Source organism: Hypanus sabinus, chromosome 5 (genome assembly GCF_030144855.1).
Source record: "Hypanus sabinus isolate sHypSab1 chromosome 5, sHypSab1.hap1, whole genome shotgun sequence".
Classification (NCBI taxonomy): Eukaryota; Metazoa; Chordata; class Chondrichthyes; order Myliobatiformes; family Dasyatidae; genus Hypanus; species Hypanus sabinus.
The window spans coordinates 46,381,471-46,508,665 of NC_082710.1; the positions used below are offsets into that span (position 1 = coordinate 46,381,471).

General features: G+C 39.9%; 2 protein-coding genes and 1 long non-coding RNA gene across 4 annotated transcripts; 2 read left to right on the top strand and 1 right to left on the bottom strand.

Moving 5' to 3' along the window:
• Positions 1–716: 716 nt before the first annotated feature.
• Positions 717–7,362, top strand: LOC132393683 (cyclin-dependent kinases regulatory subunit 2). The gene is made up of 3 exons (XM_059969089.1): positions 717–890; positions 5,884–6,011; positions 6,997–7,362. The coding sequence occupies exons 1-3, from the start codon at positions 832–834 to the stop codon at positions 7,047–7,049; spliced, it is 240 nt and encodes a 79-aa protein (XP_059825072.1). The 5' UTR covers positions 717–831; the 3' UTR covers positions 7,050–7,362.
• An 8,336-nt stretch (positions 7,363–15,698) lies between these two features.
• On the top strand, positions 15,699–100,671 carry LOC132394128 (selenocysteine insertion sequence-binding protein 2-like). Of its 2 annotated transcripts, none has more exons than XM_059969896.1 (18): positions 15,699–15,935; positions 23,426–23,562; positions 26,216–26,519; positions 39,522–39,636; positions 40,045–40,277; positions 46,437–46,521; positions 47,486–47,628; positions 47,735–47,875; positions 54,703–54,816; positions 58,247–58,402; positions 63,247–63,379; positions 63,546–63,715; positions 72,139–72,298; positions 76,658–76,811; positions 85,069–85,289; positions 93,528–93,682; positions 94,749–94,947; positions 96,504–100,671. In XM_059969896.1, exons 1-18 carry the CDS (start codon positions 15,906–15,908, stop codon positions 96,674–96,676), a joined length of 2,823 nt encoding a protein of 940 aa, XP_059825879.1. In that variant the 5' UTR covers positions 15,699–15,905; the 3' UTR covers positions 96,677–100,671. The 2 variants fall into 2 exon arrangements, with proteins under 2 accessions (XP_059825879.1, XP_059825880.1); XM_059969897.1 differs by lacking the exon at positions 15,699–15,935 and adding an exon at positions 25,528–25,544 and having other exon boundaries at positions 23,424–23,562.
• A 5,321-nt stretch (positions 100,672–105,992) lies between these two features.
• On the bottom strand, positions 105,993–112,742 carry LOC132394130 (uncharacterized). The gene is made up of 3 exons (XR_009512189.1): positions 111,849–112,742; positions 109,381–109,478; positions 105,993–106,974 (listed from the first exon to the last, which is right to left on the bottom strand). It is a non-coding gene; the product is annotated as an uncharacterized LOC132394130 (long non-coding RNA).
• Between the last annotated feature and the right edge of the window lie 14,453 nt (positions 112,743–127,195).

The following is a 127,195-nucleotide window of genomic DNA, read 5'->3' on the forward strand; positions in this document are numbered from 1 at the left end:
TATTTAGTAGCCAGTTCTCAATTCATGTCAATAACAAAAACAGAAAATACTGGAAGCGTTCAATAGTTGAACCACTATGCCTAACGATAGTGGTAGAATTAATACCTTACGTCTGAAACCTTTTGTCAAGATAGATGCTGACTTGCTGAATGTTTGCAGCGTTTTCTATTTTTGATCAGTACAGTACTCCAATTACATAGGCTCTAACCTCACTAGTTACCTCCTGTGTAGAACCTGATTGAAAGCTTTCCAAAAATCCAGTAACTCACATCTATTCCATTAGTCATATTTCGACTCCGGAAGATTCATCAGACATGATTCCTGAAGTCTATGTCGACTCTATTCCATCCTATTACTTTTTTTCCAAGATGATCTGTGAATACTTTGAGTAATGACCATGTACGTGCTAGTTAGGTGCAATAAGGCAAAACCTGAGTTTCATATCTAAGTAAATGTTGAAAATTAATATTCTATGTAGCTTTAGTGAGGAAAGAAAATGCAACACGATCTGAAAAAAAATGTAATACTGGGAATTAAAAGGGTCTGGTTTATATTTTGCTTGCCTTTGATTGGGCTCGAGCACGTGGTTAAAATGGGAGGCTGCACGCGCGCTCATTTAGCGCCGAGCTCGCGCTGCGCGATCGTTCCCAGGGCCGAGGTTGGAACCCAGCCGCGCGCCCGCCCGCCCGCAGTCACATGATTTCCGAATAGTCCAATGGGCGAGTGCCGGTCCGATTCAAATCGCCTCGTGGAGCTCTCCAGTCGGAACGGTTATTTGGAGCCGTGTTGTCACTGCTTTAGAGTTGCTTAGCCCACGTCGAGCAGGCAGACATGTCGAACAAACAAATTTACTACTCGGACAAGTATTATGACGACCAGTATGAGTACAGGTAAGTAGTTATGTCACCTCAAGTGATGCGCAATGGTTTCTAAGCGCCTCGACTCTGCAGTGAATGGGCGGAAGGTAAACACTGGTTGTTCCGACGCCGGGAGCTGACGTTTATATACATGTTTCTCTCCAATGATCGGGGAAGGTGACCCGGGTTTTGGGGCTGGTGAAGAGCGTTACGGCTCGACTCCATGGCTGGGTGAGCGCGAGCCGTTTGCCGCTGGTGTGTGACGTCAGGCACGGAGAGGGCGCGGTTAACGGACCGACGCCATCTTGCCGCCTGCTGCGCTCCGGTCACTGTGCTTACCACCGCTCCTCAGAGAGGCCCAAAGCTGCGCTTGGCTTCTGCCAATGGCTGCCTTCCATCCTGCTTTACTGGCCTATTTGCTGACCTGTAAACAGCCCAGCCGTTAGCGGTGCGGTGGCGAAAGACCGGCATTGAGGAAAGGTGCTCAATGGCCACTGGTTGAGGGCTGCTGATTCTTAATACTTAATGCATTGAGTCGGAATCTGAGATTTCTGCTTTTTTTTCATTCTTGAAGTAGGTTCTGGATGGACCTCGAACTGACCCATGAATTGCTATCTCCATAGGCGCTGCACAACTATGTTCCCCCTTCCCCATTTCGGTACCTACTATACTTGGCCTGTTTATTTCTAGTTGATAAAGTGCACAATTTTGGGCATCAACTAAATTGCAAAAATATCTTCTGAATAATAATCAATGAATGGCATGTTCTGACGATGGGCTTTTGACATGAAACATTAAATCTGTCTCCGCGAAAGCCAGTGAACATGTTGGGGTATTTCCATCTGCAGTTTTCCCCCTTTCATCAGAAGTTAAGTTGTAGTTTGTACCGTAATAAAAGTCTGCTGGGTAGTGCTGAACATGTTACTTAATCACATCAGTATATTGTGCTTCTGAAGTACAGAAGAACTGTGGGGTTCAAAATTCAAAGTAAACTTATAAAAATGTTTTATTGAGGTACAGTGTGGAATAGGCCTTTCAAGCCATGCTGCCTAACAATCCCCAGACTTAATCCTAGTCCAATCATGGGACAATTTACAATGACTAATTAACCTACCAGCTGGCAGGTAGGTCTTTGGACAGTGGGAGAAAACCAACATGATCATGAAGAATGTACAAACTCCAGTGTGCAGAAGACAAACTGCAGATTTGAATTCTTATTCTCAGTATTGTCAAAGGGATCGTAGAGTGTAGTGGTGAATGAAGTTGTGCATGCTGGTTCAGGAAACTGATAGGGCCCTGTACTGGGCCTTCAGCCTACAATGTTGTGCTGACCTTTTAATCTACTCTTAAGATCAAGCTAACACTTCCCTCCTACATACTCCTCCATTTTTCTATTGTAGGACAATAACCTCAACCTTGTAGTGTGGGAACCAAGGCAACTGCTCCTCCTACCTGTTGGCAAACATGGGGGGAATCTTTGGGTGCTGCACTTTTTGTAGTGGCGTGCCATGTAAATGTACTCAATGGTGGGGAGGGCTATGCCTGTAATGCACTGGGCTGTATCCTCCAGTTTCTGTAGCTTTTTCTATTCCTGGAATTGGTGTTTCTATACCACAGATCATGATGCAACCAATTTGGACACTCAACTGTGTATGGAAGTTGGTCAAAGTTTTTGGAGACATAACAAATCTATGTGAACTTATAAGAAAGTAGAGGCATTGTTGTACCTCCTTTGTGATGACACTGTGTGCTGGTCTCAGGACAAATCCTCTGAGATGAGATTTTGCTAATGGGGGCTTAATGATACTAATTAGATCAATTGGTTCAAAAGGGCAGAAACAGGCTGTCTGTGTCAGCCGTCAATAACACCCATCTATACCACCTAAGTTTGACCCATTGCCTTCTATATGGTGACATTTGGTGTCTTGGAATGAGGTGCCTTCTGCAGCTTTAGATGGTGCATTCTGAATTTCAACTAAATATTCAAGTCTCTTGTTTCTTACTTTACCTATACCTTCTGGTTATAGTCACCTTTGCTAATTTAAAAAAACATCTGCGCTATCTATCCCCCTCATTGTGTGCCTCAGTCAAGGCATCCATCCCCATCTATGATCTAAAGAAAATACACATCTGAATTTTTTCTCATTATAATTGAAACACCCCTGGGGGCAGCATTTGTGTGCTGTCTCATGTATTCACATCATACAGTGTGATGACTGGAATTGCACATTATTCCAGCTGGTATCATACAGTTGTGCCTTTAATCTCCTTGTGTTTGTTTCTGAACCAATAAAACCATCTGATATGTTGCATTATCCACTGGAGGTACTACTGCAGCCTTTATTGGGCAATGAACAGAAGAACCTTGGAATGCCATGTAGTTCATTTCCCTCCTTGTAAGCATCTTTATCACCTTAAGCTAAAGAGCTCAGCTTTCCAACACAAAGGTAATTTTTAAAAATCAATTTGCCAAATTTTCCTGGGTCCAATTGGGCTCTTGCCTTTATGTTCCATTTTCCAATAAGGGAACTTGTCAAAGGCAACAATGAAGTTCACAGACTACATCAGTCATGCTAATGCCACTACTCACTAAGCCAGCTCTGGAAAAAATTCAGTTCAATTGGTCATATGGATCTCTAAAAGTTGTGCTACTGTTTTTGCCTAAAATATCTGCTCTCTTTAGATGCTGCTTGATCTGCTAGATACTTCCCAAGTTTTCTGTTGTTTGATTTTGGCCCAAGTGCTAAGAGTTCAGCTCAAGATTGAAGAGAGGGAGATGGGTTACTGAGTTCTGGAATGTAATTTAGGGTGTAAGTAATTGGGCAAACTAACAGAATATTAAGTTTTTCGGGAAGGATAATTGGAGGTGTTCTGCTTCAGTTATAGAGGATGCTACATGTGTATATTGGTATTCATACTAATAAGTATGGTATTGGTAAATTTAAGGTGGTTCCATGAAGGTCTCATTGGATTAATCGGCATCTATGGAAGCGGAGGAATGATCATGGTTTTTTCCCCCTACACCTAATTTTTACATTTGTGTCCTATTATTAATATCTCCTGTGAGGAGACCAGACCTTTGTAGGTGCAGTCTTATCAGGGTTGAATTTAATGCTGGGGCATAACTTGTTGATTTTTATTACACAAGGACACCAAGGTCTATTAATGTGCAAGACTTCAATCTCTCCCATTCAATGGGGGAGAATAATCTAATGAGCTGACTTCCCATTTTTCCATTGTATTGAATCTGCCATGTCCTTGTCCATTATCAACAGCAAAGTCCTGTCATTCCTATCATTGATCATCTTTGTAAAGAGCAGACAGCTCAGATCTTACCCTTGTGGCATTCACCAGTCACAACTTCCCAACTTGAAGATGACCTATTCATATTCCCTGTATTCATGAACACTCCACAACCAATTTTTTTTTATATTTGTATTATATTTTATATTTTTATAAATAAAAATATATTTTTTATTTTTATATTTATATACGCAAACCAGGGCATTATAATATGGAGAGCAGGCTCCCCCTCTCCTTGCATCTGATGAATCCAAAGGAATTTTGGATTGCACTTTGGAAGAATAAACCAAGGTAGAACATACAATGGTAAATGATAGGGCACTGAGGAGTGCAGCAGAACAGGATCTGGGAATACAAATACATAATTCCCTAAAAGTGGCATCACAGGTAGATAGGGTAGTAAAGAGGGCTTTTGGAACATTGGCCTTTATAATTCAAAGTATTGAGTATAAGAGTTAGAATGTTATGGTGAGGTTGTATAAGGCATTGGTGAGGTCGAATTTGGAGTATTGTGTGCAATTTTAGTCACTGCATTACAGGACGGGTATTAATAAGGTTGAAAGAGTGCAGAGAAGGTTTACAAGGATGTTGCTGGGACTTGAGAAACTGAGTACAGAGAAAGGTTGAATAGGTTAGGACTTTATTCCCTGGAGTGTAGAAGAATGAGGGGAGATTTGATAAGGTATATAAAGTTGATGGGTATAGATGGAGTGAATGCAAACAGGCTTTCTCCACTGAGATTAGGGGAGAAAAAACCAGGAGGCATGGGTTAATGGTGAAAGGGGGGGGAAGTTTGAAGGGAACTTGGGGGAGCTTCTTCACACAATGGTGGGAGTGTGGAATGAGCTGCCAGATGAAGTGGTAAATACAGGCTCACTTTTAACATTTGAAAAAAACTTGGACAGGTTTATGGAGGGATATGGTCCAGGTGCAGGTCAGTGGGACCAGACAGAAATGGTTTGGCACAACCAAGAAGGGCCAAAAGCCCTGTTTCTGTGCTGTTATGTTCTATGGAATGGCAAGGACTGAGACTATTTGGCACCAGTGGTGATTGTAGGCTTGCCAGCCAGTCTTGAACTCCAATGTTGGACTACCTTAGACTACAGCAACTGATTTCTTTACAGGGTTTACTCTTGAAGCCTTCCTCATGAGTGGGTATAACCACAAGGCAGTGGATGTTTGCGTCCAGAGTTTTCCTTCTAAATAAGCTGCCAGCCACAGTTGACGAACTTAACCTGCCCAAATCAACTGTTTTCAAGGCACCAGTAACCTGTGTTTGCCCCTTCTTCAGTAGAAACTGTTTTGTTGGGTTTGGTAGCTAAGCCATACATGAAGGCCAGGAGCTGGATTTGGTTTTCAGATGCTATTTGAGAGACATACCATTGGGAGCATTTAATAGGTAGTGGAAGCTTAACCCACTACTGGTTATGACCACTTTAAAGTCCCATGTTTGCCACAAGGGATTATTAACCCAAGTTAGATAAGACCCATTTCAGATCAAAGTCCTGAAAGTTCAGATATCTCACCCTGGCCACCCTTCCTTAAATAGTGGATTTTAATACATTCCATTCTGTGAAATTGTTAAAACAGAAGTCCTTGGTTGTCAATCATTTTTTAGTTCACTGATGTTTAAGGTAAATGTATTTTTGTTAGCAAGTCTATATGACAGTGTTACAGAATTATTGATTATATAACCAGAACTTCTTTTTTGATTCAAAAACAGGCATGTTATGTTGCCCAAGGAGCTTGCAAAGCAAGTACCAAAGACTCATCTTATGTCTGAGGATGAATGGCGGAAACTAGGTGTGCAGCAGTCTCTGGGCTGGGTCCATTACATGATGCATGAACCAGGTATTCTCTTTTAATCAATAAGAACTTGTATAGACTTCTCAAAGTTCATGCAATTAAATGTCTGCTATTGAAATAACTTGTCTGCTTCCCAGTCCATTATTCAATTTCTTGTCTTGTGATTTATTTTTGAAGTTTGTAAGACTAGCAGAGTGAAGTATATTGTAAAATCTCTTGCGAGACGTAATGACACTTAATAGAAGTCAAAAACAAACTAAACAACTTCCTCACTTTTCTGCTGTGGAAACTGGCACATGTTGCTGAATGTTTGGATGTACAAGAAAGGTCAGTAGTATGTGGGCATGACAATGGGGAGGAAAAACATGACTTCAGAAATGGAGAAAGAACCATGTTGCCCACAGTTGGTTTGGAGGTATTAGCTCAACTCTAAATATTTGCCATGTTTTTGGGTATTAAATGTTATTTTAAAATACAAGCCCCATGTGCAAAATAAATTGCACAGATGAATTCTTCAGGCTATTTTCCTATAAATGTGCAACTGAAGGGGCAAGGTTCATCCCAGATAAGCTGATTTTTAAAATTTAGTCTTGTATCAGTTTGCATGATTTCACTTGAAGGTGTTTGTATGGTGGTAGTGGAAATGGGGTGTTGGATGGAGGCTTTTCATGATTTGAAAAGAGTGATTGCCTGTCCAAGGGATGTTTCATTTATAATGTTAAAAAGGTGCTCAAATTGTTCTCCATGTCAAATTAAATGTTAATAGTGCTGTTCTGCAATGTATCAGATTTTCTCCCCTCACTTTTAAACTGTACTTTTTAAGTGGACTGAAAGTAATATGTTGGGTCAGAATGAAACAAATGTACCATTGAGGAAATAATTTTATATTGAGTACAGAATATTCTGTACAGAAGTAACTTTTTCCCTTGGTTAAGTCCTGTTTTTTAAGACCTGATTATTTAATGTTTATACTGAAGGACTAGGAATCGGGCAACAATACTTGTAAATTAACACTGCTTTTTATTTCCAGAGCCCCATATTCTACTGTTCCGAAGACCTCTTCCTAAGGACCAGGAAAAATAAATCTTCATTTTCTGGAAATTTCTGGGACTTCATGTAAATATTGTAGTATTCAATGAATACATTAAAATTGTACAAATTCATTCAAACCTGTGTATGAGCTGTATTCTAAACAGCAATAGAGCTCATTGTGGTGCAGCGGGTTTAGACTGCTGTGAGACATATTTAAAAACAAAAGTACAAGGAGTCAAAATGATGTTGGTTCCACTCTTTAAAAAAAAATTAAAAAAAATTATAGTTTCTGTTAACTTTTTCCTGTAAACTCCATTTTGTCTTGTTTTCTTGATTGATGCAGTTGTGAATAAAAAAAAAATTAAAAATTGTGTATTTGGTTTAAGTTTTTTTCGGGGGGTGGGGGGGGGGTATTAAGTAAGTACATGCAATAGACCCAGATTTTGAATTTGACTCCCAAGTCTGGTTTGGTGTTCATTTTTTGTAAATGTAACAACTTTCAATGGACTGGATGTTATTTGCTAAATAAATATTACTATGTCTATAATTTCCTTCCAGTTGGTTGTAGATTACAGGGCTTTGAACACTTTTCCAAATAGTTATGGTCTCAGTTCATGTGATTTTGCTGGTATAATCTAAACTAGACAATGTTCTCAAATTACTTGGCAGAATTCATGTCATGACTTCCTTGTCCACTCATCCTTTCATACAGATCTCCCACCTGGTACACAAACTGCAAGTGTAACAAATGTTACACCCACTCTACACCATCTCCCTCACTACCAATCAGAGCCTCAAACAGTCCTTCCAGGTGAGGTAACACTTCATTTGCATGCTTACAAGGATCATCTATTATCTGGTGCTCCTGTGCAGCTTCCTATACATTGAGACCCAATATAGATTGAGGGATGCTTTGAAATGCACCTTCACTCTGCAAAAGACCAGTGGCCACCCATTTAAATTAGAACATAAAATAGTACAGTACAGGCCCTTTGGCCCACAATGTTGTGCTGATCCTTAAACCCTGCCTCTCATATCCCCTCCCCCACCTTAAATTCTTCCATATTCCTGTCTGGTAGTCTCTTAAATATCAATTTCTTGTCCATGACCTGCTCTACTGCCATAATAAAGCCTCACTGAGGTTGGAGGAGTAACACCTCCTTTTCCATCTGGGTAACCTCCAATCTGATGGCATGAACATTGATTTCTCTAACTTCTGGTAAGCTTTCCCTTTTTTCCATTCCCCATTCTGGTATCCTTCTCAACCCTACTCACCAGCCCATCTTCCTCCCTTTGATGCCCCTCCTCCTCCTTCCATCTATCACCTCCCAGCTTAATTTTTTTTTGGTTATTTAGGACATGTCTATTTCAAAAGATTGCTATCAATGATCTACATTTTAAAACCACCTGTGTACTGGGGCTTGATCTTAATTTTGACAGCAGTAAACGGTTACAAAATTGGTAATCCTAAGATTTGGAGAGCTAACATCAATTTTGAGGATGCCTTCTATTAAACTTTTATATAGCTCTATTCTGATTTTATAACTCTGCTTTTACAGTGCTAGAGTGCACACAAGCAATAAAAGAGCTGTAATTCTAAATCTTGCATCCAAATAAATAGTAACATTTCTGTCCATTCAGTGTTGTACAAAAGACTCCATTTGAGATTTGGAGAACAGGATATTCATTGGTAACACCATGGGTAAAATGTCCACCATTGTTATCCAGGGATATCTAAATGAAAGGTACTATTGCTATGAGAACAGGGGCTTGGGACTAATTGTCCCTTGACTACTCAGGTTTTTCAGCTACCTGTAAAGTACAATTAAAAATGTTCTATTTGCCTAGATCTTTCTATTTATGATTCAGGGCAAGGCAGTGGTCCAGTGTGTCTGCTAACCATTTTGTAAGCTACCTTCTGACTCTCACTATCCCAATGCAAACTTTCTCTTTTAGGTGTACTATGATTTTTTTTAAACTGAGTAGTATAATGGGAGTATTTTCATTTTTTTAAAAATATTTGTTTGAAAACAACAGGAAGATTGGAGTAGGTATATGCCATTTAATCTTTTGAGCCTGCTGTGTCATGTGATCATTGCAATGTTTCACTCAGTACCACATAGCCATGTTCCCTGGAAATCTAGATATAGAAATGTGCCTCATTCTTAAATATATTCATCAATTTTGTATCCACTGCATTCTTTGATAGAGAATTCCACAAATGCACCACTGCGTGAAGAAATTTCTCCTTGTCTGAAATATCTTTCTCTATATGCTGATACTGTGACTCCTCATGCTCTTGATATCATATTCTCCCAACCAAGGGGAAACTCCCTCTCTATCTGGTTTGTCTAACACTGTCAGCACTTAATTTTTGTTTCAGAGATCCACTGTGGTTGTTCTAAATGTTAGTTAATCAGACCTAGACAATCCATTCTTGCCTTGACATTCTACCATACCAAAAAATTAGCTTGGTGAGTATTGGTTCACTAACTCCATAGAAAATATATTCTACTTAGGGGAGCTGTAAACCACGGTTATTTCCATAAACATGCTGGAAATCTGGAGTAACACAAAATACTGGAGGAACTCCACAGGTCAGGTGGCATCTATGAAAATGAACCAACAGTCGAGCCGGGCCAAGATCCTTCATCGGGACCTAAAAATTGATAGGTGAAGCCTGGGGGGGAGAGATGAAATGAGAAGCTGGGAATTGATAGTGGAAAAAGTAAAAAAGCTGAAGAAGGAATCTGATAGAGGAAAGGCAACCATGGGAGAAAGAGAAGGTGGAGGGACACCAGAGGGAGGCAATGGGCAGGTGAAGAGAATAGGTGAGAAGGGAGTCAGAATGGAGAATGGGAGAAGAGCCAATATTCTGGGTAGTCTCCAACCTGATGGCATAAACATCAATTTCTTCAACTTAAGGTAATTCTCCCCTCTTCAATTTACCACTCTGCCCACTCCCTTACTTCTTCCCTTCACCTGCCTGTCACCTCCCCCTGGTGGCCCTCCTCTTTCTCATGTGGTCCACTCTCTTCTATAAGGTTCCTTCTCCAGTTCTTTACCTTTTCTATTGCCTTACAGCTTTTTACTTACCCCGCCCCATGCCTACCTTATTCTGGTTTGTTCCCCCTTCCATTCTAATCCTGATGAAGGGGCTTGGCCCAAAATATTGACTTTATTCATAATGCTGCCTGACCTGAATTTCTCCAGTATTTTGTGTGTGTTGAAGGATCAACATAATGGGTCCTTGAAGGCTAATATGGACAACAGTGGGTTGAAGAGCCTCTTTCCATGCTGTATGACTCCATTATTATAATTATTTGATACACCTTTTACAAACTACAAATAGGTAAAGATATTGAATTTCAAATTGGAAAGAAGAGCACTATTTTAAAATATTCTTAGTTTGGTAAAAAAAATGTCAAAACAATGAAAGGTAATAGTTTTAAAAACCACATGTATTTCATAAACAATGATGAAATATTTGAAGATATAGAACTTAAGGATAAAACATTTCCAAAAAACAGATAATAATTAACAATTTGAGAATGGTTACTTCATTGCCTCAGCACCTTTGTTGATCTTTCTCACAATACAGCTTGCTTGGAGCTGATGTATATGATAAATGGGAATCTATTCACTCGTTCAGAAGCAAAGTCACCTTAGCATCAGTCATCATCGAGTTGTTCACTAAAGTGTCTGAGAATGGTCTCTGCAGTTAGCATCTGCAATGTTGCATTCCCTCCAGTAGGTTCCTCCATATATTGATAAAGGAAACTTTCTTGGACACATTACAAATTCCACTCTGTCTGAGCTTTTTACACTAACTATGCTTGACCCTATAAATATTCAAATTTCCCTCTAATATTACACTATTATGTTTATAACTAGCTACAGTCTCTATTTATCTGCTCTTTCAATTCATGTTGAATTGAGCCTATAATATCCCATCCGAGTTTTTAAGGTCTGCTCATAAAGCTTCACTGGATAATCCCCCACCAAGAATATCCTCTCTAATGACCATTGTTATGTCCCCTTTCATCAGGAAGGCAACTCCCCCTCTTAACTGGTCATGTCTGTAGCACCTGTATCCTGGAACACTGAGCTGCCAGTCCTGTCCTTCCTTCAGCCATATTCCTGTTATGGCTATGATTTCCCATTCCCCAGACCCAATCCTTGCCCTACGTTCATTTGCCTTACTTGTCAATCTTCTTGTGTTGAAATAAATGTAATTTCAACCTATGGTCTCTCTCTTGCTTGTGCTCCTGTCTGTCTGATGATTAAACTTGCTTTCATTGGCTATAATATCATTCCCCAGTTTCTCATTGGCCACTCTTGCTCACGGTTGAACCCCACTACCTCTCAAGTTTAAACTTTTGCAAATAGCACTAGCAAATCTTGTTTCCAGAATATTGGTCCCCATTCACTTCAGGGGCAATCTGTCACTAGAAGAAATCCCAATGATCCAAGAACTTGAATCCCTGTCTGCTGCACCAATTTCTCAGCAATGCATTCACCTGAGCGTGTAGAGATAAATTTGTAGAGAGATCACAGACTGTTACAAGGAACATAAGATCGTAGCTGATTTTAACTTTCCACACTTTGACTGGGTCTCCCATATTGTAAAAGGACTAGATAGGTTAGAGTTCGTCAAATGTGTTCAGGAAAATTTCCTTAATCAGTATATAGAAGCCCCAATGAGAGAGTGTGCAATATTTAATCTGCTATTTGGAAATGAAACAAGACAGGTGAGACAAGTTTGTGTAGGGGAACTCTTTGCAACTAGTCATCATAATGCCATTAGTTTCAAAGTAAATATGCAAAAATGTGTAGGGAAACTTGATTCTCAAGAGATATTGAGGCCCTGGTTTAGAAAAACAAGGGGGTGTCTAGTAGGTATAGACAGACGGGAACAAATGGGGTGCTTATGGAGTATAAGAAATGCAAGGGAAGAAAGAAATCAAGAGGGCTAAAAGAAGGCATGAGATTGCCTTAGCAATCAAGGTGAAGGAGAATCCTAAGGGATTCTACAGATATGATAAGAGCAAAAGGTTTGCAAGGGACAAAACTGATCCTCTGGGAGATTGGAGTAGTAATCCATGTGTGGAGCCGAAAGAGATGAGGGAGATCTTAATTTTTTTTTGCATCTGTATTTACCCAGGAGCCAGACACACAGAGTCTATAGAAGTGAGGCAAAGTGGCATCAACCATGGATCATATACAGATTACAAAGGAGTAGGTGTTTGCTGTCTTGAGGCTAATTAGGGTGGATAAATCTCCAGGGCTTGACAAGGTGTTCTCTCGGACCCTGTAGGAGGCAAGTGCAGAAATTGCAGGGGCCCTAGCAAAGATATTTAAATAATCCTCAGTAACAGCTGAAGGATTGGAGGATAGCCAATGTTGTACTGTTTAAGAAAGGCTCCAAAAGTAAATCAGAAAATTATAGGTCAGCAAGCCTGACATCAATAATGAGAAAGTTATTGGAAAGCAGTCTACGGGACGCCCTGCTCTGCTGGGTGAGAAGCTGACAGTGATGCAGGTGGATGCTTCCCTGGTGTCATGGATTATTGATCACCTGACTGGCAGACCACAGTACATGCGCTTGCAACACTGTGTGTCAGACAGAGTGGTCAGCAGCACTGGTGCTCCACAGGGGACTGTCTCCCTTCATCTTCACCATCTACACCTCGGACTTCAACTACAACACAGAGTCTTGCCATCTTCAGAAGTTTTCTGATGACTCTGCCATATTTGGATGCATCGGTGGGAAACTTTGTCACATAGTGCAAGCAGAATCATCTGCAGCTTAATGTGAAAAAGACTAAGGAGCTGGTGGTGGACCTGAGGAGGGCTAAGGCACCGGTGACCCCTGTTTCCATCCAAGGGGTCAGTGTGGGCATAGTGGAGGATTACAAATACCTGAGGATACGAATGGACAATAAACTGGACTGGTCAAAGAAGACTGAGGCTGTCTACAAGAAGGGTCAGAGCCGTCTCTATTTCCTGTGGAGACTGAGGTCCTTTAACATCTGCCGGAAGATGCTGAGGATGTTCTACGAGGCTGTGGTGGCCAGTGCTATCATGTTTGCTGTTGTGTGCTGGGGCAGCAGACTGAGGGTAGCAGACACCAACAGAATCAACAAACTCATTTGTAAAGCCAGTGATGTTGTGGGGGTGGAACTGGACTCTCTGACGGTGGTGTCTGAAAAGAGGATGCTGTCCAATTTGCATGCCATCTTGGACTATGACTCCCGTCCACTCCATAATGTACTGGTTAGGCACAGGAGTACATTCAGCCAGAGACTCATTCCACCGAGATGTAACACTGAGTGTCATAGGAAGTCATTCCTGCCTTTGGCCATCAAACTTTACAATTCCTCCCTCGGAGTGTCAGACACCCTGAGCCAATAGGCTGGTCCTGGACTTATTTCCACTTGGCATGATTAACTTATTATTATTTAATTATTTATGGTTTTATATTGCTATATTCTTTCACTATTCTTTGTTGGTGCAGCTGTAACGAAACCCAATTTCCCTCGGGATCAATAAAGTATGTCTGTCTGTCTGTCTATGAGTATTTAGATAGACATGGACTGAATAGGGATAATCAGCATGACTTTGTGCATGGTAGGTTGTGTCTAACCAATTTTATAGAGATTTTTGAGAAAGTCACCAGGAAAGATGATGAAGGCAAAGCAGTGGATGTTGTCTACATGGTCTTTAGCAAGGTGTTTGACAAGCACCCGTACGAGTGGTTGGTCAAGAAGATTCAGTCGCTCAGCATTCAAGATGAAGTAGTAACTTGGGTCAGAGAGTCGTAATAGATGGTTACTCTCTAACTGGAGGCCTGAGACTAGAGGGGTGCCAAAGAGATCGGTACTGGGTCTGTTGTTGTTTGTCATCTATATCAACGATCTGGATGATAATGTGGTTAACTGAATCAGCAAATTTGTGGATGACATCAAGATTGGGGGTGTAGTGGACAGTGAGGAAGACTTATCAGAGCTTGCAGCAGGATCTGGATCAGCTGGAAAAATGGCAGATGGAATTTAATGTAGATAAGTGTGAGGTATTGCACTTCAGTAGGATCAACCAGGGTAGGTTTTACGCAGTGAAAGAGGAAGAGGAGTGCAGTAGAACAAAGGGATCTGGGAATACAGGTCCATAATTCATTCAAAGTGGTGGAACTGGTAGATAGCATCATAAAGAAAGCTTTTGGCACACTGGGCTTCATAACTCAAAGTGTTGAGTACAGGAGATGGGATGTTATTTTGAAATTTATAAGACGTTGATGAGGCCTAATTGGAAGTATTGTGTGTAGTTTTGGTCACCTACTTCATGTAAAGATGTAAATAAGGTTGAAAGAGTACAGAAAAATTACAAGGATGTTGCTGGGGCCTGAGTTATAAGGTCTCCTTCCTTACCTCTCCTGGTGGTCATACAACTATTTGTAGCCTGTACTTTGCGTGTGACCACCTCTCTAAAGCTCTTGCCTCTGAGATCTCAGCATCCCAGACAATCTTAAATACATCCAATAATGCAGCTAGGTTCATTTCCTACAATAGTCATCAGGGACACCGGCAGTCTCCCTGATCTCCCAAATCCTACAAGAGAAGCGTGCCACCAACTACCAGTTAGGTCAGTGGCAAATGGAAGAAATACCACCTAACTTCCATGTTGCTCAGCCCTGTAAGAATATTGTTAGTTTCAAAGTACAAAGTAAACTTTATTCTTCTTCTGCCTATATACTCAGCAAACGAGATCAATGAGGGGAGTGCATTTTCAAAGGGTTGTGATATTTCAGATTGCTGTACAAGATAATAAACAGTAGTGACTGTGCTCAGAACAATATTATCCTGGCTTTAAAGACCTTGGGATGTCCCAGTGTTGTAAAAACAATTAATTTCTCCTGCATCATTCTCACTAAAAGTTATGGTGAACTGCCTAATGTCACACCCAATATACAATCTCTGGCTATGCCAATATGTGAGCTCCAAAATCATCATTTTTTCATAATAAATTTTGAAACAGCACATTGGATGCTTTATTGAAATCTGAGAACAGTACATCTATAACCCATGTTACTTCTTCATAGTGGTCAAAGCCATGTTGGCTTTATCCAATTACTTTATATTTCTCCAGATGTTTTTTAGAGTCTGAGTCAAACAGCAGCAAAGCAGACTCTTCATGATGTCCTTCAACCACCATGTACAAGCCTTGGCTATTCTAGCGCTCATCCAGATACTTATTAAATATTGCCAGCGTAACTGCCTTCTTCAGCTTTTCAGGCATTGCAACCACCCGTCAAAGTGAAAACATTTTTTTCTCAGATCTCCTCTAATTCTTAAGTCCATGATTATAGTTGCTTATAAATACCTCTGTAATGGAGGAAAGTTTCTCATTCTCCAACCTGTCTATGCCCTCATAATTTCGCATAACCTCTATGACAGACTTCAGTCTCCACAATACAAGCAAAACAGCCTCCTGATCTCTCCTTAGAACTAAGAATTCCATTGCAAGACAACATCCTAATGAATATCATGCAGTAATAATTTTAATATTTCTAAAGTGTTCGCCATGAAGTTAACTGGCCTGTAGTTTCCTGCTTTCTCTTTCCTTTCCTTTTCAGAATTTGGTTCCTAACACTGGGCAGGTATCATGTTCAAAAATATTTCAATTAAGACATAGCAGAGGGTTATTTTAACGACGAAGGGTCTGGGCCCGAAACGTCGACAGCGCTTCCCCTATAGACGCTGCCTGGCCTGCTGTGTCCCACCAGCACCTCGTGTGTGTTGTTGTTTGAATGCGCGTCCTTCGGCCTGCGGGCCGCCGTAGTGAGGCGGGTATCGATGCTAATTATGACAGCGGAGCGAAAGTACGGTACAACCGTTTGAACCTCTCGTCATGGCTGAGCGGGGTGTGAGCCAGACAAAGGTGAGTCGAGCTCGCTGGGGGCATGTGTCTGTTCGGGGCGAAGGTTTTGGATCGATATGCTGAGATGTTGTCGGGCAGACGGCGCCAAGTGCGACGGGCCCTGTCCAAGCTGAACTCGGCGCGACGCTGAAGCCACGGGACACGGCAGGGTGGCCTCTGAGAAAGGGTCTCGGCCCGAAGCTTCGATCGATTCTGCCTGACTCGCTCAATTCCTCCAACATTTTTGTGTGTAGTGTTGAAGATTCCCAGTACCTGCTGTATCTCTTGGCGTGGCTTTTATGCTCTGTTAATTTGCTTTTTAAAATGCCCTTGTCGCCATTTATCTTTTCTGTACGCATTTGATGTAGTACGAGCAATTCATCTCAAGTTTAGTGAGAACGACGCGGGAGAAATAAATAATGTTTTACAACTCCGGGACGTCCCAAGCCATTTAAAACCAGGCGAATACTGTAAGCTCGGGCACTACTGTTTATCTTGCACAGCAGTTTGAAATATTGTAATCCTTTAAAATACATTCCCCTAATTTTTTTTCTACTTCCAAAAATATTTAGTGATTTACAGAACTAATGGGTACTGTTTTATTTGGCATTAATGCTGATACATGTGTTTGTGTGTTTTGCATAATAGGCGATCTGGCGCGTGGTTATGTTCCGATCAGTGAAACCAAAAGGATTTTGTGCAACATGAGTTTAAATAAAACTGATCACTGCATCTTGCATTGAACTGTGACAATGGCAAATTAGGACTGCTTAGATTAAAAGACGTATCTAAGTTGGTTTTAATTACAGTATCAGATACTCTATTCTGTAAGGCTGAAGCAGTGGTTCTTGATGAACATTTCTTTAGTGCTTTATAATTGTATATAGTATCAGTGATAGATCTGTAGGAATGATAGACTTCACCAGAAAATACGGGTTAAGCAAGAGTGAATAACAGATCTAAGAGCTGATTAAATAAAAATTTAAACCATTCTTGGATTGGAAATTCCACTGTCCCTTCAGGGATTTTAAAAAAACAGCTCAACAACTCTTAAGAGCTGAGGTCTAATTAAAAAGAAAACCTGTGACCTTTTAAAGAAACACCTGCAGAAAGATTGTGGACTGTACTTGCGTTAAGGGGCATAATCCAGATATTGCCCTAAAATTGCAGCTTCACATCATGCTTTGAGAGAACCAAATGCTCTAGATAAGCTCTAGATGTGGGCTTTGAGAAACAGCACAGCTGTGTTACAGTAAGGAGGCAACATTTCTAGTTACCTGGGATCTTTGTATATCGAAAGAGTTAGCTTCCACAAAACTGTGGCGAAATAGAGGGTCGATATGTTTGAATTTTGTCCAAAGAAGCTTTGTAGAAATGTCAACATCCAGGAGTGTTGTTTATACACATATTTGGCCTGTTTTTTGGTAGCAAAAGCAGGTGCTGATAAATATAAAAACTTTTTTTAACCAGTCAATGTACTCCCATTGTAAATACAAAATTTTAGGAAATCTTGAAGTAAAATTACACATTGTAGTTGTTTGCAGTTCTGGTTGCCCAGCTATAAGAAGAATGTCATTCATCTGGAAAGGGTGCCAAAAAGATTTGCAAGGATGTTCCTGGAGAGCTTAGGTTAATTAGAAGAGTCTGGATAGGTTGGGATGTTTTAGAGTGTAGGAGGCTGGGGGATGACCTTTATAGAGGTTTATAAAATCATCAGGTGTGTAGATAAGGTGAATGGTCACAGTCTCTTTCCCAGGGTAGGGCAGAGGTTTAAGGTTCAAGGGGAAAGATTTTCATTCTGAGGATGATGGGTATTTGGAATGATCTGCCAGAAGAAGCTGTAGAAGTGGGTACAATTAGAAAGATTTTCAAGACAAAAATCATTTAGACAGTTACATGGATATGAAAGGTTTAGATGGGCCAAACAGAGATAAATATGTCTGGCTTGAGTATGCACTTGGTTGGTATTGACCGGTCGGTCTGAAGGGCCATTTCTGTGTTGTACAGCTCTGACTATTAAAATTGCATCAGTCAGCTAAAACACGGATACCATCTGGGAAAGGTGAGCAGATTTAACATACTTACTGAGGCCAGTAGGAACGAAAGCATGAAAAATACTGTGTCAGACCAGAGGATTTTTTGCAATTTTTCTTTGGTTGTGGTCATGGGATTTTACCTTAAATGTGTGATCTCTCAGCCATAAAGTAAGAACAGGAGCTACAGTCAACCACAGAATTACTGTAGTCAGAATCAGGTTTATCTTCACTGACATATGCTGTGAAATTTGTTGTTTTGCAGCAACAGTACAGTGAAGGACATATAAGTTACAAAAAATTACAAGAATAAATGAATAATGCAAGACAAATAAGTTAGTCTTCATGTATTTAAGGACCATTTAGAAGTCTGATGACAGAGGTGAAGCAGCAGTTTTTAAATGTGATCTTCAGGCTGCTGTATCTCCTCCCCAATGGTAGTAACACGAAGAGTGCATGTCCTGGATGGAAAGGGTCTTTAATTATGAGAGCACATGGAAACTCAATGAAAATAGTAGAAGGAATGTACAAATCAACACACACAACTTGCTGGAGGAGCTCAGCAGGTCAGAGAGCATCAATGGAAAAGACTGATTAGTCAAAAGTTTTGGGCCAAGAGCCTTTTTCAGGACTGAAAAGGAAGGAATGGATGCCTGAATAAGAAGGTGGGGGGGTGGGAAGAGGCTGGAAGGTTATAGGTGAAGCCAGGTGGGTGGGAAAGGTCAAGGGCTGGAGAAGAAGGAATCTGATAGGAAAAGAGAGTGGACAATAGGAGAAAGGGAAGGAGGAGGGGACTCAGGGTAAGTAATAGACAGGTGAGAAGACGTAAAAGGTCAGAGTAGGGAATTGGTGGGGGGTGGGGTGGAGTTTGTTCACCGGAAGGAGAAATCTAATGCTATCAGGTTGGAGGGTACCCAGACAGAATATAAGGTATTACTTCTCCACCCTGAGGGTGGCCTCAACTTGGCACAAGAGGAGGCCATGGACTGACATGATGGGTTGAGAATGGGAATCAGAATGAATATGCTTAGCCACTGGGAAGTCCTACTTGTGGTGGATGGTGTGGAGGTGCTTGACGAAGTGGTCCCTCAGTTTATGACGCGTCATAAACGCGTCAATATAGAGGAGGCTGTGTCAAGAGCAGCAGATATAATAGATGACCCCTGCATATCCACAGGTGAAGTGTTGCCTCCTCACCTGGAAGGACTGTTTTGGGGCCCAGAATGGAAGTGAGGGAGGAGGTGTAGGGGCAAGCTGTAGCACTTGGGGCATTTGCATGGAGAAGTGCCTGGACGGAGGTTAGTGGGGGGGATGAATGGACAAGGGAATCGCAGAGGGAGTAATCCCTGCGGAAAGTGGAGGAAGGGAGAGGTAAAGATGCATTTAGTGATGGAAGCTGCAGAGGATAATGTGTTGGATGCAGAGGCTAATGGGGTGAGCGCAGATGTACAGGAAATGGAGGAGAGTGAACCATGTTATCCATCTTGTCAATGACTTTAGTTCTGTGGCAGTCTTGAGCTGCCCTAGCTCATATGTAATCAGCGTGCAAATAAATTATCATCTTTCCAGAGGGACTGTCTTAATAATGTCAAACTACACATAAACAGGAAAGTGCTCAGGAGGGATTGATAGATTTAAAATAAGTATATTAAGGTCAAACTGAATTAAGGCAGTACAGTCTTGATAATATCATCTAGAATGAATTGGATATTTGCAAATTGAACCCGGTTGGAGCAGAGATAAGTCAATAACATAATTGTACAACATCAACTTTTTCATCAGGTTGATGCAAAACAAATGTCTGATCGAAATACCCACTGTACTCTGAGCTCCATCAAAGTATGAGTTTTCCAGGAAAGAGAAATGTTTCAAGAACATTCCTTTGGACTGATTAAAAATAGTGTAACATTTTGATGACATGATCCAGACCCCATGACTGCTCCAAATGGAGGGAGATCAATTGGGAAGGTGTACATAATGGATCTTTGCAATGGGAGCACAGACACAATGAGCATGTAACAGAAGGTGTGCAGATCATCCTAAATAACCTCCCCACTTGCCCCACAAGTCACTGGACCCAAGAGCAGCAAAGTCTGTGGTTCCTACTATTCAACTATCTCAAAATCCATAGAGCCCCGATGGAATCATTTGGAAATCTGGAAAGACACAAACTAAACAAAAAAAAACAAATGTCAGTATGTTATTAAAACTGAAAATCAGATGAAGCTGCAATTCTAAAACCAGAAAGATAATGTCAAATATTGGGCAGTATTTAAAGGGGAAAAGTTATGTTTTAGACCAGGACATCAAATGTCACCTTTGGGAAGTTTTGTCAGAAAATCTGCAGGCTTCCAATGAATAACTGAGTTGAGAATGCCAAATAACATTTTTCCAGGAATCTCAGTTTTTTTTTGAGGTATTTATTGTCAGTTATAAAGATGAGAGACAAAAATATATTTGGCATTGAGAGGTAGTTAATCTGGGTAAATGACAACTGCTAAATCATTGAATGGAATTTGTTAAACCAAGAACAATTGAGTAATTTGAAACTAAAGGTCATAGATTATAGATGTTTAATGATACATCTAGTAAAAATTCAAAGCAACCTGTTTGCCCATAGTAATTGGAATGTGGAATATGTCACCATATGATCATACCTTTATTTGCAATGAAGGATAAAGTAAAAGAAGATGCAGGCATTTAAATAAGGAGATGTAAGAGTTAGTTTGCATGAAATATAAACAGCAGCTTAGATTGGTTGGGCCAAATGGCTTGTTTCTGTGTTCAAAGGTCCAATTTAATGTCAGAGAAATGTATACAATATACATACTTGAAATGCTTTTTCTTCGCAAACATCCACAAAAACAGAGAAGTGCCCCAAAGAATGAACGACAGTTAAATGTAAGAACCCCAAAGTACTCCCCCGCTCCTCTTCCTCCCGCGCGTAAGTGGCAGCAAGCAAAAATTCCCCTCCCCCCCCCCCCCCCGGCAAAAAAAAGCGAGCATCAGCTCTGCCACCGAGCACTCAAGCGTGAGCAAAGCAATAGTAAAGACACAGAATTGCAGTTACCCTAAACTGTCTGTGTTTCACCAGCATTAGACATACTGCAGATTCTCTCTCTCCCTAATAAGAGAGAAAGGGGTGTCTCCATTTTCCCATCAAACTGGGTGACGTAACAAACAACTCGCTGGTTTATGATGTTAGAAGTCCATTTCATCACTTTTTTTGAGCTCTGCCTGGAGATCACAAAGGTCCCAGGTCTTCGGGCCCACAGCAGTAGATTTTCCGTCAACATACGAGTCTCCTGCTGTGACGCCCGTCTCCAGAGCCCCGAGATCTTAGGTTTCGAAATTCGAGCTGGACTCTCAGGACGAACCCTTGGTGTGCCGATCAATGACCAGTCCTGAAACCCCGAGAACGGGTCCCTTTCCTGCAAAGAACCAAAGTCAGCTTGTAACTCCAGGTCAGGATCTTCAAAAGAACCCTGAAAGGGGAAAATAGAGATATTAAAGATGGAAGTAGAGCTGTTTCAGAAGATGCAAGCAAATGAGTCGCTGTTTAATGCCATCTTAACTTCTCTCCGCCTCCCCGTTATTAGTTCTACGTGAGTTAGACTTGCTCTTCATTCATCAAGGTCATGGCTGATTATTTTATCTGTCCGTAATTTTACCTGCAGTATCGCAATATCCATTGCTTATTATTTAGAAATCTATGTGATCTTTTGAATGAAAAATGGAAGAGATTCCAAATCCTTCCAGGGTACAAAATTGTAAAGATTCGCCATCACTGCTTGAAGAAATTTCTCCACATTAAATGACTTGTATCTTATTCTAAGATTATGATTTGAAACTCCTCCTTTTGAGCTCTGTAGGAATTTTTGAAAATTTCGTGGGAGTTCATTGTGTTCTTTTAAACTCTAGGTATACCGGTCCAGTTAAAAGCAAAACATCTTCACGTCACTTATTTTGGTTCTTTGGCTAATTACATTTACTGTCTGTTGCCTGATTCTTTTGTGTTTTTGCCAGAGGGAATAATTTTAAACCTCGTCATGTAATAATCAGAAGATATTGCAGCCTCTTCCTTTCTAGGGAAAACAACCCCAGCTTTCCCACTGTTTCTATATATGCATTGTATAGCCCTTTGTCCTTGGAATAGTTTGCTAACCTCTTCTGAAAGGGGGAAGATGCCAGAATAAAAAGATAGATTGGAGGGAAGGAGGTCAAGCCAAAAGATGATGGATGAAGCCAGGTGGGAGGAAGAGGTAAGGGTCAGGAGGAGAAGGAATCTGATAAGGAGAGGAGAGTGGGCCATGGAGAAAAGGAAGAAGGAAGGGCATGAGATGGAGATGATAGGCAGGTAAGAAGAAGAGGTAAAAGGCCAGAATGGGAAAATGAAGAGGGAAGGAAGTGGGAGGGGGAAAATTGCTAGAAGGAGAAATCGATGTTCATGCCATATGTTTTCATTACCTTGTCCACCTTTATCTCCACTTTCAGATACCCCATAGGTTTCTGTGTTCTAGAAACGCTTCCTGCTGTTTACATGTGCTATCTTGGTTTAGAATCTCAAAATGTATTACTTTGTGCTTGTCTGTGTTAAATTCCGTTTGCTATTCCTTTCTTTCTCTTCTCATTCTTTCTACCAAATACACCTTTTATTTTGTTCCACATTAAATTTCAAATGCCACCTGTATATCCTTCCACTGGCTTGTATGTCCTTTACTTTAAAAGACATTTGATCATTTAGTTAAAGGTGTTTTACAAATCACATTTTACACTCACCAAATGCTGATGAGATAAAATAAGTTTGGACTTTGTAATGCAACAGGTGCATAATTGTTTGTGTTCTCTCATTCTGTGCTGACAGCAGAGCCAAACGTGTCCTCTTGAAACCAAAACATTTCTTTTAAATGCTTCAGCCTCATATTAGCTATATTTTGTTTCAATGTCATTTTCTCTGCAGCTCAGAGTTGTGCATATGAACTGATTTGTAAATGCTTTTAGCCATTTATTTAGCTATTTTGTATGTCTGCCCTGAATGATCTGCAAGATTAAGGTTCATTTTATAATTTTTCCAGAAAATAATGTTTTAGTCACCAAAAAATCAACATTTTATATCCAACTTCTGTCCTTGCCAGTAAAGTCCTGATTTTAAAAAAAAGATACCAGTAATCTGTTGTTGATTTAAATAGTCGTATAACAGGATAAATGAAGGCAACACTATTTCAATGAGTTAGCACTTTTTTGCTAAGAAGGGTGTGGGTTTCCTATGCACTCCAAAGATTTGAACATGATATCTTGCTGACTATACAGTGCTGTTCTGTTGAAGGTACCTCCTTTAAATTGATAAGTTCAATGAAGGATTTTTTGGTGAATATCCCAGAGTACTATTTTGGTTTGATTAATTCCTGTTTTGTGTTCTATATGTACTTATATTTGTTATGTCAGTTGAAGTATAAGATATCTCCCATTCTTTTATAGGAGAGCAGATTATCAGCTGATGTTGAGCCATTTGTTCCAAAGCAGCAAGCAGTAGGATTGAGTTGGACTGAATCTGCTTCATTGCCCAGATATTTAACAACCTGCTATCCTTTCGTTCAAGATCCTTATGTGGATGGGTGAATATATTTAATACTTCTTTGTGCTGACAAAAAGTCATAATTCTGTACTTTACTAAAACAAAGATTGCTTTTATTCAGCATACTAATTATGGTGCCAAGAAGGATTCATTATAGCAGTGATGTGCAACAACTGGCCTGAGAATGTTTTAGTCTGGCTCACTTCAATGAGAGCTAAACTGCCCTCATTTGCGTTCTCCTATGTGCACTCAAGCATTTAATAGCTTTTGAATGTTTTTTTTCAACAAAACGTTAATTAAAATAATAGCGTATGTTTGTTTTAACAGCTAAGTACATCTATTTAATTGAATAAATCACCTGAAACTTGCATTCTTCTCCATTTGAAATGAGTGAAATTTGTGAGCCTGACCTAAGGCCCAACAGGACCAATAAAGTACCCAATACCGAATTTCCCTCGGGATCAATAAAGTCTGTCTGTCTGATTCAGTGGGCAGATTTTCTAGCATAACTGCATGATATTAGCAATTCAATGCCAGCATCAAAGAACAGTCAAACTCAGAGTAGTGAGAATCTCTCCGAAATTTTGGAGTTTTTGATTGTCTGAGCAATGCTTTCTGCAATAAAAGTATGCACCACAGGGTTATAGTAATGGGGAAAGAAGACTGAGAGAGAGCATCCAGTTTTTCCCGGAATTAAGGGAATAAGGAGAGATGAAGAGAATCTGATTGATAACTTTACAAATTTCTATCAGCTTGGATAGACAGGACCATTATTCCAAGCATAAAGTGTTGCACAGCAACCTTGCACTTAATGTCAATAAGACCAAAGAGCTAATTGTGGACTTCAGAAAGGGTAGGACAAGGGAACATGAACCAATCCTTATAGAGAGACCAGAAGTAAGAGAGTGAGCAATTTCAAGTTCCTGGGTGTCAAGATCTCTGAGGAACTAACCTGCTCCAAACACATTGCAGCTTTAACGAAGGCAAGGCAGTGGCTGTATTTCATTTCGAATTAGAGATTTGTTTGTCACCTAAGACATTTGAAAACATCTACAGGTGTACCATGGAGAGCATTCTGACAGACTGCATCACTGTCTGGTATGGGAGGCCCTACAGCATAGGATCAGAGGCTACAGAAAGTTGTAAAATTAAACATCTCTATCTTGGGTACTAGCCTCCATAGTATCCAAGTCATCTTCAAGGAGCGATACCTCAGAAAGGCGGCATCCATCATTAAGTATGCCCATCACCCAGGATGTGCCCTTTTCTCATTGTTACCATCAGAAAGGACGTACAGAAGCCTGAAGGCACACACTCAGCAATTCAGGAACAGCTTCTTCCCCTCTGCCATCTGACTCCTAAATGGACAGTGAACTGATGAACACAACCTCACTTTTATTATTTCTGTTTTGGCACTATTTTTAATTCAACTATTTAATATACTTACTGTAATTGATTTACTTGTTTTTTAAAAATTATTTATTGCACTGTACTGTTGCCACTGTTAACAAATTTCACGACGTGCGTCAGTGATATTAAATCTGATTCTGATAAATAAAATTAATTCAGATCATCAATCTAAAGATAGTAATTAGTGGTGTTTCTTAACAGGCCAGACTCCATCAGCATAGAGAGAAATAGTTAATATTTCCAGACAGTGACCTTGAAATTAGATGTGTCCTAGCAAACTGAGGAAAATGATGCACTGTCAAATAGTGCTTACTAATAGTACCCAGATATTTAATCCAGTTTCCTCAACTCCTAGAAGCTGGGTTGGGTTTAACTTTAAAAACACAACTTCTCTTCTCTCTTCACTGTTTTACCTTTTACCTCTTTTCCCACCCTTCCCCCCCCCCCACTGACCACCAACACTTTGTATGGGCAAATAGGTATTTAGGATATTTCTTTCACTCATGGAAGAATGAACATCAAGTAGCCCACTGACTTCTTTCTGTTTCTTCCCCTATGTAATCATAAATACTGGGAAAAACCTGTTTTTAAAAAGAAACTGCAACAAATGAGGTAATAATGCCATTCTTCTTACTTTTTGCATTTATTCAACATATTGATAAAGAAGCTGCAATTGTGTTTTAGGCTTGCTGTGGTAGACTTGATATTTGACCTTCACTATGCACATTGACCAGCGGGAGTTTTGTTTCAGTACCTACTGTACTAATGTTTTGCTTTTAGGTAAATGTATTTTTTGCCAAATAGAGGTGTGAGGTGCCAAATTCTTCCAATATGTCTGCTGAGATAATCGATGTCTGACTGATAGTAGAATTGACCTTCACTAGAGAGAACAAAGATCCTGCTGCTAATCGCTCTCTCATTATTTCAGTGAAAATATATTAATTGGTCCTAGAGCAAGTGACATATCCTTTCTTTTAGCCGGTAGAGTTTCGACATCTACATGAATAGAATGCAAGGTATCAGAGGGATCCAGACTAATAAAACATAATATCCTCAGTAAAGGAGTGGATATGATTAGAAATAATACTAATATTGTTTGAGTGTAGAACAAAATGGTTTGCAGATAAGAATCTTATTTCTGAATTGTATGATGGTTCATATTTTGTAAAACGTAAGTGTAAAGATGCATAGTATAATGCGCACACAAAAATAACTATGTCTTTACTTGCAATTGCCTCCCTTTGTTATTGATTAATGCTCTTGTTTTTTTTGCTACACTCTAGGCAACATTTACAAGAATCAGAGAATGGCTGCAGTAAATTCTCCCAGAATTTTGCAGAATTGCACACATCCTATCCAGTTATGTCATCTCATTTACCTGTGGATTATTCTTCATATTATTCATATAAACATTGTGTGGAATCATCTTTGAATCCATTTGCACAAGCATCTTTATACTCTGAGGATATTTGCCCTTCAAAACAAAAATACAATGGGAGTAACCGAGGAAGCAAGAAGAAGCAGCATGTCCAACGTGTCCAACAGGACTCTAGTGCAAAAGTAATCGCTCCTTCTCAGCCTTCAAAGGTATGTAGTCTCTACTGCCCCACAGTGCTATGTACACAGCTTTGCAGCAAGTTAAATAACTTCTCAAAGATCACCTGAGTCAGAAGCTTTCTTCGGAGTTTTAACGAGGTCCATTACTTGTGAAACTGCAGAGAGTTAAGTAAAATACATACTTAATACAATGCAGAATCATCATGCACCTGAATATACCAATACCATCAATTATTTTCCCAGTTGGTGTTAACCAAGGTAATATGCATACGCAGTGTAAACAAAAGTAAACTCATGGCTTAACAATAAATTTAAACAGAATACTTCTTTTAAGATATATCTACTAAATGTTTACCAATATTATCAAAAACTTGTGACTCAGATATTGCTGTATCAAAGGCAAATAAAGAGAGAATGGAGAGTGTGTTTTTCCACCATGCTTGAAGTCAAATTTAAACTCTCATGCAGGAAGCAATTTAAAAAGCAGCTTATGTATAGGAGTAATGTCCATACAAAACAAACATGGCTTCTTGAGGCCATTACACTCCCTGCCTGGCATCCATAGGATGTCATATTTAACTACTAATCCTAAAAAGTCAAATGCTCATTTCACTAAGTCTTTGGCAACAGGATGGTCTCATCAACTAGTCTTGAAAACCGTCTTATTACAAAGTCTTTAACTGTTCTCACTTCAAAAATGCTGCCCTTGATGACGTACTTGCTTGTGGTACTGTCTAATGAGCAGTGTGGTGATCTGATCCTCACCCAGTATGATGAGTTGATAAGTTATCTCTGAAGTGAATTGTGTCTTCTTAATATGTCCTCCAACTCGCAATAGCCCCTCAGAGTCAAGGAAGGGGCAGAGTTAACTAAGGAGACTTTGTTTTAGGAGAGATTCCTGCTTTGTGATGCACTGCACTTCCTCTATATAAATAAATCTGTCATTGAACAGCAAGGAGGATTCTACCCTTTGACAATTCAGTTGCACAGCAGATTTGCCAATCATTGCAACGGCTCTCTTTGGCTACTCATGTAAAGGAATGAGCAATATGTGAGAGGCAGGCAGTTGCTCTGGTAAGTGACTTCCAGCTTGGAAAAAACCCTCAAAGCATGAACTGCCTAGATGGAGCTGTGATAAATGATTGATGTCAACATCTAAGGACATACTTCTTCATCTGTGTCAGGGTTAGCTAAGCCAGAAGTTTCCTGTTGAGGATCAGTAAGAAATGCTGGTTCAGTTAACCACAAGGAGAAGATGGGCTGATTAGCTTGGAGCGTTCTTGTGGCATGGTCAGCTGGGTTGAGATTGAAGTTCCATTGCCTTCCTATTTACTTCCATGCTTCAATCCCAAATTCCTTCACTCCCTTGGTATCTGTGTTCTTAAGGCCATGCATTGCTACAGCTGGTGAGAGACAGCTACCAAATGCATGTACTCTCATGCAGCACTCCAGAATCACATTGTCCAGTTGGTGGTCATGAAACCACAAGATTCTGAGGTAGTCTTGATGATCTTTTCTCAGAAGGAAGCTGTGGAACATTTATTTGATGTCTGCCAATATTGCGATGGATGCTGCAACATTACCTTGTTCAGTGATACGCCTTTGAACTGTACTTGAATCAAAGACAATTCATATTTATGCAGTTTTCTGGGAGTGGTAAACACCAGAGTTGGGCAAGTAGCAGTTTTCTTTGTTGGGATCCGGCAGTGGAGCTAGCTCAGCATAGTTGTTCCTGAAGATCATGTGATGATCTTTCATTTCTCGTTTCCATCTCAGTGTGCAACTGAGGAACAATATGAGTTGACTGAAGGTCTGCTTCTGTTGTTTGGTAGAAAAGGAGACCTAGCCAACTGCTTGACTTGTCTTTGCCAAGCTCTTTGTTTGTGATTCAAAGAAAGACCTCATCTTCGATGGAAGGTGCCAGTTTATAGTCATCTTTAAAGTGACAAGATCAGTTTGTTTAAATCTGGTTGAGCAGAGGTAAGTATGTCAGGCACTTGGTTTACTTATCTACAGCCTTCTCTTTCATACAGATACTACTCTGCCAGGGTCTGAAATAAATTGTGCGTTCTTTCTCCAAGATATTAGTTTTAAATGGGCTGATGAGCACCATCAAGGCAGGTTTCACCCACTATATCCCAACCTTGGTCCAGTTGTTGGGCATTGTGGATTGTGCATTGTGCCAATCATTGTACTGTTCACATACCTTATGTGCATGGGTGGTGTCTCTGCCAAGCAGCAGGACAATCGCAGCAGAAGAGTCAAGTGAGGGAATCTTGTCAGCAATGGTTTTAAGATGTGAATGATTGCATACAGCTTCAGGAGTTGAGATTTCATCCTTGTTGTTGGGAATATGGTTGCGCTGAAAGAGGGTTGTCAAGGGTACATAGAACATAGAAATTTACAGAACGTTACAAGCCCTTCAGTCCACAATGTTGTGCCAACCATGTAACCTACCCTAAAGGCTGCCTAGAATTTGCCTAGCGCATAGACCTCTATTTTCCTAAGCGCCATGTATCTAAGAGGCGCTTAAAAGATCCTATTGTATCTGCTTCCACCACTGCTGTTAGCAGTGCATTCTATGCACCCACCAATCTCTGCAAGAAAAACTTACCCCTGACATCCCCTCGGTACCTATTTCCAAACACCTTAAAACTTTGCCCCCTCATATTAGCGATTTCAGCCCTGGGAAAAAGCTTTGGCTACCCACATGATCACGGCCCCTCACCATCTTGTCCACCTCTTATCAGGGCAGGTCACCTCTCATTGTCTGTCATTCCAAGGAGAAAAGGCCAGGACACTCAACCTATTCTCATAAGGTATGCCCTCCAATCCAGGCAACATCCTTGCAAGTCTCCGCTGCACTCTCTCTATAGTATATACATCCTTCCTGTAGTGAGGTGACTAGAACTGAACACAGTACTCCAAGAGGGGTCTGACCAAGGTCTTGTACAGCTGTAACATTACCTTACAGCTCTTGAACTCAATCTCACGGTTGATGAGTGCCAACACACTGCACTGTCTGAATAACACTGTCAACCTGTGTAGCAGCTTTGAATGCCCTATCAGCACAGACCCCAAGATCTCTCAGATTTTCCACACTGCCAAGAGTCTTACCATTTATGTTATATTCTGTCTTCAAATTGGACCTACCAAAATGAACCACTTCACATTTATCTGGGTTGAACTCCATCTGCCACTTCTCAGCCCAGTTTTGTATCCTATCAATGTCCTCCTGTAACCTTGGACAACCCTCCAGATCACCCACAACACCCCCAACATTTGTGTCATCAGCACGCTTACTAACCCACCCTTCTACTTCATCCAGGCCATTTATAAAAATCACAAAGAGGAGGGATCCTAGAACAGATCCCTGCGGAACACCACTGGTCACCTACCTCCATGCAGGATATGAACCAACTACAACCACCCTTTGCCTTCAGTGGGCAAGTCAATTCTGGATTCACAAAGTAAGGTCTCCTTGGATCCCCTGCTTCCTTTCTTTCTGAAGGAGCCTTGCATGGGGAACCTTATCAAATGCCTTACTGAAATCCATCCACTGCTCTACCTTTATCAATATATTGTGTTACATAGAAAACAATGCTGTGCCAAACATGTACTTACTTTAGAAATTACCTAGGGTTACCCATAGCCCTAGAGTTGTATAATAATAAATGAACCATTGAATCCTTGCTGACAACTCAAGAGTGTGCGCTTACTCCTCCGCTCTGTTCTCTCTACAATCATGACTCAGCACAATCTATAAATTCGCTGATGACTCCACTGTTATTGCGAGAATCTCAGATAGTGATGAGGAGGCAGGTGGGAGTGAGATAAATCTGCTGGCTAAATAATCAGCTGATAAATTATTGCATTGCCTCACACTCAGTGTCAGCAAAACCAGATACTAATTGTGGACAGAATATTGGGAGAACACCCACAAGTCCTCATTGAGGTGGTGGAAAGGATAAGCAGCTTCAAGATCCTGGGTGTCAAAATCTGAGGATCTGTCCTGGACCCAACTCATTGATGCAATCACAAAGGCACTTCAGCAACTTCTTTGATAGGAATCTGAGGAGATTCAGTATGTCACCAAAGACTTACCAATTTCTATAGATGTACAGTGGAGAGTGGTTGCATCACAATCTGGTATGCAGTCACAAGATTGCAAATAGCTTCAGAAAGTTGTAGACTCAGTCAGCTCCATCACAGGCATGATCCTCCCCACCGTAAGAGCATCTCCAAAGGGTGGTGCCTCAAGGTGTCATCCAGGACATGCCCTCTTCTCATTGCTACCATCAGGAAGGAGGTACTGAAGCCTGAAGACCCACACGCCAACAATTCAGAAATAGCTTTTCCCCCTCTGCCTTCAGATTTGTCAATGGTCTATTAACCCGAAAACAAAACCTCATTATTTTTCCAGGTTTGTAATTTATAGTAGTTTTATTTCTTTGCACAGTACTGCTGGCACAAAAAAAGAACTAATTTCAGGTGACATTAGTGATTGAGAATAAATGTGATTCTGTTCCTCCAGTAGTTTTGTTTTGTTTTTTTTTGCTCTAGATTCCAGCACCTAGTCTTTTCACGTTTCCACTATTGCACCTGATTGGTCCTATTCTCACAGGGCTCATCCTCTTGCTCTTCACATATTTGTAGAATGCCTTGGGGTTTTCCTTAATCCTGCTCACCAAGGCCTTCTCATGGCCTCTTCTGGCTCTCCTAATTCTAAAACTCCTTGGTAGCAACCTTGTTATTTTCTAGAGCTCTAACAGTACCTAGTTTCTTGGACCTTTCGTAAGCATTTCTTTTCTTCTTAACTAAATTTTCTATATACTTTGTACACCATGGTTCTTTAACTCTACCATCCTTCCCCTGCCTCAATGGAACATACCTATGCAGAACTCCATGCAACTGTTCTCTGAACATTTGCCACATTTCTGCCATGTATTTCCCTGAGAACATCTGCTCCCAATTTATGCTCCCAAGTTCCTGCCTAATAGGATCATATTTCCCCCTACCCCAATTAAATGTTTTCCCAAATTGTCTGCTCTTATTCCTCTCCAGTGCTATGGTAAGGAGATAGAGTTGTGGTGACTGCCTCCAAGGTGTTGTCCCACCAAGAGATCTGACACCTGGCCAGGTTCATTTCCCAATACCAGATTCACCTTGGAAGCCTTTCCCACATACGCCTGTGTATGAGGAGTTAACTACATCTGATGGATGTTTGGCTTGCTCCCTGCCTTGCTGTGCTGTGGTGTGCTGTCAGCAGTAGTAGCCCAGGGTTCAGGCCCTGAAAGAGTTGCCGATCACTGTTGCACTTAGTGCAATGTATGATAGGTTTACAGTCTTTTGCTTGGTGTGCTATTAAAGCACAGCATTTGAAACATACTGAGTGCTCCTTTAGAAAGTGGTTATGGTTTGTGAACGGTTTTTATCTGAATCCTCTGCATTTCCTTAAGAGTTGAGATTTCTTATGGTTAGGGCATTGTCTGTCAGGGTTCATGATGGAGGTTTTTGCTTCAGTTTCGTTGACCGTGGTAGAGATTCTGGCTTTCCATGCTTTTGCTGGAGACCTCATTTTGAATGCGTTGTTACCAGAAGTTGAAAACATGAAACTAGGCTCGTTTTGCATTTCTGCATGGTGGCAGACAACTTCCATAAAGAATGAAAATGGCGGATAAGGGCATAATGCTTTGCTTTATACTTGAACCGTTCAGTTATCCACTGTTCTTTTGATATTGTTCAGTCGTTTTTCCACTGTTGAGTTTATTCCTTTGCTGTATACAAGAAACTCAGCCCTAGTAGGTAATCCTTGTTTTTTGAGACTGCCATTCCGACAACAAATCTGTAAGCTCCTGTAACTTCTGCAGTTCTTTGAGAGAGAGTTTTGGAAAATTATCAAGTCTGCTGAAAAGAGGTTCTTGAATTGCCCCTGGAGTGCCGTAACATTTGTCCAGCCTCTGCCACAGCATTTGTAAGCCCATAGCTAGATTATTAATGTGATCTACTCTAACCCTTTTGTTGTTGTAATGGCTCCCCACCAAGCCACCAACAGGGAAGGTGCAGCTCTTCACTAAGTTTGAGAGTTGGTCGTTCCACAGCTTTGCGAAAGCTTGACTTCCAGGACAGGTAACTGGCAGACTGGTTGTTGAACACTTTGTCCTGCTGTGACTAGGTCTTGACGAGCCAGATACTGTCGTGGTTTCTCGTGCCCCACAAATGACCAGGAGACGCAGAAGATTCAAGAAGTATTAAACTTTAATTTGCAAATCAAAGCTGAGACAGTCATTGAGCTAGTCGCTGATTGCCCACCGATCCTTGTACATAGCATTTTATATAGCAATCTCCTGGTTTAGTTGCATTAGCATATCCAATTTGCGTATCACAAGTACATCCACCACTATTGTTTCTACCCATTGACTTAATCATGTTCTAATCTACATCTTTTAGCATAGCAAATAGCAAGCTCAAAGCTGACTACATAGTTTTGGTTACACAGCAAACAATGCAACTTTTATACTCCAATAATACCAAGCCAAATTTAATGCATCTGCAGCTGCTGAATGAGAACATTGTAGAGATTAGTTTGCCAAATGCATGTCCTGGGATGAATGGAAGTTCAGTCTGTCCATGCCTGTGCAACTGGGATTGGCATCAGTAGCAACTCTCGATAGGTCTTTGCTGAGGTGGAACTACGGAAGGGGATGTTGTATGTCTTTGCTGCTAAGACCTTGACTCTCAATACCTGGACCACATGAAAGGCATGTTGGCTTCTCTTTGTAGAGCTGTAGCACTTTTTTATACCCAAATTTCATTTGGACATATTCTTTAGTAAGGTGCATTGGCTGTTGTGACAGGCAAAACATGACTGAGTCCAGGTTATAAACTTAACTGTCTTAAGTCAGCTGCTGCTTCATACACTTTTGCCTCTGCTAATTCACACTCTTCCTTGAGTGCGCTTAATGTGGCCTCTATATATTTTTTTTTCATTTGCATCTTAATTTTGCACTTAGCATAAGCTGCCCTCTTTCTTGCCACTTGAGCTTTGGCGCAAACTCGTGTTGCAGCTTTGCTAATTGTGGTTTTGTTTGAGCTTTGCAAAAACGTGGTTGATAAGCCACATTCTCACCTGACCTCCAAATCTTAGAGATCAACATTGCCAGGTTGGAAGCTGACTTGATTATCTGCAGTATTTAGATGCATCTGCGAATGATGCCTCTGAAGATGAGTTATCTTTTAGCTCTACTGTCCTCACAGTGGGAGTTAAACAGCTTCTCTAAAAGTCACACAAGGTGGAAACTTTCTTTGGGGTTAATGAGATCTTTTACTTGTAAAACTGCAGAGAGCTGTGTGAAATATATATTAAGTTGAATACAAAATCGTCAGGCACCCGAATCTACCAATACTGTTGATTCTCCCAACTTGTGTAAACCAAGGCAATACACAAACAGAACACTCCATAACTATGCTGTGCAAACAACAGGTGAACATAATGCTTCAGTCAAAGTATATCTACTAAATGTTTACCAATATTACCAAAAGAATCACAGATATTGTTGTTTCAGGGGCCACTGAAAAGAGAATGGAGATGTGTGTCTTTTCACTGTGCTTCAAATTGAATCAAAACTAATCAATGCAGGAAGTGGTATAGAAAAATAACTTGTATATGGGAAGTGATATCCATGCAAAATGAACTGCCTGTAGAGCCCAAACATAGTCCATTGTTGAATTGGGGGAAAAGAAATCAGTTTTTTTTTAAACTTTGTGAAAGATGATACAATACTGACACCATGCTAATTTATATGTATAATATTTTCAAAAATTGATCTATATTGTATGTACAGAGATGCTTCTAATAGTTCTAATTTTAAAATACTTACTTAACTTTTGATATTTAAAAATTGTGTACCACTACAGGATTAGTATCCTTTTGTCAGATTGATTAAGGATTTGCAAGACTGAAGTATATTTGTGGTTCACTTCTCCAAGTAGAGAATGTGGGGTCCTGCCAATATATTCACCAATGCATAATGCATGCTGTCTGCCTATCAATTAAATATTTACCAAGGTTGTAATTTTTGGCATATTCCTAGTATTAAAGTATTATAGTATCCTTTTGTCAGATTGATTAGGGATTTGCAAGACCGAAGTACATTTGTGGTTCACTTCTCCAAGTAAAGAATGGGTCCAGCCAATATATGCACCAGTGGGTATACTGAGCATAATGCACTGCTGTCCACTTATCAATTAAATATCAACCGAGGTTGTAATTTTTGCCACATTTTCTATTTTTGCCAGTATTAAAGTATTTTTGATTTATCAGCAGTAAAAATGAAAGTAAAAGTCAAGTAACCTTAACTAATTTGCTTTCTTAGTAACTGGATGTTATTGTTTCTGTCCACAAGTATTCAAAAATCTTTCCTTCCATCAGATGGCCTTTGAAAAAAATAAATTATTTACTAAGAATAATATTTATTTTTGAGTTGAGAATGCTGATAAATATTTTTAATGGATTAACATCTATTAATTGAGCCACATAAACCAAGGGGTTGGGTCCTCAGACTTGTGGCGAGCTGATCTTTGTTGGAATGCTGCAGTTAACCCATGCAAGCTGGATTAAGAAGGGGACAGTAGATCAGTTCTTTTGATATTCAGTGATTTTCCATCTTTATCCATGGGGAACAGAGCTGTACTTGTGATGGACCCATTCCCACCTTTTGAAAATCTAATCCTTAATGATTGATGTTCTGGAGACTACTTGACTAGGCTGACTAATAAAGTAAAAATAATAAAATAAAGTAATTTTTGTTGGGCTGCAATCGTAACTATCTATTAGGCACTCAGCAGGAGCTAATAAAATGCGAGTGGAAGTAGAGCAGCCATTGTGTGAGTGGGCATTGTAAAGAATGGTCAGGCTTGGGCAAGTACAAGTGGAGGTTCTAAATAAGTTTTTAGTAAGTTTTTTTCCCTCTGTTAGTACATGGCTGGTGCGCTGAGAATGGGTCCAGAGTTGATGGTATGTTCATTGCATGAGATCTGGGAACTTCGTGAGGTCAACAGTCCCCCTGATAACTACATCTTCACGGCATACCGACCTACATCTCAGTTAAAAAACTGGGGCTTCAGCTGGATAACGTTCAGCTCATATGGGAGAATGAAGAGGTGATAGGGAGGTAGTCACCTCTAAGTTGCAGAGGCAGGTAGCTGGGTGACTTGTCAGGAAGGGGAACAGGAATAGACAGTCAGTACAGAGTACCCCATGGCTGTGCCCCTCAATGACAAGTATACCACTGTTTGGGAGTTGGGTGATGGCAGCGACCTGATCTCTGGCACCGAGTCTGTCTCTGTGGCTCAGAAGGGAAGGATGAGGAGTGCAGTAGTGATGAGCGATTCCATTAGAGGAGCAGACAGTAGATTCTGTGGATGTGAAAGGGGCACTGGGATGTTATGTTGTCTGCCACACACCAAAGCCAAGGATGTCTCAAATCAGGTCCAGAGAATTCTGAAAGGGGAGAGTGAGTAGCTGGAAGTCATCATACACACTTGTACCAACAATTTAGGTGGGAAAAAGGAACAGTTCCTGTAAAGAGGATATAGGGAGCTGGATAGAAAGCTGAAAAGCAGGACCTCCAGGATAATAATCTCTAGATTGCTGCCTGTGGCAATTACCAGTGAGGGTAAGAAGAGGATGATATGGCAAATGAATGTGTGGCTGAAGAGTTAGTGCAGGGGTCAGGGTTTCAGATTTCTGGATCATTGGGATCACCTCTGGGGAAAGTATGACCTGTACAAAAAGGGTGGGTTGCACCTGAACCGGAGGGGAACCAATATCCTTGTGGGCAGGTTTGCTGGAGCTATTGAAGAGGGCTTAAATTAATTTAGCAGGGTGATGGGAACCAGAGTGGTAGGGCTGAGGATGGGGCAGTTGGTATTCAAGTAGTTGCAGTGTGTAGTGAGACTGTGAGGGAGGACAGGCAGATGGATGAGTTGAAGTGTAACAAGGGGCCAAAATCAAAAAATGGGGTGATGAATACAGGACTGAAGGTCTCATATTTGAATGCACACAGTATACGGAATAAGGTAGATCATCTTGTAGTGCAGTTAGAGATTGGCAACTATGATGATGTTTGCATCACTGAGTCGTGACTGAGTTGGAAGCTTAACATCCAAGGCTACACATTGTATCAAAAAGATTGGCAGGTAGGCAGAGGGGGTAGGATGGCTCTGTTGCTTTAAAAAACCAACAGAGGATCAGGAAATGTAGAGTACTTATCGTTAAGAGTTAGAAAACTGCAAGGGTAAAAAGACCTTGATTAGGAGTTAAGTACAGGCCTCCAAACATTAGCCAGGATTACAATGAGAAATAGAAGAGTAATGTACAAAAGCTGATGTTGCAACAGTGATGCACAGTTTTAGTACACAGGTAGATTGGGAAAATCAGTTTGGTGCTAGATCCCAAGAGAGGGAATTTGTAGACAACATATGAGATGGCTTTTTAGAGCAACTTATGGTTGACTCCTCTAGGACTTTTGGATAGGGTGTTGTATAACATCCCAGATTTAATTAGGAAGCTTAAGGTAAAAGAACCCTTGGAGGCAGTGATCATGCTCTGATAGAATTCACCCTGCAGTTTGAGAGGGAGAAGCTAAAATTGGAAATATCTGTATGACAGTAGAGTTTAGAGGAAATTACAGAGGCATGTAAGAGGAGCTGGCTAAAGTTAATTGGAAAGAGACACTAGCAGGAATGATAGCAGAAGAGCAATAGATGGAGTTTCAGGAAGCAATTCGGAAGTCACAGGACTGGTGATGAAGGGGTATCCTAAAGGGAGGTTGAGGCAATCATGGCTGATAAGGGAAGTAAGTCAAAGACCGCATAAAAGCAAAAGAGAGGCCATGAAGTATAGCAAAGTAGAGGAATTGGAAGCTTTTCAAAACCAACAGATGACAACTAAAAAGTATGAAATACACAGCTAAGCTAGCCGGTAATATAAAAGGGGATACCAAATGTGTTTTCAGATTATGTAAAGAGTAAAAGAGATGAGTGGATATCAAGACTGCTGGTAAATGACACAGGAGAGGTAGTAATGGTGGATAAGTAAATGGCTGTCGAGTTTAGTAATTATGTTGCATCATTTCTCACTGTATAATGCATTAGCAGAATGCTAGATGTGCAAGAGTGTCAGGGTGCAGAAGTGAGTGTCATTGTTATTACTAAGGAGAAGGTGCTTGGGAAGCTGAAAAGTCTGAAGGTAGATAAGTAGACATGTGGACCAGATGGACTACACCCCAGGGCTCTGAAAGAGGTAGCTGAAGAGATTGTGGAGGCATTAGTAATGATCTTCTAAGAACCACTAGATTCTGGAATAGTTCCAGAGGACTATAAGATTGGAAATACCTCTCCATTCTTTAAGGAAGGAAACAGAAGAAAGGAAATTATAGGTGAGTTAGGCTGACTTCAGTGGTTGGAAAGGAGTCTGTTATTAAGGAAGAGGGTTTGGGGTACTTAGGCACATGACAAAATAGCCAAAGTTAGCAAAAATAGCCAAAATTCCTTAAAGGGAATTTTTGCCTAACAAATCTGCTGGAATTCTTTGGGGAAATAACAGGCAAGATAGACAAAGGAAAGTAAGTGGTTGTTGTTTATTTGGATTTTCATGAGGCTTTTGACAAGGAACCACACTTGTGGCTGCCTAACAAAATAAGAGCCCATGGTATTATAGGAAAGATAGAAGATTGGCTGACTGACATGAGGCAAAGAGTGGGAATAAGGAGGGCCTTTTCTGGTTGGCCGTCATTTACTAGTGATGTTCCACAGGGATTGGTGTTGGACCGTTTTTTTTCATGTTATATGGATGAAGGAACTAATGACTTTGTGTCCAAGTTTGTGGATGATACAAAGATATGTGGGGGTGGGGGCATGAAGTGTTGAGGAAGCATGGTGTGTGCAGGATGATTTGGGTAGACTGAAAGATTGTGTAAAGAAGTGACATATGGAATATAGGGTAGGGACATGCATGGTCATGCACTTTGGTAGCAGGAATAAAGGCATGAACTATTTTCTAAATGGCGAGAAAATTCAAAACTCAGGTTCAAAGAGACTTAAGAGTTCTAATGCAGGAGTCTCTAAAGGTTAAGTCAATGGTAAGGAAGGCAAATGCAATGTTAGCAGTTATTTCATGAGGCTTAGAGTATAAAAGCAAGGATGTAGTGCTGATGCTTTACACTGAATTAGTCAGACTGCACTTGGAGTATTGTGAGCAGTTAGAGTCCCTTATGATATGAAGACATTAGAGAGGGCCCAAAGGAGTTTCAGAGAGTGATCCCAGGATTGAAAGTGCTAGTGTACGAAGAGCATTTGATGGCTCTGGACTTTAGAAGCTGGAACTTAGAAGAGTGGGGGTGCAGGGGTTCTCATTGAAACCCTTTGAATATTTAAAAGCCTAGAGTGGATCTGGAGCGAATGTTTCCTATACTGGGGGAGTCTAGTATCTGAGGGCATAGTCTCAGAATAAAGGGTCATCCATTTAGAACAGAGATGAGGAAATATTTCTCTAGCCAGAGGGTGGTGAACTTGTGGAACTGAATGCCACCAATGTCCTGTAGGCTAAATCATTGAGTATATTTAAGGTGGAGGTTGATAGGTTCTTGATTAATCAAGGTGTCAGAGTTTATGGGGAGAAGCCAAGAGTATGAGGTTGAGAAGGATAATTAATCAGCCACGATGGAATGGCAGAGCAGGCTTGAATGGGGCGAATGGCCTAATTCTGCTCCTATGTCTTATGGTGTTATGAAGTGCTAAATCAACTCTCATTTTGTTACCTCACTGCAATATTCATGGAGGTGTATATCACCAATGAGCAAACTTCTCCATAGTATTAAAAAGAGACAAAAAATATCTTTTTAAATTAGCCATTTTCTTTGCTTGGGTAAGTGTAAATGATATTGAATGTATTTTGTGTGGTCTGTGTTGCAGGCAAATGTCCAAAGTGGTAAACCAACTCACTGACAGTAGTAATTTTGTAATTTGTAGGAAGCAAGATCGAGAAAGGAATTAAGAAACCAGGGGCAAAATATAAATGAATTATCAGAAACGGGTGAACAATTGCAACAACCTCATGTATCTAGAGATAATATAACCAAAAGAGGTAAGAATATTTTTTGTTAAAAATTGTTTTGCCTATAATTTTCTGCATATAATTTTTTAAATGTTTCACAATTATATAGCTTAAGTACTGTTTTAATGTAAATTAGATTTGAGAACTATTGTTCACAAATTTACATTCTGGTTAACGAGCAATTCATCTAAAACACTATTTGAATAACTATTTAAAGTGACAGTCAGTTTTGCTTCTGTAAATCTAGAGAGCTATTTTAGTTATTTTTACTATAATTGATTAGATGCAATATTGTCTTTGTAAGCATCCTTACATGACCATGAAAAACATACAAAATTTCACTTGTATCTGTTTTACTGTGATCTGGCTCCTTTCTCAGTGACCAATTTATGCCTTCCATATTAATCAGTATTTTTTTATTTTAATTTTCACACATAGGGAACAAACAGGTTAACAAACAGCAGCACAGCAAATGTAAGCCACCTCAGAAAATATTAAATGAACCTGAGCCTAAGACTGATAGCACATCTAAAGTTACATCAAGAGATTTGCCCGAAATGCAGAGTGCAGTAGTAAAGCAATGTAGCCATGGTCTCAAAACACTTCAAGATTCGAGTGAAGTTTCTAAAGAGTCTGCCAAAGTATGGCATGCAGATGATACATCAAAGATGGTAAGTGGAACAACAATTAAATTAGAAGTCATTACTGTGTTTTAACTGCTTAAATAATATATATTGAATCATATATCTGATAGCTGTATAGACATTATGATACAACCTCTCTAAAACTATCAGAGAAGCTAAGAGACAATACCAATCCAAAACTGAGTTCAGACCAGCCATCATAGAGTCTACCTGCTATGACAAGCTACAAAACAAAATCAGGCAGTGTCACTGGCAAACAACACACACAAAATGCTGGTGGAACACAGCAGGCCAGGCAGCATCTATAGGAGAAGCACTGTCGACGTTTTGGGCCGAGACCCTTCGTCACTGGCAACGTGCCTTCCTGATCTTCTGCACATTTTGAGCAGAAGGGGTCTAGTATGTCACTACCACCCTGACAGTCTCCTATGCACCTGAACCCATATTCACCATTGCAGACATATGATCATTCCTGTAGAGGGTGAACCCACAGAAAGCATCTGGACCTCTTAGAACCATAGAACATTACAGAACAGAAGCAGGCCTTTTGGCCCTTCCTGGCTGTGCTGAACCATTTTTCTGCCTAGTCCCACTGACCCGCACCTGGCCCATTTCCCTTCATACACCGCTCATCCAAGTACCTGTCCAAGTTTTTCTTAAATGTTAAAAGTGAACCCACATTTACAACTTCATCTGGCAACTCATTCTACACTCCCACCACTCTCTGTGTGAAGAAGTCCCCTCCCAATGTTCCCTTTAAACTTTCCCCCTTCACCCTTAACCCATGTCCTCCTTGTTTTTTTCTCCCCTAGCCTCAGTGGAAAAAGCCTGCTTGCATTCACTCTATCTATATCCATCATAATTTTATATACCTCTTATCAAGTCTCCCCTCATTCTTCTACGCTTCAGGGAATAAAGTCCTAACCTATTCAACCTTTCCCTGTAACTCAGTTTCTCAAGTCCCAGCAACATCCTTGTAAACCTTCTCTCCACTCTTTCAACCTTATTAATATCCTTCTTGTAATTCGGTGACCAAAACTGCATACAATACTCCAAGTTCGGCCTCACCAATGCCTTATACAACCTCACCGTAACATTCCAACTCTTATATTCATTACTTTGATTTATAAAGGCCAATGTACTAAAAGCTCTCTTTACTACCCTATCTACCTGTGACGCCACTTTTAGGGAATTTTGTATCTGTATTCCTAGATCTCTCTGTTCTACTGCACTCCTCAGTGCCCCACCATCTACCTTGTATGTTCTACCTTGGTTTTTCCTTCCAAAGTGCAATACCTCACACTTGTCTATATTAAACTCCATCTGCCATTTTTCAGTCCATTTTTCCAGCTGGTCCAGATCTCAGCAAGCTTTGAAAACTTTCCTCACTGTCCACCACACCTCCAGTCTTTGTATCATCAGCAAATTTGCTGATCCAATTTACCACATTATCATCCAGATCATTGATATAGATGACAATAACAATGGACCCAGCACCGATCCCTAAGGCACACCACTCAGGGAAGCAATCCTCGACTACCACTCTCTGACTTCTCCCATTGATTCCATCTGAGGTTCCCACCTGTTTTAAAAAGACCACTATCATCCCAATACTTAAGAAAAACAAGACAACGTCCCTTAATGACTACCGCCTAGTGGATCTGACAACTATCATTATGAATTGTTTCAAGGGCTGCAGTACAGTATTATAACAATGCCATCATGTGGGCAATAGGTCCTGTGCACGAAAAAGCTTGGATTACTTTAAAGCTATATCCTAAAGCTTTGCAAACTCTTAAGGACTTTGGTTCTGAATCTCCATGACCTCCTAGTTTTTCTACTTAACTTCATTCCTCTCTCACTGAAGGCCAACAATTTATTAGTCTTCCTACACATTTTCTCTACATGCAGGCTAAATTTCTATGAGCCTTCTCTGAAGATACTTGGATCCTTCTGAATATAAATATTTGTTAATGTCATAAGATTATTGGAACTACTCAGTAGGTTAGGTTGGAGAGAGAAAAGAAAGTCAACTTTTCAGGTTGATAACCTCCCAACAAGTTTGGACACAATACTCCCAAGTCGCTTCGTTAATATAAATTTAAAATAGCTGATACCCCAGATCTGATCCCTTTGACTTGTTACATGTAATCCTGAAAATAACCATTTAATTCCAATCCCAAAGCATAATGCTTAATACTAAGTCAAATTATGTCACACTATCAGTTTGACTATCACACCAGCATAATGTAAAAGATTGTCTTTTCCAATATCATATTGTTAAATGTTCTAAACTTAAAATAATTAACTTGATCTGCCTGTTGTGATTCATGAGCTTGTCACCTAAATTTTAAAAGCTCAGGATCTGATGAATTACCAGGTGCATGCAGTAAGAAATAGTCATTTGAGAAGTTTTGGATTTAAACCTAAAATGCTAGTTAAAGGGTAAAATTTGAAGTTGACAGGAGCTTGGCCGAGAGGCAGAAATATACAGGTTTAACTGTTAGAAAGGAAACATCTGGGCCAGGGCTTGGAGTTTTGACCACCATTCATGTCCATAGCTGTTGAATCTATGCATTCTGCCACACGTGCAAAATGAATCATACCTATTATTCCACATTGGAGCACTGAATTTTAGTTTGGTGGACAAAGTACCACCGAACTTTGGTGTAAGTAAGAAAGGCAAACTCATGATCCGTCATACTAATAAAGAAATATGTGTAGTAAATAAAGAAACAGGAAAGAACGATATCTTTAGTATCGTCTTCTCATTTCAGGGTGATCCTGGAATTCTGATTTGTTGAGATAGATAGGAGTAGAATCTATTATTTTGACAAGGATTCCCCACCCCCCAACCTGTTGACCCTCCTTCTTCTGTTTCTAACCCTCATCTCCTTGGATGACCCTGCTCTGCATCTTTTCATTTCTAATTGCTGACATCAGCCATCTTGACTGTGGCACTCCTCCCTCCTATTCGAACATTACACCCTCTGAACGCACTGCCCTCCAATCTTCAACCTTACTGTCAAACCTGCTGACAAAGGGGTTGCTGTTGTAGTGTGGCGTACTGACCTCTACCTTGCTGAGGCCAGGTGGCAACTCCCAGATCTTACCCTTATTCAGGGCTATCAGGCCATTGTCTCCCACACATCACCAACCTCATTGACTCAGTAGATCTCCCTTCCACTGCCACCAACCTCATAGTTCCCTGAACTCATGGTGTCCTCAATTCTATCCCTTCCCACCTACTTCTGTGACAATTCAGATGCTCTTGATCTCTTCAACAATTTTCAAATCCCTGGTAATAATTGCCTCACTTTCTCTCTCGACAACAGACCTGACCAGTTCCCCTCCACCACCACCCTCCTTCATCTGGTGAATTAGTTCTCACAATCAATAATTTCTTTTGGCTCTTCCCACTTCCTCCAAACTTAAGGTGTGGACATGTGTACCTGCATGGGCCCCAGCTACACCTGCCTTTTCTTTGGCAACATGGAACAGTTCATGTTCCAAGCCTTCAGTGATAATACTTGCTGATTCTTTCCGTGCTGTGTTGATGACTGCATTGATGCTGCTTCATGTACAAATGCTGAGCTCATGAATTTCATCAGCTTTGACTCCAACTTACACCCTGCTCTTAAATTCACTTGATCCATTTCCGACATCTCTCCCCTTTTTTGATCTCTTTCTTCTCGATTCCATCTTTAGGACAAACAGTCTACTGTAATCTTTTGTAAACCTACCAACTCTCACAGCTATTTTGACTATACTTCTCACCCTGTCACATGTAAAAAGAAGTTTAATTCCCTTTTCTCAGTTCCTTCATCTCTACTGCATCTGTCCCTAGGTTGAGGCTTTTCTTTCCAGAACATCAGAGATGTCCTCTTTTTTCAAAGAACAGAGTTTCCGGCATCTCCTCCATTTTCCAGACATCTGCCCTCTCCCCATCTTCCTGCTGCCTTAACAGAAATTGAGGTCCTCTTGTCCTTACCTACCACCTTATGATCTCTGCATTCAGTATATCATTCTCTGCTACCTCTGCCACCTTCAACAGGATCCTACCACCAAACATATCTTTACCACCACAACACCCTCCCCCTCCACTTTCTGCTTTCCACAGAAATTGTTCTCTCTGTGGTTCTCTTGTCCATTCCTCCTACCCCACTAATCTCCCTCTTGGCACTTATCCCTGCAAGCAGAAGAAGTGCTACACCTGCCCATTCACCTTCTCTGTCACCACCATTCAGGGCCCCAAACTGTCCTTCCAGGTGAGGCAACACTTCACCTGGGAATCTGTTGGGATTGTCAACAGACGAAGGTTCTCCTGATGCGGCCTCCTCAGCATTATGGAGACCAAGCGAAGATTGGGAAACCATTTTGTCGAGCATCTTTGCTTCATCTGCAACAGGAGATTTATTGGTGGCCAACTATTTTAATTCCAGTTCCAAGTCCTATTCTGATATGTTGGTCTATGGCCTCTACTGCCATGGCCACTGTAAGGCTGGAGGGGCAGCAACCCTTATTCTGTCTGGGTAGCCTCTAACTCGTTGGCATGAACATTGATTTCTATAACTTCTGATAATTTTCCTTCCTCCTTCCCTTCCTCCCTCCCTTCCTCACTCACTCACTCACTCACTCCCTTCCTTCCTTCTTCCCCTACTGGCACTCCTCTTGCCTCTTCTCATCCCTCACCTGCTTATCACCTCTCCCTAGTGCTCCTCCTCCTTCCCTGTCTCCCATGGTCCACTCTCCTCCTATCAGATTCCTATTTCTTCAGCCCTTTACCTTTCCCATCAATCACCTCCCAGTTTATTATTTCATCGTCTTTCCCCCAACCACATACATTCCTCCTCATCTGAATTCACCTATCACCTTCTAGCTTGTACTCCTTCCCCTCTACCCCCACCTTCTTATTCTGTTTTCTTCCCCCTTTACTTGGGGCTCACTTGCTGAGTACAATCAAAATAGATTGATTTATTTTTTGAAGGAATTGAGTAATTTGAGGTTAGTGTAGTAAAGTAGCACTGAATTAAATGAAGAAGGGTCTCAGCCTGAAATGTCAAGTGTTTATTCCTTTCCGTAGATGCTGCCTGACCTGTTGAGTTCCTCCAGCATTTTATATGCTTTACCGTGGGATTTTCAGCAGCTGCAGAATCTGTTATGTTTGGGGTAGAATCTGATACTTTTATTGTTGTCTGTTTGGATTTGGAGCTGATAGGATAATTCATTTTACAACTAGAACATGGATTGCAGCCAGGCAATCGAAGTACTGTATGTGCTGTGTTAGGTGGGTTCTGCAAAGCTACCCTGGAATGTGCAGATAATTTGCATTTGGGTTGATAATCGACAACTGATTTTTGGAGTTGTGCGGTTTCTGTGACCATTTATTTCCTGAGGAATTGCTCACAGAAGCATGAATCTCTTCATAATCTTTGTCACTGCCAACCGCAAGAGTTAAATTTCCCCTGATTATTCGCTCACCTCCGCTGCTGTTGATCCTGCTCTAATTTGTAGCTTTTGCACAGACATTTGTATTTTTATGTGAGTTATGAAAATGTCCTCATAGCAGAATTTGTTTTGAATTTGTCATCTCATTGAATATATATTTTATTTATGAATGTTGTGGTTTATCATAGAAAGTTGCAAATTATATTAAAACACAGTGATTTTTCTATTAGCTACTTATCTGTATTTGCACTTTATTTGAGCTCACTTTTCCAAAATGAGAAAATTGGTCTCACCAGATGGATTTGTGGAAGGAATAGAGTGTTCCTCTGAAATTAAAAAAAACAGTGGGCTAATACTTTCTCAAGTTTAAGCAGAGGTGAATCATTCAACATCTTCATGGGGCTTCACAGGAGAAATGCAATACTGATGCTGATGTTGTCTCTGGCAGGGCTCTTTGAGGGGCTAGTCAGTCAGGTTGCGATGAGAAGAAATGTGTTCAGCTGGAGGAGGTCAGTTAGAGCTCTCTATTTAGGGTTCTGTCACGGTATAATCAAAATAGACCAATCTCTTTCTTTTGAAGGAATCGAGAGATCTGAGGTTAGTGTAGTAGAGTGGCAGTGAATTGAATGATCAGCAATGATCTTATTGAAGAGTAGAGAAAGCACAAGTAGCCTGCACCTACCTCTACTTCTATTAGTATTCTCTTTATAACAGTGCAATATCTTGCATTTAATCTAGGATGAAGCATTGCAAACATTTTCTTCATCTGGATTTCCTGTGAATTCAGAAAAATGCACTGTCTCTGGTTCCACCACTACCACAGGTAGAAAACTTAAACATAAGTACTTGATTATACTTTGGGTTATATTGGGCTATGTCTAGAAATTGTTTCCTAGTAAAATCTTTTGGGGTGGGGGGAAACTAATTTTCTGGTTTAGGATAGCTCATTTAACTGTTCTTAACATAAACTATTTTAAAACATCAATTGAAACATTTATAAAGATTTCTAATTACTGTATAGCAAATAAATTGGAAGAAGTATTTTTTTTTAAATACAAAGTTTTGTCTCTTAGTGAGTTGAACTTAATGTCAGGCAACATGATATTTATTTTCTTACATTCAGAGACCCAAGTCAAAATGTTCGAAGGTCAGAATGCTAGGATAGCTTAATTATGCAACTAGTAGAATTGTTGCTTTACAGCTCCAGTGACTTGAGTGTTATCTGTGTGGAGTCTCCTGTAACAATGTCAGCTTCTCCAAGCCACTTCGGTTTCCTCCCACGTTCCAGAGTGAGTGATAGAATCTGTCAGGAATGCTGTTTTGTGAGGAGGATTACAATTAAATAAGATGAGAGTGAATGTGTCATTGTGTACTCGTTTGGCCAAAGGGCCTGTTTCTGTGTCTTATGATTCATTTAGCATCTTTGGTTTTTTAGAAAATTATAAAATATTTGGAAAATTACACGTGGTACTGATGGGTAAAAGGGAGATGTGTCATAATCCCATGCTGTGATAACCTCTTAAATCATTTCCTTTTTGTTCAGCTTCATTGTTAAATAAGAATTGGTTTGGTTTTAACAATGAAGCAGAATGAAAAGGAAGTAATCAGCATGCTATAAGATCATTGTTTATTCCTTTCAACATGATTTTTTAAAAATCACAATAAATTATCTTCTCATGCTAGTGTTCAATTTTAAATAATCCAGAGTCTGAATGCAAACTAATATCTCTGTAGTTTGGTGTATTGATGGTACAAAATACATTATTACTACATTTTTTTCCTAAAAGGTTCAGTGGCCATGTCCTCTTTGTCTGTATCGTCAACTACCACTCCACCTGTGTTGTCATGGGCCACAATCGTTTCACAAGCACCTAAGAGGCCAGTTCTCAGTTCAGCTTCACCAAAGACATCTGCTCATAAAGTTGCTCAGGTCAGGATGAAACCAAAATTATGGATTACCTCATATTTTTAACCTTAAAATTATTCTCATTGTTACTTGTTAATGTGATCAAATATGAAATGCAAAATTATTTCAGAGAAATGAAAATAAAATAAATCTGAAAGAAGAAACTGGGAAAGTGAAAAAGAAGAAGAAGAAAAAGAAGCCAAAGGAATCTGATGCAGCTCCAAAGCAAATTGAGCCCAAGATAACTGTACAAGAGCTACCTCGACTTGAGGTACTTGACTTTTGTACTTGGTGGTGTTTCAGGCGGTGCATATTCCCAAGTTATTTTGTTGGGATGCAGTGATAAATTAGCGGATTAGTTTTTAACGTCATCAACCATTGCTTCACTGATGACGATGAGATCAAACTTAAGTAGACCTTAAGATATAGGAGCAGAATTGGGCCGTTTGGCCCATTAGGTCTGCAGCATCATTCCATCATGGCTGATCTATTATCCCTCTCAACTCCATTCTCCTGCCTCTCGCCATAACCTTTAACACCTTTTAACAAGAACCTATCAGCCTCCATTTCTAATATACCTAATGATATGGCCTCCACTGCCATCTGGCAGTGATTTCTGCAGATTCACCACTCTCTGTTTAAAGAAGTTCCTCCTTATCTCTATTCTAAAGGTACATCTTTTATACTAAGGGAATTATAAGGGAGATTACAACTTCTGTTCAATCATTGTGTTGTAGGTGAATCAAATTAATCTTAAGTAGATATCTAGTAATAATCTTTCTGAAGGGCTAAAGTTGAGGCATGTATTTCTGCATAGGTGTACTGGCCCTTAGAGTAGTAACCCCCTAACCCATTTGACTAAAAGATATATATATAAAATAAGCATGTTCCACTGCATCCCCCATGAGCACCTGATGATGTCAAAGGTCACTGTTTTTTAAAGAGTTGGTACTGAACTTGGAAATCTTTGGGACCTATATGCGTGTGTGTGTGTGTGTGTAAATTTTTTAAAATTTTGTATTTTTAGACAGGTCACAAGTAAATATATTTAAGACCTTATCTATGACACCTGGTGGTTCCCCTGCCACTCAAGGGGCATCATGCAGCCCAAGTTGAGAACTATTACTTTAAGATATATAAAAGGCAAACATATTTTAAGCAGATTTTAGCTGCTGAGCTGTTCAATTGATCTGAAATATTGGGAATAAAAGTCATCCAGGACAATGCAGTATTTGTCAACTAAAAGCAAACTCGTAGAAGAAAAAAATTCAGACCAACACATCAAATGAAATCATTTAAGATAATTACATGTAGGTCGTGTCCTTTTGAAAGTGAATATAATTTTCCTTTAGATTTAGTGTGTTGAACATCAGTTTCCAAGAACACAGAAAACTGGCCAGAAGAGAAGATGTTCAGTTTTAGGTCTTGGAAGTCTATACATTTTGGGTAGTTCAGACTCAGGGTTTTAGTTTCCTTTGTCAAATATTAGCACAGTCTCGATTTTGGAGAAGTTTAGAAGCTACTAACAAGCCGCAAGATGGGAGCACTCTTTTATTTGGTACTTTTTTTATATAAGGAAGGCTAGTGTTATCCATAATGACAATGTCCTGTAGTGATGGTATCCATGGGTACATGAGAGATGAGCATACCAGGAGAGCTGAGGCTCAACTTTAACCTCTTCTAAGAACAGTGTTTACGCAAGTTGAGATTATCATGTCAGAGGACATTAACTTTAGTGAATCTGCTTTTTATCATTTAGGAACCTTTCTAATATTGTTTGCAAGAGTTGGGGAAAATATAAAAAACAAAGGTAAAATAAATCAGAGTCAGATACCTTGTGAAATAATTTGTTTAGAAAAGTTCAGTATGATGTTATAAGCAATATGATGTTTTGGCTTAGAGCAACACTAGAGGGCATTACACCCTATAATTTTTTTTAAAAACAGTACCAGTCCCAAAATGTCAGTATTTTAAGCAAGTATGTTATTTCCTCCATATTTTTTCCTTATGACTCACTGCACATTGAACTCCTGTTATTTTTAAAATGTTGTATCTTCCAACATTTATTAGAATTTTTCATCAAGAATTTTTTATCTCAGAATTACATCGTATCAGTGAGTTCATATTATATAAGCTGATGGTTGCTATTTACAGAATCACTGAAACAGCAATGAAAAGATTTCCAGAGATAATCTTGTTTGGTTGAGAGCAAATTTCATCAGAGGACAAGAATATGGGCTTTTAATATGTTTTCAGGTCATTGTATTGATGACCTGAAGCCATGTGAGCACTTTTTATTGTCCATGTGAGCACTTAGTGGTGAACCACATCTGAGTCATTATGATGAAAGTACATTGTAAGATTACTATTCGATGGGGAGTTACAGTATTTAGATCCAGAGCTGATGAAGCTATTTCCAAGTTATGACATTATGTTTAACAGGGAAATTTTCATGCACCTGCTATCATCCTTTTTAGTAGTGGAGGTGGTTATCTTAGCAAAATAGGTGGCACATACTGCAGTCGTAGAACACAGAAACAGACCCTTCAACTAATCTATCCATGCCTACTCCTGTTTACCGGCACTTGGTCTGTGGCCTTCCATGTCTTTCAAGTGCTTGTTTAGCTACTTAAATGTTGTGAGAATCTTTGGCTCCACTTCTGTGTAAGGTAGCATGGTACAAGCTCTAATCATCATCTGGGTGAAAAATCTTCTTAAGCAACATGTACAAAATACTTGAGGAACACAGCAGCTCAGGCATCATCCATGGAGGAAAGCAAACAGTTAATGTTTTGGACTGAGTTCCTTCATCAGGATTGGATAGGAAAAGAGCAGAAGCCAGGTATAGGAAAGTGGAGAAGCATAAAATGGCAGATGACATGTGTCCAGGTGAGGGGGTGGAGGGAGGGGTATGAGTGATGTGAGAAGCTAGGAGGTGACAGGTGGAAGAGAGAAAAAGGCTGATGAAATTTTATTGGAGAGTATAGTAAAGCATAGTATACCTTCTGTCCTCTTATAGATACCTTTGCTATAGGGAAAAGTTTATGCCTGCTTTCTCTATCTGAACTACACATAATTTTGTGTATCTCGTTGGCCATCTCCACTCCAGGTGCAACAAAACCAGCTATTCATTGTCTCATAACATCATGCCAGACAACATCTCAGAGAATCTCCTTTGCACATTCTCTAGACTGATTGCAGACTTTGTACAATGTGGTAACCAAAACTTATAGCATTGAAGGCTGTGGTTATTGCCTCCTCTATACTACTGCAGACATCCCACCCTGCAAAAACTAATTTCAGGGAGGTAGTGCCTTAAATTTGTGGGAGGCTCCTGGGGGAGGTGGGATGTCTACAATAGAGCAGCTCCTTAGCAGCTAGCCGACTAGTTTAAATAATGTTAGCTATGCTAATGAACGAATGACGCCTGTTAAACTCACCTCTCCCGCTCCCCTGCCCCCGCTCTCCCAAGAATTGATTTCTGGGATACTGTACGTCATTTGTGGGTGTTAGGGAGCCGCTATCAATTTGCAGGAGACTCCCAGAACTTTCGGGAGAGGTGGGATGTCTGCCATTGAGAGGACGAGGCAACAGTGGCTGACATGTGAAGTCGAAGACAGCATAAAAACAAAAGAGAGGCCATATAATAAAGCAAAAATGAGTGGGCATTTAGAGGATTGGGAAGCATTTAAAATCCAACAGAAGGCAACGAAAATGTGAGAAGGAGGGAAAAGATGAAATATGAAGGTAAGCTAGCCGATAATATATAAGAGGATAGAAAAACTTCTTTTCAGATATATAAAGAGTAAAAGAGAGCAAGAATGGATATTGGACTGCTGGAAAATGATGCAGGAGAGGTAGTAATGGTGGAGCTGTGGGGGGGGGGGGGAACAAAGAAATGGCAGATGAACTTTATTTTTTGCCTGTCCTCAGCACTATCACTCCAGTTTCCACTCCCCTGACAAATTAGTTTAGACCCTCCCCAATAGCTCTAGCAAACCTATGCACAAGGATATTGATCTTCTTGGGTTTGGGTGTAACCCATACATTTAATACAGGTCATACCTTCCCCAGAAGAGATCCTAAGGATCCAGAAATCTAAAACCTTACCCCTGCACCACTTCCTCAGCCACATATTCATCTGCCAAATCATTCTGTTTGTATCCTCACTGACACATGGTATAGGCAGCAATCCAAAGATGACTACTGTTGAGGTCCTGCTTTTCAGCCTTCTACCTATCTCCTTATTTTCTCTCATTAGGATCTCATCCCTTTTCCTGCCTATGTCTTTGGTGCCAATATGAACCATGACTTCTGGATATTCACCTCCCCCTTTAGAATACTGCAGACCTGACCCAAGACATCCCTGAACCTAGCACCTGGAAGGCAATATACCATCCTGCTGTCTCCTCTAATTAAGGAATCCCCTATCACTGCTGCACTCCCCTTCTCCCCCTTCCCTACTGAATCACAGAGACCCGGTTGCTGTGACTTTTCCCTGGTCGGTTGTTCCTCTCCCCCAGTAGTATTCAAAGTGATATACTTATTATTCGGGGGAACAGCCAGAGACACAGTTGCCTGTTTCCCTTTCCTGCTCCTAACAGTCACCCAAATACCTGCCTCTTATGGCATGGGGGTGACTACCTCCCTGTAGCTCCTATCACCTCCTCATTTTTCGTATGAGCCGAAGGCCATCGACTACAGCTCCAGTTCCTTAACACTGTCTCTGAGGAGCTGCAGCTCAATGCACTTTGTGCAGATGTAGTTATCAGGAGAGACTGGAGGTCTCCAGAGTTCCCACACCTTGTATAAAGAACATACCAATACCCCTGGATCCATTCTTGATGCACAAACTATGTGCTAATAAACAAAGAATAAGAGGAGAAGCGATCTTACTAGAAACTTGCTTAGAGAATCCACCTATTCTTGCCTGTTGAGCCAATTCCTTCCAAAAGGTGGCAATCATTACAATTAGAACCAGTTTTAATCTGCAGCAAAGATCAAAATGTTCTGACCTTTCCAAACTGAGAACATTATATAGTACCATCTGCTGCCTTTGTCTCTATCAAATTGTTGACCCACAACAATTAATTACTCAATGAAATGGCCAACTGCTATATTAAAACTGGGAAAAAAAAGCTAGATGGAGCACCTAGCATTCACCTAGATACTGAATTCAGTCACTTATAGCCTAGTCACTGAGTGTCCTCCTCATGAACACCTACAGACTGCGCCCTCTATTGAGAGAGCAGTCTTACCAACTAGTCAAACAATAGCTGGACATGATTGTACTCATTGAATCACAACTAACAGACAGCGCCATACTCTTCCACCATGATCGCTGAGTATTGAAGTGCTGGTATATTGGCATTGGAGTGGGTGAGATTATCTTTTCAGAATCCTCAGATGTAGACCTCATGCCCCTCCGAACAGCATTGCATCAAACGTGAGCTGCATATCTCCAATATTAATTAACAAGATAAGCACACCATGGTATTGTACGAAAGATAATAGCATGGGTGGCAGATTGGCTGACAGAAAAGAGGCATATGGTGGGAATGAAGCGGGCTTTTCTGGTTGCTTGCCGGTGATTAATGGTGTTCTGCAGGATTGGTGTTGGGACTTCTTTTTACGTTGTTTATCAATTATTTAGATCGTGGAATTGATGTTTTTGTGACCAGGTTGTTGGCGATACAAAGATGGGTGGTGGGCAGGTGGTGTTGAGGAACCAGTGAGTCTGCAGAAGGACTTAGATTATGAGAATGGGCAAATAGGTGGCAGATGGAATTGTATGGTTAATCACTGTGGCAGAAGGAATAAAGGCATAGACTATTTTCTAAGTCGGGTAGAATTTGAAAATCAGAAGTGCAAATGAACTTGAGTCCTCGTGCAGTATTCTCTAAAGGTTGAGCTGTTGGTGAAGGCGGCAAATGCCTTAACATTCATTTTGAGAGGACTGGACTATAAAATAAAGGATACGTTGGCTAAGACTTTATAAGGCATTGGTCAGACCATTTTGAAGGATGTGCTGACAATGGAAAGGGTCCACAGTGGTTCATAAGAGTGATTCCTGGAATGAAAGGGTTAAAGTATGAGGAGCATTTGTTGGCTCTGGGCTTGTACTCTCTAGAGTATTGGGGGCGGGGGGGAGAGGGGGTTGGTGGCTTTCCATCAAAACCTATTGAATATTGAAAGGCCTAGATAGAGCGGATGTTTCCTATAGTGGGGAGTCTAGGACCAAAGGGCACAGCCTCAGAATAAAAGGATATCCCTTTAGAACAGAGATGAGGAGGAATTTCTTTTGCCAGGGGGTAGTGAATTTGTGGATTCATTGCCATAGATGGCTGTGGAGCCAAGTCTTTGGATATATTTAAAGCAGAGTTTGATACGTTCTTGATTAGTAAGGTCATCAAAGGTTGCAGAGAGAAGGCAGGAGAATGAGGTTGAGAGGGATAACAAATCAGCCATGATGGAATGCTGGAGCAGGCTTAATGGGAGGAATGACCTAATTCTGCTCCTATGCCTTACTGCCTTATGATCTTACAGTCTTTTGCTGCAGTTAAGGTTAGAAGATCCAACAGTTGTTGATGAACAGGTGGCATAGTTCTGCACCTTGCTTTTCCATCAAAGCTGTAAATAGTTACTCTTTTTTCTTCTTTAACGATAATTTACATGGTAAAGGAATGGTACTTATAGCTTTTAAGTATGAATTTTGACCTTGGTAAATGCTTAAATTTAAATAGTACAAAGGACAGGAATCTTTTGCACTTTGCTACTGTTCTTTTTATGATCTAAGTCATGGGTCTAAGACAATTGCTTCTCTCTGTTTAAGATTACCTTTCATTGGATTTGTGTCTGTGGCAATTCCGTACCCGAGTCTCGGCTCGAAATGTTGGCTCTTTATTCCTTTCCTTAGACCCTGCCTGATTCTTCCAGTATTTTGTGTGTGTTAGTCTATAATTGAATTCTTTTTTTTAAAAACCAAGGATCAACATTGTTTTATAGCTTTGAAGTAGAAACTCAGTGCTCAATCAAAAGTTGCTGTTGTGTTTTAATGCTTGTTGATTAATTTTTGAGTATAATTAATTCCTCTTTCAGGATGATGAAGAGTTTCCAGATCTGGCATCAGCAGTAAACACTTCTGACAAAACTGGAAATGATGTTCAAAGCAAGTTCTTTGGTAGCAAACAGGTTGGGAAAAGACATTTCGAGGTAAGAGAAACTTTGCAGACTGAACTAAATAGTACTTTAATATGTTAAGATATTTACATTACAGATCAGTTTATTAAAATCTGAATAGAAAATGCATTTTATTTGAATCAGTAGAGAATGTCATTGGTTCTCAACTAATGTAATAATTAGGCATTAGGTGACTAAGAAATATCATTAGGTACAAAATAAAATTTGTGTATTGTGAATTGTTTTTAGTTTTTACCTATTATGGTCAATTGCATTTTTTTTCCATTCTGATGCTAGAATCAGCTAGCATAAACCAATAGGTTTATTTTAGCATGTATTACATTGTGGGACCCTACTAGTAAATTAAATACATGAAATTAAACCTGCCCAATCATAGACTCAGTAATTCCAGTTTTCTTAATGGACAAATTTTAAATGGTGTTGGTAAAAAGTTGAAAAATATGGAGCAATGTAATTAGGTCGACATCACTTTCTGGGAGCCAGTTCAGATATTGTCTACATTTGGCTTTCTCTCTGTTGTAAAATAACTATTGGATAGAAATTCTGGTTCTGAACTTGGCTGTTCAACTTCAGTTGAGGGTAGCTCAAACATAGAATTTCTGTTGCTGTGATTCTCATTCAATTCTGTAATTTCTCTCACAACTGTTAGTAAAACTAGATCCAATTAATTGAGCTTTGCAAGAGCTCCTTCCTTTTGAGGACTGCTAATATTTTAGTTAATATTCAAAAAATTAAATCTATACTGCTTATTAATTTGTACTGATAAAATTCTTACTGGGTTAGGCCTTCGTTATCAAATTGCAATTTTGAGTTCCTGTATTTGTATGTATCAGGACTGGTTGCAGAGCTCACATCTTCATGGGTCTGGCTATAAACTCCCTAGTGCTGGTTTGAGCTGTGATGGGTCTATGGAGGTAAAGTGATGAAGGTCATAGCAAGATGTTCTCAGAAGGCATAAGTGGCTGGTAGAGCATTGGCACAGGCTTTGCTGGCTATAACAGTAGATTTTTAATCTTTGAAATTCCAAGTGAAGTAAATATTTAAAACTAAATGAAGTTAGCTAAAACACGAGCAGGTAATAATATTAAAGTTGGTGATTGTTTTAAGTGGAATTTTCATTGACATCGGCAACCTCACAATCCCTATTAGAATCAATAAGATTCAAACAATCAAGTAGCAGTACCCCAGCTGGGGAATCTCAGACTTGAGCTCCATTTAAGAATATGAACAGTAATAGATATGAAAACTTGTATTGTACAGACCAAAACTTCTACTTGCTGCTGCCAGACCTATTTTGCATTCATAAGTTAACGCTTATTGCAAAAATGGAGCAAGGAAATCGTCAATTCTGACATTTGAATAATTTTAAGTTTCCATGGAAAGATATTCATTGAACTGAAAATTGGATAATTGCTTTTTGTAGCCGGTAGAATTAGAAAAGCTGAACTCAAATCCTTTTTCAAATAATTGGTATTTGAACACGAGAGAGCCTGTAGATGCTGGAAATTCAAAGCAACGCACTCAAAAGCTAGAGGAACTGAGCAGGTCAGGCAGCATCTATAGAAATGAATTAACAATCGACGTTTTGGGCTGACACCCTTCTTCACTGCTAAAATAAAAAGGTGGTGGCAGAGAAGGAGGATAGCTAGAAGGTGATAGTTGAAGCCAGGTGTGTTGAAAAGATAGGGACTCGAGAAGAAGGAATCTGATGGAAAAGGAGAGTGGAATAAGAGAAGAGGAAGGTGGAGGGGAACCAGAGAGAGATGATAGGCAAATGAGAAGAGGTAGGAGGCTGGATATTGATACTTGATTTCTTTGTGTGGCTATGTTGTGAAGCCTTCCCAAGGGTTTGAAGTGATTAATTGTCAAAATGCCTGCCAATCAGTCTTCTAGTAAGAAGAAAAATTTAAACAGCTGCCCTTAAGGCTGAAAAGCACAGCTGCTGTTGGTACATTTGATTGTCTAACCCAATAACTAGCCGCTAAGAAATTGTTACTTTGGTTTTGGTTTAGAAAACTGGAGTTGCTTACTGATTGCTGATTTTGTAACTGACCTCCAGGTGAATTAGATCCGGCTTTTTCTGGGCTCTGGCTCGTTCAGGTATTCCATGGTAGGAGGATGAATTTAGTGATTGTTTCCCATGAAATTGTTTGCCCAAAAATATTTCAGCCTTGTGAGCTGTTGTTTTGGGTAAACTTTTCAAGACTGAAACCAGCCCCTAGTACTTTAAAATAAAAAAAAACTAGTATTTGTAAGCTCTGACTCTCCAAGATAATTTGCACAGAAAACTTGAGGATATTTCCTGAACATTTTAGAGTGGGGAGAGTACACTTATAAAGTTATTCCCTACCCCAAAAGGCTGACAGGCTGTGAAAACTTTGTCAGTGGCTTATGAAATCAAGAAAATTTCATCATTGGTATTTATAAGGTCTTACTATATATGATGTGTGTGGAATTGTGCAACCTGTAGCTCTGGGCAGTGTTTTCATGGTCAGTGGCATATTGACATGGAGGGTTGTACCTTTAAACTATTGGGAGTTACAGTCAGTATACAGTGGAATGGTATGGATTAACAATTAGTTTTTCTCTAGAATTACAAGTTGCCATAGATGGTTGATGATAAATGATTCTAAATATTTTACAGTGATCTATTTTGTCAGCTGCTTAATGCATAATGTTATATAAAGCTAATTGTGGACATTTTGTTGATAGTGTGCAAATTTCAATATTAAAATAGTACTGGAAATTGATACCTATGTAGATAATGTTTTTATTTTTGAATTAAGCATGAGATAGTAGGTTTTCTCCCTGTGGAAAGCTAGCTTAGTCTTCTGGCTCTTTTAGCTACAATGACAATCTTTACAGGAGTGCAGTAAGTGAAAGAATATACTTCCTGATGGGAAAGTTCAGTACTGGTCATTGGCTGCAGAATTTATTATTTCCAATATCATAAACTCACATTTGGGCAAAGCTGTTTTTATTATAATTGAGTTAATGTTCAAAGTATGGCATCTACTTGCATGCATCTCTCTAAAACAATTCATTTATATTTATTTTATGAAAACTTTGTTAAATACACTGATTTAAGAACTCTTTGAAAGGATAAGATGTTCACCTCTGATTATTCAATTAAGCTATAGTGTTTTTCACAGTGACGTGGTGAATCAAACTGGAATATATTAGGTAGATTTTTTTAAGCAGTTTTTTTAAATGTAAGGCATAATTTTTGGTGCTACACTCTTGTGTCTGATGCCAGCAAGTAATATTGTGGCATATTTTTTCTTGTGTAAAGGTGCTCCTTGTTTCATGGTGCTACTATATATAATAGATGACAAGGAGTCCACTTTATTTGCCCAATTTAAATAATTACAATCATAAAATATTTATATTTTAATCTTTTTTCTATCAAAGCCTGCAGCTGGATTTCTTTTTACTTTTTCAGACATCAGTGAATAGAGAGCTAGTTTCGCATATAACCGGTTCTCACAGTACTACTGATGGATCAGTTTGTCTGGATCAGGACCAGAAGGCAGTTCAGATTCTGAGGAAAGAATCCGTTCAAGAAGATAGGACCACTGTTCCTCTGAAGAACTCTAAGGTCTGTTCAGAATTATTGATCTGTTTCATTTGAGTAATATTCTTTTGCAGTTTGAAAACATCAAACAAGAGTCCATACTTTTAACCTTGTTGAACCAGTGGAGGCAACCCTCTCAACTTTTTTTGCCCGGCAGTGAAAGTGAAAGAGTCACTTTTTGGAACCAGAAACTCTTAACGCCTCTGTCAAATTTGATGACTTAATTTTTGATCAATGTCAAAGTGGGATCTTTCAGGAATGTTCATGGTATCCTCTAATTCCTCTAAAGAGCTTGTTCTCTAAATCCTCTAAAGGGCTTGAAAAGGTTCATAGTGATCTTGCACTAGTAGTGAGCAATGTATTTCCCTTGCCTTATGCAGTAAAGGAATTGTTTTAAACTAATAGATCTTTTGATGTGGTGGTGCATATGAAGTATCATTAAAAATATCAAGCTGTGTCGCAGTGCCTGCAATCCTGTAGTCATTAGATTAGTCCTCTATTCTGTGGAGAAATACTGATTGGACCACAAATTATCCCAGTTAAACTGGCTTTATGATACTGTTCAGCCTGTAGTCATTTTACAAACTTAAAGTTTCAGAATCTTTAACTATATAGTTCACCATGGGAAAATTTGCTAGGTATTAGCCTGTCCATAAATCTAATCCACATTTACCTTTCACTGAGTTAAAAGAGCTCCAAAACTGTAAACATGTTGCCTTCTCATCAAATAATTATTAATCTGAAATGCTCTCCCTAGGCCTTAAGCTAATTGAAATCTGTGGAGCTTCAAAAAAACATAATTATTGATGCGTGTGCTCAAATTTTTATTTATCTGGTGTTGGTCTCCTATGTGATAACATCAAAAGACATAAGAGCAAAATTAAGCCTCACAGTCCATTGAGTCAGACTTATTTTCACGATCAACCTCCACTTTAAATATAACTAGTGTCACGGCCTCCACAACTATCTGTGGCAATGAATTCCACAGATTCATCACATTTTGCCTTAAGAAGTTTCTCCTCATCTCCATTCTAAAGGGATGTCTTTCTGTTCTGAGTCTCTATCCTCTGGTCCTGGACTCTCCCACTATTGGAAATGTCCTCTCCACATCTACTATATCTAGACCTTTCACTATTTTGTGGTTTTCAATAAGGTCCCCCCTCATTCTTTTAAACTTAAGTGAGTACAGCTTCAGAGCAATCAAATGTTCAACGTACATAACGTTTCATTCCCAGAATAATTTTCGTAAGTCTCCTGTGAATGTTTTCCAGTGCCAGCACATCTTACTAGATAAGGAGCTCGAAACTGCTCACAATACACCTAATGTTAGAAAGTCTCAGCATGACAGTCTTGCTTTTATATTCTAGTCCTCTTGACATGAATGCTAAGATTGCATTTGCCTTCCTTACTACTGACTCAACCTGCATTATCCTTCAGGGAATCCTGCACTAAGATTCCCAAGTCTCTTTACGCGTCTGATTTTTGAATTCGCTCCCCATTTAGAAAATAATTTATCCCTTTATTCTTTCTACAAAAGTGCATGACCATACACTTCCCTACATTGTATTCCATCTGTCACTTTTTTGTCCATTCTCCTAATCTTTTCAAGTCCCTCTACAGCCTCCCTGCTCCCCTTCACCTTTCTCTGTATCTGCAAACCTGACCACAAAGCAATCAGTTCCATCATCCAGATCATTAACATATGACATGAAAAGTAGCGGATAACCACCAAACACAGGTTAGTTGGCTGTCTTTTGCTTCCCACACTTCTTAAAGAGTGGAGTGACATTTTAAAATTTGCAATCCTCCAGAACTTGAAAGATCACGACTAATGTCTGCACAATCTCTACAGCTACCTCTGAGAATTCTGGGGTGTAGCCTATCTGGTCCAGGTGCCTATCTTTCAGCTTCCCAAGTACTTTCTCCATGGTAATGGTGACTGCACTCACTTCTGCCACTTGACACTCTGGAATTTCTGGTATGCTGCTGGTGGCTTCCACAGCAAAGACTGATGCAAAATACTTACTCAGTTCATCTGTCATTTCTTTATTCCCCAATACTACCTCTCCGGTGTCATTTTCCAGCAGTCTGAAGTACGCTCTTGCCTCTCTTTTACTTTTTGTACATCTGAAAAATCTTTTATCCTTTTTTTTTAATTATTGGCTAGCTTACCTTCATATTTCATCTTTCCTCTCATTTCTTTTTTTAGTTGTTTTCTGTTAGATTTTACAAGCTTCCCATTATTTGTTGCTATATTATATGCCCTCTCTTTTACTCTTAGTTGTTTTTGACTTGTCAGCAACAGTTACCTCATCCTCCCTTTAGAATACTACTTCTTTGTGATGAACTGATGAGCCTTCCAAATTGCTCCTAGAAGCTCCAGCTATTGCTGCTCTACTTTAATCACTGCTGATGTCCCCTTCCAATCAACTTCAGTCAGCTCCTTTTCTCATGCCTCTGTAGTTATCTTTACTCCAATGCATCTGATTTTAGTTTCTCCCACTCAGATGGTGGGTGAATTTATCTTGTATGCTATGTTCCTTTACTTTAAGCTCCCCAGCAAAATCTGGTTGAATGCACAACATCAAATCCAGAATTGCCTTTTTCTCTGGCAACACAAGTGAATCTTCAGATGCTGGAAATAAATAAAAACAGAAAATGCTGGCAGAACTCAGCAGGCCAGACAGCATCTATGGGAGGAGGTAGTGACGACGTTTCGGGCCGAAACCCTTCATCAGAAGTTTCAGCCTGAAACGTCGTCACTACTTCCTCCCATAGATGCTGTCTGGCCTGCTGAGTTCTGCCAGCATTTTGTGTTTTTATTTGCCTTTTTCTCTAGTGGGTTGGACCACAAGCTGCTGAAAAAGCTATCTCATAGGCTTTCTGCAAATTCCTTTTCTTGGGATCCAGCACCAACCTGATTCGCCCCAATCTATTTCATGCATATTGAAATCACTCATGACCATTGTAACATTGCCCTTTTCGCATGCTTTTTCTACCTCCTGTTGCAACTTGTACTCCACATCCTGGCTACTGTTCAGAGAGTTTATAACTCCTGTCATTGTCTTTTTACCCATGCAGTTTCTCAATTCTACCCACAAGGATTTTGCATCTTCTGATCCTGTGTCACTTATTTCTAAAGATTTCATTTCATTTTTTTCTACTAATAAAGCTACCTCCAGCCTCCTCTGGCCACCTCCTGTCCTTGGATTTTAAGCTCCCAGAGGGGATCTTTGAACAATGACTTAGTAATGCCCAAAATGTGAAACCTGCTACCTTCAGGTGCATGTTCAAGTTTAATTGTCATCCACCGTATATATGAGTACAGCTAAGCAAAACAAGGTGCAAAACACAGGATCACCAGTCATACGCAGCACAAAGCACTTACAGCACATATAATTACAATAGCAGAAAAACATTCACAAAAAAAATATAGCTGAAGTCCCAGAGTGTTATGGATGGTGCATGGGATATTGCCATGGGCCAAGCTAGTGGTGCCACAGACAAATGGGATCCAGCTTGTTTTCCTCCAAGCAAGCACTAGACAGCAAAACTGACAGGAGGGGCAGGCCCCCAGTGCAGCAAGGAATCCAGCATGTCCACCAGAACTTTGCTCTCTCCCAGACGGTGCCTGGCATCTTCTCCCCAGGAGTCTGTGACCCTGTGGTAAGAGGGTCTGGTCCACGTAGCTTTTCCACCATTGGTCTTGCCAATGATGCACACACATCACCAATGTCCAGCAGTGTGCTGCGATCACAAGAAAAATGTCCAAGACAATCATCTGCACCATTTATTGGACTGTGACCTGCCTCTGACATGGTGCGCCACAAGTCCGGCTCCACCACTATCGAACAACTCATTAGTGGGGTAGACCTACAGTACTCGATTTTCATAATATCCAGCATTGTCCTGCAATCATAAAGAGTTAAAGGATGAACAATTACACCTTTGTTTGGATCCAGAGAGGCCGCTGCAACCAAGTGCGTCACTATCTTGTAGGAAACTGCTACAAGATCATTACCTTTTTTCCTATATTTCACCACCCTTCTCTTCAGTTTTCTTGCCATGTTTTCTAAAGTTAAATTTATATCCTTCTCTGAACGTACTTAGTCAATATTATTTTACATGCAAGCTTTGAAATTATTCAATTTTTCTCTCCTCTGACCCTGTTGTATATTTTGAGGTAAAGATGACTGAATTTTGTGGGTTTGTACATTATGATTTTTAAACATTCTTTTTGATTTGTTTTCAATACATTTTAACTTTTTAAATTTTATTTTCATTGTTGCTGATGATTATAGTCAAAAGAATGGTTTAATTAGTTTTCTAAAGAACCCACATCAAAGGGAGTACCTCAATGAGATTTGTTCTTTTCAATGGTTCCTGCTTTCGCATAGATCTCACTCTCTGTGAATTGGAAATGTTGATTTAAAGCAGTTGTTCCATACACTCTATCTTACTAATTCAGGCAGCTTTTGTGAAATGAAAATGCATCAAAATGCAAGGATTGTTCTGCATTAATTAACTTGGCCATCTAGGATTTTTTTTGTTCATGTTTATATACTTTCAAATTGAGCAAATGTAAGTGATATCACTTTCAAATATTGATTGCTAATGTTTTTCTGAAGTTTTAGTTTAACTTGTATTACTTGTTTATTTTTGATTTCAACTATTTTAATCAGCTTTAGTCTAGATCCAGATAATACATGCTTAAGTATAAATCAGAATTTCAGCTACTGATTATTAATTCACATATATAATAGATTATTTTGATTTCTCTTGGATACTGAATTGTACTGAATTTAATAACAATAATACATGTACTTACTTGGCAAATTATTCCAATTAAATGACTTGTTTTTAAATAGGAATCTCCAAAGAAAAGTGGTAGGAAAAGTAAAATGCCCATGCAACTAGATTTTAGTGACATGCTGGCAGTCCTAGAACAGAAACAGCAAGAGATGTCATCCAACTTTACTCCTAAGCCAATAATATTTGCAGGCAAGTGTTGAAATTAATTCGGTTTCATCTCTCCTTTGACCCTGTTGTATATTTTGAGACAAAGATGATTGAATTTGTGTGTTTGCATTGTTTGTTAAACATGCTTTTGGATTCATTCTCAACGCACTTAGTTTCCTTTTGTTTTCATTGTTGATCATCATTGTAGTTGGAGGAGCCTTGCCATTGGTTCCCAAAGAACCCACAGTGAAAAAGCTGCCTCAAAATTCAAGTCAGGAAAAGATTCCTCACAATCCCTTGGACTCAAGTGCTCCTTTGGTAAAGCGAGGAAAAGAAAGAGAAGTACCAAAGGCTAAAAAGCCAACATCATTGAAGAAGGTTAGTTCAATGTAATGTGTTGCTTCATTGCTGTTTCATTCAGGTTATAATAGCACACTAGTTTGTAAAAACTAATTATAATTCTGGGAACACTTGAATTCTTGCCCTTATTCAATAATCATTTATTATTGGACTAGAAGTATGTAAAAAGAATACACGTGGGTACAATAAATTATTTTTTTAGTCTGAACTGCAAATATTGCATTTCCTAAATTAATTTAACATTACATATGAAAGTCTAGCAAATAGGATTACGATGAGAGGAAGGAGTTTTAAAGGGAGTCTCAGAGGTAGGTATTTTTAAACAAATGGTGGTTGATATCAGAGACATTAGATACAATTACCATGTTTAAGTTGCATGCAGATTGACACTTAAAAGTCAAGACATGTAAGGGTATAGTCCTAATGAAAGCAAACGAGTGTACATGGCCAATAAAGGTTGGCCGGGACGTGCTGTGCCAAGGGGCCTGCTTCTGTGCTATACAATTATATATATATACCCACACACATACACACAAGTTCAATAATGAATTGTTAGTAATTAAATCATTTTAGACTGTACCATGATTGATTAGTCTCTTAAGCATCATTGCATTATATTAAATCCTACACCTTTGGCAATCTTACTATTGGAAAAAGTAAAATATTTAATAGTTAAACATTGCAAAGAAGTTAGCAGGTTGACTGACATGTAACTGGTTAATGGACAAGCAAGACTTTGTTACTGTGAACAGCTTCTTCCTCTCTGCCACCTGATTCCTAAATGAACATTGAATCTTTGGACACTACCTCATTTTTTTAAAAATATACACCCTATCCTCGTTATATGTGTCTTCAGACAATGCAGATTCACAGTTATGCGAGGAACGTGTTTCTACCAACGTCTCCTTGTATGCATTCAAAACTCACGGTTATGCAAGGAGCACTGCTTTCCCGCCAACACAAGACACATGCACACGCCTCACAGTCTCACTGTTGGATGAGAAGCACAGCTTTCCCGCTAATGCAGGTCAGGTGCGTGCACCTCACAATCTCACTCCCGCCAGTCTCGCATTGGTTTTGGCAAGGTGTGGATGTGCGATCTTGCGCACTTAAACTTTTGTTGGTTTTACCTATGGTACAGTGATTTTGTGCTTGAAATATTTAACTATGCCTCCTAAACGTCTAATGTCATGTCCTGGGCCATCAGCCGAGCAGCAGAGCACCACTTTAGCACTTGAAGAAAAATTGGAAATTGTGAACAGTGTGGCATCAGGTGAAGGTAACACAGCTCTGGCACGCTACTGCCAGGAACAGAATCTTTCTTTTAAAGTTCTTTTATTGCTTGACAATGCGCCAGACCATCCTAAACATTTGGACAGCATTCATCCTATCATAACAGTGCGTTTCCTGCGGCCTAACACAACATCGTTGATTCAACCACTTGACCAAGGTGTGATCCACATTCAAGGCGTATTTTTTTATCCGGCAAACTATCTGTCAGATGCTGCAAGCAACAAATGATTTTGAAAATCCCGGGAGTTTACCAACGGTGAGGAAATGGTGGAAGTCGGAACACTTGGCACAAATGGCGAAGGACATGGACCCAAGTTTAAAATGAAGTCAGCATTTGAGTCGTTCCTGCCATCAACCCTTCTTCCCTACAAGCAAATTTATGCTGAAAAACAAAATGCTGCCAAGCAAACAACCCGTACCACTTTCTTCAAACCGGTGTCATCTCCTGGTGCTGGCAATTCTGAGAGTCCTGTGAGCCTTCCTTCACCCCTTGCTGTGCTTGATGATCCCGACAACCCGCAGCCATCCTCCTTATCCATGTAAAGCTGCCCAACACCACAATCACTCATCTCCTGGAGCGAACACACCTGCCACTGTTGGTGAGTACTGTACACCCGAGTATGTTAACTTTCTATGATTTATTATGTTGAATATTACCTTAAATTGATGAAATATAATACGAATGTTGCCTTGTGGTATTGCTTTTGTGTTGTATTGGTAAGAAAATGTGAACAAATTACAGATAAAACATATTTAGGAAGCCCTCTGGAACACGTCCCTGTTTTCTCCACTTAAATAATTATTCACATTATGCGTCGACTGCGAGGAACCTATCCCCTGCATATAACGAGGATAGGGTGTACTGTATTTCCGTTTTTGCATATTTTTTAATCTGTTCAATATACAAAATGGATTTACTTGTTTTATTATTATTATTTTTAGATTATTATTTTTTTCTCTGCTAGATTATGTGTTGCACTGAACTCTTGCTAACAAATCTCATGTCACATGCCGGTGATAATAAACCTGATTCTGATCCTGACTAGACCGTTTCATTGAGGCAAAACAAAACCTGAAAAGCTTGCAAGAACTTTTGAGGTTGAAAGTAAGTTGGGAATATTGAATGTCGAAGGCTCTTCCCCATCAACTCTACGTACATAATGAATGGCTTGCTCTTTTGAAAGAGCTGGTGGTTTTCCTCTTTCCTCTCCTGTCCTTTGGAGAAGTGGTTGAAACTCTGAAACATCAACTTGATTGCCAAGAAATAATAGATGTTTTTGAACATTAATAGACTCTTTGTTGTTGATGCATTCTTTACTGATTTATATATTGTAGTATCCCATCTATTTATTACCCTTTTCATATTTAGTTTTTGAGACATACAGTTTGGAAACAAGTCCATGCCAACCAAGATTCCCAACTAAGATAGTCTTGTTTGCCTGTGTTTGGACCGTATCCCTTTTGTTATTCATGTGCCTGTTCAGATGTGTGGTGAACACATTCTGTATAGGGAAACCATCTTGATGAAAAATATATCCATTGGGTTCCTATTAAATATCTCCCTTCTCACACCAAGCCTATGCCTTGTAGTTCTTGATTCCTCAGCCCTGAGAACAAGGCTTTATGCATCCACCTGTCTATTCCCTTTGTGATTTTAAATACCTTTTTAAGATCATCTGTCTTTCTCCTGTGCTTCATTGATAAAGTCCCAGCCTGCTCAATCTCTCAGTCCCTTGAATTCCAGCAGCATCATCTAGAAAGCTGCTAGATCTCTTCACTCTCTGAATCATAACCTGATTTATTATCACTGACGTGTCATGAAATGTGTTGTTTTATGATGACAGTGCGGTACAAGGCATAATAACATACATAAGAATATAAGAAATAGGAGCAGGAGAGGGCCATTTGGCCTGTCGAGCCTGCTCTGCCGTTCAGTAAGATCATGGCTGAACTGTCCATGGGACTCATCTCTGCCTACCTGCCTTTTCCCCATAACCCTTAATTCCCCTACTATGCAAAAATCTGTCAAACCTTGTCTTAAATATATTTACTGAGGTAGCCTCCACTGCTATATTTGGGCAGAGAGAGAATTCCACAGATTCACCATTCTCTGGAAGAAGTAGTTCCTCCTCATCTCTGCCCTAAATCTACTGCCCTGAATCTTGAGGCTATGTCCCCTAGATCTAGTCTCACTTACCAGTGGAAACAATTTTCCTGCCTCTATCTTATCTATTCCTCTCATAATTTTATATGTTTCTGTAAGATCTCCGTTCATTCTTCTGAATTCCAGCAAGTACAGTCCCAGGCGACTCAATCTTCCCTCATAGTCTAACGCTGTCATCTCAGGAATCAGTCTGGTGAACCTCTTCTGCACCAGCTCCAAAGCTTTACTCTTCTAGTAAAGAGACCAGAACTGCACGCAGTACTCCAGATGTGGCCTCACCAGTACCCTGTAGAGTTGCAGCATAACCTCCCTGCTCTTGAATTCAATCCCTCTAGCATTGAAGGCCAGCATTCTACTTGCCTTCTTGATAGTCTGCTGCACCTGCAAACCAACCTTTTGTGATTCATGCACAAGCACTCCCAAATCCCTCTGCTATAAGTTACAAAAAATAAATAGTGCAAACGAGGAAGAATGCAATAGTGTTTCTTGGACTGTTCTGAAATCTAATGGCAGAGAGGAAGAAAGTGTTCTTAGAACATTGACTGTGAGTCTTTAGTCTCCTGTACCTCTTCCTTGATGATAGTAATGAAATGAGGGTGTGTCTCAGATGATGAGGCTGGTTAATGATGGATGTTGCCTTCTTGAGGTACTGCTTTTTGAAGATGTCCTCTGTTAGAGACCCTTGTGTCTATGATAGAATTGGCTGAGTTTACAAACTGCTCTGGTGACCTGTAATTTCCTTAAACTCCTTGAAGTATATCCACTGATATGCCTTCTTTCTGATCATATCAATGCATTGGGCCCAGAACAGATCCTTTGAGATGTTGTCGCTCAGAAGCTGCTCACCCTTTTCACCGCAAAACCTTCAAACAAGTTTACTGTGTGTTCTCCCTGCTTCCTCTTCCTGAAGTCCACAATCAATTCCATAGCTTTGTTGACATGCAAGGTGTCAACCAGCCAATCTACCTTGCCTCTCTACACCACCTCATTGCTGTCTATGATCTGCTATCATTGGTGAATTTATAGATTGTATTTGAGCTGTGTCTAGCCATATTGTCATGTATGTAGAGAGAGCAGAGCATCAGCTAAGCATGCATCCTTTGTGCCATTGTGGATTGTCAGTGAGGTGGAGATATTACTAAACCTGCACTGACAGTGGTGTCCCAATCAGGAAGTCAAGGATCCAGTTGCACAGGAAGGTATAGAGACCCAGATTTTGAAGCTTATTGATTAGTACTGATAGGATATTGGTGTTGAATGTCGAACTGTAATTGATAAACAGCAGCCTGAAGTAGTTCTTGATGTTATCCAGGTGCTCAAAAATCAAGTAGTGCCAGTGAGCTTGTGAGCGCTATTATGGCGGTAGGCAAATTACAGTGAGTCCGGGTGTTTGCTCAGGCAGGAGTTAATTCTAGCTGTGAACAAAGCTTAAAGCACTCAGTAAATGTGAGTGATACTGGATGATAGTTGTTGAAGCTGCTCACTCTGCTTTTCTTGTGCATCAATATGATTGATGTCATTTTGAAGCTGATGGGAAACCTCCAACTGCAGCAAGTGAATGGTTGGAGATGCCCATAAACACTCCAGACAGTTGGTGGGCACAAGTTTCAGTTCCCTGGCAGTTACACCATCAGGGCCTGACACCTTGTGAGGATTTACCCTCTTGAAGAATATTCTGATGTCAGCCTCCAAGACCGAGATCTCCTTTGGCAGATAGAGTGGACAACACCTGGCTACTTGACGTTCCAGATAGGGGCAGCAGGACAGAGGTAGAACGCCTGTGCACCACTATGAGTTAATCATGAAGCAAGTGGAGGTACTTCTCTTTTTACCTGATGCCATTGTCTGGGCCATATAGTGAATGATGAAGGTCTGGGGCTGGATTACTGTGTCTGGAGTATCGGAGATGAGCTATGTCCCTGAAGTAGAGTGCACAACAGTGTCTGATGCCTGTCTGGTATTGCAGTCTTGCTCTCAAGAGGTCTAAAAGTTTTATTTTCTAGAGACCGTACATTAGTCAGGAGGTTGGTAGGTAGATGGGCTCTACCTAGTAGCTACCTTTCCTGAGATAATGGAAAAGTTCCCTGTTCCTCCAGCTGCTGCACTCACTCCCTGGGTGGTCTTGAGTCTGCCAGGTCGCTAGTCGTTGTCGTTATCTTGAGCAGGTGCCAGCTTAATGGCATCTTTCCCTGTAGCAGGGTGACTAAAACTGAACGCAATATTTCAAACGTGGCTTCACCATTATCCTGACAATCGATTTGGAAATAAAGTCCCATTTCAAGGTCTGTACGGCCTAGTAGGCAATTATTTACCACTGACCTCACAATCCAAGCCCTTGTATTTCTTAATATTTTCCATTGAACTGAATTTTGACTTGAGCTTCTGCTTTGTTAATATACAGTGGATTCTGGTTAACTGGGATCAGAACATTTTGTCCCAGTTACGTGGCTACCCCAATTAGCTGAAGATTCATGGAATTAGTTAAAAGAATATTTTGAAAAAACAAACTGAGTAATAAATTATGTATTTAAATAAATTACAGAACAAATTAGAACACTACAATACTACTGCAGTGGTTTAATAGTATTCGATGGAGGAATTCATCCAGAGTACGTCATGAACAGAATCAGTGCAGACACCCAGTGCACTTCCATTAAGATGGCGGTGCACTCGGATGCAGCGGCTTTCCGGAGGTCAACCATAGGTGTTTTTGTCTTTTTTAAATGCCCTTTTTTATGATTGCAAGACAATGCTGGATTTTAAGAACTTTGGATACGGCAGGTCTACCCCATCAGCGAGGTGCTCATTGGCGGAGGAGCTGGACTTGGTGCGGACGGTGCTGCTGCGTGCTAAAGGGAGGCGTTGGAGTTGGTGTGTGAAGGCAGCGTGCAGTGTAACAGCGGGTGATTGTCTTGGACATCTTGCGATCGCAAGACCCTTTTGGACATTGATAATGTAAGATGCTGCAGGCCCATTTCCCTTGTTTGTTGGCGCGACAGACGGGGAGGGAGCTGCGTGGCCTCAGTTATAGTGAGGACTAGTCCTCAAGCCGTGAGCTTGCCTGCTGGTGCAGTCCAGGAGAGGAGATGCAATGCTGTGTCCATGCTCGGGTGGGGGGGGGGGGGGGCTGACAATTCCTGTTGGTGCTGCCCTCCAGTGTTCAGTTGGTGGAATGACAAGCTGATTTGCATGTTTGCATTCATCTGTGGACTGCCAAGAACTGCGCCATCAGTTCGTGGGATATGTTACTTAGGGTCTCTATTGTGGACTGAGAGTAGGAAGAGGACAGGGAGAAGGGAATCATGGTTGGGAAAAGGGGAAAAGGAGATGGGAGGGAGTGGGAAGCACCAATGAGGCATTCTGCAGTGACCAGTAAACCAATTGTTTGGAATCAAATCACCTGTCTGGTGTCTCGGGCCTAGGTGTGTCTGTTGACAAATACAGTATTGTGCAAAAGTCTTGGGCACCCTAGTTATAGTGAATAGTTCCATTTAATATCAGAGAAATATATACAACCTGAAATTCGTGTCCTTCACAGACACCCACAAAATCAGAAGGGTACCCCAGAGAATGAGTGGCAGTAGAAATATTAGTACCCCCAAAGCTTCTCACCCACCCGCCCCATGCACAAGCAGCAGCAAGGCAACAAACCTACACCCCTCCCCATTCCAGCAAAAAAAAGCATCGGCATCCTCCACCAACCAACCAAGCAAGCGATGGCAAAGCCCCTGATTGCAGGACAACAAAAACTAATTGTTCACCCGGCAATTTGACAGGCTCTTTCTTCAAAATAAAGGTGGAGAGAGGTGCCCCTCAGCAAGAGGGGAGATGATAATTTGCAATGATAAAGTCTGCCACATCACTTTTATTCCGCGTTCTCCGACTTGAGAATCAGCAACAGATTCTTCCCCACTGATAGAGCACACGATTTGCTGAGTAGAGAACCCCCAACAGCTGATGCACTGTTCCCGGTGTTCCTCTTTCTCTCGCAACATTGCAGTTGGCTTGTCCACAGGGCCACAAAGCCTCAGAACCCCAATGGTGCGATCGTCATTTAGGCTGCATCCTTGGGATATTGAAAAGCAGCCAGTTATGAGCCCCCAGGAGCAGGTCCCACCACTGCAAAGAACTGAAGTCTGAACATAATTCTAGGTCAGTGTCTCTAACAGAACCCCATTCATCTTGAAAAGGAAAAAGAGGGACATTAAAGGTAGAAATTAAGCTGTTCCTCTCGATGAGCTCAGAGGAGTGGCTGTTCAGCACCATTTTAGCTCCGTCCCTCCGAGGCTATAAAAGGTGTCAATGTATGTGTGCCTAAGAGTATATTTTTTAGAGTGGTTGTATGTTTGCTTACTATGTTGACTGCGCTATGTGTGACTTGTGTATGTTTCACACTTTGGCCCTGAAGGAATGCTGTTTCATTCGACTGTATTTATGTATTGCTGACTGATAATTAAACTTAAATTTGGACAGATAATGGACTGCCTTTACACGATACTATGGACAAATGCATCCTCCAAATCTTCACTTTCACTGTAACATTCAAAATGACTTCATGTTCTTTGTAATTCCTAACTTGTTGAAATAGAGAATTTCATTTTCACTCCCGGATGTTTCTGGCATCTCCAACCCTGAATGTTTGAAATGTCAGTAAGCAAAACAGTTTGGCATTGTCTTACTGCTTATTTCTTGCCAACTATCAGTGACAGAAGTCACTGCTTTTTGAATGCAAACACACACACAATTGACACTATTTAAAAACTGTTTGCTCTAAGCACAGTGTAATGTCTAAAGTCCACACAAATGCGAGTGACTGACGCTAGTTAGAACTTGTTTGGCAACACTCTTCTGCCCCAATTAAGTGGCACAGTGTCTTAAATAAACCACGGAAATTAAGGTAATTTTCTCAATGAGATTTTATTCTTTGAATGTTGTCCCAAATAAATAGAAAAACAAACTTCTGATGGTAATTTTGTTCCGTTAGATTATATTGAAGGAACGAGAAGAAAGGAAACAGCGACGGCTGCTAGAAGAAATGGGATTGATGCCATCAAGCTGTAATATTACATCTGCTCAAGAAGATCAGACACTCGCCTTGGATCAGAATGTAACTCAGGACACAAAAAACATCGCTGAATTAAATGGCAAGTTGTTTTGTATCTTTGAATAGAAGAATGAATGCTGGTAAATATAAATCAGGTGGTATCTATTGAAAAGATAAGCAGAGTTAACATTTTAGGCCTTTCAAGGATGGCCTGAACAATTAACTCAGTTTTTCTCTCTACATAGAGGCTAACTGGCCTGCTAAGTGTCAGCATTTTTCGATTACCCCATGGTTTAGAGTATTTTGGTTGGTATAGCTAGCTAGTCTAGCAAAAGATGATCGTAAAACAGGTAAGTAAATCAAGCAAGAAGGCTATAGCCCATCACAGTCGTCAAAGGTTTGAAGTTTGTGATGCATCTGTACCAGTTGTTTTTGTTTTGGTTGTTCATTAATGAATGTGGAATCCTGTATCCAGGTCAAACAAGGCTAGAAGATGACAAACAGATGTCTTTTTTTGTTGTTGTCCTTTTGATATTTATTTGGTAAACCTTATTCTTACACTACAGACTAGAGATTCCAGTTTATTTGACTCCAGATGTTTTGCTGACTACTGATCTTACAGCTATTTATTCTTGCCTGTAAAACTGGTCCCATTCTTGATTACATTATATTACCACCATGTGCTCCTGTATTGCAATTTTAAGGTCCAGCACTGTGAATTGATTCAATATTCCACAAATATTTGTCAAAGCCAATACTTGGGTGTGGAAATATTCTATTTGCAGATATAAAAGCATGGTTTCTTTCAGTAATGCCATTTTAGCATAAGCTAGTTCTGTGAGTTCTATTTTACTAACTTAAGGGTTGGCTATAAACAGAATTCTCTGTAGGTTACAAATGAGTAGTTTTTCCCAAAAGTGTAATATGAAATCTTTGGCCTCAACAACACTTAAGAACACTTTTGCAAAGAGAAGACCTGGGTAGTTCAGTACAACCTGGGAAGGAGTTGTTGCCGTCAAAGGAATTGTAACAAGCATTGTCTGATTGCAACCAGGGTGAAGTAACACAGGGAGCCCGTCTACTAATCGGCAAGAAAAGTATTGGCTGTTTAATAAAATAAAGTATGAGCTAACCAGGTGGATCAGGGTCTGTAAAGTATTGATCTTGCATAGATAAGGGTTTGGATGGCATTGGCTTTTTCCCTGGGTGATCTATGCATTGTTTCCTGATGAGTACTGTACCTGAGAGCAGAACCTGGGAGCATGTACATAAAGTTAGATTTCTGTAAATTAGGTCCTCTGTAACCAGGGTCTTGTGCGCATTGTTCTCCATTCAGGGTTGGACTGCTATCGGAATGTTTTATTATTGTTGCATTCTTTCCACTTCACTCCATTGCAAGTTCCTCATGTGCTCCTAGTTCCAGTATCTGCAGATTTTTTTTTCCTGTTTGTGATTAAGTATTGCAGCAGATATTTGTGATGGGTGTCTGATTTGAAATAAAACCCCCTTTTAATGGTAATATTGAAAACTACCCTGATACAGGTGTTCCCCCCCCCCCCCCACTCCTTACAAAGGTAGGGCATTCCTATGAAATCTTATTTAAGCCGAAATGGCGTAAAGCGAAGAACCATTAATTTATATGGGGAAAGGAAAAATCCTCTTTGTAATGTGAAAACAGGTTACTAATGTAGGTCTTTTGTAAAAGCGAAGCGGCGTAAAGTGGGGGACACCTGTATCCATTTTAATGTAACTGTATACTGATGCACACTTCATTTGTTAGTTTATTTGCAATGAGCGAAAATTCGTAGATTTAAATAGTGTGATTTGCGTGCTCATCATTTATATCGTATATTTATGTAATAAAAGTGCAATATGTGGATTTACTTGTTTCCACGTGCCTGGTGCTATTTTTGTTTCAATTTACTTGCCTGTCAATAGTAGCCTGCTATTTGCAAGATTTGGAAATTTGTCATGATTAACAGATTATCCAGGGGGATAGAGAATTAGTTTATTGAAAAAGTGATACGAAGCAGTGGAAGTCCTCTTTCTGTCCCACTCACCCTCTCATTGTCTTTCAGTCTTTGTAGTGCTCAAATTACTCACCATTTCTGTTACACTTATCAACTTGCTTATCTAATTTTTAAAGAATGGTCAGTGAGGTGAAGTTAAAGCTTTGTATCCATTATGGAGCATTATTTATGTGTTGAATTTTTAGACAGAAATTGAAGTACTGCTAAATGGCGTCACGCTTAACCCATTGTCAAATTTGCACTCTTCTAAAGCATGTTTTCTGGCCTGTCCTTCTATTCTACTGATGAGGAATAGTTTTCTATAACTCCAGGTCAAAGTGGCATGGCTGAGTTAACTGCTGTCAGCACAAAACAATTACTCTAGTATAAATAAGGAGACCTATGATGCACTGTGGATTCCCAACAGGCTCTAATTACTCAAAAACAATCTAGTAAATTATTATTTGTTGCACGTTCATCTGTCTGTGCATGAACTTGCCTGGAGTTTAGTGTTTGTAATAATTGTAATACAATCTTTCAAATTTTGAGCATAATTGTACTTTAAAAGCAGTTCATTTGCTCATTATGCTGAGCTAATATCTGCCTTTTAGCGTTGATTATAGTGTCAACTAACCTTTTGTATCTGATATTGAGATTGATATTGAGCACTGCAAACATTTTGCTGCAAAAGAATATTTAGTTAAGATATTTTTATGTGCATGTTTATCAAAGCTACCTGGATATGTAGTATTTGTGAAGCAGATATATTTAGAAAATTAGGACCATGAGTGGCAGGGGTTGACCCCACACACATTCTTACCAAGTTCACTAATGGGGAATCAAAGTGGACTGTCACTTCACTGAACTCATTGTTTCATGTTAGGTGTCTAGCAAAGTATTTTGAAAGCCAAACTATTAGCAATGTTTGCTGCTGTCTGGTAGGTTAGACTATCTTTTGTTTTTGTAGAAAGTGACTTCTGTTCAGCGCAAACGATAGTAAGCACACCTGCAGTCTGTATCATTATAGCTCTGAGGTTCCATCTAAATTTGTTTCTTATGACTTGTGTTGAATAGCTAACAACTATTTTGCTTGAGCATGAAATTCATGCATTTGATGTTAGAATCAGTTGTAAAAGAGATAAACCTTGGCCAAATTTTTACTCAAAATATTCTTCTACTAGGTAGAAAAGCTAGCAAGGTTAAATGAGCTAGAACTTGCAGGACAATAGCAGCAACTGCGTTTGAAACTTCCAAAAATACTTCCATCTTCTCCTGTAAGTGGTAGGGCATCTGAGAACTCTCATGTCCAAAAAGGTAAAACAAAGTGAAAGTCCAGTTTATTCTCATATGCATGTGTACAATAAAATTCTAGCCTGCAGTAGCATCATAGAAGCATATAAGCAGCATTCACAGAGAAAAAAAATAAATTATACACTTATTGTACAGGAAAAACATTAGAGCAAAAAAGCAAAGCCCATTTTAATGCAAGGTTGTCAGAGTATTGCTAAACTGAGGTACTTTAGTTTTGCCAGTTGGTTCAAGACTGAATGGTTGGAAAGAAGTGGCTTTCTTGAACCTGATGGTGGTTGGTGACCTTTGTTGGGTTTGCATTAGGTAGTAAGTGAACCAGTTTGAAGGATCAGCTGACTCTACATCATCCTAGGCAAGCAATGTTCTTGTTCATGATGGCATTGACGGACATGTCCGCTCTTATGGAAATAGTCCCATATTTACACCACAGGTAGAGTTCACCCTGCTGTGTGGCACTAGTCTCATGCTGAAAGAGATGCACTCAGAAACAAACTATTGGCAGTTCGAAATTACAATCAGGAAGCTCTAGCCTTCTTGCCCAGTGTATCTTTCATTTCCCTTACTGTTAAGCCAAGGAGTGACCTCTGGTTCACTGAGGAGAGCAGAAAGGCATATCTGGAATAAAACCATGCATACTTAAAGATAAGGTGCCAGATCACGGAAACAGGCATTTAAGTCAACTAGGTCCACACCAACAGCTAAGCATCCAATTTTATGATGATATCTATCCTAACCCATTTTATCCGCCAAATTCTAGACACTGCATTCGGGGGCAGTTTACCTGCGCGTTTTTGGGATGTTGGAGGAAACTAGATGTTGGGGGGTGTGGGTAAGCCGGTGCTTGACGAGAGAAGACTATGCAGCCTCCCAATTTCAAGGAATACTTATTTAGTCAGAAAAAATCACTCATTGCACCATTGCATGGAGTTTTCTAAAGTTCAAATTTGCAACTGTGTGGACAAGTATTGCAGGAAATCTTTCAGTTGGTGAAAGGGGGCACTAATATTTCTGGTCAGTAGAAGGCCTTTGATGAAAAACATTTCGTTTGTGCTCTTTGTTTTGGTGTATTTAGTGTGAGCTAGAAAATGTCACATGCTCTATAAATTTACCGTTTGTAATTTACACTGTTTTTGGTTTAGATTCTACAGAAGATTTGACTAATTCTGCACCTTCATCGCCCTGTCAAAATGTACAGTCTCTTTCTGATGCACCAAAAATTTCTGAGGAAATTTTGACAAAAGACATTCTGCCAAATCCCAGTCATCAAAAGTTACACAGCAGACGGTTTAGAGAGTAAGTGAATTTCTGGAGCTATATGTTGCAATTATCATTTCCTCTTCACTACCTACTCCATAGAGGTGTGCAATTTTACATCAAATTCTGTAAAATTCTGATTCTCCAAATTCAGTTTAATACCAGATCTCATCATTTACAAAAATATTAGTATTTCTAGTCTATTAAAGAGTGGAATGATTACTGGCATTAGACTATAAAGGATACACTTGTGCTGCTCTGTTACTGCTCTTTCAACTTGCTTGTCTCTGTATTTTTTGAGAAACATTGCATCTACTTTCTGAAATTCAACACTATTAAATTTATTATTTACTTAAATTTCTTGTTATCATGCAGTACATTTGAATGATGGTAAGATGTCTTGCATCATAAAAGTTTCTGCATTCATTATCCATTAATTTTATCCCATTTGGAACCAAAATCAACACTCCCTCTCTAGTCATTCTTCATTTTTTACAAATACTCTCATTGGCACTCTTTTTGTTCAAAGTTAATGCTGCATCTTTATTTTGCCTCGATCTGTATATTCAGCTGTTAGCTATGAGGTTGTTTAACCATCCACTTCCTTTTCCAATCCTTTCGTTAGTACCCAAACCACAGACTTAAATTTTATGCTACACAACAGTAATTCACTATCTTTCTTCATTACCCTTAGTCTATAGTCATAGTATTTTACTTCTCAGAACAACTCTCTTCAAACAGTTTTCTTTCTCTCAAATAAGCAGTCATTTACACAATTCCCCCAAGCTCCCTTTCTGAAACCTATGTTGTATCTTGGCCACACCGTCATACTTGTCTTCAAAAGACCATCAGACATGTTTGATTTGGTCACTATTATTAACCATAAAGCTATTCATATCATAACATTATGAATTTATTAAGCCATAAATGAACTTAAATTCCCTTCAACTTCTCAAAAGTGAAAATGTCATTTTTGTTTCATGTCTGCACATGTACGTTTCTTGTTCTGATGAGTTCAATTTTTCCAGATAATCAGTGCTACATAGCCTCAACATTGCAAACGACTCAGACTGGTTTTACTTTTTACTTTGCTAGAAAAGTATTATGGTGTTTTTTCACAAAAGTTTTCTATCGTTCCCATTTGGTCAGAATTTGTCTTTTCACACACAAAGTGTACGAGAGTAATGTTTTTAAATGAAAACTACTGGCTTTTCTTCCAGGTACATTATTAAATATTTTCCCAATTTTGCCTTTCTAACTGCCAGGAAAATGACAAAATACATTTAAAAAGATTGCTGGGTGGGGAGTGCAACCATTGATAACAGATCAGTTTATTCAACAACATTAATCATCATAGAGTGAATATGTTTTCATGTAGTGGTGAGAGGAACATGTCCAAGGTAACCAAAAAGCTTGATGTTTATCAGACATGTGAATAAGGTATTGAATTGAAATAAACAGTTTGTTCACAGGATTGATGACCCAGATTGTATAGACTGTTTTAGAAAAGGAAACTAATTAATAAATTATTAATTATATATGACATGAATCACATTGACCAGAAAGTATTTATCTTGAAACTGGGCTGCAGGCAAGGCAATTCGTTTCGAAATTTAAAGGTACTTAAATTCTCATGAACTGCTCTGTGTTACAATAGTTATATCCTTTTTATTGGTGCAAAGGTTGATTTTATTTCTGCGGTTTCTGTGTTTTCCTCATTGTTGGTGCAGCTTTACTTTACTTTTCTTGTGGGTGAACTTGATGCCAGATTGTTTATCTTAGTTCTTGTGAAGGTGCTGTAACTTTTATTGCAACTCAATTTCTGATCTTGTATTTCTAATATTAAAATGACTAAATTGTAAATTAAATAACAAGATGCTATATATGTTGACTGTCATAAGCTGCTGGTCATAATGTTGCAGTCATAATGCTACTGCAGTTTCAAAGTTCTGTTGTCTAGAGAATTTTTGAGTAATTGAAGTCACAATGTTTGAGTGTTAGTGGTACTGTAATGTAATTGGCATGCAGTTTAACAAAAATAATGATCTCACAGTCCTCTGCTAGTTGACATATTTTCCTCTATACATATATGACATGTATCCTGTATACCTGTAGCTGTACAAAAACATTGATTTTTTTATACTTTATTTGATTTCTTCATAATCTATTTACATTTGAGGTTTTCAAACTTTTAGTCAAATGATTATTAATGCCATCGATTTGTTTATTCTTTTCATGTCAACTTGCTCTGTAAATCTTTTTTCCACTTCCTCACAGATTCTCTGCATGAAACTTTGTTGTGTTTTCACGAAGCCATGAGCAATTTTGTTTTCATAACGTATGTACTTGTATTGGGCCTGGGTATGAATGATTCACTGGATTAATTCTTGAGTTTAAAGGACTATCCTTTTTGAGTAAGGCTGCCCTGTACTGGCTGAAGTCTGTAAAAATGAGAGAGTTTATCATTGACATCCATGAGGTTTGAGAAGACTTCCCAATACTCAGTAGAATTTTATGATCGGATATACAGGCAGATTGCAGTAGGGTATAAAGCAGTAAGGTTGGAATTTTTACTTTATCAGTATTAACTGGGATTGCATTAGAGTGAGGGGCTTTAAATGTTTTTTTAAAGCAGTACATAGGGAGCCTTACTAGGGAAATGGCTTTTCTCAACCTTGTATTAGGGCAGGGGTTCTCACTTAGGGTCCATGGACCCCTCAGTTAATGGCTTAAAGGTTGTGACCCCCACTATTAGCACGTGAGAATGGGGGAAGGAAGTGTCTGTGGAGAGACTCTTTGGGAAGAACAACCATAATTCAGTAAGCTCAGGATAGCCTTGGGAAAAGGTCCAGGAGTTAGGATCTCAGATTTGGAGAAGAGTAATTTTCAATTGTATAAGATGGGATCTGGCAAAAGTAGATTGAAATAAACAATATCCAATAGTGGGAGGCATTTAAAGATGAGATAGTAAGAGTTCAGGGTAAATGTTATCTTGGTAAGGATAAGAAACAAAAATGGTATGATTAGGGGATATTGTTAACAAAGGAAGATGGGAACATAATAAAAGAAGATGAAGGTTTGATCAGGAAAAAAGCACAAGCCAGATATAAGCAATTGGTTTCAATTGAGTCCTTTGAAGTTTATAGGGGATATGGGAGATAATTTGGAGAGGTCATGAAATGGCCTTGGCAAGCGGATTAAGGGGAAGACCTTATCAGTAAAGTAAAAGCAAGGGGAAAACTAGGGAAAGAGCAGGTTCCCTTGGGGACCAAATGGGGGAATTTGTGTAGAGCCCAGGGATAGGAGCGGATTCTAAATAAATATAACTAATGAATATTCACCAGGAGGAGGATGATGTGGCTGTTGCAGAGTTAGGAAAGAGCTACATTGATATTCTGGGACATTTGTATCAGGAAGGAGAAAGTGTTAAATGTACATGAAGGTGAATGAATCTGCAGGCCTCTTCAGAGCTACTCCAAGGTGCTGTGGGAAGCAAGAATGGAGATCGCTGGGGCTCTAATGGAAATTTTTCTAAATTCTTTAGTTTCAGATACCAATATAACAATTACAGCACGGAAACAGGCCATCTCGGCCCCTCTAGTCCGTGCCAAACGCTTACTCTCACCTAATCCCACTGACCCGCCCTCAGCCCATAACCCTCCATTCCTTTCCTGTCCATATACCTATCCAATTTTGCTTTAAATGACAATACCGAACCTGCCTCTACCACTTACACTGGAAGCTCATTCCACACAACTACCACTCTCTGAGTAAAGAAATTCCTCCTCATGTTACCCTTAAACTTCTGCCCCCTAAGTCTCAACTCATGTCCTCTTGTTTGAATCTCCCCTACTCTCAATGGAAAAAGACTAACCACGTCAACTCTATCTATCCCCCTCATAATTTTAAATACCTCTATCAAGTACCCCCTCAACCTTCTATGCTCCAAAGTATAAAGACCTAACTTGGTCAATCTTTCCCTGTAACTTAGGTGCTAAAACCCAGGTGACATTCTAGTAAATCTTCTCTGTACTCTCTCTATTTTGTTGACATTTTTCCTATAATCCAGTGACCAGAACTGTACACAGTACTCCAAATTCCGCCTTACATGCTTTGTACAATTGTACAATGCCTTGTACAATTTTAACATTACATCCCAACTCCTATACTCGCTCTGATTTATAAAGGCCAACATACCAAAAGCTTTCTTCACCCTATCCACACGAGATTCAACCTTCAGGGAACTATGCACCATTATTTCTAGATCACTCTGTTCTACTGCGTTCTTCAGTGCCCTACATTTACCATGTATGTCCTATTTGGATTATTCCTACCAAAATGTAGCACCTCACACTTATCAGCATTAAACTCCATCTGCCATCGCTCAGCCCACTCTTCTAACTGGCCTAAATCTCTGCAAACTTTGAAAACCTACTTCATGGGATCCACAATGTCACCTACCTTAGTATCATCTGCATACTTACTAATCCAATTTAACACCCCATCTTCCAGATCATTAATGTATATGACAAACAACATTGGACCCAGTACTGATCCCTGAGGCACACTACTAGTCACTGGCCTCCAACCTGACAAAATGTTATCCACCACTACTCTATGGCATCTCCCATCCAGCCACTGTTGAATCCATTTTACTACTACAATATTAATACCCAATGATTGAACCTTCCTAATTAACCTTCCGTGCAGAACCTTGTCAGAGGCCTTACTGAAGTCATATAGACAACATCCACTGCTTTACCCTCGTCAACTTTCCTCGTAACCTCTTCAAAAAATTCAATAAGATTTGTCAAACTTGACCTTCCATGCACAAATCCATGTTGACTGTTCCTAATCAGATGCTGTCTATCCAGATAATTATATATACCATCTCTAATAATACTTTCCATTAATTTATCCACCACTGATGTCAAACTGCCAGGACTATAATTGCTAGGTTTACTCTTAGAACCCTTTTTAAACAATGGAACCACATGAGCAATACACCAATCCTCCAGCTCCATCTCCGTTTCTAATGACATTTGAAATATTTCTGTCAGAGCCCCTGTTATTTCTACACTAATGTCCCTCAAGGTCCTAGGGGATATCCTGTCAGGACCCAGAGATTTATCTACTTTTATATTCCTTAAAAGTGCCAGTACTTCCTCCTCTTTAATTGATGTGGTTTCCATAACTTCCCTATTTTTTCCCTTACCTTACACAATTCAAAATCCTTCTTCTAGTGAATATGGAAGAAAAGAAATTGTTCAAAATCTCCCCCATCTCTTTCAGCTCCGCACATAGTTGTCCACTCTGATTCTCTAAGGGACCAATTTTATCCCTCACTATCCTTTTGCTATTAATATAACTGTAGAAACCCTTTGGATTTATTTTCACCTTATTTGCCAAAGCAACCTCGTATCTTCTTTTAGCTTTTCTAATTTCTTTCTTAAGATTCTTCTTACATTCTTTATATTCCTCGAGCATCTCATTTACTCCATGCTGCCTATATTTATTGTAGATATCTCTCTTTTTCCTAACCAAGTTTCCAATATCCCTTGAAAACCATGGCTCTCTCAAACATTTAACCTTTCCTTTCAACCTAACAGGAACATAAAGATTCTGTACCCTCAAAATTTCACCTTTAAATGACCTCCATTTCTCTATTACATCCTTCCCATAAAACAAATTGTCCCATTCACTCCTTCTAAATCCTTTCGCATTGCCTCAAAGTTAGCCTTTCTCCAATCAAAAATCTCAGCCCTGGGTCCAGTCCCATCCTTCTCCATAATTATATTGAAACTAGTGTACCAGATGGTGTACCAGAAGAATGGATGATAGGAAATGTTGTTCCATTATTCAAAAAGCAAATGAAGTGGAGATAAGCCAGGAAATTACAAGCTGTTAAACTATCATCAGTTATAGTAAAATGATTTGGGGGGGGGGGGAAGATTCTAAGGGGCAGATCTATGTTCAGTTGAGATGGCAGGGACTAAGATGGAAGACTTAACATGGTTTTGTTAAGGCAAAATTTGGTTTTACAGCTCTGATTGAGATTCAGGCTTTTGAGAAGATAACTAAAAACATTGAGTAGGCAGGTAGTGTACTTGAACCTCAGCAAGGTTTTTACTAGGTCCAGGATTGTAGGCTGGTTAAACCACATGGGATCTGAGGTGCCCTTCAAACTGGTCCCAAAATTATCTTGATGATTGGAGTCAGATTGTTTGTAGCCAGTAGTATACTACAGAAATCAGTGCTGGAGCTACTTGTTTGTCATATTTATTAATGACTTGGATGAGAATGTAGATGGCCTGGTAAGTTTACAGATGACTCAAAGATTAATAGAGTTGAAGACCGCAAAGAATGTTTACTAATAACACAGGACATAGGTCAATTGGAAAGTTGGGTGGAGTCGTGGCACATGGAATTTAACCCTGACAAGCATGAGGTAATGCATTTTAAAATGTCAGGTATGAGTAGGACATGTGGAGTATGGCAGGGACTGCACGAGTGATGATGCATAGGAATGGGTACTTGTTCATAGTTCCCTGAAAATAGTGATGCAAGTGGATAGGGTAGGTATGAAGGCAATTTTGGAATGCTTTCTGTCATAGGCCGAAGCATTGTGCATAAGAGAGGGAATGTCATGTTACAGCTATACAAATGTAATCTTCAGATTCAGATTCAGTTTATTGTCATTTTGAAACCACAAATGCAATGCAGTTAAAAAATGAGACAACTTTCCCCCAGAATGATATCACAAAAGCATATGACAAAACAGACTACACCAGAAAATCCACGTAACATTTGGCCATCTCCAATCCAGAGTCCAGAGAGGCTGCTACGTATTAATATCGCGCTACCGTCTAGTGCGTTCCCCGGAAAGGAGCTCCAAATCCACCAGACAAAAACAAGACCAAAAACTAAAAATGCAAGACCTGCACAAAACCACATAATTACAACATATAGTTACAACAGTGCAAACAATAGCATAATTGATAAAAAACAGACTACGGGCACAGTAAAAATAGTTAAAGATGTTAAAAGACTGTAAGTTCAAAAGAAATCACCACAGTTTCCACAAGTCCTCAGGGTCCCGACAGACTCGCCATCCCACGCTGGCGGCAGAAGGGAGTACCCCCGCTTTGGACTTCCAAGGTGCCGCCTGACTCAGCCTCGCAGACGCAGCACACAATGGAAGCGGCCTGTCCGTCAAAGGGACTCCGAGTCAGTCGAACCTCCGAGCCGACGACCATCCCCTCCGGCACAGCTTCTCCGAGCACCATCCTCTGCTGAGCGTATTAAGACAGCCCCGCCAACGGCCATCGGCAACACAACCCCAAGGATTGGGGGCCTGTTCTTCCCAGCAGAGTCCTGGACCTCAGGGATCTTGGAGATGTTTTAAGATTATGGCTGATTTTTTACAAAAATGGGCAAGGAAGTAGAGATTTAAAATGAGGAGAGGGAAGTTTAAGTAAAGATCTGAGAGACCAGTTCCCATCTGCCTGGCATAGATGGGTTTTGCAGTTGGAATGGACAGCTGGCCAAAGGGCCTGTTTCTGTGCTGTGTAGCTCTGATTGTATTACTCCTAGTAATACCACTTGCTCTTTGCTGTGCGTTTTCCTATGGATTTTTTTAAGTATTTTTTTTTAACTTTTAGGTCACATATGAGTGTGGTTCCATTTGAATATATGAAAGGACCTATAATTCAGTCAGCAGTAAATCTTGTGGTTTAGATAATTTCATTGTCTTGAATAGTATTGAGTTTATTAGTTTTGAGTATATGTATTGTTCTGTAAATTAACTGAACTGAATAGTTTGGTAATGTGTGGTAGTAACTCCAGTTACTGAGAGTTTAGTTAACTGTAATAGTGGATAAAAGCTGACTGATTAGTGAAAACTCTAAATAAATAATAATTATGATTTTAACATTTTGCCTACCTGATTATAAGTAGGAGTTCTAATCCGTGTAATGTGCTCCGAGTACAGATGAGTTTTTAAACATTCCAGTCTTTTGTTCTGCAGTTCACAATAATTTGATCTCCAAATCATGTTACAATTGCAAATCCAGGGATTAGTGTTTTTTTCTTTTTGGGAAAATTGCTTTGTGAAACCAGTATTCCTAAATATTTATAAATTCAGGAATTCTCGCAATGAGATTGCCAATGTTTTGTATTGCAAATTTTGTTTTGCATGTCAATGATTTTTTTCCTCTCTGATTTATCCAAATCTTTCAACACATCTCTCCAGCACTATCACCTTGTAAATCTACACCATGTACTTTTATTATTTCAGATATTGTACTCAAGTTTTGTCAAAAGAAGTTGATAATTATGTGACTGACTTACTGAAGGAGCTTGTCCGTTTCCAAGATCGGTTATACCAAAAGGATCCAATTAAAGCTAAGAAGAAACGAAGAATTGTCATGGGGCTGAGAGAAGTGCTGAAGCATCTAAAACTGAAAAGGCTGAAATGTGTTATTATCTCTCCAAACTGTGAAAGAATACAATCCAAAGGTATGTTACTTGTAATTGAAGGTACCTTTATTGGATATAATGACGAAGAGAATAATCACAGAAAGTATTTTAGTCACAAGCTATACAGATATGTTTTGTCTTTTGGGTCATGCATGATTATATTGCAGCCTGCACTATTTTAGTTAAAAAGCCATAGTATAATGTATAATATTATAATTTGGACTGTGGGTAGCTGGCATTACAATAACACTTAGATGACTTATTCTTTTGCAGCTATATTAATTTTGATGCATTATTGTACAGTTTCACTGCCTTGATAGAATAGTAAAATGTAATACAATAGATTCCAGCTAATTAAGACACGTCAGGACCAGTGCATTTTGGCCCAAATAAGCAGCTGCCCCGATTAGCTGGTTTCATGGAAATAGTGAAAAAAATGTTGTAGCGGTGTGCTACACACAGCGCTGAAATAACGACACGTAGTCGGTGAGCTGCAGTTGCAAAAGAGGTTTATTCAAACTTCGCAGCCTCGCTTTAAAGCCTTCCTGATCCCGCCCTCCCCGGGTGGGAATGCTGTAGGGGGTGCATATTCATAGTCCCGTCCCGCGCGTGGGCTTTTCCCCTTGCTGGTGAAGCAGAAGCAGACATGGCGCCCTTTTTGGGACCGGCATTCATGCCGGCACGCGCCACTTTGTGAGCCAGTTCGAGTGCGCTGGGAAGTGGGTCGCCTCATAACCCCCCCCCCCCCCCCAGAACCAGCAATACACCCCCAACGTTCTCAGTCTGGGTCGGTCCCTGTTTGGGAGGTCTGCCTCTGCACCGCAGTGCCTGAATCTCGACCGGCTGCGCCAAGTCCACATGGGCCGGTTTGAGTCGGTCCACTGTGAAAACCTCTTCTTTCCCCCCAATGTCCAGCACGAATGTGGACCCATTGTTTCTGATCACCATAAACGGCCCCTCGTAGGGCCATTGTATCAGTGTCCGGTGTCCGCCCAATCGTACAAAAACAAACTTACAGTTCTGCAGGTCTTTGGGTACGCAGGTCAGGTTCTGTCCATGCTGTGAAGTGGGTATGGGAGCCAGGTTACCGAGCCTCTCGTGTAGTCTGTCCTGGACTGCTGTGGGTTCTTCCTCTTGCCCCCTTGGGGCTGGTATGAACTCTCCTGGGATGACCAGGGGTGCGCTGTACACCAACTCAGCCGACGAGGTGTGCAGATCCTCTTTGGGCACCATGCGGATTCTGAGCAGGACGCAGGGAAGCTCGTCAACCCAGTTAGGCCCTTTGAGGTGGGCCGTGAGAGCCGACTTCAGGTGACGGTGGAAATGCTCCGCTAGTCCATTTGACTGTGGGTGGTAAGCAGTTGTGTGCTGCAGCTGTGTCCCCAAAAGGCTGGCCATAGCTGACCACAGGCTGGAGGTGAACTGGGCGCCTCTGTCGGAGGTAATGTGGGCTGGTACACCAAAGCAAGATACCCAGGTGGCAATCAATGCTCGGGCGCAGGATTCGGGGGTGGTGTCAGTGAGCGGGACCGCCTTTGGCCATCTTGTGAACTAGTCCACGATAGTCAGGAGGTGCCGCGCTCCTCACAACACTGGCAGGGGGCCCACGATATCTACATGAATGTGGTCGAAACGCCAGCGAGTAGGGTGGAACTACTGCGGATGGGCTTTGGTGTGCCGCTGCACCTTGGCTGTTTGGCAGTGCATGCACGTTTTGGCCCATTCACTGACCTGCTTGCGGAGTCCGTGCCAAACGAACCTGTTGGCTACCATCCGGACGGTTGTCCTGATGGAGGGGTGCGCTAAGTTGTGAATGGAGTTGAAAATGCATCGCCGCCAGTTTGCCGGGACAACGGGACGGGATTGGCCGGTGGTGACGTCACAGAGTAGGGTCCTCTCACCTGGGCCTACGGGGAGGTCCTGGAGCTGCAAACCGGAGACTGCAGTCCTGTAACTAGGGATCTCATCGTCTGCCTGCTGCGCCTCCGCCAGCGCTTCATAGTCTACCCCCTGGGGCAGGGCTTGGATGTTAGGGCAGGAGAGGGCGTCTGCCACGACATTGTCCTTTCCCAAGACATGTCAGATATCTATCGTGTATTCGGAGATGTAGGACAGATGTCGCTGTTGGCGATGAGGATGTCGTCCATATAGATGAAAGCGAAGTCCAGGTCGCGTCCCACCGCATCCATTAACCGCTGGAATGTCTGTACGGCATTCTTTAGGCCGAACAGCATGCGGAAGAACTCAAAAAGGCTGAACGGGATGATGAGTGCCGTTTTGGGGACGTCGTCTGGATACATCGGGATTTGATGGTATCCCTGGACGAGGTCTACCTTGGAGAAGATCCGTACGCCGTGCAGGTTTGCTGCAAAGTCCTGAATATGCGGCACAGGGTAGCGGTCCAGTGTCGTAGCCTCGTTCAGCCTGCGGTAGTCGCCGCATGGTCTCCAGCCCCCTGTTGCTTTGGGCACCATGTGCAGGGAGGAGGCCCATGGGCTGTCGGACTGCTATATGATCCCTAATTCCTCCATCATCTTGAACTCCTCCTTCGCTAGTCGGAGCTTGTCCAGGAGAAGCCTTCGAGCACGGGTGCGGAGGGGTGGTCCTTGTGTCGGGATGTGGTGCTGTACGCCGTGTCTGGGCATGGCTGCCAGGAACTGCGGTGCCAGAACTGATGGGAAATCCGCCAGGACTCTGGTGTAGTCATTGTTGGACAGCGTGATGGAGTCTAGGTGTGGGGCCGGCAACTGGGCTTCACCCAGGGAGAACGTTTGAAAGGTCTCAGTGTGGACCAGTCTCTTCCTTGGCAGGTCGACCAGTAGGCTGCGAGCTTGCAAAAAATCCACTCCCAGGAGCGGTTGGGCTACGGCGGCCAGTGTGAAGTCCCACGTGAACCGGCTGGAGCCGAACTGTAGCTGCACCGTATGGGTGCCGTACGTCCCTACTGTGCTGCCGTTCGCGGCCCTCTGGGTGGGACCTGGTTCCCTGTTGCGGGTGTCGTAACTCAGCAGAGGTAAGACGCTGATCTCGGTTCCGGTGTCAACCAAAAAACGCCATCCTGACTGCTTGTCCCAGACATACAGGAGGCTATCCCGATGGCCAGCTGCCGTAGCCATCAGCGGCGGCTGGCCCTGGAGTTTCCCAGGAACTTGCAAGGCGGGCTACAGTGGCGGACTTCTGCACCCCACCGCTGGTGGTAGAAGCACCATTGTTTGTTGGTCTCCTCACCCCTGCCTCTGGGGTTAGTGGGCTCTGCAGCCGGGCCTGTTATGGTCTGCTGCCGGGAGCATGGCCTGGTGATCCGTGCGACAGACACTCCACTCTCCTTCTTGGCTTTCCACAGCAAGTCCGCCCGGGCTGCCACCTTCCGGGGGTCACTGAAATCCACGTCAGACAGCAGCAGGCGTATGTCCTCAGGCAGCTTCTCCAGGAACTCCTGCTCAAACATGAGGCACGGCTTGTGACCTCCGGCTAGGGACAGCATCTCGTTCATCAAAGCTGACGGCGGCCTGTCTTCCAAACCATCCAGGTGCAGTAAGCAGGCAGCTCGCTCGCACCGTGAGAGTCCGAAAGTCCTTATGAGCAGGGCTTTGAATTCTGTGTAGTTGCCGTCCTCCGGGGGTGACTGTATGAACTCCTCAACCTAGGCGGCTGTCTCCTGGTCGAGGGAGCTCACCACGTAGTAGTAACGTGTTATCTGCCGAACGTGGAATTGGGCTTCTGCTTGCTGGAACTACAGGTGAGGTCGCAGCGTCCAGAAGCTTGGCAGTTTTAACGAAACTGCATGAACAGATGTGGCGGCGTTCATCTCCTGTCCAAATATCGTTTGGGCTGTCGGAGTCACCAATTGTAGCGGTGGTGCTACACACAGCGCTGAAATAACGACACTTAGTCGGTGAGCTGCAGTTGCAAAAGAGGTTTATTCGAACTTCGTGGCCTCGCTTTAAAGCCTTCCTGATCCTGTCCTCCCCGAACGGGAATGCTGTAGGGGGCGCGTATTCACAGTCCTGTCCCGCGCGCGGGCTTTTCCCCTTGCTGGTGAAGCAGACTTGGTGCCCTTTTTGGGAATGGCCTCCATGCCAGCGTGAGCCGGGTCGAGTGTGCTGGGAAGTGGGTCGCCACAATGTATTTTTTAGAAAAATACAAACTAACATTTAACGGAGTAACAAGTTATGTATTTAAAGGAAATGCAGAACAAATTGAAACATTGCCAATTCTACTGCATTACTATCCTAATCAGTATTGATGGAGGAATTCACTGTACATTGCCATGTTATTTTGATTGAACAAAATTCGCCCAGACACCTAGTGCAGATAATGGACTGCTTCATACAATCATTTGATTATTGTGTCTTCCAAATCTTCATTTTCATTGTAACACTTAAAGGTATTGCCAATACCTTTAAATTCTTTGTAGGTCCTAACTTGTTGAAATAGTGAAATTGTTTTGATTTCACTTCTAGCTGTTTCTGGCACCTCCAAGCCTGAAAGCTTGAAACCGCAGAGAGCTAAACAGATCTGCGTTGCCTTGCTGCTTAATTGTTGCTAACCATCACTGACAAAAATAACTATTTTTTGAACACATGCACAGGCAACGGCGCTATTTAAAAACTGTTGGTGCTAAGCATGGCGTAGTGTCCAACAGCTGCACTAGTGTATGCATCTGACCCAAGTTAGAAATTGTTCGGAAACAGTCTCCTGTCCCAATTAAGTGGCATAGTGTCCCAAATTAATGAAGGGAATCTGGCAATTTTTTTGATTAGTTTTTGTTTTTTAAGAGTTGTCATAAATAGGCAGCTGTCTTGATTAACCCAATTTCTCAAAATCTGCTGTATTTCGCAACCCTAATCCTATTGTATTACCACTTGCTTGTAAGACACAAAATGTAATGATTCTTGCAACCTATCTTAAGCCTTGGTACCATCCCTGCCACACCCACGCCATATAAGATCTATTTTTCCTAACTCTGTGGGGTTGCATTTGCTGTGTTTGTGAGTCAATTTAAATTACAAAATAAGAAAAACAGACCAGCCATGACCAAGGTGATACTATGGCATTACAGCAAAGGAAAAAGGTTTTTAATTAAGAAATGAAATTTCTTGCTGTAAAACAAATGTTTGAAATCTTAAAATAAAACAAAAAAGTGTTAATAGTGATCAGGTATCTATAGGTTTATGATGGTTTATCATGTTGGCACAAAGTACAGTAAGCATGAAGATTAGGAACGTTTCAGTAAAGGACACCCCAGAAATTAAAGGAAGTATATGGAGATGGAGTAATCAAGTAAGAAACAAAAATGGAGAGTAAGAGCTTTACTTATTCTGGAAAAGACCAACAAAAGTTAAATTGGCTCTCTTGGGAAGGGAGAAATAAAAGAATGTTATGTTTATTTTCATTGAGTAGCACTTGGGATACTTCCTGGAAAGAGAAGAGAACCAAGGTCCTGGAGTAAATGAGAAACTAGCATTTAATTTCGTCAGTAACATTTATTATAAGAGACCTGATGATTTTAAAAGAGGTGGCTATGGAAGTAGGGTGCACTCATTTTGATCTTTCAAAAGTCTGTGGGTCTTGAACAGTTACAAACTAAAGCAGAAAAAAACAACCCTGAGATTAGGAACAAATGGGTCATTTTGAGTTGGGACACATTGGCTGATGAGTTGTAGCAGATATTGGTACTGATGCCCAAGTTTATCACTCTGGCTCAATGATTTGGACAAAGGGTGCTAATGTAATGCATCCAAGTTTGCTGATGATACTAAGCATTTTGGAATCTTCAAGGGGATATAGACAGGTAAAGTGAACGATCAAGGCTATAAAAGCTGGAATACAATGTGGGGTTGTCTAATCAAGAAAGAGAAAACAGCATATTGGAGAATTTTTTTAAATGGTGGAAAATTGAAGTATTTAGGTGTTCACAAATCGCTTTAAAGATCTCATAAAGCTCTAACAAGCAATTAAAGTTGCTGCAGAGAAGTGCTCCAAAGTAAAAGGTCGGTCATGATATATATAATGATGTAGCAAGCATGAGGTTCTGAATGGACCACTCACGCTTCTGTTTTGTGTATGTACATATTAAATAGCAGAGGTGTCAGGTTTTTTTCTCTTTGTTCAAGGTATCTCTTCAGGAAATTCCACTTTTTACTCAATAATTTCTGTTTAATATTAATTTCAAATTATCCTTAAACCTGCCTGATTGGAAGATTTACAGAGAAGGAGGAGGTGTTTACAGTCTTGAGAAAAATTAAGGTGGATAAATCCCCAGGGCTTGATAAGGTGTTCCTCCAGACCCTTTTGGAGGTTAGTGCCAAAATTCCAGGAGCCCAGCAGAGAAATTTAAGATGTCCTTAGTCACAGATGAGGGGCAAGAGGACTGGAAAATAGCTAATATTGTTCTATTGTTTAAGAAAGGCTCTAAGAATATGCCAGAAGATTATAGGCTAGTGAGCCTGACATCAGTAGTGGATAAGTTACTGGAAGGTCTGCTAAGGGACAGGATACATAAGTATTTGGATAGGCAGGGATTGATCAAGGATAGTCAACATGGCTTTGTGCATGGGAGGTTGTGTCTAACCAATCTTGTAGAGCTTTTCAAGGAAGATGCCAGGAAAATTGATGAATCAAGGCAGTGGATGTTGACTACATGATCTTTAGCAAGGTCTTTGACAGAGTCCCACATAAGACGTTGGTCAAGAAGCTTCAATCATTTGGCATTCAAGATGAGGTGGTAAATTGGATTAGACATTGGCTTAGAGGGAGAAGCCAAAGAGTGGTAGTAGATGGTTGCCTTTCTGATTGGAGACCTCTGACTAATGGAATGCCGCAGCGATCAGTGGTGAGTTTGTTATTCTTTGTCATCTATATCAATAATCTGAATGACTTTGTGGTAAACTGGATCAATAAATTTGCAGATGACACCACGACTGGGGGTGTGGTGGACAATATGGAGAACTATTAAAGCCTGCAGTGAGATGTGGACTAGATGGAAAAATTGACTAAAAATGGCAGATGAAATTTAATGCCAACAATGTGAGGTGTTACACTTTGGGAGGACAAACCAGGGTAGGACTTGCAGGGTGAGTAGTAGGACACTGAGGAGTGCTGTGGAGTAGAGGGATTTAGGAATACAGATCCATAATTCCATGACTCCATGTGGAGTCATAGGTAGATAGGGTTATAAAGAAAACTTTTGGCATATTGGCCTTCATAAATCAAAGTATTGAGTACAGGAGTTGAGATGTTATGATGAAGGTGTTGGGAAGGCCTGATTTGGTATATTGTGTACAGTTTTGGTCACTTACAGGGAAGATGTCAATACGATTGAATAAGTGTAACTTGGATGTTCCCGGGACTTGAGGACCTGAGTTATAGGGAAAGGTCAAATAGGTTAGGATTTTATTCGCTAGAGCATAGAATAATGGGGGGCATTTTGATAGAAGTATTCGAAGTTATGAGGAGTATAGCTAGGGTAAATGCCAGCAGGCTTTTTCCACAGAGGTTGGGTGAGACTAGAACTAGAAGTCATGGGTTAACCATGAAACGTGAAATGTTTAAGGGGATATGAGGGGAAACTACTTCACTCAGAGGGTTGTGATAGTGTGCAACAAGCTGCTTGTGTAAGTGGTGGATGTGGGTTTAAGAGAAATTTGTATAGGCACAGAGATGGGAGGGTTATGAAGGGCTGGATGCATGCAGATGGGACTAAGCAGATTAATAGTTTGGCATGGGCTGTTTCTGTGCTGCAGTGTTCTGACTCTGTGACTACATGGTATAAAGAATCCATTTATAATTCATTTACCTACTTGAAGATTCTAAACATTGATTTCCAAGAGTTTGGATGTATATAATAGTTTGATATTCATTGGGGGAAATTTTTCCTTTTACTTGCTTTAGTCCCTTTATACTAAACTGTAGCAGTACAGTAAAGTCATAATCCACAAAGAGAAAGAAGAAAAAAAGACCATAAGCTTCATAAAGCAAAAAAGGGAAATTGAAATTCTGAAGAGATAATACCTCAGTGCAAGCACAGGGATGAAATGGCCATATACAAGAGGAACAGAGTGGCCAGAAAATGTTTAGAGAGTTAAAGACGTGGAATACTTCACTAAAAGGCAAAATATGTGTTAGTCTACAAGGTTCAAGTGATGTCAAGTAAAAATACTTCCTTGAGAAAACCTGTCTATTCATTTTGTAAATTACAGACATTGCATTCTTATTTAAGCTTGCCATCTAATGTTGTCTCTGATGTTTACATCTAAGAATTACTGTTTTGTTCAGGTGGCTTGGATGAAGCATTGCATACAATAATTGAAGTTGCTCGTGCGCAAGAGATTCCATTTGTATTTGCTCTCAGTCGCAGAGCTCTAGGTCGCTGTGTGAGCAAAGCAGTTCCTGTTAGTGTGGTTGGAATCTTCAGCTATGATGGTGCTGAGGTTAGTCAGAATCAGTGATTTGCAAATTCAGTTCATGCTACCAGATATATAAATTTGCACTTGATCTAAACACCTGTGATCTCAATAAATAAGTTCCCTTATTGCTGCTGCTCTTTAAAAGCGTAGAAATTGAAGCCTATGACTTATTAGAATTGTTTGTGGTGTCATAAGAAAAGGCTTTTAAGCGTAAGATATCTTGAAAAACAGATTGTCCCTGAGTAATGCGTGGGGTCCATCCTTGTCAATTTTGGGTTGTAATGAATGGCGTCAAAAACCAATGAGAAAGCAATGACTAAATGTGGAGAGCAAAAGGAAACTACTTCTGAGATTGATAAGAACAAATGTATGCGTGTACACTATGTTGGACTTTTGAATTTAATTGAACTACAGAAGCTCTTAAGTTGGGCGTTCATAACCCAAGGGCAGTCTCTACAGCAGAAATTCAGTAATCTGGAACCATTAGTCATTTAGCAGATTTTTTTAAACTACTGGAAGTTCCTCATCCCATATATATTTCTTTAAAAATATTGCACAGTAGTATGTATTTCAGTGAGCCAATAAGTTTCAGCTGGTCAGGAAAGCTGAAGTGTACAAGCTTTCTGGACATCAGCCCCTGACTCTGCTTGCAAACATACTCTGACCCTGGCTCCAGCCACACACCTACAGACACCAGATAATATATGGCCAGCCTCACTGGAATGAGAATATATGGCTATTAAGTCCACAAATAATGAAGATGGTGTACAAATGTGCGAGCCAGATTCTGAATCATTGAGACCACATCTAGCACTAGGAGCACCCTCACCAAGGCTTGATGAATATGTTTTACATTAACTAGAATACAAAACTGCATGTGCTGTATCTGTTTACCTATATATGTAAAATAATTACTTCTGGTAAATTACTGTAGTCTCACTAAATAAAATTGTAAATTAATATTTTATGAGAAACGTGGAATTAAATTCGTGAATATTCAGTTAATTAGCCAAATTGATTTTAGTCTTCCAATGACTCAAAATAAATCATCAATATTGTATATTAATACATTTGTATATTTTATTTACAGAACCAGTTTCATCAAATGGTTGAACTCACTGAGGAAGCTAGGAAAGCATATCAGGAAATGCTGAATGCTCTAGAACAAGAATTAAAGGCTGATGGAGCAAACTCAGTGGAACCATCATGCAATGTTTCAGAAGAAAATACCATTGAATTAGACAGCAAAAGCCCTTCATCTTTTACTGAACCCAGTGAGCCAGAATATAGTGCGTATCAAATACCATGCAGACAGATACCTTCACACATGCAAACATGCACACTTCTACATTTTTTATGTATCTATATCTGTATCTTTTTTTCCCAGATTTATCAAGGTCCATTCCAGTATAACCATGCCAAGACTTTAGTTAGTTTATAATCATTCATGAAGCCAATTTCTAGTTGGAAATCTAAATCATTAAATTCTTGGTGGGTGGGGGAAATTTGTACATCAAATGCATTAGGTCAAATATGTCAAATGTGAACAGCTGCTGATAGAATCATAAAAATGTACAGTAGAGAGTGGGTCCTTTTGGCCCAAAATGTTAGCAGGAGGCTTGTGTCCCTCATGCTTTTCTTATTGGGAGTATCTGTCTAAATGCTTTTTAAATATTGTAATTGCATCTGTCTTTAATACATCTAGCAGCTTGTTATAAATATTCATCACCTCTGTATAAAAAAATTATGGTGTGAATAATATTAAAGCTACAAATGCAAGGTCCCATTTTAATATAGGGTAGCTATTATGAGTGAAAAAACGGCCATCTGTTTAATTTGCACCATGTAGTCATAAGAAGGTCTGTTTAAGATGGACTATCATAGTGGTCACCAAGGTAAGTACCTTTAGGAAACAGTTCCATTGCTACTACAATGCTTGTTTTTACCCAGTTAAGTGGAGAATTTCCTTGCAATGTTTTATTCACAGAAGTTAAAGACATTTCCTATTTGGCCTATGAGTCATGTCACGTTCAACTCAAGATGATCAGCAAAATAGAGAAAGATATTTAACAGTTCCATCAACTAGAACTTATTCATAAAGAGCCAGCTAACTTGTGCAGAGTTTGCTTCTGCCAGTGTAGGTCACTCTCATGCCTCCTTGTAGCTGTGATCCAAAATATGAATTGAAGAGCTAAATATGAAAGGAAAAGTGTTCATGATGTCCCTACAGGTATTGATGTTAAGGCAGCATTAAAATCTCCATTTAAATTGAAGTGTCAAATGTGGTGACTTGATAATCATTGCAGGCCAATCACCTTGGTTCCAGGCCAAGTTTCCCTGGGCAGTATTGTAGGCAAAAACATTCTTTGATTGCTTCATCCCTTCCCTCATTATTAAGTGCTGCTGATGATAGTAGATGTTTTGTTCACTCTCAGCTCCGAGTAATGAAATAGAAGCAACTGATTTTCATTGTTACGATGGGAACATATAGTAGCAGCACACAAAATTTGGTATGAGTTATGTGGTTGTGTAATCATCAAGTTAAAATCTCAGTTCTGGAAAAAGTAGAATTTTGGATCTTTTAAGCCTTTTATATCATTACTCTTTTTAAAAGAAATTAATTTAAAAATCTGATATAATTTAGTAAATTAAGTTTTTAATATTCATGACATAATTTGCAACTTCATGAAATCATAGTTGATTGAAAAGGAAAGTTACCAGCCACATTTGAATTTAGTTAGAAAACCTGATCATTTACTTTCTCACCACTTTGTTTTCCCATAATTGTAATTATTTAGTTTGACATTCCCATGATTACTTATTGGTCTAATTGTTCCTCTTACAGTTACTACTTGGAAAACATTGCTGAAGAGTCAGTGTAATCCCAACCTGTCAGACACTGAAAACACTCAAACCTCAGAGAGTCTGTTCAGTAACTCAGAAGAAGAAACTGGCGATTCCATACAGGCTTTTCCAAAATCCATTCTTGATTTTGAATGTCAAGCAGCAATAAGATGACTAAATGAGCGTTGTTTGAAATAACACCTGTAAGATTTTTTGCATTTTGAAATAACACTGTAAGGTTTTCCTCAGTCCTAAGGAAAATTCCGCTATTATTCAGGAAATGGTGACTAAAATATACAGCAAATGAAATAATTGTCTCATAATTGAAGCATATGATTGGCAAAAGAATGATATTAATTGGAACAAAAAAAGCCCAAGTAAATCTTATTCAGTATGATGAATAGCTAAAGATGAGTTTGTTGCCCAGTGATTACCACAGAATGAGGTTGATGGTGGTAGTGGCATTTGGCACCACTGCAGCAGGCAACCTCAAAATAGTCCCAAAAATAAGTGTAATGTTGCAGATAGTCTATTTTCTTAGTGCACTTTTCTGAAATTCATGTCTTCCTGTCTTAATCATCAAGATATGGATTGGACAGAACCCATCTTGTAACAGGGAAGTGAGGAAATGTTTGGTAGCTGGAAACTGCAGTATCCTGGATAACATTATTGTGATATTGCTGATGTATCCAGACTCCCATACAAATTTATAAATAATTACTAAACTGTGGTAACTTTTCGTCTGTTGCATTAGATTTACATAAAACAATGGAGAGACTGGGCAACTTGAAATCATTAATGCATACTAGTACCAACTCAGGATCAGAATAACATATCAAAAATCTTGTACTGTATCATATTGTTTTACAACTCTTTGACCTTGAATATTCTGCAAATAACAAGCAACTTGCCTATGGTCATACTAGCTTGGAAACTTTCTCTTTGTAAATGTTCAAATGAGCATAAGTTAAATTTAACTGTGCTGAATCAATCAGCTGGCCCTTAGCACAAATTACACTAAATTTGGCTCCACGGTAGTGTGGTTAGTGCGATGCCATTGCAGATTGGGACGTTGGAGTTCAGAGTTCAGTCCCCACATCCTCTGTAAGGAGTCTCTGTACATCCTCCCGGTGGGTTTTCTCCAGGTCCTCCTGTTTCCTCTCACAGTACAAAGATGTACCAGGTTGATTAATTGGTCATAGTAAATTGTTCTGTGATTAGGTTAGGGTTAAATCAGTTTGTCAAGGGTTGCTGGGCAGAGCAGCTCATAAGACCGATTTTGCTCTGTATTTCTCAATAAAAAATAAAGTTTCAATTTTACTTAAATGATTGTTGCAAAATTTACACTGGACTACATGACCAGATAAGTTAATATACAAAAACACTCTTTTCCATTGTTTCTGAATAATTTAAACTTCAGAAACCTTATCCAAAACTTCTGATTAATAACTAGAGAAATGTAAATTTGCAAAGATTACTGCACATTGCTAAATGGCCGCCCCAGTTAACAATGGTGAATCCCATGATCTAGCTACATGTTACAAGAAAGCACTGCAACAAAATCAGGTAATATCTGATTTTTTAAAAACTTTTTGTCATTTAATACAGATTGGTTTTGTCAGTGGTTTTCTCATGATCAAAAGGTAATTTCAGTTCTGGTGAGTGAAATGATTTCTGACATAATCTCTTAAAGTTGGATGCTGACATCTATGCAATATGTTACCTGTAAATTTGCAGTTGAGAAAGTGAGGTGCTTTAAGCAAACAAAACATTTTTTTTCCAGATTTCTATCCCGTAATTTCACCGAAGTGCACATATAAGTAAAATTCAAGAAATTTTACTTACATCATTAAAGTAGCATTCTCTTAGATTTTTACCTGATCTGGAGCTGGAATCAATGGTGAAACGTGAAAGTAAGTTCAGTAATCTTTCGAGTAAAAATAGTCAATGTTGAAAAGGCTCAGCAGGTCAAATGTTTCCAATATTTGCTGTTGTTACTTGGTTTACTGATACTTGTTGTGCAATATATCACTACTGATTTTTGGATCCATTGAAATTCCAGCTTATGATACAAGGAGGTTTCATGGTGAAGAATAAATAATGTTATCAATACCTACTACATAAAATGATTTTGATAAAGTATTACTATGTTAGTGTGAATAGTTTATGATTCTCGAAGCTTGCACTTCTCCCTGCGTAAACTATTCCAAGTTTTAGACCTTGGCATGTGCATGAATGCTATAATACTGTGATACCTATCTTTAGAAAATGAAAGTGTCACAAGTTATAACCTAAACAGTCACATTATTATGCTGATTTATTGGTAATTTAACCTGAAGAATCTTCCATGTTTATCATCATTACTTTAGACAGGAGCTATGACATCAAACTGATAACACATACATCCAATAGTACCATAAAACTGATTTCATAAATCATTATTGTGTATGAGAGATCGAATGTGAGTTGGAAATGTTGACTTATTGAGGTTCAACAAACACTTGCAGTAGAGATTGGTGAATTGTGTAAAATGTTGTATGCCATTTAACTAAGGAAGAATGCAGAACTAAGTGTGTAAAGAGCTATCATCTAACCTTTAGCACTATCTTCAGGTATCTGATCACTTATTGATCTCGATTTATTTGATGCCATGGGATTTGAAATTATTACAGAGTTTTGTTATCGCAAAACTGTTGTCCCTCTTTTAACTGCTTTGCTTTGCTGCAGATTTTTCATCTTTGCCTGAAAGATGCGTAAGGCCGTTCATGGAAGGAAAATTATTAGGTTATTATATTCAAAAAGTGAAGCTCAAGAGGTTGATATTTAAGTTGTATGATTTAAAAAGAAATGGGTTCAGTCAGCTGTTAATTCAAGTCTTACTCCAGCATTCTTTAGAGCAGAATGTTTTACTTACTAAGGTTTAGAAAAATGATAGAACTAAGTGTGTTGATGAAGTCAGAGAAAGAATGTTCAAAAGTTGGGTTTGTTTTTAAAGTCCACTTTAATATTTTACAGCAGTGACTTACTGTTATTGCTAGGAGACAATGTACAACACATTAAACACCTGTTATGTATCATTTTAAATTACAATACTTTCTGGTGTTCTGAAAATTGATATCTTCAACTTATTGTTAGTTTCCTTTAAAACACCTATGAATTGTTTTACGTGTTTATTGCGATAGCAAATGTTACATTATAAATGAATTAGATTATGGGACAGCTTTATAATATTGTATGTGTTAGGTTATAGTCAACTCAGTTAATACTTTCATAAACTGTCAAGAAAAAAAATCTATACTACCACAAGTATTACTGCTCTCCTATAGTCAGTGCACAGTGGTTGAATTAATTGCCATACATCCTGCAAAAATATCAAACCAAAGAAAAATATTTTTGTTCCTTTCTTTTACCCCCTTTGGCTGAAAACATGCAAAAATAAAAATGCTTGGAGGAACAGCTGCACAGAGGACAAGCTAGCCATGGAATATTAAAAATTGTTCAAGACAGTTGCTGTTTCTCCATGCCACTTGTATCGAAACATTCTCTCATTGGTTCAAGTCCAAGACTTGGTTGTAATGGAGCTTGGGCATTTTCCAAGTCTGCAAAATGAATGTTCACTTATTCTTTAGGCAAACAAAATATTGTCAAACCAGCTGCAACAAATAGCTGTAAATGAGACTTGTATAATTTTGCTGCTATGATTTTACTGCTGTAAAATGAATCTAACAACCCCTTAACAGTTTAGATTTCCTTTTAAGGGAAAGTACTATAATTCTTGCTTGCTTTGTATTAAGGTCAAAAAAAGCTGTGATGCATTAAGAAGTGACTGGGAATACTGGGCACTGCTTGCTGATTTGTAATTCTACTGGTTTCATTGATTTGTTAAAGAAATTGTAAAACTCTGACTATTAATTTAAGTATATGTTCTGTAAATAATCAAACAAATTTTATGCTATAAAGCAGTTTGAATTGTTTTTTCATAATATAGAGGAACATCAGTACAAGTTTGTTTTGGGATTTCTTTCAAGGCCTAATTTAATTCCATACTTTATAAAAGCTAGTTTGATTATACATGATTGTTTAATTCTTAGTTTATAGATTTCTATTGAATAAAACTCTTAATGTTGCTGCTTTTGAATATTTTTGAAAAATAAACATTTTGATTCAAAGGGAAGAAGTGAATATATTTTGTTTTTTCCAGTGACAAAAATTCCACCTTCCTAGTGATCTCTTCTAGGGAAAAAAACCTGCTTTATGTATGTAAAATGGAGTATAGCTGACCAAGGTTATTCCACTGTAAATACTTTCCAAATGTATATAAGTGAAACGAATTCATACTTTTTGTATTCCAGCAGTTAATCAATGCTAAACTCGAGTTCCAGTCCTAATTTGTACTCAGATGGATTTGTGCTTAAGGATTCTCTGCATCTGGTTTTGCAAAGCAGAATTAGCAAGGAATCTTCTGGGAAAGCAGTAAGTGATATTTCTCCCAATTATATTAAACATTACTTCCCAAATCATTTTGATTGTTTGATTGACATAATGCTCAAGAAACAAGAGAAAATCTGCAGATGCTGGAAATCAGAGCATCCATCAACTGTATTTTTTTCCATAGATGCCGCCCGGCCTGCTGATTTCCTCCAGCAATTTGTGTGTGCTGCTAAAGAAACAAGGTCTCGATATCTTTTGCACTGCCTTAGTGGCTGGCTTATCACATGATAATGTTGCAAGTAGCCAGGAACTTTGTCAAAATGGTTCATCTACTTCAGGCAGAATCATAACAATCTTAGGTAACCCCTTAGGATCAAAGGTGGCTACAAACAGGGCAGGAAGCAGAAAGTGGCTGACAGAGCAGATAATTTGTGAAGCAATGCACCTCTTCCACTGTTACCACAGGGCCTCAGCCACTGCTGCATGCTCTCAGGTTTTTGGCTCCATCCCATTGGCGTGACACTATTACAGTTTGTGGCCTTTCATAGTTCAACTCTGGCACTGTCTGTAAGGAGTTTGTACATTCTCCACATGACCACACGGGTGCTCCAAAGACATGCTGGTTAGTAAGATAATTGAAAATTGTCCTGTGGTTAGGCTAGTGTTAATATTGTTGGATTGCTGGGCAGTGCAGCTTACTAGGACAGAAGGACTTGTTCTGCATTGCATCTCTAAAAGAAATTATTCCTTTTGACCATTTGTAGTATGGTCCTGAATAAAAAGGGAATTCCACTCAATTCAATAACCGTCTGTGGCCACACACTACACAGACCACTCTAATGCTCTGACTATTGCAACTAGGCACAAACTATTAAATGTGGCACAGTATGCAAAGCAGTCGGGTAATATCTATGAGGAATATGATGTAGTCACTTGCTCTAGCAATATTTCCATTGCTTGCTTTGATTATATTCCACTATTTAAGCATCACTAGAAGCATAGCACAATCCCTCTTCGTCTGCCAAAATTCCTCATCCTCGTACGAAGAAGTTAACTGTCAATTCAAATTTGCATAGGAAAGGTTTGCTTGCCAAGGGACTAGCTATGTATCCTCCAAAATTGCAATATAACAAAAAAGGTAACTGCCAAGCAATTAAAGCAACAATATTTGAGAGATTAATTTTGTCGCTTTTCTAGGTCAAATGTTTACATAATTAGTTTAATTTTTGCTTCCAATACTAGATGTAATGAATACATTTTAAATGGAGTTATGCAGAGACTCAAGTTTCTCTGCTTAATAGGCAATTTCTTCAGTTCAAACAAAATGCAAATTCAAGTGGATTTTTATAGAACATGACACCAGTCAATTAAAGTAGTCATTGATTGATGAAGGAATTTCACACCATTAGTTAAAAAAAAATCATTTGATTTACAGAGATTGAGATTAAATGCAGCTGATATCTGGAGTCAGATTTCGATAATGGACTTCAAAGAAAAGCTACGTAGATCTATTTTATAAATTATTAAATAAAAGGCTTCTTGAGAAAACATGCGTAATCTCAATAGAAGAAAGGTGATTTGCAAATGCATCAAATTGAATTGGTTGCCTGCTAAGCATGACTCAGGAAACCATTCTATTACAGCCCTCAAATGCATGTTGGTAGAAGTGTGCAGAGCCTAGTTGAAGGTACAAATATATTGGCTTTGGGACAATCTATCAGGTAAGATTAAGTTAAATGGAAGAATCTGACTGCAGCCTCATCTAACAGGTTAATTTAGCTTTTTACAATGCTAATCAGTAGATTATTTCCGTATTCCTGATTTTTGCTGCTCCATCATCTGTACACAGATTATATTTACATGATGCCTTTCATGTCCTTTTCAGGGGCTCTAAGTGCTTTACAACAAACGAAGTACTTTTGCAAAATGAGATGTTTCCACAAGTAATGATGTGATAATTACCAGGTAATCTGTTTTAATGATGTAGAATGAGGTATGATATTGGCCAAAATACCAGGGATAACTCCAGCAGTTACTTTTGAAGAATACTGGATACTTTATTTATACTATCGCGAGCTTTTGGTTTAACATCTAATTGATGCTAGCTTCAACACTACGGCACACCTTCAGTACTGCACTGGAGTGTCAGCTTAGTGCTCAAGTCTGTAATATTGGTATTGATACAGTGAGAAGTTTGTCTTGCGCATTGTTTATACAGATTGAATCATGACACTGAGCTAGAATAAGGTAAAACAATAGCAATGTAGAATAAAGCTACTGAAATAAATGCAATGCAGAAAAACAAAGTGAAAGATCATAATGAGGTAGATTGAGGCCAAGAGTACATTTAACTGTACAAGAGATCCATTCAAGTGTCTGATAACAGTGGGATAGAAAATGTCCTTCAGCCTGGCATGCATGCTTTCAGGCCATTGTACCTTCTGCCCAATAGGAAGTGAATTTCAGATTTTGCTGGCTGCTTTAGTGAGGCAGTATAGAGAGTCCATAGAAGGAAGGCTGGTTCCTGTAATGTGCTGAATTGCGCCCACAACTCTGCAGTCGCATGAAGAGCAGTTGCCATTACACATCCAGACAGAATGATTTGTATGATGCATCAATAAAAATTGGTAAGTGTCAATGGGAGACGGGAGTTTTTAAACCAAGAAAGCTAGAAATTCAGGTGCAATGCTGCTATCAAATTTATGACTAACCTTTTCTTCAGCAGTCTATTCAGGGATGATTTAAGTCCACTTGGTTTTGTGATTCTGTAGTGGCTTACACTCAGATTTACACACTCACAAAGTATCTGCTGTCCTGGGCATCTGTAATGAGTTGGCCATACTTTAGGTAAAAAAGTTCTCAATGTGTTGCTAGAAGTTGTGCACCAAAATGGGAGACCAGCATCTGATCTTGATTACTTTAAACTCTGACTAGCTAACAAAATGTATTACTCATGTTTGCTTCATTGTTTAACCCAATGGAGAACCAAAATACTTTGTTTTGGGGCTGAGAGCAAAATTGGATCAGCCATGATGAAATGGTGGAGAAGATGCAATAGGCCAAGTGTCCTAGTTCTGCTCCAATGTCTTATGGTCTCAAAATAAAACAAGGAAAAGGCCAAAGCATAAGTATCTGTCAGATTTGGAGTATGAAATCAGGCAACTTGGTTCAGGAATCAGAACCTCTTCTGGAAATAGATGACACCTGTCCTCCAGATTTCAAAACCTCTTTAATACAAGAGGCTTAAATGGGGCGGGATTTCTTCAGTGCATCCAAGGGAAGTTCTTGAAACAGTATGTGAAGTCACACTAGAAGAGAAAACTTACTGGACCTGACTTGGGAAATGAACAAGACCAAATGACAAACGTGACAATAGGTTATGAGTAAGGATTAAATTTTGTGGAAAAGCCCTACATTGTGAAGATGGCAAATTACAACAGGATAAGACAGGAGCTAAGGATTGGGAACAGCTGATGTTAGATAAGACTACGTCTGAGATGTGGGAGTTGTTCAAAAACCTGTGGATCAAAGTTTAGGATAATCACCTTCTGGTAAGGAGCGAGGACAAGAATGAGAAATTTCGATGACCTGAGAAGTACTAAATTTAGTCAGAGGGGAAATAGAACCATATAAAGATTCAGACTGGGCCATTGTAGAATATAAGGAAAGCAACAAAGAGCTCAAGCAGGTGATTAGGAAGACCATATAGGGCCGGGAGGTTTCCTTGTTGAACAATATCAGGGAGAATCCCAAAGGATTATATAACTTGATTTTTTTTTTAAAGGGGTTAACTAAGGGAAGAAAGGTCAACTCGAGGATAAAGGAAGGAATTGGTGCCTGCAATCAGAGCAAGTGGCTGAGGTACTAAATGAGTACCTTTGTGTTTGAATATACCAAGAAGGATTTGGAGGATGGAGAAAGCTGACTGGAGCATGCTAATGTGTTAGGTTGATTCCGAAGATAAAGGTGCATGGGATGCAGGTTGAATCGCAAGTCTGGATTTGGAACTGACTTGCCTATTGAAAACAGTAGGGGTAGAAGACTTATTCTGGCTAGAGGTCCACAACCAGTAGTGTTTTGCAATGGCCAGTGCTGGAATCTTTGTGATACACTGTATGTCAATGACTTGGATGAAAATGTAAATGGGTGGATTTGCAAGTTTAGGGATGACACCAAGATTGGTGGAATTGTGGACAGTGTAAAGAAAGTATCAAAGAATACAGCAGGATAGCAATCAGTTACAGGTAGAGGCAGAGAAGTGACAGGTGAAGTTTAATCCAGGCAGATGCAAGGTGTGGTACTTTAGGAGGTCAAATGAAAGAAGTATGCAATTAATGATGGACAATTTAATAGCATTAAGTACAAAGGGATCCCATGGTCAATCCATAGTTCACTGAAAGTGGTGAGGTAAGTGGATAAGGTGATAACGAAGTTGTATGACATACTTGCATGCATTGGTAGGTGTGTTCATTGCAAGAATAAGGAAGTCATGCTGCTGCTAGATATCATTTAATCAGACTGCACTTGGTCTAATTGTGTGCAGTTCAAATAACCCCACTATAGGAAGGATATGGAGACTGGACAGGGTACAGGAGAGGTATACAAGATGCTGCCTGGATTAGACAGAATGATCTATAAATAAAGGTTGGACAAATTTGGGTTATTCTCCCTAGTGCTTTGGAGACTGAGGGGAGTTAACGAGAGGTGTAGATGTTGTAGACAGAAGGTTGGGGAAGGGAGTGGGGACAGAGTTTAAAGGTGATTTGACGGTTAAGTTTTTTTAAAAAACAGAGTGGTAGGTGCCTGGAATGTTTTACTAGTCGAGCATACAGTTTGGTGCAGTTTAGACACAGGAATATGAAAGGAATGGAAACAACACAGGAGAATATTTAGCCACAATTGCATCAAGATCAATGTAATAGTGTGAGACAAATGGCCAGTGAGTGCACTAAGGTACTGACTTATGTTCATTTTTCAACATCTTCAAGTTTTTTGCTTGGATTATTATGATAAACCTCTTTGGTGTTATTGATCTTCAGTGTTACCAAGAGTGGAAAGAAACTGTTTACTCACGAAAAAACTGCATCATTGATGACTCAAATAGTTCTGAAAATCTCAGCACTTTATTTAAAATTCATAGGATCACATTCATAATTCTGCAGCTTCCATTAGAAGAATAAATATCTTTACAACATACAAAACATTTTTGGCATGCACCATAAATTCAGAAGTTCCAAAGATTGGCACCCAAGTAGTGACTAAGTTTAACTTTTCAGAGAAAGCAGGAGTTACAATCTGGCCATGATATCTCCAGGACTAAGGCACTTTTTCATTAATCATTATGCAACATCATGGCAAGTTTTATAGTTATATGGTTTGTTATTGTTTTTTTTTTGGAAATCCGTGTAAATAAGGTTCCTTGATTTTATAAACACAAACATCCCTGGTCCAAAACCAGTAAATAATCCAGAATGCTAAAATGATTCCAATCTCCAGCAATGAGGGAAAGGATTTGTTGGAAAATGAATTTCACTTCCCAGTAAAATCACCTCTTATCATAATATTTTTACACCAGCAATGAAACCAAGACTAATATCCCACATAGAGATTTATTTACAAAGGCATGTAGTTTATGCTTTTGCAAACTTCACGGTTGCAAAGCAACAATAATTGTAACTTGTAAACCGTGAATTACTTCAGTTTCCACTGTTTCTGTGAAAGTGCCATATTTAATGAGTAACAAGATCTACAGATTATGTCAATTTTATGGTACTGTGGATTGGAATCAAAGAACCATGCATATAGCTCATTGCAGACTGTTAAACAGTCTTAGAATCAACATGACGAGTAACAGTTATAAGTTACATGTTCAGCAAATTATGCATTATTCTTTTAAGTCCATGATCAAAAATGAGCTCTACTGTCCACGATAAAGTTAAATTTATTCGCTTGCTGGTGTTTGTGGGAAAATGGCAGATGATTTTCATTAAACAAAAATCCTTTGTGCATCTCATTCTGGGTTCTTCTCAATCACAACTGTCCTGTAAGAGATTAAAAATAAACTGGTTATATCATTGTTAGATTGTGGTCAGATTAAAATACTCCACTGTACCAAAAGGATAGAGGTACAGCTAATTAGTTTAATATACCATGTAAAACACAGGCTGGTGCCTGAAAATTGACACATGATGTTTTCCCAAACTTCTCTGTAATGTTAGAGGAAACTCGCTTTATTATAGCAAGTCAAGGAAAATTCGGATATTGATCCAGATTGTTTTAAGTAAAGCTCAGTTCTAGCAGGCAGTAGTCTGATAATGTATTCTGAATCAAGCAATATTCCATGTTGAGATCAGGCGGAAAAGCAAAGAGAAACATTGAGGTTTTGTGACAGGAGAGGATTAACTGAGTGAAGTAATTTAACCAAAGATGTGCATTTCTGCTCTTCCTTTTCTTTTGAACCAGGTTGAATTAATTTCTCAGATTTACTTTTCTTGAATTTGTTGATTATCCCCTCATATGCCTTCCAAGGGTCAAAAGACCAGGGTTCATAACCTTTTAGTATCAGCACAGAATACTAATACAGTAAATAGAAGCACTGTTTGTTCTTTACCTCGCCATCCCCAGCACATTACTTGCATTATGTTGACCAGACAGAATTATTCAAATTCCAGTGAAAGTACAATTCATTTAGTGTATGGCTTCCATCAACTCTATACTGAGCATTTCCTGCCCTTGTGTTCTGAGTGGCACTCAATAGCGTAGACAATGGAAAATTGCCAGTAGAATCCAAAGGAGTGGGAAGGGAAAGAACCTTGTTACTGTAAAAGAATGGTAACTTGTCACGACTGTTCCTGTTTGCTACCCCACTGCAACAGGTAAACTGTCAGGGAAATTCACCGGTGTACATCTATCATTTGATTTAATTATCTAGCAAAAATCTCATGCAAAGTTAATATAAATCAACATCATGTGCCGTATCAATCTTACAATGATTTACAAACATCACAATTTTTTGTTCATAATTGATTTGTTACTACTTCTGGATTACCAATTCTATTGAAATATCTGCACAGAACATCAGCCAACTTTCTATTCTTTAAACACCTGGGTGACACATTCACATTTAGTCCATCTCCAACCATGAGCTGCAGGTTTTCAGTGTTCCATAAAGGGAACTAGCCAACAGTTGTTAACTTTATCTACCTGAATATTTCTGACTTTAACGTGGGACTCCCTGCCAGTATTACCTTCGTCCCCTCTTCTAATAATTTCCAGGTAACCGGGAATGTAAAAATCGTGTTTCTGGTGTGTGCAATTTGCCTACCTCTTCAGATTCAAGCCAATTGCTTCTATAACAGTTTTATCTCCCCATTTATCTTTCTCTTTCCTGTTATTAGGAATTACCCCTCCCCTTTTCATTTTTCCCACCTCGAATGTTCCAGACATAAATCCTTATCAAAATCCTTTGGAATGTCTGATCCACTCTACTCTTCTGCCAATGCTCCAGGCATGAGCTGAATGATTCCTCTGTCTTGCCAATGTCTATATCTCCTTTCATCCTCTTCATTACCTACACTCCAAATTTAGACAAATATCTCCTTATCTGCTTAGGTTTGATAGAGTACCTTTTGGGATTTGACTATTCTAAATGTGTGGTCCAAATAGGATTTGTTTTACGCTGCTACCAGCACAATGGAAAAGTCATAAAAACAGGTTTGCATTGTTGTCAACACATTTGTAAATATTCAGTGAAGTCCAGCTTGCTGATGAGCAGTCACTGCCACAATAAAATGAACTGAAATGCAGTATTTTCCCAGACCTCGAGTTTCCATTCTCAGTTACGTGTCAGGTGAAATAACAGGGTACTGGAAGATTGCAAGTTTGAGGCACTCAAGACAACCCTCAGAACCCTGATGCTTCCCTTAGCAACCAACACTGTGTCCCATTGCAGTGGATTGTCTGGGCTCATAAACAGAGAACAATAGAACCAAATGCAGGAGTGCAGGGAAGGCTCATTGTCAACAAATTAATCAAAAAAAACAGAGCATATTGTTTCTTAAATTTAATGCTTGGGAAAAAAAATTATAGGCATCCGTTTGTCTCGAGAGACCATGGAATTGTGCCTTGGAAAGTTTCCAGGGCACAGGCCCGGGCAGGGTTGTAAGGAAGACCGGCAGTTGCCCATGCTGCAAGTCTCCCCTCTCCACGCCACTGATGTTGTCCAAGGGAAGGGCAAGGGCCAATATAGCTTGGCACTGGTGTCGTCGCAGAGCAATGTGTGGTTAAGTGCCTTGCTCAAGGACACAACACAGATTATTGAGCCTAAAACTACTAGCTGGAAAAACAAGCAATTTTCACATTGCTGTGGCTCCAATGCTTGAGCCCTGTGCAGTTAACAAGGACCTGTTAAGGAAATAATGGATGTATTTTGTGTTGTTTCTTCCTACCAATGACTTTATCCAAGCCTGCATCACTTTTTCATGATCATCGACTGCTTTCCTCCATTTCATCAGTTCCTTTGACCATTTGCTTTTAGCAAGAGCATCTAAATCAGAAACAAAGTAAATTCATTAGCTAATTTCAACAAATATAATTGCAGCTGACCATAACTGGAAATTAACGGCTCATATTCAAACAAATCTTCCTCGTTTGCATGAAATCATGTCAACTTGTATGAAAGCAGGGAGATGAAATGAATTGGTGTGCATCTGTTCCAATTCCATGCTACGGAAAGGAAGTACATACTTCATACCAACTTACTATTTATTTGCCAGTGGCAGGCAAAATTAAAATACTGCCACGTACCAGGAGATCCGATCTGTGCCAACTTAAAGGAAAATCGTCAAACTGTCACTGAGTTGGGGGGGGGGGTGTCTGTGCATTTTACTTAAAGAAAACAACAGGACCAAAAACAAAATTATTAAAAATAACCATTAGAACAAAACAAAATCTGCATAATCTATAGATACCCAAGAACTTCATTTTTTGAAACCACAGTGCCTTGGTTTGCCACAATACTCTGACTTAGTGGACAAAACTGGCCATTAAGTGTTGCACTACATGAGCTTTGAGTTAGAGATTACGATAAAACACACAGATAAATAAAATTGGATTTTTCCATTATTACCCTGCCGAGCATTACAATTTTCACTGCAAATAACCTATACAGGGGTTATAATAGAAAATACATATTTAATAAACCCCAAGCAACAAAGGGGATGATTAGCAAAAACATAATATATTGGAATAGTTTTAAAATCAATCTCACGTAGCCAGCTTTGGGGTTGCCTGTGAGCAATAATATCAGTCACACTGACTCTTCCCCATACATTGCAAAGAACATTTAAAATAGGAGTGGGACCAGGCCAACCGGTCCTTCAAGCCTGTTCTGCCATTTAACACTGATCTAATCATAACTTCAGCTCCACTTTTCTGTCAATCCCTCAGAACCCTTGATTCTATTACTATCCAGAGTTCTATTTGGATATTGAAACATACTCCATCTACACAGTTTCTTGGGAAGGAAAATTCCAAAGATTTAATACCTTTAAGAGAAGCATTTCCTCCTCATCTTAGATTTAATTGGGTGACTTGTTCTGAAATCATACTCCTAAGATTTGGGTTTGCCTATAAGGGGAAATAGCTTCTCAGTCTCCATTGGGTCAAGCCCCTCAGAACTTTGTAAACGTCAATAAAATCCTCTCACATTCAGCTGAACTCCAATAGGAATAGGCTCAACTAACTAATTTTCTTCATATGATGAGCCATTCATACCAAGAATCAAGCCAGTGAGCCTTTTTTCTCCTTATAACTCCAGCAGTAGATATTTAACTTCCCCCTTCTCTCAGCTGCTCTCCAGTACTTCTTACATACCTTACATTCATATAATACCCTCCAGCTGCTTAAGAACTCTGTAAAGAGGGTAAAAAGGGAGGACCTACCTTGGTCTCATATTAAACCTCCATTCAGTTTCCTCCATATTGTTCCAAAACTTCCTAACATTCTCCAGATCTAAACCATCTTTGCAGCTCTCTAGTGCTACCACATCTTTCTCATAATGGGGTAGTCAAAACTGTATGCACTTCTCCAACTGTGACCTACCTGGTGTTTCATAACCATTTTCATTACCTCTTGACTCGTGTTCAATGCCTTGACTAATAAAGGCATGCATCCCAAGACTTGATCATCTTCTCCATCTGCCCTGGTATCTTAAGTGATCTAACAATGTGTATTTGAAGGTCCCACTGTATCTTATACTTCATGGCATAATGCCATTTCCCTGCCTCTCTCAACTGCATTACTTAATGTTTTCAAAGTGAATCCCAGTTCTGGTTAGGCATATTCAATTATTTCCAATCTTACTCAAATTATGGGTCAACAGCTGGTTCAAAGAAGGTGTATAGAAGACAATGCCAGCAAAAGCAATGCTTGATGTATCTAAAAATAAGAATCTTACCAGGTGAGGACTTGTCAGTCAATACCATGCTCCCAACTCTTAAGACAACTTTTGACAAGGGAGAGAAGGATGAAATACTGTTGACTTGCTTTAGCACTAACAACACACAGTTTATCATCCACATAAAACATTCTACTTGACTGGCTGCCCAACTCCATTTGCAGTGTCAGTTGTCCATAAGATTTAGCACAGGATCTGACCAACTCTTTGCTGTGTTTTCAAAACCATGTCCTAGAAAGTTGGGCACATGAGAAAGCTCCCTCACCATCCCGGTAGGTGGAAACAAGGTGCTTCTTTCAGTTGGGACAGTTCATTTCAAGTGCAATAAATGCTAAAGTGCTAAAAATAACTTTTAGGCTAGGCTCCTATTGTTTATTTATTTTAAATTTTTTCTCCATTTCTATCCAAAAGAAAACCTGCAGGCACCACACTAATGTCAATTATTATTTCATGGCTTACCTTCAACACTGATGAGCACATTTGACATTGCAGTCCCCTTTTTGGATATAACGTGACAATGATATTGTGTGTCAACAGTTACTATGTCCTTCAACCAGCTGATGACATGGATTCGCCCATCTTTTAATAACTGAGTTTGGTGCTTAACAGAATCAGTCACCCTTTCGCCATTTCTCTTCCAAATGAAATGTAAACCTTTGGGTCCTGTGGAAAGCAAGAGTTCGGTAAACACCACAATCTCTCAGTTATTTCTCCAAGTTAGTCTATTTAAGGCTCCTGTCACCATCTCATCCAATCAGGAGTGACCACCCATGAGTAGTGGTGGACATCCAAGTTTGCAATCTCTGGATTGCTGCCTGTGCCATGTGCCAGTGAGGATATGATTTCTATAGGATGGTTTGACAGATGAATGTATGGCTGAAGGGGGCAAGGTTTCACATTTCTGGATCAATGGGGAAGGTATACACTGTACAGAAAAGGAGGGGCTTACCTGAACCTGAGGAGGACCAATAACCTCAGCTTTGCTAGAGCCGTGAGGGAGGGTTTAAACTAACTCAACAGGGGGCTCAGAACAGGACTGATGGAGCTGAGGATGGGGTAGTTGGTGATGCAAGCAGAGGGAGTATGTTGTAACACTGTAAGGAAGGACGGACAGATAAAAGGGCAAAATTGCAGTCGGTGGGATGACTTTAAGTGTAACAGGGTTCTAAAATCAAAAAGGGTGATGAATACAGGACTGAAGGTGTTATATTTGAATGCATGCAGTACTTAAAATTAAGATAGATGGTCTTGTAGCGTGCTTAGAGATTGGCTGGTATGATGCTGTGAGCACCTGAGCCATAGCTGAAGAACATCACATTTGGGAGCTTAACATCTGAGGATACACATTGTATCAAAAAGATAGGCCTAGGGTGGGGGGGTGGGGGGGCAGTGGTTGGGTAGGGTGGCTCCATTGACACAAGATGAAGTCAAATCCTGATAAAGTGGTGATATCGGATTAGAAGATATTGAATCTTTGTGGGTAGAGTTAAAATAGTGCAAAGGTAAAAAGACGCTGATAGGAATCACAGACCAGGAAGTTCCACTTTTGGCGAATGGAGCCAAGGTGCTCTAAAAAGCGACCCCCCAATTTACGGCAGGCCTCACCAAAGTAGATGAGGCCACACCAGCAGCGCCAGACTCAACAGATGATCACAGCAGATTCGCAGGTGAAGTGTTGCCTCACCTGGAAGGACTCTTGGAGGCCTGAATAGAGGTGAATGTGCAGGTGTAGGACTTGCAGGGATACGTGCTGGAAGGGAGATTAGTGAGGAAGGATGAATGGACAGAGAGTAATGGAGGGGGAGATCCCTGTGGAAAGCCAGGAGGGGGGATCGTAAAGAAATGTTTGGCAGTAGGATCCCTTTGAGGATGGCGGAAGTTGCGGAGAATGATGTGTTGGATTCGGAGGTTCGTGGGGTGGTACGCAAGAACAAGAGGAACTCTATCACTCTTAAGGCAGCAGGAAGATGTGGTTAGTGTGGATGTTGAGGAAATGGAGGAGATGCGGGTGAGGGCATCATCAATGGTGGAGGAATAGAAACCCCATTCTTTGAAGGAGGTAATGATAAAGATCTAAAAGATTATAAGAAGGAGTTTAAGAAGGAAATTAAGAGAGCCAGAAGGGGCCATGAGAAGGCCTTAGCGAGCAGGATTAAGGAAACCCCCAAGGCATCCTACAAGTATGTGAAGAGCAAGAGGATAAGATCAAGAGAGAATAGGACCAACCAAGTGTGACAGTGGAAAAGTGTGTATGGAACCTGAGGAGGTAGCAGAAGTAGTACATGAATACCTTGCTGCAATATTCACTATGGAAAAGGATCTTGGTGATTGTAGGGATGACTTAGAGTGGACTAAAAAGCATGAGCATGTAGATATTAAGGAAAGGGATGTGCTGAAGCTTTTGGAAAGCATCAAGTTGTATAAGTCAACAGGACCGGATGAAATGTACTCCAGGCTACTGTGGGAGGTGATTACTGAGCCTCTGGTGATGATCTTTGCATCATCAATGGGGACGGGGGAGTTCCCAAAGGATTGGAGGGTTGCAGGTGTTCTTCCCTTATTCAAGAAAGGAAGTAGAGATAGCCTAGGAAATTATAAGAACAGTGAGTCTTACTTCAAGTTGATGGAGAAGATCCTGAGAGGCAGGATTTATGAACATTTGGAGAGGCATAATATGATCAGGAAAAGTCAGCATGGCTTTGTCAAAGGCAGGTCATGCCTTATGCACATGATTGAATTTTTTGAGGATGTGACTAAACACGTTGATGAAGGTAGAGCAGTAGATGTAGTGTATATGTATTTCAGCAAGGCATTTGACAAGGTACCCCATGCAAGGCTTATTGAGAAAGTAAGGAGGCATGGGATCCAAGGGGATATTGCTTTGTGTATCCAGAACTGGCCCACAGAAGGCAAAGAGTAGTTGTAGACAGGTCATATTCTGCATGGAGGTCAGTGGCCAGTGGTGTGCCTCAGGGATCTGTTCTGGGAACCTTACTCTTCATGATTTTTATAAATGACCTGAATGAGGAAGTTGAGGGATGGGTTAATAAATTTGCTGATGACACAAAGGTTGGGGGTGTTGTGGATATTGTGGAGGGCTGTCAGAGGTTACAACGGGACATTGATAGGATGCAAAACTGAGCTGAGAAGTGGCAGATGGAGTTTAAGACAGGTAAGTGTGAGGTGGTTCATTTTGGTAGGTTAAATATGATGGCAGAATATAGTATTAATGGTAAGACTCTTGCCAGGGTGGAGGATCAGAGGGATCTTGGGGTCCAAGTCCATAGGACACTCCAAGCAGCTGCGCAGGTTGACTCTGTGGTTAAGAAGGCATACGGTGTATTGGCTTTCATCAACCGTGGGATTGAGTTCAAGAGCCGAGAGGTAATGTTACAGCTATATAGGACCCTGGTTAGACCCCACTTGGAGTACTGTGCTCAGTTCTGGTCACCTCACTACAGGAAGGATGTGGAAACTATAGAAAGGGTGCAGAGGAGATTTACAAGGATGTTGCCCGGATTGGGGAGCATGCCTTATGAGAATAGGTTGAGTGAATTCAGCCTTTTCTCCTTGGAGCAACGGAGGATGAGAGGTGACCTAATAAAGGTGTACAATTTAATGAGAGGCATGGATTGTGTGGATAGTCAGAGGCTTTTCCCCAGGGCTGAAATGGCTAGCATGAGTGGGCACAGTTTTAATGTGCATAGAAGTAGGTACAGAGGAGATGTGAGGGGCTAAGTTTTTTTTTTACGCAGAGAGTGGTGACCACATGGAATGGGCTGCCAGTAATGGTGGTGGAGGTGGATACAATAGGAGACTCCTGGATAGGTAAATGGAGCTTAGAAAAATCGAGGGCTATGGGTAACCCTAGGTAATTTCAGCACAGCATTGTGGGCTGTAGGGCCTGTATTGTGCTGTAGGGTCTCTATGTTTCTATCTCTGATGTCCTGGAAAGGAAAGCCTCATTCTGGAGATGGAGGAAAAGGGAATAGCATTCTTACTGGACACATTGTGGGAAGTATAGTCAAGATAACTGTGGGAATCATATTTATAAAAGATGATGGTTGACAGTTTGTTTCCAGAGATGGAGACAGAGAGATCAAGAAAGGGGAGGGAGATGCTGAAGTGGGCCAAGTGAATTTAAGGGCAGGATGGAAGTTGGAGGCAAAGTTGATGAAATTGACAAGCTCTGCATGGGTGCATGAAGCAGCACCAATGCAGTGCAGGAAGAGTTGGGGAGCATTACCAGGGATGGTTTGGAACATGCAGTATTCTATGTAGTCAACAAAAAGGCAGACATAGCTGGGGCTCCATTCAGGTGCTCATGGCTACGCCTCAAATCTGGAGAAAGCTGGGGGAGCTGAAGGAAAAAATTACTGAGGGTGAGGACCAGTTCTGCCATATGGAGGAGGATGCTGGTGGAGCAGAGCTAGTTGGTTCTCTTATTGAGAAAGAAGCAGATTGCTTTAAGGCCTTCTCGACAGGGGCAGAAATGTATTGGCCTGGACACCCTGAGGGGTGTTATATACAGTAGCCGGGATGTGGGCTACAAATTGTAACGGGAGATAGAAACGCCACGTAAAAAGGGCAATGTTGCAATAATCATGGGGGATTTCAATATGCAGGACAATTGGGAAAATCAGGCTCTTGGATCCCAAGAGAGGGAAATTGTAGAATATCTAGGAGATGGCTTTTGAGGGCAGCTAGTATTTGAGCCCACTAGGGGAATGGCATTTCTGGATTATATTATGTAATGACTAAGATTTGATGAGGGTGGTTAGGGTAAAGGAACACTTAGGAGGCAGTGGCCATTTGAGAAGGCAGTTTGAGAAGGTAAAACCAGATGCATCATTATTACAGTGGAGCAAAGGGAATTACAGAGGCATGCGAGGGGAGCTGGCCAAAGTTGATTGGAAGGGGACACTAGCAGGGATGATGGCAGAACAGCAATAGCTGGTGTTTCTGGGGGAAACTTGAAAAGTGCAGGAAAGATACATTCCAAAGATAAAGATGTATTTTCAAGGGAGGATGAGGCATCAGTAGCTGACAAGGGACGTCAAAGATAGCATACAGCAAAAGAGAGGGCATATATCAAAAATTAATGGAAAAGTAGGGGGTTGGGAAGCTTTTAAAAGCAGAAGGCAATGAACAAGCCATAAGAAGGAGAAAAGATGAAATATGAAGGAAAGTTAGCCGATAACATAAAAGAGAATACAAAAATATTTTTCAGATATATAAAGAGTAAAAAGAGATATGAGAGTGGATATCAGACCACTACAAAATGACGCTGGAGAGGTAGTAATGGGGAACAAAGAAATGGCGGACGAACTTAATAAGTATTTTGTATTGGTCTTCACTGTTGAAGACACTAGCAGAATGTCAGAAATGCAGGAGTGTCAGGTGGCAGAATTGAGTGTCGTTGCTATTAATAAGGAGAAGCTGCTTGAAAAGCTGAGAAGCCTGAAGACAGATAAGTCACCTGAACCAGATGGATTACACCCCAGGGTTCTGAAAAAGGTAGCTGAAGAGATAGTGGAGGTATTAGTAATGATCTGTCAAGAATCACTAGATTCTGGCATGGTTCCAGAGGACTGAAACTAATGTAAATGTCACTCCCCTCTCCAAGAAGGGAGGGCAGCAGATTGGGAGAACGAGCAAAGAATTGGCAGATGGAATATAGTGTAGGGAAATGCAAGCAACACACACAAAATGCTGGAGGAACTCAGCAGTATAGATAGAAAAGAGTACAGTCAAAGTTTCAGGCCGAGATCATGGTCATGCACTTTAGCAGAAAGTGGGCTTTTCCTTAAATGGAGAAAACATTCAAAAATCTGTGGTGCAAAGGGACTTGGGAATCCTTACGTAGAATTCCCTCAAGGTTAACTTGCATATTGAGTGGTAAGGAAGGCAAATTCCATGTTAGCATTCATTTCAAGAGGACCAGAGGCTTTATAAGGCATTGGTCAGACCACACTTGGAGTATTGTGATCAGTTTTGGGCCCCTGATCTAAGAAAAGATATGCTGGCATAGGCCAAGGTCCAGAGATTCACGAGAATGATAGGGTTAACTTAGGAGGAGTGATTGTTGGCTCTGGGTCTGTATTCACTGGAGTTTTGAAGAATCAGTGGCTCTCATTGAAATATTTCAAATTTTGAAAGCCTTAGAGTGGACGTGGGGAAGATGCTTCGTGTAGTGGGAGAGCCTAGGACCACAGGGCACAGCCTCAGAATAGAGGGACATTCATTTGAGCAGAGGTGATGAAATATTTCTTTAGCCAGATCATTGGTTACATTTAAGGAGCAGGTTGATAGGTTCTTGATTAATCAGGGGATCAATAGTTATGGTGAGAAGGCAGGAGAATGGGGTTGGGAGGGATAATAAATCAGCCATGATGGAACGCCAGAGAGGCCTTAATGGGCTAAATGGCCTAATTCTGTTCCTATATCATATGAAGTCATTTTTCTGACTTGCTGACAAAATGTATACAGAAGGAATCTATAGTTTAGAAAATATTATATCTCTATGTTGATTTATGTATACTATTGGGCAAATAAAACTTAAGTTTTGTGCCTCTGATTTAAAAAAAATACAACAGTTTTTCCAACAGCAGAAGGCTTTTTAAGCAAAATTATAATTATGGAGTGAAAGCAAATGCATGTTGTTGGTAACAGAAAATTAAACAGCAGCTTCATCAGAACCTGGTTAAAAAGCAGGGGATATTAAAACCCGATTGATAACCCAGATTTACGTTATCCCTACTCAATTTCATACTTGCAATGCACCAACTCACTGATTCCTCTACAGAGCATCCTTAGTCTCCAGATTTTGTCAAATGCTCAGCCAGCACTTTTGCATTTGCAGTTTACTCATTTCTTTACCCCTTTATCCACCTGCCTGCAGTTTGATTTGCAATAGGATCCATGACTGGCTGCTTGCCAGGTAGTGTATACCCCATTAATTGATGCATTTGAACATCATTAAGGCATGTTGTGAAACCCCATTTCTGGGCTATGCACATTCACTTGTCTTGTACTTTTATGCAGATCCACTTATCTCACCCTGAAAAACTGGACTGAGGGACAATCTGCTTCACGTTTTTTCACTTCTGGCTTCCCCCCACTGTCTCCCACACCAACGGCTCTATGACACTCCTCATTCATATTGTATTTTGAGACTACTAGACAGGTATTTGGAGGAATTTAAGGTGGGGGGGGGGGATATATGGGAGGCAGGGTTTAAGGATCGGAGCCAAAGGACCTGTACTGTGCTGTACTATTTTATGTTCTGTTCTCAGCTGCATTCATTTTTACTTAATCTTCCTTACACAGTGGATTTCTGTTAATTGGGCATTGGTTAATTAGAGCAGCCATGTATTTGGGACAACTTTTAAAGAACAGAAACTAATCAAAAGGTAGCCAAGATTCCCTTTTTTTATTTGCAACACTGTGCCACTTAATCAGTGAGGGAGCCTGTTGCCAAATAGGTTCCAACTAGCATTAATCATGTGCAATTGTGTAGCTATTTAAATGGTATATTGTGCTTTGAGCAAATACATTTTAAAGTCATGTGTATGTGTGCGTGTGTTCACAAGGCAGTGGTTTTTGTCACTGATTGCCTGTAATAAGTCAATTTTGAACTGTTTTGCTCACTGCGGTTTCAAGCATTCAGGCTTGGAGATGACAGAAATGGCCAGGAGTAACAATGGAATGATTTCACAACTCCAACAACTCAGGAACCTTCAAATTCTTTGTCGTATTAACAATAATAAATAAATATAACAATGACAATGAAGATGTAATCATTGATAGTGTTGTATGAAGGCAGTTTATTATCTGCACTAGGTGTGTGCACTCGTTTTGTACATTGTATGCACTGGATGAATTCCTCTGTCGATAACTATTAGGAACTAATAGTTTTATAGTACTGCAGTACTATTGGTAGTATTCTAATTTGTAATGTATTTCATTTAAACATATGCAACACACACAAATTCCTGGAGGAACTCAGCAGGCCAGGCAGCATCTATGAAAAGAGTACAGTCGACGTTTCAGGCCAAAATCCTTCAGTAGGACATTTAAATACATAAATTTGCCACTTAGTTTGTCTTTTTTTTATACCCTTTTAACTAGTTCCCTGAAACTTCAGCTAATTGGAGCAACACACACAATGCTGGAGGAACTCAGCAGTGAGGCAGCATCTATGGAAATGAATAAACAGTCAACACTTCAGGACAAGACCCTTCTTCAGGACTGGAAAGGAAGGTGGAAGACGCAAAGCATCAGCTAATTCACAGCCACTGAATTGGGCCAAATCGTACTCGTCCTGATGTGACTCAATTAACCAAACTCTACTGTACGTTGTGCTGATTGTTTGTTCTTTAGTCTCAAAGGGAATTAACTAAAGATGGCTCAAATAGCATTTTCTGAACTGCTTAAAGATCAAGTTCTTCCAATTTTGTTGAATGCAGAAAAGACAAAGTAAACATCTCGATTAGAGAAAACAGATTGGTTATCTAATTTCATGACATTATATGATGAAATATTAATATACTCAGTGGGAGTAAAAGGTGCATTGGCCATGACAGAAGCACGGATTCATCAAAATTATAACACTGCTTAAAGGGTTAAACCATGAGGATCGGCTCCACAAAGTTAGTTCGTAGTTCCCTGATTTTGGGAAGTTTAAGGATAATCCAACTAAGATGCTTAACATGACAAAAAAAAGCTACAAATGAATGTTCACTGATTTATGTTCTAGCAGAGAGGAAATAAGCAATGCCTCGATTTTCAAATTCTTTCTCTCAATTTCACATTTCTCCATTGTCTCACCACTCCCTAATTCTGCTGCTCAAACGGATACATGATCTTGTGGCCTGGTGCTCTTTTTGACCTAAACCACATGACCAATGCTAGCAATGGCTTTAGCTACAAAATCCCTTAACAGGAATTCTTTAAACCTCTCTGATGTTCCTTAAAAGCTACCCGTTTGATGAAGCACTTGACCATCTGTACTAATTTGTTTTAAATGATTGTCTCAATGATTTTTTTGATATAATTCCTGTGAAACACTGAAATACTTCCATCATGTTACAGTACTAAGCAAAGGGGGGGGGGGGGTCATTAATTTGATTGATTCCCGGAGTAGACCCTGTTTCCTCTGGTGAAAATTTGCAGCTGAAGGCCATCATTTTAAAATATGTAACCAAGGCCATTGAGCAGTCAAGTTATAAAGTTCATGGAATATCTGAAATTTGTTCCAGAAAATGTTCCAAGATCAAGTCAATTTAGTAAAGTGTTGCTAGTTGAGGAGATCAGCATGTCCAGAATCACATAAAGGCATGTAAATTATGCAACTATTAATACACATCATCAAGACATTTAGCAAAGCAGACATCAAGGGTTGAGTGAGCTTATCAACACATTCCTAAATCAATGTTATTGATGTAACACAAATGGTGCTTTCAAAGGCCACTAGATCAATCGAAACATCAGAAAAATCAAAATCACCCACTGACAAGAACTGCAACAGTCTTGTCCACAATTTTGTCCTTGAAAATATGATCATAAATTGTGGCATGAATTCAGTGTGATTTGGACAGGGCACTCTGTTGGAAAGAAAATTTAATTTGAAAAATTTAACGATTAGTATGATGGAAATGGTTCCGGTTCGTAGGCCCTTTGCTCAGTTAAATTCCATTTACCATTGCTGGCCCACTTTCCCAGGTAGTCTACTGTTGCAAGAAACAGTTTGAACCTTTTGGTGTTTGGTTTTCTGCATTAACTATTCATAAAATAAACAAAATCCGCCTAATTACACATACACTATTGCACTTCTTCTCGTCAACACTGAGTACACCATTTAAACAATCAGTCTAGGTTCAAAAAGAGTAGGCAAACCTCTGGGGTAATGCCTTTTACAAAAGCTATTTGGAGTCAGGTGTTTCAATCAATGAGATGAGATTGGAGGTGTGGGTTGTACAGGTGCCCTGCCCTGTAAAAAATAAACACACACTAAGTCAGGTTACTGACAGAGCCTGCTCTTCTCAAAAAAATTGTTTATGTGCACCATGCCTTGATAAAAACAACTTTCAGAGGATGCTAGGAGACGAACTGTAGAGATGCATGAGACTGGAAAAGGCGACAAAAGCATTTCTAAAGACCTGAGTGTTCATCAGTCCACAGTAAGAGAAATTGTCTACAAATGGAAGAAATTCAATACTGTTACTACTCTCCCTAGGAGTGGGCATCGTACGAGGATCACACCAAGAGCACAAAGTGCAATGCTGAAGGAGATGAAAAAGGACCCAAGGGTAACAGCAAAAGAGCTGCAGAAGTTTCTAGAACTTGCTTGTCTCCGTTCATGTGTCCACTACAAGAGAAACGCTGAACAAGAATGGTGTTCATGGAAGGACACCACTCCTCACCAAAGACAAAATAGCTGCATATCTCAAATTTGGAAAAGACCACCTGGATGTTCTATAACACTTCTGAGATGATGTTCTGTGGACAGATGAGACAAAAATTGAAAAGGCAGGAATGCACACCACTATCTTTTGGAGGAAAAAGGGCACTGCACACCAACATAAAACGTAAAACCTCATCCCAACTGTGAAGAACAGTGGAAGGTGCATCATGGATTGGGGGCTGCTATGTTGCTTCAGGGCCTGGACAGCTTGTAATCATTGAGGGAACAATGAGTTTAAAGACATTTTACGGGAGAATGTCAGGGTAGCGGTCCATCACCTGAAGCTTAATAGAAGTTGGATGATGCAGCAAGACAATGATCCAAAAGATGACGGTAAGTCAACGACAGAATAGATTAAAAAGAAGAAAATTTGTGTTTTGGAATGACCAAGTCAGAATCCAGACCTTAACCTAATTGAGATGCTGTGGCATGACCTGTTCATGCAAGGTATCCCAGAAATATTGATGAATTGAAACAGTTTTGTATGGAAGAATGATTTAAAATTCCTCCACCCTATTGTGCAACTCTGATCAGCAGCTACAGGAAATGTTTGGTGGAGGTTATTGCTGCTAAAGGAGGTTCTACCAGTTATTAAATACAAGGGTTCACATACCTTTTTCCAGCCTGGACTGTGAATGTTTAAACAACGTATTCAATAAAGATGTGAAAAGTACAATTGTTTGTGTTATTAGTTTATACAGATTGTGGTAGTTTATTATTTTGACTTAGATGAAGGTTAGACTACATTTTATGAATAATTAATACAGAAAACCAGGTAATTGCAAAGAGTTCACAAACCTTTTCTTTCAACTGTCTATCTTGTACTCTTCAACTTGTTCATTGTCCACTGTACTCCCAATTTTGGTGTCATCTGCAAGCTTTTTAACCATGCCAACAACATACTCACCCAAAACCTACATATAGATAACAATGTTGTTGCCAGCACTGATCGCTGCAATGCACCACCAGTCACAGACTCCAATCTGAAAAACACCCCTCTGTTAGCACCCAGTGGTTCCTCCCACCAAGTCAATTTTTATCCAGTTGGCTGGCTCGCCCTGAATTCCACATTAAGCAACCTTCCAGACCAGTGTAATAAGCAGGATCTTATCAGGGGCCTTGCTAAAGTACATGTAGATAAGCGTCAACCCTCATGGTCACCACTTCAAAAAAAACTAATTGAATTCATGAGACCTAACTCCCACACAGAAAAACATGCTGACTATTCCTAATCAGTCATTCCCTTTCTACATGCAGGTAAGATCCTGTCTCTCAGAATGACAAGCAGGAACTTTCCCACTACTGATATTAGGCTCACTGGCCTGCAATTCCCTGCCCTGTCCTTGCAGTCCCCTTAAGCAAAGGCACAGCATTAACCACACTAAAGTCTTTCAAGCACCTCGCCCATGTCTAACAAAGATACAAATATCTCTGCCAGGATTGCAGTAATCTTTGCCCCACCTTCACAATACATTTGGTCAGGCCCTGGAGATTTATTCCTTATGCACTTCAAATCTGCAATCACTAACTCTTTTCTAGTGTAGATATGTTCCAAGACATCATTATTCTCTGTTCTGAATTCCCTCACTTCCATGACCTTCTCCACAGCAACTTCAGACGAGCAATATTCAATTAAAATCTTGACCACCTCCTGTGGCTCCACACATAGTTCATCTGCTTTGCTTTGATCGTCTGAGAACACAAATAATTAAATGTGCCCTGGCTGCCATTACAGAGACAAGCCTGCAGGATGCCATAACCAGGGACCTAAATATTGAAGTGAACATGACATTTAAGAACACAGAGCTCAGCAGGGGTGGCTTAGTCAATTAATTATGTCCTTGACACAACAGACAGGTTTGACCTAAGTTCAGAAAACCAGGATGAAAACAATAAAATAAGAGGAATCAAGAAATAATAAGGACGGTCACTTAGAAACATAGAAAATAGGTGCAGGAGTAGGCCATTTGGCCCTTCAAGCCTGCACCGCCATTCAGTATGATCATGGCTGATCACACTTGGGGAAGTGGTGCAAGGCCAGCCCCAACAGTTATCACGTGATAGACGGGAGAATAAATGGGAGCCTTTCAGAAAAATATAATTATGTTTTTTTAATCTACGTTGTGGAAAATTAATTGCCAAAAAATAGAAAGGCAGCCAATTGAGAAATTGCAGAATAGTTCTTAGTGGCGCACGTTCTCCTGACAGCAGGCTACTGTATGTCAGTTGACTAAAACCTTTACCAAACCTATCCGTTGTTTGGCTGGCTCTGCTCTTCTGTCTTTCATGACCTATTTGGAATACTAGTCTTGGAGCTTTTCTCTACTTCAACCTAAATATGGAATTCAATCACGTTATGTTTGTTGCTATCTAGGGAGTTCCTCATCTGTGAGGTTGTACTAAAGCCTGGTTTACACAATACCAGGCTTGGTGTAGTTTGTTGCTGCACTCTGAAAACCAAATTAAATAAGATCTGAAGTGAAAGTGATTTATTTATACAACTATCCAAACAGTTTGGCATAATCCCAGAACCAGAATAAGAGACCAGAACATCTCTGAAAACGCACTGATCTTATCGAGTCACTTTGTACATTTCTGGATCTGTTAAATAATTATTTTGTTTATTTTTATTTCATATGTGAATACTTTAGAAAACAGCCTGCAAACTCTTGCTGCAGCATTGGATCTTGTGAAGTTAATGGACTTTATTTGGCAACTTTGTGAACTGCAGTATGAGGGTCTACTCCAAAAAAATAATCCTTGCTGTGACTTGTAATTTAAATCTCTCAAGATATGTACTAAATATTGTGGCCAAATTCTTAGAAGATTTTAATATTCTTGCTAGCCAGAGTAAGGCTAGACAAAGTCATGTAGGAATAAAATATTTTCAGTAGTATGCCCAATAGTGTTGTTCTGATCCTTATGAAAGGATGTAACCTTAGGCCCTTAATGTTGGTAAGACTTGCAAGTGATTATTCTGATAGTGGAAGAATTTTTCTTCATCTTTCATTTTTATGTATGCATGTGTGCATATATGTATTTATGCATGTATTTAGAAATGCTGCAGGGAATTGACCCTTCTGGCCCCTGCATGCCATGCTGCTCCAGCAGCCCTGAAAACCCTAATCTCATCATGGGGCAATTCAGCCGGTATGTCTTTGGACTGTGGGAGGAAACTGGAGTGGCCAGGGAAAACCCACATATTCCACAGGGAGGAGATACAGATGATTCCAGAATTGAACTCTGACCTCTGACACTGTGAGCTGTAATAGCATCACTACTCTACTGTGGCATTTTCCAGAATTCTCCAATGCACACTAAATTAACATGAAATTAGAAGAATATTAAAATTTACTTACAGGTAACATCTGTTATCAAATATTACGCAGGTGATAATCCAAATTTTGTACAGATCAAATATTCATTGCATGAATTTTAATACAGAGACCATGATACTAATAATGCACAAAACCAAAGACTATTAAAACTTGATCGTTATGGTAAATAGCACAAAAGGAAGAAAATAAAAAAATTATGAAGGATGCACTGAGACATTTTAGAATTAATAGTTATAATCAATATTCTGGAAAATTTTTCTTATTTTATCCTTCAAATTTCCTAAATTCCAGTGCATCCCTTAATTTAATCCATGGAGTTTAGTATTATCTTCCGACATTTCAAAAATGGACTGCTCGGAATTGCTCACTGTACTGCAGGTGTGGTCTAAGCAGGGCTTTTCTCAGTTTCTCCGCTACCTAGAAAGTGTTCTCAGAAAACAGATATTCTCCTATTTGCCTATACTGAAACCAGCTTTACAGATTTTATTGATACTGCTACATTTAATCAATTACATTTGTAATATTGTGTTGTCATCTCTACTGCTTACACTGTCACAATTTTAGCCTTCTATCCTGTCACTGTGTAGGAGTTTTGTTGCTTACTTTTTAGTGACTTAACTCTGTGACTATACAATGATACCTGAATCATAAATGGCTACCATTTAATTCCCTGTTCAAATAACTGCATGGAAACTAAGCTGGCTTCCTGGATATGAAGAATTCACTGGAAGTCATGCAAATTTTCCAACGTAGTCTGACCCCTTCACAGAATTAGGAACATGCCTATCTTATCTCATTCCTCGAACAGCAATAAATCAACACAAAAGCACAATAGTTTTGAAACATATTTAATGATAGTAGACTCAGAACCTAAATACATCTAAAACAAAAACATGGGTCGCTGCTATTCAGTGAAGATCACTTACCTTTTTAGCCTTCTGGAATGTTCATCAGGAATAAAGCTCAGGCCCTGATACAGGATAATGAAGTTCACCACACACATTATTTGGATATTTGGCAACAACTCACTTCAAAACCATAGGCAATATTTCTACCTATAGCAGAGAATCAATCTCCATTCTTAGATACTGCTGTAGATATGCAGCTGTCATATTTCAGTGATCCATTTGTACCAAGTCACCATCTCCAAAACAGCTACATAAGCTTGTTCTTTGTAGTGTATTTACCTTTGAAGTAGTGTTCTTATATAAAAAAAAACTTCCAGTTTATTTTACAGGCTATTTAACTGTAGGTTGCTTTTCAGGTGAACAATCAATGTATATGCTTTGTTAAATAAGTGCAGATGTATTTTCTGTGGATATAATAAATACCCTTGCAGGAACAGTACCAGTCAAATTTTGGCATACACTTCCAAAGATCTGTGATGTAAGAAAATACCTGATTCACGAAACACAATTAGATACATACTGACCACCAAGGTAGTCAACAAAAAGCTTGGTTAAAAATATCTCTAACTGGTTTCCCATCCTGCCCCTACATGAAATACTCCGTTTCAGAAAGTAACCAATGGCATCCTCTGTGACTGTGATGTATGATCCATTCCTCCTGAGGGAAGTCTGCATCCTTCAACATAATCAACTACACCACCCTCCTCTGACATTCTGTTATGTAGAACAGGCCTCAACTTATTCCCAACCATTTGGTCACAACCAAAGAATCACCTGGAATAATTCTTTTCTCTGTGCTGCAGATGTCACTCCAGGACTCTGAGAATCTGTTGTTTGTCCTTTTTCTGTTTCTCTACCACATGCTCATCTCAATCATGATTATAATCTCAATTTCACCACTGTCATTCTACACTTGCTGAATAAGAAGTTGCTTCCATTAAATGCAGAGAGAACCAATGCAATTGCCATTGGAACCTGTCACAAATCCCATCCCTTTTGCACACTTGTCCCTGAAGCTGAAACAGTTAACAGCAAACATAGCACCCTGGATATTCCCGAGACAAACTTCCAACCTAGGTGGTTACCAAGACCAGC

Excerpts from the sequence above, each read along its gene's own strand:
- LOC132393683 (XM_059969089.1), top strand. The coding sequence starts at position 832 with ATGTCGAACAAACAAATTTACTACTCGGACAAGTATTATGACGACCAG. Across the intron at positions 891-5,883 it reads GACGACCAGTATGAGTACAG|GCATGTTATGTTGCCCAAGG; the intron begins GTAAGTAGTTAT and ends ATTCAAAAACAG. Across the intron at positions 6,012-6,996 it reads TTACATGATGCATGAACCAG|AGCCCCATATTCTACTGTTC; the intron begins GTATTCTCTTTT and ends TTTTATTTCCAG.
- LOC132394128 (XM_059969896.1), top strand. The coding sequence starts at position 15,906 with ATGGCTGAGCGGGGTGTGAGCCAGACAAAG. Across the intron at positions 47,629-47,734 it reads CTGCTCATAAAGTTGCTCAG|AGAAATGAAAATAAAATAAA; the intron begins GTCAGGATGAAA and ends AAATTATTTCAG. Across the intron at positions 94,948-96,503 it reads ACCCAGTGAGCCAGAATATA|TTACTACTTGGAAAACATTG; the intron begins GTGCGTATCAAA and ends TTCCTCTTACAG.